Source organism: Artibeus jamaicensis, unplaced genomic scaffold (genome assembly GCF_021234435.1).
Source record: "Artibeus jamaicensis isolate MK-2021 breed Jamaican fruit bat unplaced genomic scaffold, CSHL_Jam_final scaffold_847, whole genome shotgun sequence".
Taxonomy (NCBI): Eukaryota; Metazoa; Chordata; class Mammalia; order Chiroptera; family Phyllostomidae; genus Artibeus; species Artibeus jamaicensis.
The window spans coordinates 19,492,713-19,630,565 of NW_026522057.1; the positions used below are offsets into that span (position 1 = coordinate 19,492,713).

Below are 137,853 nucleotides of genomic sequence, written 5' to 3' on the forward strand. Positions count from 1 at the left end.
TTCACTACATTGTTACTAAGGCATTTTAGGATTTCGGGAAAAATGATTTTCTTTAAATAAATGAGCCAGAACACCCAGTTTCGCAACAGTTCAGTTTTGTTTAAACCATTTATTAGAGTCTTCTGTTGCTAGGCTCTTTAATTACACTATCTCAAACTCACAAGGATATTCACAAAGATACACAACATGCCAAATTTTCAGAAGCAAATAAATTCAGCTGATTTCCCCAGATTAAACATGTGACACATAATGGAGTTAGACCTGAATCGCCTTTCCTCCACACCTTCCTGAGGTTTTGCGCACAGACAGCTCAGGTAGCGAGGTGTCCAGCAACAAGTTGCAAGAGGCACAGGGAGGTAGTCACAGTGGGCCGTGGCTAGCAGATTGTTTAACAGATTTTAAAGTCAGGTTCTCAAACTGTTAGGAGCTTGTTAAAAGATGATCAAGAAAAGAAATGTATGTAGCTTTAAGTGTCAAATGCCAGGGAGCAGCAGAGAAGAGAAGCCAGGTGGGTAAGAGGTGGGAGTGCCTTCTAAGCTGAGGCCACCAGAGGCCCAGGAATCCATCTGGCCCCTGGCCAGACTTGGGGCCTTAGCTGGCTATGGATGAAGAGGGGCTACAGGGAAAACTGGTTACATGGTGTGCAATCATTTCCTTTTTATCTCCATTAAATGTTGTTACCTTGCCCCAGCCGGGTGGCTCAGGGTGGCTCAGTTGGAGGGTTGTCCTACACAGCAGAAAGGTTGCAGGCTCGATCCTGGTCAGAGTGTGTACCAGAGACAGCCAATCGATGCTCCTCATATTCATGCTGCTTTTTCTCTCTCTCCGCCCCCTCCCTCCTCCTCTCCCTTAAATCAATGCACATATCCTCAAGGATATACACACAGTTTTATGTAATACGGTTACCAGTTTATGATTTACAACGCAGGCATTATTTTAGATAGTCCTGAGGGAGGGGTTGTCTTTATATCTGTACTTTTCAATTTAGAAAGTACTAGGAACCACTGCTTATTCCAGTGGGGTACAGGTAGCAACAAAAGAACATAGTGCCAACTTCTGGGGCACCTGTTACAAAAAGGTATTCAGGGAAGGAGTGCCATTATGTCGATGGTAAGACTGAGCAAATGAAAGGGAATGCAAAGTCCACAGTAGTTACTAAAATAAAGCAAGATTTCCTAGAAATCGGCAGCAGCAGCCGAGGCTTCAGCGGACATGTCCCAGAGAGTGCACGCTCACTCAGAAAACATGAGAGTCGCTGCCCCATGTGAGCCTTTGAGAGGCAGGGCTCCCGCAGTCTGTGTTCCCTTTGGAACTGACTGCAACTGCAGGCAGATCACTTACGCACTGCTGCTCAGCTGGGCAGGCGAGACTTGAAGTAGGCTACACTTCTTGGGTCCTTGGACCCCCACCTACCAACCAGACCATACACCAGGAAGGGGACTGTACAGTGCTGTGGTCTGCTGTTTAAATGCAGGGAAAGGAAACACTGTGATCATTGTCTGCTCAGGCTGCCATAACAACGTACCACGGATGCAGTGGGTTAAAGAACCGCAGTTACTTCTCACAGTTCTGGAGTCTTGGGGTCCAAGATCAAAGGTTCAGCAGGGTTAGTTCCTTCCAAGGGCTGTGAAGGAAGGATGTGTTCCAGGCCTCTCTCTGGGGCTTGTGGATGGCTGCCCTTTCCCTGGGACTTCACATCATCTTCCCTCTGTAGGTGTCTGTGTCCAAATTGCCTCTTCTTAAAAGGACACTGGTCATAGTGGACTAAGGCCCAATCTAATCACCTCATTTTAATTTACCTCTTTTTTTATTTCTTAGATTTTATTTCTAGAAAGGGGAAGGGAGGGAGAAAGGAAGAGAAACATCAATGTGTGGTTGTGTGGTTGCCTCTTGCACTCCCCCTACCGAGGACCTGGTCCACAACCCAGGCATGTGCCCTGACTGGGAATCAAACAACTGAGAACCCTTTGGTTCACAGACTAGTGCTCAATCTACCGAGCCACACCAGCCAGGGCTTAATTCACCTCTTTACAGACCCGATCTCCCAATACAGTCACACTCTGGGATATTTAGTGGTTGGGCCTTCAGTGTATTGCTGGGGGCGGGGGGGGGGGGCAGCAGGGCACAGTTCAGCCCAAAACATCTCAGAATCTTTTTTGATCTCCTTCCTAGGTCATTGGGGGTGTGATATAGAGGGCAAGTGGCAGACGCAGCCATTAGGACAAGCCTGAGAACAGAACAATGGTGCTCAAGGCTGAATGTGACCATCAGCCTGGGAAGGTGTCACTGAGGACCCAGGTAAAAGCCTGGGCTGTGAAAACCAGGTGTGGGTGAGATGCGGTGCCGAGGCCTGTTCCCAGCCCCCCGTCTTGGCTCTAGTTTTCAGTCCTATTGTAGGTTGTCGGCTTTGAAACGATGTGGTGTTACATCCCACTCACATTTGTCAGCTGGCAACCCCAGTACCAGCTTCCAGGATTTCAGAGAAAAGGGAAAATTGTGATAACAGCTCACACCTGTATGATTTAATCATTGTCACTGATTCATCCGGAAATACCATGACATACATGACCATGTGCCCTAACGTGTTCAAGGATCATAACCCCATCCCCCGCTTGCCTTTTTCAGTCATTCCCTCCCCTGCCTAGTAGAGGTGACTTCTTCAGGCTTCCTGCAAAAGTGAGTCATTAATCTAATGGTTGGCATTCCATAGCTGGTGGTTGCCGAGGGCTGCGCTGTCGTGAATGTAGGATAAGACAAATGGGCCAGGTGACAGATAATGCAGTGATGGCTGTTTGAGGCTGCAGTCCAGAGTGGAACTAGATTGGCTTGCCCAGGAGGTGGCCGACGATACCCACCGAAGTTTATTTCCTTTGAGGCAAACCTCTGAACTTGTGCATCTAATGTATCATTGGCAAGTCTCCATGCATGGTAGGAAGCTTGGAGTTTCTATGCTTTTGGTGGAATTAGATAAGTTGAATTTGGTAACCTCTCAGAATAGCTCACATGGGCAGTTACATGACTGATGCAGAAATAAAAATGAAGGCATGAACTTCAAATGTATAAATGCATTTGGTTTTGAAACACTGTATTCCTATGTGGGACTGAAGACCAGTAACAAAAGGGACCTTTGGGGGTTGTAAGCCAGGAGTCAATGTCACATACCTTTCACACCTTTATCTTTCCAGATCTGGTTTTTGTGGTCATGTGTGTGTGTGTGTGTGTGTGTGTGTGTGTTGTTGTAAATCTCTGTATCCCAGGGATGTAGCACAGTACTTGCCACTCAGATCCTGACCACCCTGTCCCCTTCTCCTGAGAACAATTTAGAAGGCAGAATTATCCTTTTGGTTTAAACTATTTCTCTATCCGAATTTAATTCCTCAATCTTTTTTCATTTTGGCCTAAAACAAATTCCTGTCACTGTTTTTTAAATTGCATGCATCAGATTGAATTGTATGCATCAGAAACTTGTTAGAGCCAGCAGTTAACAGAGTTGTGGCTTGTGTTATTTTCTCTGAATTGTCTCAAAATGGAACTGCTATCTGGTCATTGGCAAGTCCTCTATTTAATGTGCACATTTTTTTTTAGGAAGCTAGTGAGAATTAACCCTTTATCCTTTGTCTACCCTGAGATTCATAAATTGGGATTTGGGGAGAGCAGGACCAACTTGTACACCATCCCCATCCTTCTTCTCATTTCTGGACTCAGGGACACAGCAGGGTTTCCCAGAGCTCCTGGCATGTGGCATTCAATAAACACTTGCTATTCAGTCACATACAAAAGACACTCAAGAATAAACGCAAAGTCTAACACCAGCTAATATTTACCGAGTGCGTCACTAACCATGGGCCAGGTACTGTGCCAAGCACTTGGCCCACATTCTCTCATTGGAATCCTCCCATCCCTGTGAGTCAGGTGTTAGTAACACAGATGAGGTACTCAGGGATCAAAGGGGATCAGAGTGATTACGGTGTTTGCCTAAGGTCCCACATTTAGCCAAGTGAAGTGCCCAACCCACACTTGGGACCAAGCCTCTAATCATTAAACCTCTCTGCTGCCTCTGGAAGGTACTCAGATGCTCTGGGGAGACAAAGAGAATGGCCAGCACCCTGGCGTGGCTCAAACCTGCGTCCTTCCAGAACCAGCCCAGGACCACGTGTCTCTCTGCAGTGCCCCCCTCTGTACCTGCTGGGTGCAACCTTCGCTCCCCACTGGACCTGAGCTCCCATGTTCTGGCTTTTCTGAGTTGTGACACAGGGGCAGCTGCTGGTGGCTCCTCTCTCTGGATTTCAGGTTAAATACATGCCAAATGTTAGGCTGAATCGCATTTGCTAATTTGGGTCAGGGAGGGGGGGGAGGTTTGCACCTACAAAGTGCCTGTCCTAATTGGAACAAATGTGCTCTCCCGCTCAAGGCTGCCACCGACACTTCTGGCTAACTTTGCTCAGCCTTTTCCCCATCTAAGTGGATTTCCGTGGGATGCCGAAGGAGACGGTCACGGCTCGAGTGCAATGACCAATGTTCGTGATGAGACTATTCTGTGCGGGCCCTGAGCTTGGCAAGCTCAGAAAATCCTCCTCCGAGAAGGGCCCAGAGGCAGAGGGTGTGGAAGAGGATGAGCGACACCCCACCCCGGGTGGGGGAAGGAAGGGTGAGGCTGGCCGGGTTCCCGAGACGAGATCCTGACCTCATTCATTCGCTCGTCAAGACAAGCCTACCATGAGCCAGGCTCTATCTATCCTTCCCCTGGGGACAGAGTCCCCTCCCGACCAGGGGCTCTGGCATTAGGAAGAGGAGTGGGATGGTCAGCAAGAAGTCTCCAGGGCTCTGCAGGGGGTGCGGTCAGTCACTGGTGGTCAGGGAAGGCTTCCCGGAGGAAGACTGCCGGAACTGCGCAGATGACGAGTAGGAGCTAGCCGGGGGCCGGGAGGGGAAGAACTTTCGGCCGGAGGGAACCGTTACCGAGGCTCTGGCCACCGAGGGACCCCAGCCCTGGAAGGAACGCTCTCCGCGGGCTGGGCCGCCACTCCCTGACCCACCCCTCACTCTCTTACCCTTAAGGCGGAGCACTAGGGGGTGCGAGCCGAAGGGGCGGTGCTAGGACCCCTCGCGTCCGCTGATTGGGCGGCTTTGCGGAGAGGAGCCGCTCCTCAGACTCCGATTGGCAGGCGGGGGCCGGGCTCCACCGCCAGGTGCCGCCTGGTGCTGCTTCCCGCAGCCACGTGGGGGACGGCAGGGTGGGGGCGCGCTGAGCGAGACGCACCCGGCTCCAGCGACGGGACTCCACACGCGGAGGCTGCGGTGAGTGAGTGCCCGAGAGCCAGGGGGCTGGGCAGGGACTGGGGTCAGCGGATCGGCTGGCGCGGCGCTAGGTCCTCGCACGCAGAGATGGGGGGAGGGTCTCCGATGGCGAGAGCACCTCTGTCCTGCCTGCATCTCCATCCATCGTCACATCTCCATCCATCACATCCATCGTCACCTCTCCCGTCCCTCCTCCGTCATCCTGCCTCGCTTGCCCCTTGGCGTGTCCTGGGAGTTTCTCTGCCCCGGGCCAGGCAACTGCCAGCTGAAAGCCTGGCAGAGGTCCCCAGGAATCATAACAATCGTAGGAATAACAACCCACGCCACGGAGCGCTCCACACCGCCCAGGCGCTGGTATGTGGCTTCGCCCCCATACTCCTGAAAACACCTTCCGCTCAGGGTCGTCTGTTTGGAGAGACGGTCCTCGACCACCCTGTATTAGACAGTACCCCCTCACCTGCGCGCACACACACACACACACACACACACACACACCTCATAGCCTTCTCCCTCTACACTGTTTCTCTCTCAGTCATTTACCTCCCTCCTCCAAAATGCTGTTGGGGCTTGGCACGGTCCCCCAACCGGGCTTGAGCGCCGCGAGGGCTGGGACTTTGTTTTGTTCAGCTGGCACATGGTCCTGCCAGCAAATAGTCTCGAGAAACAAATGCACCCCGGGAGGTAGCCGCTATTGTTAGCCCGATTTACAGTTGAGGGAATGGAGGCTGCTAAATTCAGTGACTTCCCCAAGGTCTCCTCAAGCCAACCTTGTGCAACCCCATCATCCTAGGTCTTGGCCACCTGGATTTCTTTTCTGTCCTCCTGGCCTAAGGTAGGCGGGGGTGGCACCAGAGGGTGTGGTAGGGCAGGGGGCTCACTGTGCAGCTGAGCCAAAAGCAGTGAGGGTACAGCAAGTCACTGAGGTGGCTCTGGCAGCCCCAGACCATCTGGCCCGGGGGGCTGTCGGAGAGACAAAGCTGCTGTTTTGCGGATCAGAGCAGCCCCCCAGCACCTGAGGTTCCAGCAGCTGGATAGCTGGACCCGCCAAACTCTGAAGTTGAACACCCTGCTTGGGGAGGGGCATCTGAGAGAAGGGCACCTCCATGGGCTTGAGGAAGAGCCCCAGAGACCAGGGTTTGCTTCCAGGCTTGCTCCCCGTTATGCTGTGTGACTTTGGGCAAGTAGCTTCACTCCCCTGAACTCCCCCTTTGCTAAACCCAGAGTCTGTAGGCTGAGCAGTCTCCCAGAACGCTAGGAAGGTAGGTGGGCCCTTCCTGTGACTACAGTCAGCTATGGCACAGTGTAGCGGGGGCCTGTGTTCCTGAACCCTTCAGGCAAGTCATCCCATCCAGTCCCCTGTCTCTAAGCAGGGCCACCTGGAAAGTCTCCGAGGAGCAAAAGAGCCCCTCCTCATTCCAAATGTGTCCCTTTAGGGAAGTGCTGGCCAAGCCAGGTTCCCCTGCAAAAACCTTGGAAGAGCAGGTCTGGTCCAGGAACTAAATGGGTGGTTGAGCTGGAATGGGTATAGGAGTCTGTTACACAATTCAGGGGTAGCCTGGCCCCTCCCTGGTCCCCTGGGCAGCCCCCAACTCCAGGCCTGTGGCCAAAGTGCCCCCCAGGCTCGAGAGTGAGGGAGAAGAAGGGAGAAACGTCCAGTTTCCTGAGGATGAGGATTAGGTGATGATGGGTGGGGTGGGGCTCACAAGAGGGCCCGGAGCCTGGCCTTCCCCCCCCCACCCCCCGCCCGCTGCCTAGACTCAGGGTGTCCCTAGGAAAGTGCAGCTCTCTGTCTGGAGGGCAGAGGCTGTTCGCAGTCCTAGACACAGCTGTCTCATGTCATGTGGGAGCAAGTGTGTGTGTGTGTGTGTGTGTGAACCGTGTGGCTCCTTTCTGTCTTACACTCTCAAGTGCCTGAGCAGCTGTGTCAGCACCGGCAGAATGAGAAGTGTGCTCCTCACCCCTCCCGCCTCCCATCTCTCCTCTCCATTATCCCTTCTTCTTTTATCTTTCTTATCCCTCACTGTTTCCAGTTCTGTAACTGCTGTTTCAGCCTCTGTTCTTTCTCTCTCTCTCCCTTTCACCCCATTTGGTTTTTGGTCTTTGCCTCCTCGGATCCCCATCACTTCAGGGAACAGGGCATCCCAGCCCATGATGTGATTATGAAGTTTCAAAAGGGAAGTTTACTGGCAGCCCCCTTCCTGTACCTGGAACAGGGGTCAGGTAGCTTTTGTGCCAGTTACACGGCTAAGTTTGCTTTACCTAAACATAGAAGGAACAAGGGGTAGTGGGCATGATGTGGAAAATGATCAGGGTCAAAAAGCGCAAGGACGTGAGGGCCCAGAAAAGCAGGGAAGGAGAGGACGCCGGAGGGAAGGCATCAGGGATGGTGCAGCCTCTGTTCCCCGGCTCTTCCCTCGGTGGCTGCTCCCAGAAGTAACAGATTGCTGCTGGTGCCCCCACCCTGGCCTGAGCCTGGGGCTGAAGGTCACGGACAGGGGCCTGTGAAGCAGCTCTGGCCGCCATCCGGCCCATGGGCCACCCCCGCAGGCCACAGAGCTGCTGTCCTGGAACCTGCTGTGGCTCCCCACTGCCCACAGGGCAGAGCCTAAATCCCCTAACTCGACACGTAAGGCTGGTCTCAGTCTGGCTCTGGCCTGCTGCTCTGGAAAGGTCTCCCGAAGGGCCGCAGCTGCTGTCACTCCTCCCTGCCTCTGCGGACGGACCCCTGCCGTCGCATCCCTCCTCTCTCCTCTCAGGTGTGGCTGTGCCACCCTCTGCCCCCCGCCACTCCCTGGCTCCTGGTTCTGTGGCCCAGCCGGTCGTCTGGTGGCCCCGCCGGGGGCACAGCAGTGCCGGTGTTGGACCCAGGGCGGGATTCCTGTGGCTGTTTCCCGAGATCTCTGTCCTCCGGGAGGCCTTCCTGGCTGCAGTCAGCCCCCAACCTGAGCGTCACATCCTCCTCTCTGCTTTATCACCATCTAGCATATTCCATGTCTTACTTGTTTTTTTAAAGATTTTATTTATTTTTAGAGACAAAAGAAAGGCAGGAGAAAGAGAGGGAGGGAAACATCAGTGTGTGGTTGCCTCTCGCACACCCCCTACTGGGGACCTGGCCTGCAACCCAGGCCTGTGCCCTGACAGGGAATAGAACCGGCGACCCTTGGGATCACAGGCCGGCACTCAATTCACTGAACCACACCAGCCAGGACCCATGTCTTACTTAATTTAAATGTCTTTCTTCCCCATGAGAATGTTGGCTCCATGAGGGCAGGAGGGAGTTTGTCATTTTGTTCAGGGACCCGTGTCCCTGGTGTCCCCAGTGTCTAGGACACTGGCACACTGCAAGGGCTCAGGACAGGTTTGTCTAGTGAAGGAGCTCACTGGGGTCTGATGGGAGCACCGTGGCTCAACCGCCGGGAACCAACCCTCTCTCTCGCCCTCTGCAGCCTTCTTTCCCGTGGGGCTTCAGGCTGGGCACACTGGGGGCCATGCAGAAGGCTGGGGCAAGGGGCCGGAGGGCCTCGGACTGCGGCCCTGCCCCTCACCGGCCCAGGTGCATCACCAAGTTTGCCCAGGTGGGTGGGGCCGCCCCCCCCCAGTGCACTCTGGTGGGTGTGGACTGGGTAGCAGGTCCTGGGGGTGGGGAGGAGCTGTGGGGAGGACCTATTTCTGTGTCTTCTCTCCCTGACCCAGGCTCTGGAATGTGTGTGCACACAGATGAGGAAATGGGGGCACAGGGTTGAGTGGTGAGACCGAGGCCACCCACTGGGAAAGGAGCAGAGCCTGGACTCGGAGTACAGTGCTCCCTGTCACTGTCCGCAGCTCCCCCCACAGAGCGGAGTGTGTGTTTGCAGGGAATCTGGAGGGCGGGGGTCAGGAGCCGTGAGTCTGACTTCCCTGCCTCACCCCACCCCCAAGCAGTACGTGGGCTCCTTCCCCGTGGACGACCTGGACACCCAGGAGAGCGTGTGGCTGGTGCAGCAGCAGCTGTGGGCACTGAAGGTGGGTGAGCTGGGGAGAGCATTTCCCCGGCAGGGATCCTCCCTTGATCCCTGAGACCATCTGATCCGCCCACCCTCCAGTCACAGAGATGGAGCAGGTGAGGCCCAGGGGCGGGGCCGGAGCAAAGCCCGTCTGAGCAGTGGGCCCCGCCAGGACCCCACCCAGGCTCCTGGAGCTGCATCCCTTGTGCCCAGGGACTCTCTTCTCTTAGAGAGGTGAGACCTGTGCCGTACAGGCGAAGGCACAGGTGGGACATGGGGGGATGACCTTGGCTAGGGGGTGGTCTGCCAGGAGTCATTCATACATCCCTGGCTCCTGGGGGTCCATTGTCCAGGGCTCAGGTCCCTGGCAGGTGAGGGGGCACTTGGCTGACCAGCCCCTAGTGACTGGTACTGAGGCTGGGCGGGTAATGGCTGCCTCCCTCCAACTCTCTCCCACCCAGGACTGTCCCCGACGTCGGGCCGTCATCCTGAAATTCAGCCTCCAGGGCCTCAAGATCTACGGCGGGGAGGGTGAGGTAGGAGCCTGTGTGGGTGCAGGTGAGGGCCCCCCAGGACAGGCGTCCCACTCCCTCAGGACACCCTTGCCTACGCCCAGGCCCTGCGCTGCCCCTGGAGCCCCCCCGGCTTGCCAGCCTGCTCAGGGCCTCGGGAGTCCTCTCCCCACGGAGCCTCCCCCAGGGCAGACGCAGCAGGCAAGTTCCGCACCGATCTCGGCCCTCCAAAATCTTCTTCAGGCACTAGCATCAGGACCCTCCAGCCCCGTGATGCTTTTGTGGTTCCTGGGCCTTTACATGGGCCTGCCCAGCATGGGCCAGTGGGCTGTGGCCCGCCCCCCATGTCTGTGGAAGGGGGGCGCTGCTTCACTGCCCAACATCCTGGCACAAGCCATCGTTTGCTGAACACCAACTGCATGCCAAGCGGCACATGCCACACAGCTCTGGGCGCCACTTACCTAGAACTGGTGCCGGTGGTGTCCCCGAGCTGTGCATTGAGGGGCCCCGGGGTCAGGTCCCGTGCCAGTTGCCCGAGGTCTCACTGACCCCACCAACAGCTGCATCATGGGTACTGTCACACCTAACACTTGTCATAAGGGCTCAGAGAGCTACGATCCCCTGCCCAAGACACAAAGAACAGAGAGAGACCGAGTGGCAGAGGCAGGATTCAAACCCCGGCCATCCGACTCCGGAGACCAGGAGTGCCACCTCTGGGCTTGCTGCTACCTCCTGTCACCCCCACGGGCCACAGGTGCTCTGCCCTCAGTTCCGTAACGTGGGCGTGGTGATCTCAACCTGAAGGTTGGCGGCCGGGATCAGGAGACTGAAGCCCGGTGACCGTGGGAAGGATGAGGGTTTCAGTTTGAAGCAGGGCTTGGGCCGGACTGGAAGGAGGGAAGTGTTCTTCACCCCAGAAGCTGGGTGGGCCCTCAACTGGGCACGCAGGCCGGAGAGCAGTCAAGGGAGGCCTGCCTGCAGGTGTTTGGGGCCCACAGGCCTGGCGCACGCTGGGCTGGCAGCTGCGGGGTCTCACAGGGGCTGGTGTGCCTCCCCAGCTGCTCCTGATGGCGCACGCCCTGCGGCGAATACTCTACTCCACCTGGTGCCCAGCTGACTGCCAGTTTGCCTTCGTGGCCCGGAACCCTCAGAGCCCGGCCAGCAAGCTCTTCTGTCACCTTTTCGTGGGCAGCCAGCCTGGAGAGGTAACTGGGGCCTGGGCAGGGGACCGGGGCTGGGGTGCAGGGCTGCTGTGCATCAGCGTGGGTCCCAGGGACTGAGAGGCCTCAGGGGGCTTAGCCATGCTGGCCGGGGCCCCTGGAGATGTGCACCCTTCTCCACACAGGCTCGCTCTGCCCCCTGAGGACTCACAAAAGCAAGTCGTGGCTTCAGTGTGCCGTGAGGACTAGGCCTCGGCGCACCCTTGCTCCTGCTCTCCCTACGTGCAATGCCCTTCACCTTCTCATCCCGGCACATTCCAGCGTGCCCTTTAGGCCTCAGCCCACGTGTCTGCGTGGCCCACTTTGACTCCTCCAGACTGCCCCTCCCTTCAGGGGTCCTGTGACATGAACCACACTCTGTCATCATTAGGTCTGTCCCTAGTTACAGACACTGGAGTTCTGTGACAGTAGAGACTGGGTCCAGGTTCTAGTTCTTGGCCCGTAGAGCGAGGGGTTGGGCAGGCAGATCCCAGATGTCAAGCCAGCGTGACCACCATGAACAACGGAGCCCTGGCAGCTGGTTGTTCAGCAAGCAGAGGCCGGTCCGGGTTCGTCCCATAGCAGGCATTAGCCACCACCCGTGGACGGCAAGCCCTGTGCTGGCCACGGGGGTGACAGGTGGTGAGACATTGATCTTCTGGAGTCCACGGCTCCAATGTGTTTGAATGGTGTAGGTGGTGGTAACGTGCTGGGCCTGTGCCGGGGAATCAGGGCTCCTTCATTGAAGGGGCAAAGGGAGGTGGGGTGAGGAAACAGGGCAGAGGCGCCATGTCCTGCCCCGGGTGACACGCAGCTCCTAAGTGACAGAGCCAGGATTGGAGCCCAGGTTCTGGGGGCCCCAAGAGGGCCTGGGTTCTTAACCACTTCTCTACGAGGGCCGTGACCTAATGCAGAGGATGGGGTGGTGCACCCAGGGAGGGCAGGCTCCGAGCATGACGCCTGGCACAGAGTAGCGGCTCAGGCAGGGAAGGCTGCATGGTGGTGAGGTTCTGAGGGGTAAGAGGAGTTCTCCCTCTGACGGGGAAGAGCATCCCAGGCCATGCCCCCACGGGGAGTGGGTTGATGCCTAAGGATTCCCCGGGAGACCCCCCTCAACTGAGCCCCTCCCTTCTCCTCCAGGTCCAGGTCCTGCACCTGCTGCTCTGCCGCTCCTTCCAGCTCGCTTACCTCTTGCAGCACCCTGAGGAGCGGGCACAGCCTGAGCCCTGTCTGGGGCCCACAGGGGACATGCCCCTGAAGTCCCTGTCCAGCCCCGGGGCCCGCCCTGGCCTAGTACAGGAGCCCTTTGGCCGCGATCAGCTCTCAGAGAATGTTTATGCACTGGTGTCCTTCCGGCGGCTGCCAGCAGAGGGGCCCATGGGCAGTGGGGTACGCAGCACCCCAACCCCAGCCAGGGCAGTGGACAGGGAACTGGGTGAGGGTTTGGGGAGGAAGTGGGCTTCACCTGACCTCGCATGGCTGGGCCTCATCTGCCTGCCCCTCTGGGCCCCTCTTGGTGCCCTAGAAGGAGCTGCCATTGTTGGAAGGTCATGGGGGTGCCCGCCACATCCGCCTTGGGAATCCCTACTGCTCACCCACTCTGGTGCGCAAGAAGGCCATCCGCAGCAAGGTGATCCGCTCCGGGGCCTACCGAGGCTGCACCTACGAGACCCAGCTGCAGCTGTCAGCCCGCGAGGCCTGTGAGTAGCGAATGCACAGCCACCCCTTGTGTCCCTGGGACACTGGCCTGTTTGCCCCTGCGGGAGTTGAGGTGCCAAATGCCTGTTCCTACAAGGCTGCAACTGCACCTCTGAGCAGATGCCTGTGCTGTAGGGGGACGTGTTTCATGTCTATGTGAGTGTGCATCCAGCTCTGCGGGCCCGGGGCTTGCATGGGCGGCAGTATAGCCTTGGATGCGCTTTAACTGATGAGCAGCTGTGAGTTGGGGGTGCTCGTGTGGGTGTGTCCTTCGGAGGGCTGGGTGTGTACCAGTCAGTGGGGAGGGGCAGGCTTGGTGAGGAGGCAGGTGTGAGGTCAGGGGGCCTGTGGGGATGGGATGGAGCAGGCTGGTTAGGGTGAGACAGCTTCACTCCCTCTGACCCCTGGGTGGTCTCCGTAGTTCCTGCTGCCTGGGAGAAGTGGCCCCGGGGTCCCAGTGGCTCCTCATGCTTGATGGAGAGTGAGGGCAGCCTGACAGAGAACATCTGGGCCTTCGCTGGCGTCTCCAGGTAGGAGGAGCCGGCCCTGGCTGAGCACCCATTCCCTTGGGGCGAGCAGAGAAGTGGGCTCTGCAGCTGCCCCTGCCCTTAGGGCGCAGATTCCAGTGCCAGGGCAGCGTGCCCCTGACCCTGACCGAGGGCCAGAGACTTGGGTGGCAGCTTTCCCAACTGTAAGGTGGGGATAATCAAATGACTGTCATTGCGGGGCTGTGGAGAAGATCCAGTGAGCTAACTCAGATGAGTCAAGACCTCTACCCCGGGCAAACAGTGCCCTGAATGTCAGGTCTTTAAAACTCTCCTCATTGGGTCTTGAAGTTGACCGCTAAGGACGCCCTAGAAACTGTTCAGAAAGGACGTCTGACAGCTTCCTGCCCCCAGGGTCCTCCGCTTGGACAGGCACTGTGGTCATGATGCTGTGGGCTGGAGTCCCATGGCCCTGGGAGCAACCTGAAGCTGGGTGCGGATCTTCTTCAGCCTCTCCCTCTGCCCTCCCAGGCCCAGTGCCCTAGCCTTGCTGCGGAGAGACGTGCTTGGGGCCTTCCTGCTGTGGCCTGAGCCGGGTGCCAGTGGCCAGTGGTGCCTGTCGGTCCGGACGCTGTGCGGCATCGTGCCCTACCAAGTCTACCGGAACCACCTGGGCCGCTACTGCGTGGAGGTGAAGAGCGTGGACAATTGGCCCCGCCCCTTGCTCTCAGGCCCCTCCCCTTGTAACTGCCAGAGCCCGCCTCACCCTCAGTCCAGCCCCCTATTGGCTCTTTCCACCCTTTCACTTCATTTAGCCCTTTCGTCATTGACCCCCACCCTCCAACCAACCCCACTTCTACCTATGGGCTCTGCCCTAGGGCCCCTCTCTCTCCAGGGGCTTTCAGACGGTACCACTAGCAGAGTCTGGGGCTAGCGTCGTGCCTCACATTTCTATAGGAACCCCGGCTTTTAAAGGCCTGCTTTCCCACACCTTCATGCATGTCTTAGCAGAGGAGGAAGCTGACTCTGAGGGTAGGGGCTGGCTTAAGCTCTTCCAGCCTCTGTGTCTCCCGGTCTGGAGTCTAGGCTGATCACAGGTCCCCAGGGACTGGGATGGGCGCGGGGGCTTTAAATGTGCATCCTCACCTCCATGCCAAGTGCCTCAGGCCTGTCCAGGCTGAGAGGAAAGAGAGCAAAGGGTGTCTGGCTCTCCTCTGAGGAGGACAGCGACCTCCTGAAGCTCGGATTTCCTCCTCTTCTTTAAGTGGGGCAGGGCCCCACGTGAGGGGGTGGTTGGCGCCCAGCACCACGCACGGGGGAGGGAACACTGGACTGAAGCCCCTTCCTCCCCCAGCACCTGCCCGCCGAGTTCCCCAGCCTGGAGGCCCTGGTGGAGCATCACGCTGGGACTGAGCGCAGCCTCTTCTGCTCCCTCGACATGGGCCGCCTGAACCCTGGCTACGAGGAGCACGACTGCAGGCCCGAGGGCAGGCCTTCCCGGACACTCCGGCCCCTCAGCCACGCCAAGTCGGAGGCAGAACTGCAGGGCCTGGGCTAGGAGGCCAGCCCCCACACCAGCAGGCCCTGCGTCACCCTGGCCCCTGGGCCTCAGCCAGCCACTCTGCCCTTCTTCCACCCCGCTGGTCACCAGTTCTAGCCAGTCACTCTGCCCCTTGGGCCAGTCTTCTGTCCCTTCACTGGTTGTGTGGGGGAGCCTTGAGATTGGGGATTGCCAATGGCTTCTTATACAACACGTGGCCCCTTGAGATTATAGGAAGGGCAGGCATCTGTGAACTTGCTGGGTGACTTTGGCTGCTTGTCCTCTCTGGGCTTCGCTGGAGCTTTCTCGGGTGGGTGGGAAGGCCTACTCACAGTGGAGGTGTAGCCCCCTACAGGAGGCTGGGCCCTGCCTGACTGGGTGTCTCCGAAGAGCTCATGAATGAGGGAGGGGTGTCTGGGGGGGAAGTCCTCACTTTGGGCAAAGGCCTGGGCACGAGCCACCCCAGTGAGAGACACAGATGACTGGAGCCTGTGGGCCACGTCTGGGCTGCCTGTGTCACAGGCCATCTGAGGTTAAGGGTGTCTTCCCTTGAGTTGTGAGGAGTGGGGGTTGGAAGGGGCAGGTCGAACGAAGAGCAGTGCCACCCAAAGCCCATGGGTGGGGTGGACACCCGTGTGCAGAAAGGGGTGTGAACCTCGGCACCTTGCTTGGGAAGGCTGGTTCGTCTTTCCCCAGAACCACAGGGTTGTGGGCCCTGCTTACTGGGAAAGGTTGCCCAGCCTCCCCCGCTCCCCCACGTGCCTGAAAGCCTTCAAGACACACTCATGTTGCGTTTCCTTTTGCCATTTGACTGGGAGGGGCTTGCAGTGAGCCACAGGCCTAGAGGGGTGACCACTGGCATTGTCCTTAGTGTGGTGCTGGCCAGGTCTGTCCGGAGCCACCTCACCTCCTTAGGCAGCTGCACTGGGGACAGAGTTGGAGCAGAGCCATTCAGAGTTAGAACTGATGAGGGCCCTGCTGGACGGGGCTAGGCCTCTGGACAGAGGGATCTCCAGCAATGACCAGTCTAAGGCACTGGGCATGCGCTGCCCAGCAGGTCCAGGTACCCCCCTTTACAAGTCACCCTGACAAGAGACACATCTACCAAGTAAGGGAGCAAGTTCACTTGGGGTGAGCTTTCTCAGGCAGAGGCCTGGTCATGAGTTTGAGGGCTACCCTCTCCCCCTTCTGGGAGCCGGATCAGACTTCCGACCTCTGGGAGGAAGATGGCAGCCCCAAGAGAAGAGAAAGGAAGGATTCTTGGAATCCCCAGCTTACAGTCCACACCCAGAAAATGGTCTTGGCTGGGGGCCTCGTCACTCTTGTCAAAAGGGATGGGAGGAAGCTGCCCTTGGGGGGCTCATTTCACTAGAACTATACCATTGATTCTGTACTGAATGCGAATGGGAACCCAGGATTCCCTTTCAGCCATTTCTATCAGAAGCCATCTCCTCAGGCCAAGGCCCGGTCCCTCCATTTCCCTGGCAAGGAGAGGGGTTCGGGGCCTCAACAGCACTGGAGCCGCGCATTTAAGGGGACCTGGTAACTGGCCCAGGCTTAGGCCAAAGCTCACCTCCCTGCTGGATGCATTTCGTTGTGCAGGTTATCTAGGTGTCAGGGATGTTCCCAAAGCACTTGACCGTTCTCCACACAGCATTTTTTGTCATGTGGTACAGATAGGGCAAGGCTTTTCGACCCATGTGTGCAGACGCACCAGTGTCTTAGTTACAGATCATTCTCTGTTCCAGCCATCGCCACCTTGGCAGTCCAGTTCTCCTTACTGTATGTACTTGAAATAAAGTGCATTTCTTTGGATTGTCTAGTGCAGACTTTTTCTTTGAAAGGTGAGGTCTTTGCCCAGTTTTCCTGTTTTGTTTTTGTGTACCAGCGTACCTCTAAGTGGACAGGTCCTGTCCTCAGAGGCTTGGGTGTCCCAAAGGAATGGGTATATTCAAATCATCTCTCCTGCCGAAAACGTCCAGCCATTATTTCCCATGAGAAAAAGACTCCAGTCCTCCTCTCTGGCAACTTGGGCTTTCCTTCTCCTGCAAACATGCCACGGGACCTTTGCATAGTCTGGACAGGTCTCCTTGTTCTCCCCACCTTTTGCCTGGTTTAACTACCCAACTTTAGCGTCTCAGCTTCTGTCACTCTCGGGAAACCTGCTCCCCTCCCCCCCGGGGGGGGGCAGTAAGGTTCCCTTTTTGGATGTCCCATAGAACTGGTCCTTTTGTTTGTAATGATTAGTTCATTTAAGGGGTTTTTGCACGTGGGAGATTTGTCTTTGACGTCAGCCTCCCCTGCTGGATTGGACCATGGGCTCAGGGAGGGGAGGGACTGGGCTGTCTCCCAGCGCCAACCCCAATGCCTGGCAGGTAGCTGACGGCGTTTCTGTACAAAGCAGAGCCTACAGGAAGCTGTTCTGGCTGGAGGGACTTGTGCAGAGCCAGCAGAGATAGGCCAGGCCGTCTCTGAAGCTAAAGACTTTGGCTCTCAAAGTTGTGTTTGTTTCTTAATTTTGTGTCTCAGAAAAAAAACGAGGGGCAGCGTCAGAAGTAACATCAGCTTCAGAGGTGAAATCGGGCCTGGCCTTCCGATCTCTGAACTGGGGCTATGAGTATCCGCCACGACAACGGGTGTGAAGCGCCCGGCACCGAACAGGTCGACGCTCCAGCAAAGCCAATGGGGTCCCGCATGAAGACAGCCCACGCGCGCGGGCTGCTGTCGGGCGCGGAGAACGGGCGCCGCCACCTGTGACGAAACGCCGTTGCTCGGCAACCGCGAACGCCACGGTGCGAGAGGGCCGCTGGGGGCTCGGGTCCTGCGAGGTCGCCTGCAGCGCGGATCCCCCACTTCCCCCGCCCGGGCCAGGCCTCAGAGAAAGGCGAGCCCGGGCGTGGGAGGAGGCGGCGACCCGGCTCCGGTCCTTCGACTCCCTGGCCGCCCCCTTCCGCCTCTCGGAGCGCCCCCTGGAGACCCGTTTCCCCTCCCCCCACACAGCCCCGCGCCGCGGCCCCGCCCAGGCCGCGAGGCCCCGCCCCCCGCGCCTGGCTCCCGCTGCGTCCCTTGGTCACCGCGGCCAGGGGTCCGCTACCTGGAGGCCCTGTGTCCCGGCCGCGGCGTCCGCGTCGGGCCGCGCCCCCGGGGGCCCGTTCGGCGCGCTATGGCCTCGGAGTCGGTGAAGGTGGTGGTGCGCTGCCGCCCCATGAACCAGCGGGAGCGGGAGCTGAACTGCCAGTCTGTGGTGACGGTGGACTCCGCGCGCGGCCAGTGCTTCATCCAGAACCCCGGCGCCGCCGGCGAGCCCCCCAAGCAGTTCACCTTCGACGGCGCTTACTACATGGACCACTTCACCGAGCAGATCTACAACGAGATCGCCTACCCGCTGGTGGAGGTGAGGGCGCCCCGGAGGCCGCCGCCTCCGCGGACCGGCGGGGCAGGACTTGGGGCCTCCCCGAGGGGTCCTGAGGGACGGCACTGCCCCCAAGCCGGCCAGAAGGCCCTTCTGGAGACGCACAGGTGGACGCTAGCAGGTTGGTCTGAAGACTTCCGTGCAGGCGGGAGGCAGCAGGAGCTCGCCGACTAGGTCTGCGTCCAGGTCTCCACTGCCCCCGGTGCCTCGGCTGTCCTTACCCCCAGCTCTCACGACCCCTCGCCACAGGAACTCCAGCCCCAAGACCTCCTGCCCTCCCCCCTCGTCCGAGAGCTGCAGGACTTCTCTAAACGCCCCAGCCACTTTCCTCGGCCTCCTTCTCCCCTGCCAGGAGTCCTGGGTTTCCCCCACCCTTCCTCCCCCTTACCCTCCTCCCCCGCTCGCGCCCTCCATCTTCCCCTCCCCCACCCCTTTATGGTCTCCCCCTCCTCCCCATCCCCCTCCTCCCCATCCCCCTCCCAGGCTGTGGCCTCTGCTTTCTCCCCCGCAGCATTCAGAGCCCTCTCCCTCATCCTCCTCCCGCTTCCTGAGAGGCAGTGGCCCGTCCAAGCCTGGGGTGGCTAGATGGGGGTGGGGGGAAGGGAATCTCACCAGTTCCCTGCTTTTGCTTGTTTGAGCTGTATCACAGATAGGGAGACTGAGTCCGGCGGGGAGGAGACTGATAAGCTCCCACCGGGAGTCTGGCGGAGGCGGGGCTGGAGCCGCTCCCGCAGTCTGCGGGGCAAGGGCCCTTTCCCTCCTCCAACATCTCCCAGCCTCCCGCGAATCTCTAGTTAAACGCATGTCACAGGTGGTCCCGGGAAGCGAGAAACAGTTTGGGAAGGGCCGCATGCACTCTCTTTCGCCTAAAGAAACCAGCGTAACTTATTTAACACTGGTAACTTATTTAACCCAGCGTTTCCTAAGTAGATTTGAGCACGGAAATTTTGTTCTGGCTGGCGGGCCATTTAACATCCCAGAGAAACAACTTTGGCTGCTCCATCTCTTCCTCCAAGAGAGTCAAAACCCTGGGGCGGGCTGAAGTGTAACTTCACAAGGCTCCGTGGGTGTATGGAGCTGGGGTCATCATTCATGATGGGGAAACTGAGACCCGGAGCGTTACCGAACAAACAAGGGGCGGTTTCTGTACCAGTGCGTGGGGTCCGTGCTCCAACCAGCTGTCTGCCAGCAAGTGAGCAGCACTTGTATACAAAGCCCAAGCCAGGCGGCCGAGAGCCCGGGCAGCCGCGCGGTTAGGGCTGGTCGGCTCCCGCTGCTCTCCCAGGACTCTGACCACCTCCAGGCGCCTCCTGCCCAGAGACCTTCCTTCCAGGTCCTATTGCAATAAGATTTCCGGGACTTCTAACTGCCCCTTTCCTTTTCCTTTTCCTTTTCCGTTTCCTTTTCCTTTCCTTCTCTGCCCCTTAAATCTAGGCTCTGTTTATGACCTTCCCTGTCACTGGGTGACTTCTTGGACTCTCCGCCCCAGACCCACCAGCTCAGCGTGTCCTAGCGGGACCTCCTCCCCTCCACACCTGGCCTTCTGGGCTCTTTCCCAGCTGGTGGCCTTGCATCTCCCCGTACTCCCTCCGTCATACCCATGGCCTTAGAGTCTCCTCTGATGACCCACTTAGGGGCCAGGTACCACTACTTCTGTCATGTCCAGACTGAGAAGGGTGGGCCTGGATTCCAGAGACATTAATGCTGTAGACGCCATAGAATTTGGCCTCTGGAGGAGACATGGAACTGTTCATTTTGGAGGGGGAAGAAAGGGGGCATGAGGCAATTTAGGATCGATGCTTTGTATTTCAATTTCAGTACTTAGGTGTTTCATGTGAAGGAGGAAAATATTTAGCACATCCAATCTGTAATGCAGTTTCCTGGGAATTATTGCTGAGGGTGTCATCAGGTTAAAAAGAGACTGAAATCACAGTTGATTTCATGAAAGGTCATTTAGTAAATAATGGCACTGGGGAGGTGGCAGGACCCCAGAGGGAGTTCAGAGTGGCTGACACTGAGGACTTTCTCCATGTGAGAGCTTGTCCCTGGCCGGTCTGGAGGTATCCGCCGACCAATGAAACTGTTTTGAAGTTTTATGTGTTGCCTTAAAAACGTGTGTACGTTGTTTTCTGCCTCGCGCTGGAGCAGAGCTGTTCTGCACAATGGGCTCCGTGGTGGCAAAGACATTCCGTAGTTGTGCTGCCCGGTTACTGCCCATCAGCTACAAATATGTAGCCAAATGGGCCTAGTGCTATTGCAGAATGGAATTTTAATTTCATTTAATTTTAGATAAGTTACATTTTAATAACCACATGTGGCCAGTGGCTCAAGAGCTTTCCAGTACAAATATGATGTGAGCCGCGTGCATAATTTAGGTTTTTCTAGTAGCCACATTTTAAAAAGTGAAAGGAGACAAGCATAATTAATTTTAATAATGCATTTTATTCAACCCATCCTACTAACATATTATTATTTCAATAAGCGTAATAGATGTTGTCATCATAATACCTGCTAGTGAGCTATTTTACATTCTTCACACGAAGCCTTTGAAATTTGGTCTGGTTTACATTTATAGTGCATCTCACTTCGGATGCTGAAGTGTCACGGGCTAAAATGAAATGAAGCACAACTCAAGGTGTGTTTGTTTAATGGAAAAATATTTTACATTGCTTGCTTCAGTTTTTAAGTACACATGAAATAAACTAAACCAAAATAAATTCAATTTCTCAGTTGCACGGGGCGCGTTTCCGGTGGCTAGTAAGCGGCTGCCCTATGGACAGTGCAGTGATGCCTGTGTTCTGTCGACTCCTCTCAGGGTCTGGGTGACAACTGATACTCTGGGTGCTAAACCAGCACGTTTTTCCTGGGACTTCCTGGGCCCCTGGCACTGAGGGGCCCAGCTGGGACCCTGGTTGGGGGATGGGTGTGCAGCCCCCTGGCCCTCTGATGAGCTGCAGGAACCCACCCACTCGTGGTTAGGGTCCCTTGGACAGGGGAGAGTTGCGTGTCCATTTCTGCCCATTACAGTGAAGCTTTCCCTCAGAGGAACTGCGGGCTGTGACTTCGGTCTCCCTACGCCAGCAGTCAGTCCCTGGGGTCCTGGAGCCCCTTGTTGGTCTGTCTTAGGGTCTGGGAGCAGCTCCCTGGGCCCCAGTTCTGACACTGGCATCCTTCTCCCTCATGCTGAGTTCTAGAACTTGTGTCTTCATGTGTGAGGGCAGGGACTGGGCGTTGGCCTGATTCATCCCTCTGTCCCCTGTCCTGTCGGGCACAGTGACCACACAGGGAAGAGTGTCAGTGCCTACAGGGTGAAAAATGCATCTGTGAATGAGGAGTGACCAGGGCTCCCCCCCCCACCGTTTGCCCTCTACCTTCCTTCCTGCTTCATCTTCCACCCCCCTCGCCCCAGCCCCTCACCTCTGTCTTTGCTCAAGCTGTCCCCTCTGTTTGGAATGCCTCCTCTGTCACTTGTCAAAATCCAAACCACCCTTTCAGTTCCCCCAGTTCTGCCTACCCAGGAGGCTGTGCCAGGTCCCCCTTCCCTCTCCTTGCCCGAGGCCTGCAGTTCCGGCTTCACACACCCCTCCACTTGCCTTGTATGGGAACCACTCCCCCACGAATCCTGGCAGACAGTCAGTGAGCTCGGCTGGCTGCCCGCCAGCTCCCCTCGTGCCCAGCGCGTGCAGGAGTTCTTGGTAAACCTCACAACAGCCTCGGTGGAGGTGCTGCTCCGCCCCTTTATTTCAGAGGAAACTGATGCTCGCTGTGCCTGGGTAAGAACCACCCATGGGCACACAGTCAGTGAAGGGTGGAGACTGGCTTGAATGCAGGGGGCTAGGCTCCAGGACACACGCTCTTCACCACACACGGGGACAGTCTCCTGCCCCACCAGGCGGTGAGTTCCTTGAGGACAGAGCTGGTATTCATCTCCACCTGCCCACCCCCAGCCCAGGGACAGCAGGATGGGAGACCCAGCAGGGGCCCTGAGTTTTCGAGGTAGGACAGCTCCGCAGCCCTGGGCCTGGGCCTGCGCCTGGCTGTGTTGAGTCAGCTGAGCACTGGCCTTTTGGTCCTTCCACGCAGGGCGTCACTGAGGGCTACAACGGCACCATCTTTGCCTACGGCCAGACAGGCAGCGGGAAGTCCTTCACCATGCAGGGCCTGCCGGACCCGCCCTCCCAGAGAGGCATCATCCCCAGGGCCTTTGAGCATGTTTTTGAGAGCGTCCAGGTACTCGAGGTCTGGAGGGAGGGGAAGGGCCTCCTGGAGGGAAGACGCAGGGCCGGGGCTTGGGGCCTGCAGGCTTCCCAGCCACTACCATGAGTGGTCCCGGAACACATCTGTCCGACTGCGCCATGCAATCAGAGTCTGAAAGGTGATGGGAGAAGGACTTAAAATTGAAAAAAGGATCCCCCACTGTTCCATGTTTTTCTCCTGCCATTTTTGTGTTTTAACATTTTGTTTGGAAACCATGACCTTGAGAAGTGGTTGTGATGATCAGCTTCCCTTTTTATTGAGCGGTTGCTACAGACCTAGCCTTGTGCAAAGCCCTTTATTATCCCACCCCGGCCCGAGAGGTAACTATCATCCCGGTGTTCGAGATGGGGAAGATGGGACTCGGAGCCCCTGTGGGCTGGGTCAAAACCAGTCACCCATTGTCCAGGCTGCTGGTAAGAAGTGCCCTGGAGACATTTGTGGCGATTCGCAGAGATTCCTGCAGCTGGGGAATGGCTAAGTGGGCGCTGGGATGCTGGTCAGCTGCAGAGGCCACTGCCTTTGCACCTGGGACTCACCTGGTGACCCACAGGAGAGAGTGCTGCCAGGGATCAGCCCAGGGCCAGTGCTTGGTCCAGGTCTCACCTGCGGCTTCACTTTACCTGAACAACGGGGAAGCCTCTCCCATTTCTTTTCCTCTGAGGCCTGTAGGGACAGCACTAGACAACAGCAACATGAGAATATGCCATTCTGGGAAGCCTGACCTCCCCCAAGCCCGAGTCGCCGTGATCTGGGTGCAGCGGGCTCAGATGGCAGGGGCAGGGCTGGCAGCAGGTGCTCAGGTGTCGACCTTTGCTCCCTCTGCCCATGCCCTGCAGTGCGCGGAGAATACCAAGTTCTTGGTCCGGGCCGCCTACCTGGAGATCTACAACGAAGATGTTCGTGACCTGCTGGGGGCGGACACCAAGCAGAAGCTGGAGGTGGGCGCAGACCTGGCGTAGGCAGGTGGGGGCTGGAGAAGAGGGAAGGTTGGCATCAGGTGGTGGTTTCTGAGAGATACGGGAAAGGTATCCTGAGGGCACAGGTGCTGGTTCAGACTACAGAGGGAATTGTGAACTCGAATTTGAGAGTATCCTCCGAGTCCATGACACAGGAGAGGGGTTAATGGGCCTACCTCTACTGCATGTGGGGGGCTGGACCTTTCCTGGGGTAATGCCACCTACATCTACTGAAATAGATGGGCTTTTGCAGTAGATATCATTTGAAGAAAGGGCTCCATTTCTAAGACATTATTTTGCAAATCTCTAAGAGCCTTCAAGCTGAAAAGAAGGTAATAACGGTTGTCATTGACTGAGAACGCACTGTTCACTGACTGCTTTACACACATTATCCCATTCAGTACAGTGACCTCGTCAGGCAGATACTACTTTCCCCGGTTTACTGGTGTGGGGAGGGCGGTTTAGAGAGGTTAATCAACTGGCCCAGGTCTCCCACAGAAGTAGGTGGCCGAACTTGGATTTCAACTCAGGTCTATCTGGCTTCCAAGGTCCTGAATGTCAAATATCCCATTTTACAGTTCCTGCTGGGCTTAAATTTGGGGACCTCATTTCCTTTGAAAAAGGGGTCTGCTGTGGGTGGGCCTGAGGACCAGTAATGTGACCTCACAGAGTCACCATGAGATTCAAGAGGGTAACGAAGGGGGCTTCGTGGCAGGTGCGCGGTGCCCGGCGAGCAGGCTATTTCAGGCCATGGGGGTTCTGAGAACGGCAGCGATATGACCGGCGGTTGCACAGTGGGAACCCAGCGGGGAGGAGTCGGGACTGATGGGCACGTGGTTGTCAATTGCCCTGAGCCTCCCAGGAGGCTAGAACCAGGACGAAAGAGCACCACAAGCACCTGGCTCGCGAGCAGGACGAGGTGCTTTGAGGGGCCTGTCCAGATGGGCAGGACTTGGCTGATCCCTTGGGGAGCCTGGCAGGCTCAAGTGACCTAGCAGGACTGGATAGTTGGTGGCGAGGCCACCAGGACCCTTGGACCTTCATTGTAATGTGAGGCTTTGATTACATGTCCTCCCTGGGACCCTTTAAATGCTGAGTGGGCCTGGTCAGGTCCCAGGAGGAGAGGCCAGTGGGGGCAGACGCTGGTGGCTGGTGCTTCTCGTCTGGCCAAACAACAAACCGGAGGTCCAAAAGGCCCATGACCAGTGTCAGAGGTTGGCCCACCTCCGTCGGAGTCAGAATGCCCGAGTTGGGGGAATGTCAGTCACTAATGAGCATCAGCCTGGGGTGTTGCTATGGAGATTCCCAGGTTACAGGTTGAAAACTAGTCTGGGAAAGAAGGTCACTGGGCCAGGAGGTCACAGAGTCAGGGTTGGACATTTTCTATGACCTGAACTGCTTAACTCTCCCCAGGCCACACACCTTGACAGACATGGGGTGGGGTGGGGTGGGAGCAGAACCCCTCCCAACCCTCGGGACGCTCCCTGTCCTCCAGACTGGGCGGGACACTGGAGTCCCTCGTGTGGGGGCGGGATGCCTCTCTGCTCAGCTGCAGCGCTTTCTACTTGCCTCCTAACCCCCCACTTGCCCTGTTTCACTTGAGGGCCTGTGAGTCCCACTCTGACTGGTGACCACTCCATGCCCCAGTGGGACAACTCAAGCTTCCAGGAGCCACTATTTTGAAAAACACATTTGTACCTGTCATGTCGTAAAAAATCCTTAAGAACATGAGCTGGAAAGATCCTTAGAGAGTTTCTAACCCAACCTTTTCCTGGTACAAGTGAAGAAACTGAGTCCTCTGGAGAGGAAGGGACTTAGCCAAGGTCACTGAGCAAACCACTAGTTGTTGTACCTGAACTTGTGCGATCTCAGTGGTCAGGTGCTTTCCTCCCAGTATCTGGGGGTCAGCTATATAGGAAACGCCTGGACAATAAGAAGGCAGAAATGAGGTTCCAGTTGAAGGAGGGACATGCTGATTCACTCATTCAACAAAAACTCACTGGGTGGCAGGCCACAGGCTGCAGCAGGTCCAGGCTGGTGTGAATTTCCTCCCCGTCCCTCTCCCTCCTCCCACCCAGACCAGCACCTGCCCCCACCCCTTCCTCTGCTTTCTCCTGAACACAGCAGTGCCTTGCGGTTCAGTGCAGGAGCCGCCACCGCCCACCTGCAGTCTTTCTCCCGTCTCCAGGAGCTGCAGCAGCTGACTCGCACCTCAGCCCCCAGACAGGATGGGGAAGGCACAGAGTGGCACCCACGTGTCAGTCCCTAAAGGCCAGCTTTCGGGATCAGGGTCCCCGGACCAACTCACACTGGGACAGCAGGGGACCCCCTCCCCTTCCTCAATACTCTGGCCCCTGGAACAGCTCAGTCAACCTGGCCCTGAGGGGCCGAGGGCTGGCACTCGCCCCAGCTGGGCCAGGGACCTCAGGTTTGGTGGGCCAGGCTGTCTGGGGGCTGCCAGTGCCAGATGCACTCCCAGGGTGTGCCGAGCTTCAGATGGGGTCAGACGGCCTCTCGTGTAAACCTCACAGCAGCCTTAGCAGGGGGCACTGTTCGTACCCTTTATTACAGACGGGGAAACTGAGGCTCACTGCACCTGGGTAAGACTAGCCTAAAGACAGTCAAGTAAAGGGTGGGGACCTGATGTGGATGCAAGCAGTCAGGCCACACGGCACAGCGTAGGGCCTGCCCCTTGGGAATCAGTTATTGGATCAGCTAAGGCCAGTGAGAGCTTTTGGGAAACACAGTTATTCCTCCCCCCCTCAAAACCATCAACCGTCATGGAACCCCGCTCAGCACTGGGCAGTGGAGGGGGGCCCTCAAGGGCCTCTCCTTTGGGCCTGGTACCTGGGGTCCCAGCAGAGTGTCAGCACCTGCTCCTCCAGGGGGCATTTCCTGGCTCTAGATCAGGATGGACATTTCCTTCCTGTGTGCCAGCCCCTGCCATGCCACATCCCTGATGGTTGTCATGGCAACTGTGTGGCCTCGTAGCCAGAGGAGCAGTTACCAAGGAACAGGGCACAACGGGTGGCTGGCACTCTGTGCCTCCCCAGCTCTGTGGTGGGTGGGGGTGGCAAGGTCAGGGAAGGGGTGGAGGGAGCCAGGGATCACGAGGTGGGGCGCAAGCTTTCCTGGGTCTAAACTTGGCGTGGGGGGCAACCTCTACATTCTGCTCATGAGAGATGGATTGTCCTCACCCTCTTCATGACCTGTGCTCACTGAGCCCCCTGCAAGGACTCCCCGAACTTTTAGCTCCCTTCTTGATCCTCATAGTAGTTGTGAGAAATAGGATTTATTATCCTCGTTTTGCAGATGAGGAAACCGAGGCCGAGAGAGGCAAATTGACTTCCCCAAGTAGCGAGTGACAGAAGCAGGTTTCCGTCCCTGGCCTGTCTGACTAAGTCGGAACGGTCTTCTTTCTGAAGCCCTGGGGCAGCCAGCTGCTCACTCACCCAGACCTACTATGTGCCAGGGAGCCTTTTAGGTTCTTCCAGGGAGTGTAGCAGTGATCAAAAACAGCCCCTCTTGGCCCAGCCAGTGTGGCTTGGTTGGTTGGGGCATCGTCCCCTGCATCAAAAGGTCGTGAGTTTGATTCCTGGTCGGGGCACATACCTAGGTTGTGGGTTCAGTTCCCAGTTGGGGTGCGTGTCACATGTGGGAGGCAACCAGTCGATGTTTCTCTCTTTCTGGAATCATTTTTTTTTTAAAGCTCTCAGGCACACAAGTGGGTGTGAATGAAGCCACCAAGTGCTGCTGAGGCATCCAGCTGGCTTCACCCCAGGCTCCGTGTGCAGGGCCTCCTGCTGCTGTTCTTTGTTCCTTCTTCATAGCTGCTTGAAGCTGCTTCATAGCTCCTTGACCTCCTAGGTCAAGGTCAGCCCCTTGTCATTTCAAGCTTTAGCTACTGCAGGATTCTCCATCCTTTCTCCAGTCCTTCCCTTTGGACCCTTCTACTGTCTGTGACCTCATTGATGCCCTGCCACTAATAACTGTGTGACCTTCAGCAAGCCACTTAACCCTTTAGGGCCATGGTTACTTACCCACACCATGAAGCCGAGTCCTCCAGGCTGGCTCTGGCTGTTTCCCTGCACTTCCGCAGAGAGGCCAAGCCTGTGCTCCCCTCCCCCCCCCCCCCACCGCAGTGCCGCAGGGGCCCAGCCCCGCCTGGTGCCCTGAAGCTGCCCAGAACAGAGCTTTGCATCCTCGGGTGGCTCTGACCAGCAGACAAGAGACTTTTGTCCTGTTCACTCTGCTCTTGCCAGAGTAGTTGTATTTCTTCTCACACTTGAAAAATATTGCATTTCACAGCTCTGTGTCAGCAACACAACTACTTGGCTGCCTGGAAAGTGAGGGGGGAGCAATCAGATAAATAATTCACTCACTGCCACTGCGCCGAGAGCCCGCTGGAGCGGTGGGCCATCAGGAGTTCTGGGCAGCACATGGCACCTCACCCACCACGACCCAAGGTTCCAGGGACATTCCCATGGCCCTGGAGCCTAGCAGAGAGGTACAGAGCTGCGTTGACAGGCAGAGAAGGAGCACTTGGAGCCCGTGGGTGACTGCAGTGGCAGCCCTGGGGAGCCAACACCTCCAAACCGAAAGGCACCTTCATAGTAGTGGGCACAACGGTGAGGACAGCAGCTGGCATCATGCAGCCCTTGCCACGTGCCAGGCACTGTGCTGAGCACTGTATGGGCGGGTCTGTTTACTGAGTCCTCGCCATCTCTTCAGGAGAGAGGTATCTCATACCCATTTTACAGATGGGGAAACTGAGGCTTACAGAGATTAAGTCCCACAGGGCCCCCAGGTCCCACAAAGCAACAGGCAGGGGTGGGCTTGAGGCTGGCTCCACCTGCAGCAAACTCTACCTCCTGGGGTATTTGGGGTGCTAATCAGGCCTGCAGGAGCACAAAGGTGGTCTGAGTGGGGCCCTTCCCTCTGGGACCCCTGGCCCACTGGTCCCTCCTGCACCTCCTGCCTGCAGCTGAAGGAGCACCCGGAGAGGGGCGTGTACGTGAAGGGGTTGTCCATGCACACAGTGCACAGCGTGGCCCAGTGTGAGCGCATCATGGAGACAGGCTGGAAGAACCGCTCGGTCGGCTACACACTGATGAACAAGGACTCCTCGCGCTCCCACTCCATCTTCACCATCAGCATCGAGATCTACGCTGTGGGTATGTGGAGCCGGACCAGATGGGGTGGAGGGGGCTGGGCCATCGGAGCCGGTTCCCGCTCCCAGTAGCCAAGGCAGTTCGCCTCCTGGAACCTCAGGGGCCCGTCTGTGCCTGGGAGAGACGCTGCAGCTGCCTGGAGGAAGCGCGAGAGCCCCCCCGCCCCCTTCTAGGACCCGTTTCTGGGGCAAACAGCCCGACAGCAGCAGTAGCAATGTTGGCGGCCCCCACCGGGCACTCACTGTGTGCTGTGCATGTTCTGTGCATGTAGTGCACCTGAACACGGGTGGGGGCTGCAGGACGGCGCGTCACCCAGGGCCCTCTCCAGACCCGTCCTCTGCCACGTGCCACAGTCAACTCCAGTTTTCCAGGGTCAAGAACCCCATGGTGAACGTCTTGGAGTTCAAAACCTTTTCTGCATTTAGAGTTGTTTCCTCAGGTTTGGCTCCCTGCAGCAGGGGGCAGAGACCTACCAAGGTGCCTTCACATTCTGCAAAGAGCTCCCCAGAAGGGCAGTTCCCGGTCTCTCCTTCCTCCTTCTCCTCCTCCTTTTACTCTTTCCTCTTCCTCCTCTTTTTCCTCCTCTTCTTCTCCTTTCTTCTTCTTTCTTCATTTCTGTTTGGTAATAGCCCAAAGAATCAAGCCCCTCCCGTGTCCAAGCCTGTCCTGGGCACCAGTCAAGTCTTTCATCGCTTCACTTCAGGTTCCCATGTTCTTGGGCAGAACTGGGCCATTTCTGGTTTCAGCCACCAGGGAGCGAAGGAGGAAGCCCCTGGCCCCACCCCCATCTCCTCTCATTTGGAACCGCCATTGTCCAGAGACCAAAAAACAGAAAAGAATGATTAACAGTGTTAAGAGCAACAAGCTCCCATTTAGCGAGCACTCACTAGGGCCAGGCACAGCCCCGAGCTCTTCCGACGCAGTCCGTTTCCGCAGACAACCCCCAGGGCGGGGCTTGGTCCCCACTTCACAGAGCGAGGCAGGGGCTCAGGGTCACGTGGAGTCAGGGTATTTCCCCGAGTTTCCCAGCTGCTGAGGGGTGGAAGCCACCTTGAACCCCCGCGGGTCTGTGTCTCCAAAATTTGTCCACTGAGTCCCTGCTACCAACTGGAAGGTGCCTGGCTCCTGTAACCCTTAGCGCTGGGGCCCTGTCCCAGGGCACAGCCCCCAGTCTCTGCAGGACAGGGCTCGTGCTCAGAGGAGAGGGTGGCCCTGTGAGAACGTGCCGCCAGTTCACTCTGCTCCTGCCGGCCGCCAGCTCCCCTGGGGAGCTCTTGTTAGTCCCATTTGGGTGATGGGAGAATTGAGGATCAGAGAGGTGCCTGGCTCTGCCAAGGTCACACCGCAAGGAGGAGGCAGGACTGGCTGGGGTGTTGAAAGCCAATGTTTTTGCATTAAAGGGCACGACTCCATGGTGACCCAGTCACATCCCCACACCCCCACCTTTGGCCTCATGAGAAATCTGTAGGCAGCCGCAGAGGTTTTCTGCTCTCATTGAATACTGCAGACCTCCTAGGCCCTGCTTCCTGGGGTCAGACAGCCTGGGGGCTGAGGCAAGTTAATAGCTGTGGGGCCTGTGGGCCCCGCTGAGCCTCAGTTTCCTGATCTGTAAGATGGGCACAGTAAGAGCATCTCCCTCAGGGGTGAAATGAGACCCCCAGTGGGGAGGGCGCACCTAGTGCCTGGTTGCTGACTGGCCCCCTTACCGCAGGGGGCTGTCTAAAGGCCCTCAGCCCACCGCCTGGTCTGTCTGCAGATGAGCGGGGCAAGGACCACCTCCGGGCAGGCAAGCTGAGCCTGGTGGACCTGGCGGGCAGTGAGCGGCAGTCCAAGACCGGTGCCACGGGGGAGCGGCTCAAGGAGGCCACCAAGATCAACCTGTCGCTGTCAGCGCTGGGCAACGTCATCTCGGCCCTGGTGGACGGGCGCTGTAAGCACATCCCCTACCGCGACTCGAAGCTGACGCGGCTGCTGCAGGACTCCCTGGGCGGCAACACCAAGACACTGATGGTGGCCTGCCTGTCACCCGCGGACAACAACTACGACGAGTCCCTCAGCACGCTGCGCTACGCCAACCGAGCCAAGAACATCAAGAACAAGCCACACATCAATGAGGACCCCAAGGACGCTCTGTTGCGCGAGTACCAGGAGGAGATCAAGAGGCTCAAGGCAATTCTGGCAGAGCAGATGGGCCCCAGCACCCTGTCAGGTGGGACCTCTCGGGAGGAGGTGGCAGGAAGGGCCCCTTAGCTGGCCGGCCTCCAGCTCGGCCTGGGAGATGTGGAGGTGCCGCCCCTGCCCTTTCTCTTCACAGGAGTATAGCTTTGGAACAGCAAGGGGTCCTGGTGGGTGACAGCCCAGACGGCGGCTGCCCGTCCTATCCCATCAGCTGGGGGGTGGGGCTCTGTCGCCTGCTCCCTTGTCACCCCCTTGTCTGCCTGCCGTCTCTGTGGCAGCATCGAATGCTGTGCTGCTCAGCAGCTGGGTGGCTCACCCCCCACGTCCCACCCCACTTGCAGACAGGCACCTTACGACAGCAGCACTTGTGCCCAGGCGATTGGCCTTCAGCTCGTCAGTGGAAACCTGTACCTAGAGTGCAGGTCTGCAAGCTTCTTGCAACTGAAGGACTTTTTTCTCATCTAAGAAAGCTTTGGGGAAGGGAGCACACAAAAGCCTGAGTCTTTCTGTCCATTCATCCAGCTTTCCACCCACCTTCCTCACGGCCCGTCCATTCTACACACACACCCATCCACCCCTACCCTTCCATCACCCCCCATCCATCCATCTATGCATCCACCCCCCCACCCATCCATCTACCTATCCACCCACTCCCCATCCATCCACCCCCCCACCCATCCATCTACCCATCTATCTATCCACCCACCCATCCATCCACCACCCATCCATCTACCCATCTATCTATCTGCCCACCCATCCATCCACCCCACCACCCATCCATCCATCTATTCACCCACCCCCCATTCATCCATCCACCCCCCACCCCACCTATCCATCCACCCCCCCACCCATCCGTCCACCCCCCCACCCATCCATCTACCCATCTATCTATCCACCCACCCATCCATCTGTCCACCACCCATCCATCTACCCATCTATCTGTCCACCCACCCATCCATCTGTCCACCACCCATCCATCCGCCCACCCATCCATCCACCCCACCACCCATCCATCCATCTATTCACCCACCCCCCATTCATCCATCCACCCCCCACCCCACCTATCCATCCACCCCACCCATCCATCCATCTATTCATCCACCCACCCACAACCGTCCATCCACGTCACCGAGTACCCTCTGTGTGGACCTGTGCCGGGCACTGGGGACACAGAGATGATTCAGATCCAGGCTTTCCCTCACGGGCACCTCGTCTCCTGACAGAGTGGGGGGGGGGGGGACATTCCGGCAGACCATTCTGTGGGACCTGGTAATTGAACAGAGTCTTGGGGATGACAGGTCTCCCTGTCAGGATGAGAGTGGCCACTGTGGGCAGAGATGCACAAGATAATAAGGTACGTTTGGGGAACCACAAATACTGGCACTTCTGCTGAGTAGGGTGGTGGGAGATGGCCAGGGGTGGGAGTGGCAATGGCCTTGGACACTGCGATGGGATTCCACTCTGGCAATCTGCTTTCCTCCTCTTTCTGTGCTTCCTCTCCCCTGACCCTCATCATCACACCCAAAGGTGGTAAGGAGAACCTAGAGGGGGAGATGGCGAGAGGTACCAGGAAGGAGTGGGGGCGGCCCTGCCAGTGGCTACCCAGACATGGCAGCCTCTGGGGCAGGGGCTGAAATGACCGGGGCAGGGCAGGGCAGAGGGCTGGGAGCTGAGCAGTCACAGCCGGTTTGTACCCCGGCTCCTCGGGCAGTCAGCTTAGCCCCTCTGCACCCCACGTTCCTCACCCATAACGTGAAGGCAGTGATAGCAGCACCTGCCTTGTGAGGCAGTTGGGAGGGTTGACACATGACCCACGCATGCGTGGGCTCAGCACAGAAGGCTCGTTAGCCGGCACGTGGTGCTTGCACTGTGTAGTCGGGCCTTAAACCAAGGGTCTGGCTCGAAGCCCCGTGCGTTCCCCCCACATGGTACTTACCGTGAGCAGGACGCCCTCTGCACCGCCCACACCCCCGAGCCCCTCTGGTTACTGGCGTGTTTCTCTCTTCCCCATAGAGCAGAACGTGGAAGGTGGTCTGTTTCCACTGGCCCCCATTGCTCTGTTTTCACTCTGTCCCCAGTCCAGGCAGGCGCTGCACCCCGTCCCACTGAGCCCGCCCTTGTCACGGGTGACCCCCTCCTGGCAGTTACATCCAGTGGGTTGTCGTCAGGCAGGCGTCGCCTTGTCCTCAGCATCTGTACTCAGCTGAGCCCCTCCCTTCTCCCTGAAACCCTTGCTTCCTGGACACTCTGTCCTGGTTCTCCCCCCACCTCTCTCTCCCCTCCCAGGAGGCCTCCCGCTCCCTGACCTAAGGCAGGGTTACCCCAGGGGAGCCCTCTGCCCCTCCTCCCTCACCCTAAATGTGGATTCTCGGGTCTCCTGGCTTTAAACACCATCTCCACTTGCATGGCTCTGACCCGTGGACGTCCAGCAGGGCTGTATAATTTGTGTCCGGGTCTTCGTTTTTAAAGGTGGATGGATGGTTATACGGAGAGATCGGTGCCATTGAAAGAGAAGTTTAATGTCACAGTCGCCCTAGAAATGAGAGGCACGCACGCCCTGCAGGGATGCAGGGGCGGCGCCTGTGCGGGTGGGAGGGAGAGGAAGGGATAGCCTGGGCCAGGGCAGGACAGATGGCTCAGGATGGGCTAGTCTGGATCATTCTGGAAGGTTTGGGGCACAGGGGCTGTCCCTGCTTGCCTGGCACCTGGCTCTGGGGGCATGTCACTCTGCTCCAGCCATGTTGGCCTCCTGGCTGCTCCTGGGACCGTCCAGGCCCCTGCCTACTCAGGACCTCTGCCCTCCCTGCTCCCTTCTCGGTCCCCAGGACCTCTGCCCTTCCCGTCTCTGCCCCTCACTTCCTCAGATCCCTGCTATCCTCTGACCTGGTCTAGGAGGTCACCCCCTTCCCCACTGTTTAAATTGCAGCCCCCCCCCCCCCCCCCCCCAGTTCTTACTCCTGGGCATCCTCCCTGCTTTCTGTCTCTCCTTAGAACTTACCACCTTGTAAACACGTCATGCGTTTGCATGTTTATTTTGTTTGCCTTTCCACCCCAACTGACAACTCAGCTCGTGGGGGTGGGGCTTTGTCTGTTTTGTTCAATGCAGCATTTCCAGTGCCTAGTACTCAAGAAATATTTCTTCTATTTTTAAAAGTATGTTTTATTGATTATGCTATTACAGGTGTCCCAATTTTCCCTTTTACCCCCCTCCGCTGGGTACCCCCTTCCCTCCAGCAGTCCCCCCCTTAGTTCATGTCCATGGGTCGTGCATACAAGTTCTTTGGCTTCTCCTTTTCCTATACCCCCTTCCCTCCAGCAGTCCCCCCCTTAGTTCATGTCCATGGGTCGTGCATACAAGTTCTTTGGCTTCTCCTTTTCCTATACTATTCTTCACCTCCCCCTCTCTATTCTGTACCTACCAATTATGCTTCTTCACCCCTGCACCCTTTCCCCCATTCTCTCTCTTCTCCCTCCCAGCTGACAACCCTCCAAATGATCCCTATATCTTTGATTCCATTCCTGTTCTGATTGTTTGCGTAGTTTGTGTTTTAGATTCAGTTGTTGATAGTTGTGAATTTGTTGCCATTTTAATGTTCATAGTTTTGATCTTTTTTTTTTAAGATTTTTACTTTCAGAGAGAGGGGAAGGGAAGGAGAAAGAGAGGGATAGAAACATCAGTGTGGTGCCTCTCACATGCCCCCCCCCCCCCCCGCCCCACTGGGGACTGGCCTACAACAGGCATGTGCCCTGACTGGGAATTGAACCAGTGACCCTTTGATTTGCAGGCCCGTGCTCAATCCACTGAGCTACGCCAGCCAGGGCTGATCTTCTTTCTTAAATAAGTCCCTTTAACATTTCATATAATAAGGGCTTGGTGATGATGAACTCCTTGTCTGGGAAGCTTTACCTTGTCTGGGAAGCACTTTATCTGCCCTTCCATTCTAAACAATAGGTTTGTTGGGTAGGGTAATCTTAGATGTAGGTCCTCGCTTTTCATCACTTTGAATACTTCTTGCCAGTCCCTTCTTGCCTGCAAAGTTTCTGTTGAGAAATCAGCTGACAGTCTGACGGGAACTCCTTTGTAGGCAACTGTCTGCTTTTCTTTTGCTGCCTTTAAGAGTCTCTCTTTATCTTGAAGCTTTGGCATTTTAATTATGATGTGTCTCAGTGTGGTCCTCTTTGGGCCTAACTTTTTGGGACTCTCTGTGCTTCCTGGACTTCTATGTCTATTTCCTTTGCAAATTGGGGAAGTTTTCTTTCATTATTTTTTTAAATAAGTTTTACAGTTTTTTTGCTCTTCCTCTTTTCCTTCTGGCATCCCTATGATTTGGATGATGTTACATTTGAAGTTCTCCCAGAGGCTTCTTACACTATCCTCATTTTTTTTTTGGACGATTTTTTCTTCTTGCTGCTCTGGTTGAATGCTTATTTCTTTCTTGTGTTCCAAATCACTGACTTGAACCCTGGCTTCGTCCCCTCCACTGTCAGTTCCCTGTAGATTTTTCTTTATTTCACTTAATGCAAACTTCATTTCTTCCTGGGTCCTTTTTATGCCATTGCTGTGTTCAAGGGGTTCTTTGAGCATCCTGATAAAAGTGTTTTGAGCTCTTCATCTGATACATTGGTTACCTCTGTTTTGTTTAGTTCTTTTTGGGGGGTTTCATTCTGTCCTTTCATTTGGGCCATATTTCTTTGTCTCCTCAATTTGGCAGCCTCCCGGTGTTTGTTTCTGTGTATTAGGTAGAGCTACCTTGACTCCCTGTCTTAGTAGCGTGGCCTATTGTAGAAAAGGCACCTGTAAATTGTGTGGGGCAGGCCTTAGGTAACAGCATAAGGCGGGGCAACCTGCTTCACCACTTTGTGGCTCTGTGTGAGGGGAGGACTCGGAGAGGGGACAGTGCTGCTGCCTGGTTTCTGAAGGTTTGCCCGGCACTTGCCCTGTTTCCAGTCACCTCACCTACTCCCTGTATGTGACTGGTGCCCTCCCAGCTATTGTCCTGGTGCTGAATCCCAGAGTGGGTGGGTGTGCACACGTTCCTAAAAGTGTGTGGGCCCTTTAAGCAGAGTCTCCTGCATATCCTCCCATCTCTTCCTCAGTCCCAACCCCCACTGGTTTTTACAGCCAGAAGTTATGGGAATTTAGCTTCCTGGCACTGAAACTCTGGGCTGTGTGGTCTGGCCTGGGATCACTGGCTCCCAAGGTGTCCGTCCTCATTTTTACCCACCAGGTGTGAATGTTGGACTGCCCTCTCTGCCCCTGCTGCCATCTCTCTGTGCCACACTGTGTCTCCTCGCCCCTCGCCTGTCTCTGGCCCCTGCAGCCCGTCTGGATGAATGCGGCTTCTTTAAATCCTTCATTGTCAGGCTTCCGTACAGTTCAATTTTCTGACCATTCTGGGTGTTATTTGTTTCAAGGTTTAGTTGTAATTCTCTCTGTGGTTGTGCAAAGAATGTCCACCTATGCCTCCCTCTTGACCAGAAGCCCCCCAAAATATTTCTTCTCTTTTCTTTTTTTTTTAAACCTCATTGTGTGGTTGCTTCTCACATGCCCCCTACTGGGGACTTGGCCCACAGTGCAGGCATGTGCCCTGACTAGGAATCAAACCAGCGACCCTTTGGTTCACAGGCCAGCACTCAAACCACTAAGCCATACCATCCAGGGCCAAAATATTTCTTAAATGACTGGGTAAATTAACTCTTTACCTAGAGATGTGCTTTAAATAAGTTCAACACTTTATAGTCTTTTTGAATGAGCATGTGGCTGTCTTTATGGATTGCTGCCTAATTCCTGAAACAGTGTCCCCCTCGGCCACAGCCCCTCATTTCTGTTTTCCTCCCAGCCCTGCTAACCAGTCAGGTGCTTCTGCACCCTGTCAAGCTTGAGGAGAAGCCGCTGCCCCCGCCTGTGACCCAGCACGACACGGAGGCTGAGAAGCAGCTGATCCGGGAGGTGAGACCTGGAGCAGGTGGGAGAATGGGTGGGCCAGTGGGGCCTGGTGGGCGACAATCTCCAGAGCGGCGGCATTCCCCCAACCATCGCCTTGGGGCTGGAACTGCAATCCCCCTTGTGGAGCTCCGGAAGCTGGGGCTCGGTGAGGTGTCATGACTGGCCCAAGGTCATACAGCTGAGGGGAGTCGGAGCTGGGACTGGAACTCGGGTCCCTGACTCTGGAGTCCAGTGCATCCGGGTCAGAAGGGGTTGCGGAGGCGTCCACAGGCACACGGTCGCTCGCTTCTCAGCACTGCCAGAAGGGGTGGCAGTCGATTGGTGGAAGCGGAGAAGGCATTCCTCTTGGTAGAATTGGCCTGTGTGAAGGCGAGAGGATCAGAGCGCAAGGAGTTGGTCCCCTCAGCAGGTGCCCAGGAGCTTGGGCTGAGAGCAGGGCAGCTGGGGTGGGCAGTGTGGGGCCCCTCGGTGCCTGTTTGACAGCGGATAAGTGGCCTGTTGGCTTCCCAGAAGAAGCTGTCACCGTGCCCTCCTCCCACACGTGGGCCCCAGGGTCCCTGGGAACCAGCAGGGCAGGCGGCTCCCTGACCCACAGATGCAGAGCTGATCCCCAGAAGGGCCCTCGACTCAGCTGCATGAGGCAGAGCCTCCTAACGACTGGTCCGCACCCCGGGCTCTGTTGGCTTTCCCTGCCCTTTAAAGGCCGCATTCCGAGACCTGAGCACGTGGTAGGGATTGAGTTCTGATAGGCCCTTCAGGGCTCTGGCTCTTTCTTGGTGGAGAACCTAATGGCAGCAGGGACAGCTCTGCAGGGACTGGGGCCTGGACGTGTCTGCTGCCAGGCCTCTGCCACTCAACTATGACCTCAGGTGGGACCAGCCTGAGGCCCCTGGGGGCCCTGGTCTGGCTCTGGGGGCCTGGGGCCCAGCCTCTGGGGGCAGACCAGGTAAGGCCTGGAGGCCTCAGTCCTGTGGGCTAGAGGGCTGGGAGGACCGTACCTGCAAGTGCCCACGCACTGCCCGTGACAGGCAGAGGCTGTCCAGGCAGTGGCTCAGCAGGGGCCCTGTGAAGGTTCTGGGAGCTCAGCTGCTCCGTCTGCCTTTTCCCTGGCGGGAGCTCCTGGGCAGGGTGAGGCGGGGGCCCTTGAGGATGGCTGAGCCCACGCCCACAGAATGAGAGGAATCAAACCTTAGGGGTTCAGAGTGGGTTTGGGAATTACAGAGCAACAGGAGTCATCTGTCACACAGCAGTAGGGGTGGGAAGGGTTGGCCCGCAGCGGGGCTGGAAGCTTCCTCCCCAGGGACGACCCATTGGGTGGACAGGCACCGCCCCCTAGTGGTCACCACGGAGAAGAGCTGCTGAGCGGGCTGGAGGGTCTTTCTGCTCTGGGAATGGGCGGGTCGCCCGCCTCCTCCCCGTGGGCAGCCCAGCAGACCTGCATGGGAGCACTGCTGCCTTAGGCCACCACCACCGAGTGTCTTTTCTCACGCTCGAGTTTATTCTGTGAGCCGCACTTGGAGGAAGGGTCGAGGGTGTCTGTCCTCTCTCCCTCCCATTCCAGAACCAGTCAGGACACTCAGGAGAAGGGAGGTGGCCCTGTGTGGAGTGGAAAGAGTGCTGGGCCAGGAATGGACTCAGCCCTGAGCTGGGGTTGGGGGTGACTGTAGGCTTCAGTCTCCCAGCCGGATGGGGCGGGATTTGAACTGGAAGATGCCTAGGATCCGCCCAGCTTTTACGTTCTGCAAGGCCAGATCTTACTGGCGCTGTGCCCTCCGGCAGGTTGTGTGCGCTCTCTGAGCCTCCTTCTCGTCTCCAGGGTGGGTACAGTGGCAGCTCCCCTGCTGCTGTAAGAGGGGCCCCATCGTTGGGGTTTGCAACCTCCTAGCCCCATCCAGCCACCCACCAGCGTATTCTGAGCACTGACTGGGCACTGCAGCCGGAGGCGCAGGAGGGGCTGAGGAAGAGTTTCGTTGCTTCCAGTATCGGAAGTAACAGAGCAGGTCTTGTAACTTGCTGGGAATGATGGTCCAGAGCCGAGGGAGGAGTCCCTAGTGTAGGAGGGGGGTGGGGACAGAAAGAGCAAAGGCCACAGGTGGGTGGCCCAGCCTCAGATGCTTCACTGCTCGCTGTCACAAGAGAGGATGCCAAGCTCTGGGCGGGTGAGCCTGCAGGTGGAGGAGACGGTGTGGCCCTGGGAGGGTGGGGAGGTTGCTGTGCTGGCTTCAGTGTCTCTGTGAAGGGTGAGGCAGGAAGCGAGGGTGGGGTGAATGGAAGGATGGGGGTGAGGACCGTTTGGTTAAAACACGTTTTTGAGGAAAGGTGATCATGATATTCTGCTGGGTGAGAAAATAGACGACACAAATACACGTGTTACAGTATCAACGCTTAAAAACACATAGAGTTCAGAAGGGCCTTCACCAGCCATAAATGTCCTAGGTTTGGGTAGGTAATTTTAATTCTGTTGTTTTGGTTTATTTGTATTTTCCGGATTGCTTGAATGGCATTACGCCTGCCCCCGCCCCCAGGAGTACGAGGAGCGCCTGGCCCGGCTGCGGGCCGACTACGAGGCAGAGCAGGAGTCCCGGGCCCGGCTGGAGGAGGACATCACTGCCATGCGCAACTCCTACGACGTGAAACTGTCCACGCTGGAGGAGAGCCTGCGTAAGGAGACAGGTGGGCGCCCAGCTGGGGCTGTCGGGCTGCCGGGGGAGGCAGCCGGCTTCCCTCCTCATTTTACTGACCAACATGTGTGGAGCACTGTGTACGCACCAGGGTCAGTTCTGTTTACTCCTCACAGCAGCCCAGTGAGGTAGGTACCACAATCCCTCTCATTTCATAAATGATGCACGTGAGGCACAGAGAGGGTAAGTGGCTTGGCCCAGGTCACACAGCAGGTAAAGTGGAGCCAGAACTAGAACCCAGACAGCCTGACCCAGAGCCAGCGTTCTCACCGACAGCACCGCATCGTGCTGCCTTGGCCAACTCAGGGTTGTAACGTATTCCCCGGGTTCCACAGGCAAGTCCTTTTGCAGAGTTTCTGCGTTTTCTACAGTTGCCTCTCACTTTTGAGTCCGTCTGTTACCACATCCCATCGTAAGTATTCAATCTTTAGTAAGAACTGTACTCTTCCTGGAAGTATTTATCTTCTTTTTGACATTCTAGAATGTTCTGCCCATCACTATTGTTCAAACACACGCTACCAGGCAGCACAGACTTCCTGGTACTCACCCAAACACTAAAATCTGTCTGGTAATGAGGATACTGTTGGGCATCATCGGTAGCATTCGTTGGGCATTCATTGCCATGTGCCCGGCACTGGGTAGGTGCTTCCACCGGGCTCCTGAGGGAGCCGGGACCTGTGGAAGCCCCGTGTTGCAAGCGTGTACACCGAGGCTTAGAGGGGCGGGGCAGGGCACTGAGCTGGGGGGCGTGCGGAACGTCTCAGGGGAGCCCAGGACACATGTGACAGATGGGGATCGGATGGGATTTGGGGGAGATGGTCCGACACCCACGATCTGGGAGCACCAGGGGCGTCTGCGTGGTCACAGTCCCGTCAGACTGGCAGGAAGGTGCCGCTCGGTGCAGACCCAGAGGAGGCGGGGAGGGGCAGGTTCCAGCGTTTTCTGTCCTTCAGCGTGCTCACCCTGTCCAGTCAGCATGTTAGTTCTCGGAGTGATTTTATTTGTCCCCTCTGACATTCATCTGCTGTGTTCATTGAACTCCTGTGGGCCTTGCATTTCCACCCCATGCGTGGACAAGAGCTGCGAGCCGGACACTGTAATGGGCACCCCCTGGGGTCTTGGGGGTAAAAATCTGCTTCTCAGCCTTGGAGGCAGTGAGACCCACCGGCTTTCTTGTTACAAGCAGCCCCAAGGCAGGGCAAAGAGCCACACTCGGAACAGCTGGGGGGTCAGAGAGCAGGTTGGGAGGCCTCCTGGGGGAGCTGGAAGGAGATGGATTGAGTTCCAATGGGGGAGGGGGGAGGGGCAGAGACAGGAACCCGCGTCTGGGGGGTTGGGAGGCTCTGACTCTTCAGGTGGTTTCTTGGAAACGGTGGGTTCGGGACCAGCTTCCAGGAAAGGTTCCCCACATTCTAACCTTCGAAGAGCTGAAGGAAGCTCTCCATCCGCAGAGGCTGTCCTGAAGGCAGAAGTCCTCTACAAGGCCGACGTCACGTCCAGGGCCGAGTTTGCCAGCCTGTCGGAGTCCTCGCCCGTTTTCCAGTACGAGGCAGCTGTGAAACCTGAGGTCTGCTCCGCCGCCGGCTCGCCCCTCGGCCAGGGTGGCTCCAAGCCTGGGCTTCCTTCCCGGACGGACTGTCTGCCCAGGGCAGAGGCCTCCCGGTCTGAGATTTCTCTGGGGTCTGATGAGTCGTCCACACTCGAAGAGACCTCCATATCCGAGGCCTTCCCTGGGTTCAAGGAGCCCTCCAACCTGGAGCTGTCCTCTGTGCCTGAGGTGGAGGCCAAGGGCACATACTTCCTGGGGGAGGAGCCCTTCCTGCAGGAAGAGGAGCCCCAGCTGATGCCCCTGAAGCTGCTGCCAGGCCTGCACGACCCATTTGCCGAGGTGGAAGCCAAGCTGGCCCTGCTTTCCTCCACCGTGGCCCGGGTGGACGTGGCCCGGGCAGACGCACCCCGGGAGGACGCAGCCAAGGTCCCCGTGCAGGTAGCTGGTGTCATGAGGATTCCAGGCAGAAATGGAGCAGACAGAGCTCGGCTGGGGGCACGGGGGTCACTGGGCATGCACAGATGTCTCGCCTCTGTGGCACCAGGTCCGACTCCGCCATCTCTTGGCCGTGGTCAGTGGCCAGCTCAGGGCACCGCTGTTCGGGGGCCTGGGAAAGAGAAGCTTTGTGTCTTGCTCTGTGAATCAGTAGGACGGTTGGGATGGAGATCCACCTGTCCTGCTGACGGAGGGTCACCTGCAGGAGACTTTGCTGAGTTGCCATGGTTACACTGACCTTCCTGGACTTAGGGAGCGGGAAGAGGCCGTGGTCAGCCCTGTTGCTCCCACAGGCTCAGAGCAGGGAGCCGGCCTGGGGGGCTGCGGGGACCCAGCCACCTTTCAGGGGCCACCCGAGCATCCCGCCCCACTGCTCCTCCTCCACCTGCCCCATGTCAGTCTTCTCACCTTTCAACCCCCTTTTTTATGTTGAACATCTTTTTCCCTTTTTCTTTCCTTTGTTCCTCTCCTCCCTTTGCTTTTTTCGCCCTTTCTTTCCATGGTGTGTTTGTGTGGCGTGGTGTGGTGTGTAGTGTGTGTGATGAGGTGTGGTGTGTGTGTGGAGGGGATTGTAGAGCACAGGCCTTTGAGTCAGACAGAACCGGGTTCAGGTCCCAGCCGCGCCCCTCCCTTAGTCATGTGACCATGAGTAGTCACTTCCTGGGCCTCGGTTTCCTCATCTGTAAAATGGGGCTGATGGGTGCTTCACCTGAGGCAACGCGGTGCTCAGAACACGCCCTGTCTCCCCCTCACCTGTTCCCTCTTCTCTCCCTTCATCTCATCACCGTCCTTCCTGCCCCTCTCTGCACAGTGACAGGCAGGAGGAGGGGGTGGGGTTGGGAAGCCGAAGAGGAGGTTGGGGCCGGGGAGCAGAGGCTGATTCTGGCCCAACAGTCTCTCTTTCTCCCCCCTCCCCCCACCCTGTTCTCCTGCAAGTGCCCCTCTAGGACAGATGTCCTGGAGCCCGGCGACCTCAGGTGCGAAGCTGAGGCAGAGGGCGACCTCCCGCCTGGGACTGTGAGTATCCCCGGGCTGGCCCTCTGTGTGATGGGGGGCTGCCAGGGCCCCGTCCTTCCTGTGACAACTCACTCACTCCTCCCTCTCCGGGCCTCAGTTTCCCCATCCGTAACAGGGACAGCCCTCCCCCAGCTCCTCAGAGACAGCCTATGGCAAAGCAGGAAACAAACCTGAGGAGCTATTGTGCTTCCCACTGTCAATGTCAATAAGAGGCCACTGTTCCGCAGTGGTTTTCAAACTTCCCTCTGCCTTGGCAGCCTTCTCTAAAGAGAGATGCCGGTGTGTGCGGGGGCTGCAGGCAGTGTCTGGGGGCCCTGGGTCACTTCAGGGACCCCACCGAGGGCAAGGGGGGCGTTGGGAACAAGGCTGCTCTCAGACCCCACCCTTTTCTGCTTAAGAGAGCGCAACAGGCCGCGGGGACCGAGAGGAAGGCTTTAAGTCTACTTACGTTTCTGGAGAGAGAGACCTACCTGCCCACCTCTGGACCCGATCACTGGGTAGGAGCAGGCTCACTGTAGAGTTCCCAGTAAATGGCCGATGGGGTGGCCAGGGGAGCCCTGGCCACAAGGTGACATTGAGATGGGACCCAGGGAGGGGGAAGGGGCCAGGGGAGGAGCGAGTGCTGAAGTCCTGTAGCTTGGAAAGGTCTTGACTTTCTCGGCAACAGAAAATGGGGCCCCAGAAGCAGCAGGGTGGACAGGTGCAGGCAGGGGGCGTGCAGGGAGCAGGTGCGGAGGTGCGGCTGGTGGTGGGAGAAACTGGGTTTTATTGTAAATGCAGTGGGAACCGTGAAGGGCTCTAATCAGGAAAGGGCGTGGTCATTTTGTACTTAAAGAAAACGGCACAGGCTGCCTGCTGAGGCCTGGACGGTGCCGTGTGGGCGGGAGAGGAAACCGGGACACCGCCGGAGGGTGGTGGTGGACATGGTGGCAGCTGGAACTGGATTGGTGCATTTTTGTATAACCAGTGTCCCTGAGCCACAGGTGAGCCATCCAGATGTGAGGGCTGTACTGTCCCCATGTGGGATTGAGGCCACTGTGAGCTTATGTCAGGGGCTGGCCTCCCCACCTCCATCTAGGTTTCTCTTTGTGCTCAGGAGGTTGACCTGGGCCCAGAAGTTGCCAAAGAGGTGGTGTTGGCCACAGGTCCTGGTGTGGAGCCCGAGCCTGAGGCGCAGCCCCTTCCGGCCATGACAAACTTGAAAAGGGACAGTGTGGGAGTGGAGGTGGCAGTGCTGACCAATGACCTGACGCCCATCGTGGACCAGCAGCAGGTGCTTGCCCGGTAGGTGCCGCAGCTTGGGGCTGGTGGGACCCCTCGGTGGCATGGTGGGAAGGAGCTATGCTCCAGAAGTGGGGGCGCCCATTGATTCTTCCCAACCCCCCACGGAGGCCTCACCTAACTCTCCCTCCTGGCGGGCCCCAATCCTCTGTCTGGGCGCAGCGGGGCGGGAGGGGGCTGGAGTCAGCCAGGCAGGCAGGGCTCTGCTCTGGAAGCTGCCTGGGGCCACCGTGTCCCATCAGGCATCTGCTCTGGGGAAAGGTCAAGGGCTGTTGCCACCCGCCTTTCGCAGGGCCTGGCCTCTAGGCTTCAGAAACCCCAGGTCAGCGTGACAACAGGCCCTCCTCAGGCGCCGCCGAGCCTCCAGTGCCACCCCTGGTGGAAAACTTGCTCCCACCGGGGACAGTACCTCTGGGACCCCCTGGGGAACCGGGCTTTCCTCACTGGCTGTGCGGCCTTGCGCATGAATGATTCCGCATTTGCAAAACGATCACCACCGCAAGTCTAGTTAACAGCCATTGTCATATAGTGTTACAAAATTTTTTTCTTGTGATGAGGACTTTTAAAATTTACTTCCTTAATAACTTTTAAATATATAATATAGTGGGTTTTTTTTAGAGAGAGAGAAGGGAAGAGAGTGAGAAACATTGATTTGTTGTTCCAGTTACTGATGTGTTCATTTGTTGTTTCTTGTATGTGCCCTGAGCAGGGATCGAACCCACAACCCTGGTGTATCAGGACAGTGCTCTAACCAACTGAGCTGCCAGCCAGGACGCAGGACAGTATATTTAACTATAGGCTGTATGCTGCACAGCACAGCCCCAGGGCCTACAACTAGCAGCTGGTGCCTTTTGACCACTTTCAGCCATTCCACCAACCCATGCACCAGGCCTCTGGCAACCCTTGAACTGTTCTGAGTGTCCATGAGCTTGGCTGGTTGGTTGGTTTGCTTTTCAGATTCCACAGATAAGTGAGAGCAGAGAGCAGGGTCTTTGTTTTTCTCCGTGTGGTTGACTTTGCTTAGCGTCATGCCCTCGAGTGCACTGAATGTGTGGAACATTCTCACGGCCGGGGTTCGTTCTGATCGCGCAGGGTGCCTGGGCGGACAGCCGGGGGCCTGGGCTGCTGTCGACCATCAGACTGGCAGGCGGGGGGTGGCGGGTTAGCTCACGGTCCACGGGGAGATTCCCACCCTTCCCGTTGGGCGCTGCCCCGGAAGTGGCCGAGTTAGGTAATCCGGTAGGAACCTTGGTCGTGACCCTGCACCAGCGGCGTGGCCTCTCCGAGCCTCAGTTCACGCTGTTGTGAAGTCAGGCATTGGAAGGATCCCGTGTGGCCATGCTGACGGCAGGTGCCGAGTGACTGGCAGACGTCGTCACCTTGGCTCCCCCTCCCTGCCGCAGTCTGCAGCTGTTGGAGCAGCAGGTGGTCGGTGGGGAGCAGGCCAAGAACAAGGACCTGAAGGAGAAGCACAAGCACCGGAAACGCTACGCAGACGAGCGCAGAAAGCAGCTGGTGGCGGCCCTGCAGAACTCGGACGAGGACAGTGGGGACTGGGTGCTGCTCAACGTGTACGACTCCATCCAGGAGGAGGTCAGGGCCAAGAGCAAGCTGCTGGAGAAGGTGCAGAGGAAGGTGAGGCGTCGGGCTCACACCCACACCTGCCTGCCCCTCCCCATGGCCCCAGGTGGGCGTTCCTGTGTTCTTTACACAAGCACCTGTTACGTGCCCACTGTGTGCCATGCCCTTGTGTGGAAGCGGTCACCGTGATGGGTGTGTCTCTGCTGTCCCAGAGCTTGCTTTCTAGTGGGAGTGTGTGTGTGTAAGAAATGACACAACAGAGAGACAGGTGCGGGAGTGTCTGGGGGACAGCACTGTGAACAGACGCCAGGGAGGGAGGCCGCTTTCTTTGTCCACTTTTAGTGGTGTGCAGATGCCTGGATCACAAATGCACAACTTCACTTATTTCTACAAAGTGCAGGCACCATGAAACCAGCACCTGGATGGTGGGACTGAGCATTAACAGAACCTCAGAAGTTCTGGGGGGCCCCCTTAGATGGGGGACAGGGGAGTTGTCAGGGAGGCAGTGACTTCTCAGGTGGGACCTGAACGATGAGAGCGAGCGAGCAGGTCATGTGATGACCCGAAGGACCAGCCTTTGGGCCCAGACAGGGGCCAGGGCTGGGAATGAGGTCAGTGATTCCGGGGACAAAGGCTGAGGCAGGAGCAGAGAGAGTGCGATTCGCCTCTGAGGCACTAACACCTCCCTGGAGCATCCCGCCTGCTCTGGGCCTCATGCTGCCCCCCTTGGCCACCCGCTGGCTTTCCTGTCCCCACGCAACCCTGGCAGCCAGAGGGTCCTGCCGAAGCCTGAATGTGAGGCCCTTTCCCTCTTTACACCTCTTTAGTTTTATATTTTCTTGGCTATTTTCATGCCTTTTCTTAGTATCCCTTGTTGTGTTTTTCAGTCAAATTCTTTCTTTCTTGGATATCTCATAATTTGGTTTGTATGTCTAAGTTTTCTTTTTAATTCTCTTCTGAGTTCAGTTAATGTCCCATTTCCCACCATCTTCAAGTTCGCCTACAGATTCAAGGCCGTCAGTAGCAAAGTCCTGGCTGGCTTCTTTGCAGAAATTGATACGGTGACCCTAAAGTTCACAGGGAAATTCCAGGGGCCCAGAATAGACGAAACAATCCTGAAAAGAGCAAAGCTGGAGCACTCACACTTGCCGATTTCAAAACTTAGCACAAAGAGCAATCACGGCAGGGGTACTGGTGTAAACACAGACTCGTAGACCAATGGGACGGAATGGAGAATCCAGTGTAAAAAGATAAATAGTCCAATTTAAAATTGGGCAAAGTACCAGAGCAGGTTTCTCCGAGGAAGATCACATGAAACGATGCTCAGCATCACCTTTTAGAATGGAAAACCCGATGAGACAGCGTCTCACGCCCCCTCGGTGGCCGTAACAAATACAGTCAGAGGATGACAAACGCCAGGGGGACCTGGAGAAACAGCCCCCAGGCTCTGCTGGTGGGACCGTGACCTGGCACAGTTGGGAAACCGTCCGGCAGGTCCTCCATTGGCTGCGTGTGGTGTGTGCACAGGACCCAGCAGTTACGCCCCAGAGAAAGGAAAATGTGTCCGCACGAAAACGTGTTCCGTGCTGTTCACAGCAGCGTATTCATCGTGGCCCAAAGTGGGAACAGCCACGAATGTACCAAATGGGGCATTTTCACCCAGGGGTGTTATTTGGCTGTAGCAAGAACGAAGTGCTGATACACAGTGTAACACGAATAGGCCTTGAAAACACTTGTCAAGTGGGAGAAGCCAGACACGAAGGCCACATGGTGTCCAGTCCCACATATGTGGAGTGTCCGGAATCCACAGACGGAGAGTGGGTTGGTGGTTGCCTAGGGCTGGGGCTGGGGAGAAACAGGGGTGGCGAACGAGGGTGGGGTCTCTGGGGTGCTGAAATGTCCTAGAATTGGGATGATAGCTGCAAAAATGTCTACATGTCTGAATATTCTAAAATCCACCGAACTGCACACTCTAGGTGAATGTAAGACGGGTGAATTACATCTCAGCGAAGGTGTTGTAAGGCCCTTGAAAATGATGCAGATGTACAAAGATGTATAAAGGTTGTTACCATGAACGCCGTGTATCTACCACCCAGCTTGAGAAATGGAGCCTCGCTCACTGAGTTGAGGCCTTGTGACCTGTGACCTGCCCGATGGCTCCCTGGGTCCGACCCGGTGGCCTCTGTTCTCAGTTGCTTACATGCAATTGTTTTTATCCTCCTCTGAGGAGGTGCTTATTGATTTTTAGATGGAGGGGGAGGGAGGGAGGGAGGGAGGGAGGAAGGGAAACATCGATTGGCTGCTTCTCGTATGTACCCTCATGGGATGGAACCTGCAACCCAGGCATGTGCCCTGACTGGGAATTGAACCCATGACTCTTTGGTTTACAAGACGATGCCCCAACCCACCGAGCCACACTGGCTAGGAGAAGTTATATGTGATTTTCATCCCCATACCTTTAAAACCTCCTTCTTTACCTGGCGTGTGAGGAAGTAGGCTGTGCACCAGTGAGTCTCATGGTTACAGTTGGAGTTGCGAGTCACTTGTGCTTGGGAGGGAGTGGAGGGCCGGCATGGCAGACTGGGCAGGAGGTCAAAACAACGCAGAGACTATGGACTCTGGTCCAGTGGCAGTCACATTGTGACAGCATCGTGGCCCCGGGAAGGCAGGGATGGCTGAGCCTGACAGTTTTTGCTTGCTGTTCCCTTTAGCAAGAGAATGTGTATACTTCTCTGAGGTCTTTGAGCACCGTGGTGACCGTCGCGATGCGTGGAGCCTGCGACAGGCTCCTGAATAAAATGTCTCAGTGTGGGGTGGTGACAGAGGGCTGGCAGTGCGGGCTGACGATGAACTTCTTTACCTGCTGTCTGCAGGGCGGGGGGGCGAGGGGGGTGAGTGAGGGGATGGAGGGAAGGATGGTGGGGAGATGTGGAGTGAAGAATGGATGAATGAGCGGGTCAGTGAGCAGATGGGGAACAGCTGGTGGACGGGCAGTTGGGGGATGGGAGGGTGGGTGGACGGATGGGGAGATGTCTCAGTGCGTTTTCCACACACGGCTCGTCACACCGTGTTTTTAGCTTCGGGCAGCAGAGGTGGAGATCAAAGACCTGCAGTCGGAGTTTGAGCTGGAGAAGATCGATTACTTGGCCACCATCCGCCGGCAGGAACGCGACTTCATGCTGTTCCAGCAGCTCCTGGAGCAGGTGCAGCCCCTGATCCGCCGCGACTGCAACTACAGCAACCTGGAGAAGATCAGGCGGGAGGCCTGCTGGGACGAGGACAGCGGCTTCTGGAAGATCCCCGAGCCTGTCATCGTGAAAACCAGCCTCCCAGTAGGTCAGGAGCCCGGCCGTGCCCTCGGCCCTCCCTCGCCGCCTCCGCACTTGGCCACTTTGCAGACTGACAGGGAGCCGTGGGCCTCGTCCCGATGGCTGTGGGTGAAGGGGGCACGTGACCCGGAGATTCCAAAACATGGGGACATGAGAGAGCGGTGTGTTCTGAGTCAGACAGATGGGGGTTGGAATTGTGGCTGTACCACTCCCTGTGTGACCTCCTGGGGACTCAGTACCTGTTCTGTGAAACGGGCATTAGTAACAGCACCTTCCTTAAAGATTGCTGGGTGGCTTAAAATGGTTAATACCATTAAGGGTGTTAATATACGTAAAACCCTTAGAGCCGTGCCTGGCACGTCTCACGTTTCTGGGACATTTAATCACTATCGTGACCATCACTGTCATCTCACCCTGTAACTGTCCTGTGAAGGACGGGACTGTCACACCTGTTTTACCTGCGAGTAAGTGGGATCGCAGGGAGTGTAAGCGCCTCAACCCCAGTCACCATCCCCAGAGAGGGGCTGGGCCGGGGATGGAAATGAGCCAGTCAGTTTCAGGCCTGGTTCAACTTCTGCTTTTGCCACTGATTTCCTGTGTGACCTTGTGATGGTCACTGTGCCTCTCTGGGCCTTGGTCCTCTGATCTTCACAAGGAAAGGGCTGAATAAAGGGATCTTGAAGGCCCTTCCATCTCTACTGAGTCTCAGAGTAAGGTCAGACTTACAACAGCTCTTTCTGCAGCCACCTCGCGGGCTCTGCCCATTCAGAGGGTAGTAGGCGGCTACTTTCCCCAGGCCCCCACCCGTTCTCCCCCTGGTCAGAGTATTCGTCCAGGCCCCACGTTTCTGACGTTTTTGGCCCCTGCCACCACCTCCGCTGAAACTCGGGCAGCGCAGCCTTCCTGCTGCCCCCACCAACCTGCTACTTTGCTTGGAAGCAGGGGAATGGCTTCTTTGGCGTCTGAGCCCTCCTGTGTGTCCCCCTAAGCCATCCCTTTGCTCAGGCTGGGAAGTGTCCCCGCTTTGGCTCCAAGCCTGAGCCAGGCCTGACCCTCACCCCGTATGGGGAGAGCACTGCGGCCCACCTTGTCCCTCTGGCCCTGAACAGAGCAGCAGTGACTTCACTTTTGTTGTCTCCTGACAGTTTCAACAGGCCCACAGAACAAACCGGTCCACAAAACCTCTGCAGCAGACAACGGCGGCGAGCCTGGCACGGTGAGGCCTCCGTTTTTTGGGGGGGGGGGTGGGCCCCAGGCGCAGTGGGTCAGCAATACAGTGGGGAACTGGATTAAAGCAGGCGGCTGAGCCCGGGTCCTTTCTGTATAAACCGGTCGGCACCTAGGCCCTCATCCACCCTCGGCCTTCATTCAAAGCCCCTTGTGGTCACAAAGACCAGAGCAGAAGTGGATGGGTCAGGTCAGCCGGTGAAGGACAGAAGCTTCAGCTTTAATCCCAGAGGCCCAGCGGTACACTTGGTTCCCTGGGCCTGGCCGGCATCCCCAGACTGAAAGGGCCCCGAAAGGGTCCACACACAGTCATTGGGATTCTGACGTCACTTTACTTTCATACCCCCACATTTTGTGTTACGATAGGAATGCATGTCCTTAAAGCAGAGGTCAGCAGTCTTTCCTGTGAAGGACCAGGCAGTGACATTTCAGGCCTGGTGGGCCACACGTCCCTGTCACAAGTACTCCACTCTGCCACTGGAGCACCAAAGAGCCACACGTAATACGTAAATGAGTGGCTATGGCAGGGTTCCAGTGAAACTTCACAGAAGCAGTCTGGGGCAGATCTGGCCCATGGACCGCAGTTTGCTGACCCCTGCCCGAAACCATTACAGATATTTCCGACACCCACTCAGAACATGCCTTTGCCGGCAAGACCACGCACAGGTTAATGGATTCCAGCCCAGCGTCTCTGGCGGGGCCCAGGGTGGCTGCAGGGAATGTCTCAGCCTGGTCTAAAGCTTGGATTGGCTGCTCGTGATAGCTTAACTTGGTTAAAAAAAAAAAAAGGGAAAGTTGTTCCTGAAAAAAACATTTGTAACCTGGGACCACATTTCCTGGTGATAGTTACTCGAAGCAAACAATCATAAGCAAAGTGGGGAATTTATATCAGTTTCAGGCATGGCTGGATCTAGGGGCTCACACAGTCAGGGTTCTGCTTCCCCTAATATTCTAGCTCCAGACTCAGGCAGGCTTTCTCCATGTGAGGAAGGCAGGAAAGATGGCTGCCAGCAATTTGTGACCCAACAGGAAGGGTGTCTTAGAGCATCCCAAACTGCTTGTGGGGAGCGGTTCTGATCTCTTCTGTCCTGGTCGTGGGCCTACTCTTGGACCAATGACTATGTCCAGAAGATGTAGTTCTGGGACTGGTCCAGGCTGGGTCACATGTCTGGCTATGTGGCCAGGGAGTGGGTAGGCAGGTGGGTAGGGGGTGGTATCAGGACACCATAAATGATCACCCTGCCGGGACAGTGTGGAATGGCAAGAGGATAGTTCTCTGAAGGAAGAGATTCGAGGTGAGGAAAGCCAGTCCGTGACAGTGCTGAAAAAGAACAGTTCTTTTTTTTTTTTGGTTATTTGTTGGTTTTATTTGTTGTTTGTTTTGTTAGTGGTAAGTACAAATTGACTCAGCTATTTTGATCACCTTGCAGTTGACTTCCCTACAGACTGGATTATTGTTTTTTTATATTATTTTTAAAAATATATTTTATTGATTATGTCATTACAGTTCTATTTCCTCCCTTAATTCCCCTCCATCCCGCACACCCCTCCCCACCATTCCCCCCTTTAGTTTATGACCACGCGTCTCAAGTTCTTTAGTTTCTATATTTCCCCATACTATTCTTGCCCTTCCCCCTGTCTATTTTCTACCCACCGTCTATGCTACTTATTTTCTGTATCTTCTCCCCCCTTCTCCTTCTCCCATTCCCCTGTTGCTAACCCTCCATGTGATCTTCATTTCTATGGTTCTGCTCCTGATCTAACTGTCCTCTTAGTTTGTTTTTGTTTTAGGTGTGGTTCTTAGTAACTGTGAGTTTGCTGTCCTTTCACTGTTCATCTTTTTTAATCTTTTTCTTTGGTAAGTCCCTTTAACATTTCATATAATAAGGGCTTGGTGATGATGAACTTCTTGAGTTTGATCTTATCTGAGAAGCACTTTATCTGCCCTTCCATTCTTAATGAAAGCTTTGCTGGATAGAGCAATCTTGGATGTAGGTCTTTGGATTTCATGACTTGGAATACTTCTTTCCAGTTCCTTCTTGCCTGTAAGGTCTCTTTTGAGAAATCAGCTGACAGTCTGATGGGAACTCCTTTGTAGGTGACTGTCCCCTTATCTGTTGCTGCTTCTAGGATTCTCTCCTTCATTTTAATCTTGGCTAATGTAATGATGATGTGCCTCGGTGTGTTCCTCCTTGGGTCCAACTTCTTTGGGACTCTGAGCTTCCTGGATTTCCTGGCAGTCTATTTCCTTTGCCAGATTGGGGAAATTCTCCTTTATTATTTGTTCAAATGAGTTTTCCACTCATGGCTGTTCCTCTTCCCCTTCTGGTACCCCTATAATTCGGATGTCGGAACGTTTAAAGATGTCCTGGATGTTCCTAAGCCTCTCCTCATTTTTTTGAATTCTTGTTTCTTCATATTTTTCTGTTTGGTCATTTTTTTTCCTTCTGGTCTGCTCCCTTGATTTGAGTCCCAGTTTCCTTTCCATTACTATTGGTTTCCTGTACATTTCCATTCATTTGAATTAGTTTAGCCTTCATATGTTCCTCTAATTTGTGACTATAATCAACCAGTTCTGTGAGCATCCTGATCACCTGTGCATCTGAAAGTTTGGCTATTTCTTCATTGCTTAGATTTATTGGCTCTGGGGCTCTGAGTTGTTCTTGAACCATGTTTTGATCTGTTCATGCCTGTTATGTATGAGGAGGTGTTCACCAGGGCGGGGCCCCCCAGGTCGCTGGTTTGTGATGCTGTATGTGGGGGCGGGGTCAGAGAGGGACAATGGCGGTCCCCTCGGCCACTTTCCGCCACTGGGGCCTGCACGGTCTGTCTCACCGCTCCCTCCTTCACCAGTTTATCTGCTCTCGACTGTGTGACTGCAATCAGCCCTCAGTGGGTCCGCCTGCTATTCCACACCTGGGATCCGCCTACCCGGTCGGTCTGGTGGATCTTTCCTGCCCGACCCCACTCTGCTGCTGGCTCTGCCCCTCTTACTGGTTTGGCTGAAGGGTTCGTTGTTTGGTCAGACTTCCATATAGTTCCATTTTCTGTGGTTTGACTGCGTTTTTGTTGCTAAAACTTTGTTATTTTAAAATGTGGTTGTGTGAGAAGGTGCAGTGCTTCCACCTACGCCTCCATCTTGGTGGAAGTCCAAAAGAACAGTTCTTGGCAGTAAAAACTGAGATGCTAATTCTATTGATCATCAGCCTCACGCAGAGGCTGCTGGGCCCTGGGTAGGGGCCCACATACGAATTGCACAAATAAGGGTTCTTACCCATGAGGACTTGGAATTTCAGCAGGAAGAAGACCGTTACAAGGTGATGCTCAGTCGGAGCGACAGTGAAAATATTGCCAGTAACTACTTCCGGCCCAAGCGGGCCAGCCAGATCCTCAGCACGGATCCCATGAAGAGCCTCAGTGAGTGCCCAGCCCTCCTCTCACCCTCTTCTCCCTCCCCGAGAACCGTCCAGGCCCACTGCCTGCTGGGAGGGGAATGATGGGGTGGGTTTGGAGTCAGACAGCCTGGGTTAGAAACCCCTTTCTCTCTCCCGTGAAGAGCCTCAGTGTCCTCAGCTATTAAATGAGGGGGATGCAGCTACCTCTCAGGATCAGGTGAAATGAAATGGGAAAACGGCACAGCCCAGAGCCTGGCACACAGTAGCTGCTCAACACACAGTCTCCCCTTTGCTCTATCCCTTGGTCTCCTGGGGCAGACGTACTGTGCCATTCATCTGCCTCCAAGACACACGCTGGGCCCCAGCACACTGCTCAGGGCCCTGCCGTGTGGTGCACTGCTTTGGGTCGGTATTGTGGCTTTCCCCTACGGAGCCATGAGCGGGCAGACAGGACCACGGAGCAAAACTTTCAAAAGCAAGATTGAAAAGCATTTCATTCTTCTGTGTTTAAAACTGAAAGACCACAGAGCTTCCAAAGAAACATCAGTGAAAAGTACATCTCAGTGTTATTTAAGAGACGGAGTGGGTGGAGTTGAGGAATAAGAAGGGAAAAGTCGGACAGGAAATAAACTAATACCAGTTGAGAATCTGGCATTGTGCCCATGCTGCAGATGAAGGGACTGAGCCTTGGAGAGCTCAGCCAGGCATCTTTGGTGGGGCTCAGGGTGGCTCTAAGGAATGTCTCAGGCTGGTCCAAAGCTCTGATCGGCTGCTTTTGATAGCTTAACTTTGTAAAAAAAAGGGAAACTTGTTCTTGAAAAGACATTCTTAACTTGGGAGCACTGAGGGGTTACATTAGTCAGAATGCTTAGATCCAAATAAGTCCGTACTTCCAGGAAGTGGTGGAACTGGGCTTTGCACCTAGGCTTGTTTGATTTGAGATCACAGTCTACATCCCAGCCCAGACCCTTTGGACGCAGACATAGTGCTAGGTCTGGAGCCTCACCCTGCTCACCCAGAGCAGAGGCTTAGAACTTGAGATCCTAGCTGTGCGACCAGGGCCTCTGGCTGGGTGGGGGCTGGGCCCGGTTCTGTACCTACACACAGCGCCTGCTCTCCATACCCTGCACTTCCGGCTTATCAGGGCCCTCTGGCCTCTTCTCCACAGCAGGTCACAGCTCACCACCAGGCCTCAGCTCCCCACTCAACAACAGCTCTGCCATCCCCCCTGCCCAGGCCCCCGAAATGCCCCAGCCCCGGCCCTTCCGTCTTGAATCCCTTGACATCCCCTTCACCAAGGCCAAGCGTAAGAAAAGCAAGAGCAGCTTTGGCAGTGAGCCCCTGTGAACACGGCTGCTTGCTGCCCTGTGTCTGGATTTCTGTGAGACTGCCAGGCCCTGCAGGGCAGCCCCTGCCCCGTAGTGACCTCCTACCTGCCCGTAGTGACCAGGACACTGGAGGGGGCTCTTGTCCTGGGAAGACAAATTCCCTTCCCTGTTCCCTGAGAGCCCACTTCTGCCTGGGTGGGAGCCCCTCGGAGGCTGGACCATCCTCAGAAAGGCCCACTCCAGCTCTCAACGCCATGTCAGTATTTCCATCTGCTCACCTGCCACAGCCGGCCGTTCATGCCCACCAGTGCTGCTTGGCGCCTCGGTGGGCTCAGGAGTCTCAGCTCTGCCTCCAGGCCTGCACCAGCAGCCCCGACAGAGTGGGCAGCAACTTCCACGTGGATCAAGCTTGACATGCTAGTGACTGAAACTGGTGCCTCCATCCACGTGGCCCACTTCCTGGGGGCAGTCCTGCAGGACGGGTGCCCAAGGCCTGAAGCAGCTGCTCCCCTGCTGCCCACTCCTGGCTCGTCTGTGGCTCAAGAAGGCCACTCCACCTCAAGCTGCCCCAATAAACTGTCTTTTACCTACAAGCGCCGCTTCCTTGATTCTCTGACAGTGTCACTGGGGCCCCTCCCTGCCTGGCCTCTGAGGGGAAGCTCTTTCTGGAATAAGGTTCTTAAGTATCTGAAGCCTTTAAAACAAACAGGCTCCAAACTTTCTGCTGCTCCCTGCAGCTGTAAGTACAAGTGTTTTTTCCTGGGAAAGCATCTGAGCTGTCATTAGATCCTCAAGGGCTCTGTGACCCCGGAAAGCAGAGCCTTTGCTGTGGAAAACAGGTCATGTCTTGCTGAGGCCCAGAGAAGGTCCAGGTTCTGTCAGCCCTCTGGAACTGGGTGTCCTTGCATGGCCAAAATGAACCCGGCCACCCCAACAACCTAGGCTGCACCCCTCCCCTTGCCCATAGTAGCCCAGACCAGCCCCGTGGGAGGGGCTCACACTCTGAGGGAAGAGGTTCGGCCTCGGGTGCTAAGTCTCATGTCGTTCTGAGCCTCATCTGTGAAACAGGGCAACGCCCACCCCACAGAGTTAATGTGAAGTTAAAATGAGTTCGTGTCTAAAGTTCAGGTGCATAGCAGGTGCTGTGTGTCAGCCCTGCGTTCCTCCTCTGTATTTTAATTACTGTGGTATATGCAACAAGCTATGTGCCTGGGCCAAGGAGCTCACATCCTGGAGAAGCTGGGGCAGTGTGGTGGGTACTTAGGTAATTTTGGAGATGAGTCTAACCTGAGGCAGGCTGCAGTCTGTGCTTTTGAGTACAAGGAAGTGGGATCAGGCTTCATGGGAAACAAAAAACCCTTGTTGAAGGGAGCACCGTGGTGCGGGGTGGGGCTCCCATAAAAGATGGAGAGAATGTTCCTTCCAGGAGGCTTAAGACAGGAGTATGGTGAGGGGGCTCCAGGTAGAGGGAACTACATGAGCAATGACAGGAGGTGGGGAAGTTGAGGATGTGCTAAAGCTGGAGGAGACCTACTCCAGGTAAGCCCTGAGCAGGGACTAAGAGGAGAATGAGGCTGCAGGGATGAGTGTGGGGGAGGACCTGAGTGAAAGCCTTGGGTGTCCCTGAACTGAGGTAGACTCCTAACAGTTTGGCAGCATCCGGTCTGTGTTGGAGGGGAAGTCTTGCAGTTTCTTGTGGTAGCTTTAACTTAAGACTGTGATGGGACTGAGGCAGGTCTGAAGTGAGCCCCAACCCTGGATCCATTTAGAAGGGGTGAGAGCCTGCATTACTAAGTGGCTGCTCAGCCTAGCCCTGCACTAGCGCTTTAAAACCTGCTCCGGTCCGCCCCAGAACCCAGGGCTGTTCCAAAGGCGCACAGATGAGTAAGGAGAGCTGCTTCTGGCTATTTTTATTTTCAGCCTAGGACAGTAGCCTGGAGAGAAGTGAAATCCACGGGTAAAAGTGCTAGTGGCAGGCGGAGCTGGGGAATGAACCAAGTTAGAGCTTTCTAATCACTAAGCGAGTCCACTGCCTTTTCACGCTGTCTCCAGCTGGGGACAGCTGGCAGGGCAGCACCTACACGTGCCAAGGCCCCTAGGCCCGGAAGCCGCAGGAGATAAAATGTCCCTGATCTTATTTTTCCAATCCCTTCCTCTCTGGAGATGGTGGAGATGGGGCCTGCTTCCTAGCCTCGAGTCTGTCCTTGACCAGCGAGGACTTGAAGAGCTGATTCCGGGGAGCAACGGCCACAACAGCTCCCGATTGGGACGCAATAATACCACCACGCTGAGCGCGACCGCACTGATGAAGGTCCCTGCTGATTGGCCGCGCCTGTAGAGCTGTCTCTCTAGGATTGAGCCCTTTCTCTCGGGGGGGCGGAGCCGGGTCCCCCATCCGCCAATACAATTTAGAGGCTCCACCTACGACGGAGGTACTTCCGGTAGTGCCTCTGAATTCCACGGTCAGAGCGGGGGCACCGGGACACCCGCACCGTAGTACCCAGGTCACTTCCGGGTGGAACACCACAACCAGGAGCAGCGATTGGGCAACCTTAGACGGGGTACTTCCGGCGCCTAGGTGCTTGGATTCTTTTGCAGGAGTAGAAAGATGGAGTGTGGTGTTACGGCCCGCGCTCGGTCCATTTTGTGGCTGCAGCTGCTGCTGCCGCCACTGCTGCTGCTGTACTCGCTCCTCCCGGTCTGCGCCAGCGGTCCCCGCACTTTAGTGCTGCTGGACAACCTCAACCTGCGGGAGACGCATTCGCTTTTTTTTCGGAGTCTGAAGGGTGAGTCAGGAGTCCGAGGGGGCGGCGGCTGAGAATCCGGGGTTTGAAAGGTCCACGAGCGGGCTGCCCAGGTCGGGCCTGTCGCTTGTGGGTAACCGGAGGTGGTCGTGATCTCTGCAACGGCGGTTTCCCTTTGCGTCCCGTCTGCCTCAGTTCCCTGTTTTCTCCTTGTCCAGATCGGGGCTTTGAACTCACATTCAAGACCGCAGATGACCCCAGCCTGTCTCTTATTAAGTACGGGGAGTTTCTCTATGACAATCTCATCATCTTCTCCCCCTCGGTAGAAGGTAAGGGCTGCGCGTCTTCCCCAGAACGGGGATTGGAGGCTTGGGACAGATCTGTCGCTTTCTTCTGGATCCTGGGCATGTTCTGGGTCATGGGATGGTCGCAGCTGCTGCCAATGACAGGAACATGTTAACTTTCTAACCTGAGCTCAGCAGAGCACATCTCCTTTCTGAAAAACACAGCTGAGGATTGTAGGGTCAAGTGTTGCCGCAGACCAAAGAGCCTGGGGCCCTGCTAATCTGAGAAGTGAATTTTTCTGTGAAGGGACTGATAGGAAAGATGGAGAACCCCTAGGTGGGCTGCCTGTGTGGAAAGAGGAAGTGGTATATTATTAATATGGGGTGCTGTAAAGAGGTGTGTAGCCGTTGAACTTAAGAATGCAGGTGGTGACCTGGCTGGTGTGGCTCAGCGAATTGAGCACGCCAGCCTGAGGACGGAAAGGTTGGCAGATCGATTCCCAAGTCAGGACACTTGCCTGTGTTCTGGGCCATGTTGGGGGCGTGCTAGAGGCAGCCAATCACTGTTTCTCCCCTTGTCTTGCTCCCTCCTTTTCCTTCTCTCTAAAAATAAATAAATGGAATCTTTTAAAAAATAGTTCAGGTGGATTCATAGTTCACAGACAGAAAACAACCGCGGTGACCATGTAGCCTGCCCCCTATTTGAGGGTGGGTGAGTACGTCTAGAGTCCACCAGCGGGCTGGGGATTATTGAACAGAATGAGTAGCTTTACTTCATTATCCAGTTCCTACTTCAGTTTTCCTGTGACCGAGAGCTAAGTATCTCATAGGCAGTCCACCCCACCACTGGAGAGCTCTGTTAAGAAGTTCTTGTGTTAAAGTGGAGTTTGTCTCCTGTTTCCTGCTTTGTCTGGGGGGAGGGGGAGGAGATGGGGGTCCCTGTTACTCCGCAGGGCCTTGGAGAATGAGTCTCGTGGTCATTGTGCTTACAGGCAGAACCGGCACGTAATCGTAGCCTGTTCAGCTGTCTCTCCTCCAGACTAAGCACCCCCAGTCCCTTTGGCTGTCTCTGCCGTGCTCCTTGCCAGCATTCTAGTCCTTCTCTTCTTTAACAGCCTCAGCCTCATCTTTTTCTCAGAGGACTCAGGTCGTCCCTGTCGAGGTAGGACAGGGCTGCCATCCCTGCCGTCAGCGGACGGAGCTTAGGCAGTCTTGCACTTCACGGGCAGCTGCTGTATTTTCTGTAGTTCGGGTGCGGTCGGGCTCAGCCAGGTCTCTGAAGTATTTTTCTCTAGGCTCCCATCACTTACCACGTTACCCCCAGGGCCCCCCAAAAACGCGCCTTTGAAATTGACTTTTGGAAGCAAGTGTAGTTGGGTGGAAGTGACCCCAGGTTGTGTAAATTAAAATCGTCAAGTTACTGGGCAGGTGAAAGGAGTCTTCCACAGGTTAACTGGCGTTTGCCAAACTCCTGCTGCTGGGACTCTGAAATGGGTTCTGGACGGTGACAGAGAGGCTGCGCTGGGGTTCTGTTAGTCTGCCTGGGACGAAACAAGGACAGGGTCTGGGAACGAGTTGCAAACCCTGAGCAAGCAAACCCTCTGAGTTGTGCTGGGAGGCGGGGTGGGGAGCGTTGCTGAGAAGGAGGGGAGGAGGGTGAGAAGGCAGGTGGAAGGCACCTGTCAGAGAGCTTCAGACGGCGGTGCTTTCCACAAATCTCCGCCGACTTTCTGTGCTGCCTTCCTGATTTGTACTCTGTTCCGCATCGCCTGTGCTAGTAATTAGTATTTTCCTTCAAATGCACTTGCTTTTTAAAAACTAAAGCAACATTTAAAGGGAAGCCAGTAACAACCCCAGTCTCACCGAGGAAAAGGGAAGGCAGCGTCGCCCCTTACTCGCAGTGGAAGGTGGTTGTAAGTAAAACGAACACAGCGCCCAGTTCCAGCCAGACTCCGTTCCCTGCGGGAGGCTGGGAGCCTGGGCTTCCTCCTGTGAGAGGAGATTAGCCAGAGCGGGGAAGTGTTCCAGACAAGCATCGCACTGAGACATTCTGATGATGGAGGAGCGCTCTCTCTCTGAGATTCAGTGTCACTTAAAGCCCTGCCCTCGTCGCATCGTCACCTCATCTGTCCCTGGCGGAGTGAGTCCCACACTTGGGAGACACTGCCGAGGTTCCTTTGTGTGCTCCTGGGGAGAAGGCCCATCTCTGCTGGAGGGGACCGTGGCTGGGATCAGGGACTGGCCCCCGCTCCAAGGCCCTTCTGCGGTGCTGGGACCACTGGGAGCCCCCGCGGGAGTAAGAACACCTGCCTGGCTTCCTTCACTGGGGCCAGTGGGTCCCGTGGCCTCTGTGGGATCAGGAAGCTCCCAAGTCGTATTCAGTAAAGTAACGGCTCCTGAAGAAGGATCCATACACGTCCTTTGTACCTTTTTATAAGCGGGAAATGGCCTGGGGAGGTGATGGGGTTGCGTAGGTTTAAGCCCAGGTGTCTTCATTTCAACAGTGGCACTCTTGATTTTTTTTAAAGAGATTTTATTTACTTTTAGAGGGGAAGGAGGGAGGGGGAGAGAGAAACAACAGTGTGTGGCTGCCTCTTGTGCGCCCCCCACTGGGGACCTGGCCCACAGCCCAGGCCTGTGCTCTGACTGGGAATCGAACCGGTGACCCTTTGGTTTGAAGGCCGTCACTCAATCCACTAAGCCATACCAGCCAGGGCATACCCTTGACATTTGGGGCTGGATAGTTCTTGGTTGTGCTGTCCTGTGAACTGTGGGATGCTTAGCAGCATTCCGGGCCTTTCCCCACGAGGTGGCAGGAGTTGCCTCTCTTGTGACAGCCAGAAGTGTCCAGACATGGCCCCTAAGGGGACCACCGCTCAATGCCAAGGAGCTGTTTGCAGGCAAGTAGACAGACGGCCTTGTAGATGTGGGGCGAGGGGTTGGTCCCCAGGCACAAGATGCTTCCGTTGGTCTGTTTTGTGAAAATTACCTCGGAAAAGAGGACCATTCTCATATTCAGATTTTTACAGCTAGTTTTGGATGCTTATGGTAGTCACCTGACCAAGTTGACCAAAAAGGGGCATGATCTCACAATTCCCAATGTTGGAAATTTTGGTGACCACTGAAGAAAACCACTAGAGCCCTGACCTGCGTGGCTCAGTGGGTTGGGCGTCTTTCCGTGGAGTGAAGGGTCGCTGGTTCAATTCCCAGTCAGGGCCTCTGTCTGGGTTGTGGGCCAGGTCCCCTGTTTTGGGAGTGCAGCAGGCAACCAATCAGTATTTTTCTCACACATCAGTTTCCCTCCCTCTCTTTCTCTCTCCCTTCCCCTCTCTGAAAATAAACAAACAAACATCTTTAAAAACGAATTGCACCTAAAGTGGTTCTGTTATGGTGACCATGGATGTAAATCTGTGGGATCACTAGGAAGACACCCTACACGGGTCTGGCAGATGAGCACCGCCCCGGTCTGGGTGACAGACAGCCTCGGCCTCCATTCAGAAGGGCTCTTCTCAGGCGCCTTGGACGGGAGGCTGATGGGCTCCCAGCAACTGCTGGGTGAGCCTCAGAGTGGCTGGGAAGGTGCAGGCGATGAGCTTGAGTGAAATTGTTTCATGATGTGAGTGGGAAAATGCAGCATTTCTAAACAGATCTGTTATATGTGACTTGACGTGTGTGAGTAACTTGGCTGCTAAAATCGGGTGTTTGACTATTTGGTGTATACTTCTCAAAGTTTATGAATTCGAGCCGTTACTTTTGGATCGTTGCGGTGGGAAACGGGAGGATCGCCCTCTATCAGGGCGTGCACATCGACAGCGTCCCTCTCCTTTGAGCCGCCAGAGGGCGCTGTCCCATCACCGACTGTGGCTGGCGGGCTGCCCACCTGCCTGCCGCCCAGCCCAGGTGTTGGAGGAGCGTGAGAGCGCAGCCTCCTGGGTCACTGAGTCTGGCGCCCCTTTCAGATTTTGGAGGCAACATCAATGTGGAGACCATCAGCACCTTTATAGATGGTGGAGGCAGTGTCCTGGTAGCTGCCAGCTCAGACATCGGTAAGTCTGAACCCAGAAGTTCCGGGGCTTTCTGCCACTCCTCCGGGAAGCGGCCACATTGGCACTCACTGGGTGTGCGGGGGGTGACTACAGAGCAGCCCTGTCCCTCCCATCCTGTCCCCAGCGCCAATGAGATGCGGGTCTTTTTATGGGCTGGGAACCCTGTTTTTTGTTTTTTTTACTCCTTTGTTTTGTTTTTATGTGTTTTGGTGGCTCTTTCCTTAAAAAGAGGAGACAAGCAGGGGGCGGCTAGTTGGTGGAGCCCAAAGCATTGGGCAGATTTTCATTTCATTTCCTGTTGGAAAATGTTCAGGATACTTAGAAGCGGGAAGAGAATGAGCCCTGTGTACTTGTCACCTAGCTTCAACCCCAAACTGTGCCTGGCTGATCTCACTTCATGTTTCTCTTCAGTACTGATAGCTTTATAAACCGCATTGGGTGGGGTCCTCGGTGAGGTGCTGAGGAAGAGAGGGACCACCCAGGTCGAGCCTGCCGAGATGGCGCTCTGCTTCGAAGGGCGTTGGTGCAGAACCCAGGTCCCTGGGCGTCTGCAGTGGGAGAAGGCCAGCGCCTCTTGTTCAGAAGTTCGGGTTGAGAGCTGACGTCCTTTACCGTGTGTTGTCCAGCAGCCCAGCTGGGGCTGAGCCCGGCCTGGCGACACTGCGGGCCCTGGGAGCGACCGGGGCAGGGAGCTGTGGAGGTGCCAGGACAGCTGATGTGGCTCAGCCAGGCATCTCTTGGGTCCATGTAGGTGACCCTCTCCGAGAGCTGGGCAGCGAGTGTGGCATCGAGTTTGATGAGGAGAAAACGGCTGTCATTGACCATCACAGCTACGACATCTCAGACCTCGGCCAGGTAACCAATCCTGTCGCTGTCCAGGTTTCAGTCCCTCCTAGCGAGCTCAGCCTGGAAGCCCCCAGGCCGTCGGGAGGGACCTTGGGACCGGGGGCACCTTTCCCTGACAGCCGCCACCCTTCCCTCTGCCCTTGCAGCACACGCTCATCGTGGCCGACACCGAGAACCTGCTCAAGGCCCCGACCATAGTCGGGAAGTCGTCTCTGAACCCCGTCCTCTTCCGGGGCGTTGGGTGAGTGAGCAGGGACAGGACGGCAGAGGCCTGGGGAGGAGGCGGCCGCCGTTTCTCAGGGACCCAGCCAGATGCGTGACTACTGGGGACATTCCTTCCTCCAGAGGATGTGGATGAGGTTAATCATGACAGGACGAGTTGGGCCTCGTCGTCACAGCGAGAGGAGAGCTGAGTGTTCAGCTGTGAAGAGAGTGGGGTTCCTTCCGGCAAAGAGATGGCCCTCGGGGGCCCAGGTCCTGTGGGCTCAGAGCTGCGTGGTTCTCGTTCCCTCCTACAGGATGGTGGCTGACCCCGACAACCCTTTGGTCCTGGACATCCTGACAGGCTCCTCCACCTCCTACTCCTTCTTCCCAGATAAGCCCATCACCCAGGTGAGGGGCCTTTGCAGCCTTGAGGCTCCAGCTCCTGGGCCCCGAGGCAAAGTGCCTTTGTATTTGGAGAGGGGAACTAAGCAGGATGCACACTTCGCTGAGGCTGATGAGATGGGAAGTGGAGTGGGTGTGGGCGGCAGGGGCTGTCTCAGGTTCCGGCCTCAGGTGGGGCCTAGGTTGTTCAGGTCTAGCCGGCTGCCCCCTTGTCCTAGAAGCCCGGGGCTTGTCCTTTGCCCCAGTTCTCTGGGATGACAGCCCCATGCTGTTCCCAGTACCCCCACGCAGTGGGGAAGAACACGCTCCTGATCGCTGGGCTCCAGGCCAGGAACAACGCCAGGGTCATCTTCAGCGGTTCCCTCGACTTCTTCAGCGATGCCTTCTTCAACTCAGCGGTGCAGAAGGCCACGCCCGGCTCCCAGAGGTGGGGGGGCCGGCGCACTTGGGGCCATGTGGCCGGGTGGTGGGGTCCATGCAGAGGGCAGGACTCAATGGGGAGGAAGGAGGCTTTTGGCTAAAAGTGTCAGAAGCTAAGATCTTCAGGTGCTTTAAAATTATTTGAGGACTTGATTTCGTGGCCACCAGGCTGGGGTTGGCACTCCAGACTTTTCTAGTGGCGGCTTCTCCGGAGACGTTTCAGAGCTTGTGCACTTACTGACTAGGTGGCACCCAAAGCGACACCACCTCACGTCCTTTCATGTTTTGTGTTCCCTCCGGGAAGAAGGCGGCTCGGGCGCTCCAGCCTCTCCTGTTCCTCGTCTGCAGGTATTCCCAGACGGGCAACTACGAGCTCGCTGTGGCCCTCTCCCGATGGGTGTTCAAAGAGGAAGGCGTCCTCCGTGTGGGGCCCGTGTCGCACCATCGGGTGGGCGAGACAGCCCCGCCCAACGCCTACACCGTCACTGACCTCGTGGTGAGAGCTTGTAGGGAGGGCCCTGGCCCGAGAGCATTCATGGAACACTTCTGTGTCGGGCCTGGGGCCTGAGTAAGGAGGAACACGTTCACCTCCGCCCTGGACGTCAGGCTGGGCGCGGAGAAACCCATGTCCTGGTGGAGACCTCGTGGGGAGGTGTGGTTCTGCTGGGGGGGTGTGGAAGTGGAGGGGCTTCGCTGACTCACTCTGTTGAGAGTGGGGGTCACAAAAGAAATAGCCTTGGAGTCAGGTTTGAGAATGAATCTGTCAGGCAAGAGACGTGGGCAAAGGCAGAGCGCAGTGAAGTGGAAGCTGCGATGCCTGAGCGGGCCCAGCCCGGCCCGGGGGCAGAGCGCCGGGTGGGTGCAGACTCCACCGCCTGTGAAGAGGTGTGGCTGTGAGTCAGAGGGGTGAGCTTGCCGCGTGGGCTTTCAGTCACTGCCCAGGCTCTCACAGGTCCTGGGAGTGCCTGCCGGGTTCGTGATTGAGGACGCAGGGCCCCCTCCAGGCCCTGCCTGCCCCTGGCTAACTGGCCTTCTGTCTCAGGAGTACAGCATCGTGATCGAGCAGCTCTCCAACGGCAAGTGGGTCCCCTTTGATGGGGACGACATTCAGCTGGAGTTTGTCCGCATCGACCCTTTCGTGAGGACCTTCCTGAAGAGGAAAGGTAAAAGCACCTCCCACAGGAAGCTGCAGGAGACGGTCCCGCCCCCGGCTCGCTCCGGGAAGCCTCGGGGACCCCACCCCGTCACCCGTGTCTGTCTTCCCAGGTGGCAAGTACAGTGTCCAGTTCAAGTTGCCGGACGTGTACGGTGTGTTCCAGTTTAAAGTGGATTACAACCGGCTGGGCTACACACACCTGTATTCTTCCACTCAGGTAAGTAGGGTCACAGCCCTTTCTCAGCCAGCACGTGCCTCGCCTGGGCTTCTGAGGGGCCGGCCTGTCCCTTCTGTCCTGTGGCAGGTGTCAGTGAGGCCGCTGCAGCACACGCAGTACGAGCGCTTCATCCCCTCGGCCTACCCCTACTACGCCAGCGCCTTCTCCATGATGGCCGGCCTCTTCATCTTCAGCATCGTCTTCTTACACATGAAGGAGAAGGAGAAGTCCGACTGAGCGCCGGAGCCGGGCTCCCAGCCAAGTGGGCCGGAGGGGTTTTGTGGGGTGGTTTTGTACCCCTTTGTGGTTTTTCTATTTTTTAAGCCGTGGGGCAGGGGCATAGCCCTGCCTCAGTGGGAGATGTGGCATTGAGTTCCAGGGGGTGGTTTTTAATGTGACTTTTTTCCACCTAATGCTAAGTGGTGTTTTCATATGTGTGGTCATGATTGTTTCTAAAATAAAAAGAAATGTTGCCCTCGAACCCGGCCTGGCCCTGGTGTGCTTTGCTGATGGAGTGGGTGGTGTTTGGTAATGACTGAGTATGAAATCATAAGTGGCCTCTTTTAATTTTGCCGAAGACTGGACTGTACTTTGACTGTGAAATGACAGCATTTCCAAACTTCTCAGGGGAGAAAGGTTTTAATGACACGCTGCGGCCCTGGGGCATCACTGAGACGGGGAACCTAAGGTTAACAGCGCCTGCCTTTGTAACAGACCTGCACAACTGCCTGGTTGAAAAGAACCTTAAATGAGTGTTCATTTGCTTTAGGGAACAGCCATGTCACTAAACAGCATGTGTAAAATTATATGTGAAGTCCCTTCTCCATTACTGACCACTTACCCACAAAATTTCCTTTATGGTAAAAGAATCAGTCTTAAAGCCAGGTAGTTCAAGGCACAAGTGTACTCTGCAATTGTAAACATGCGTTTAATTCTTCACAGTTCCTGTAAGAAATGCCATCAGAAGGAAGCTGGCAAGTACGAAACACTATGCTGTTAATTCCCATTTCATCTGCGTTTCAGCTCTGCTAGACTCAATTCAGTAGCCGGAGGAGCCCCCGGAAATGCCTGCTCAGTAACACCCCGAGCTGCTGGGGAATGTGCTGCGGAGGTGCAGAGGCGCTGTGCTGTTCGGGCCTGCCCGGTTATCCACTCTGACACCTGACTGCTGACCTGTGCAGATGTTTGCTTTAGCTCAGGTAACACGCCGGGATCCTCTGTAAAGCGGGGTGTGGCCCAGCCCTCCGTGGCCCAGCCTCATCTAACAGCCCAGTTCAGCACGAGACCCTCAGAGGTCTGTGAAGACGGAAGGTGAGCTAAGGTAGGGCTTTGTGGCCAGCCGTTAGCACCTGAGCGTATCCTCTCACCTGGTGCAGGGAACGCCTCCCTTTGGATTTGCGGCATGTGGGCACAGAGAGGCCTAGTGATTAGTCGGCGCTCTGGGAGTGAGACCCTTTGAACTCAGCTAGGCCCGGGGCTGGCAACCTACAGCTTGAGGGCCAACCAGCCTGCTGCCTATTTTTTGTATGGCCTGCAAGCAAAACATGGTTTTTACATTTTTAAATGGTTTTAAAAATTAGGGCTATTTGACACATGAAATGCCCATTTCAGTGTCCAAACACCAGCTTTATGATTGGCACCCAGCCGCGCTCGCTCGCTTGCATATCTGAGACTGACTGTGCTACAAGGAGAGCTGGGCAGCCCCGTCAGCTGGGGTGTGGACCACCGGGCCCTCTCGAGGGGAAGTCTGCCAACCACTGTCTACGCCAGCCCCTTCATTTACAGGTTAAGAGGACCTCAGACCACACGGTTATATACAACGCCTCCAAAGTCGCACGGCTAGAGTTAACAGCTACAGACCGCAAACTCCACTCAACTCGTTCCTCCGTCTGCCAAACCAGAGGCCACCTCTCCCACCCAGCAGCCCCCCCCGCACCATCTTCCCCCCGACTCCTCCCCTCCCCACGGACCCCTCTCTCAGCATTCACAGACCGTCACGACATAGGTGCTGCCAAGCTCTTTAGTGATTCGCCAGCCACATCAGCCGTCACGGGGCTGCCCTCCAGGAGTCAAGGAGGAGGGCGGCCTGGCACAGCGCCTCGTACTCCAGGTTGGCCAGAAACAACATCTTCATTTTTGTCTCCACGCAGCTCTTCTCCGTAAGCCTGTCGGCCAACAGAGTGGCCGCGGACTGTCGGAGGAGCCAGCCGATCATCTTGTCTAGTTTCAGATTCTTCAGGGCCAGGTTATGTTCGCCCCAGAGGCTTAAGTGAAGCACATTAGCAGCTACTCGGGCAGACAGTCTCTGCAACAGGAAGGGAAGCTGAGGCTTAGAACATCGGTGACAGTGTTTGGCCTGCAGCCGTCTTCGGTAAGGCGGCCTCTTTCCGGGCTCTTCCCTGCCCTGGCCCCAACCACGTTCTTCTCCGCCCTTCCCTCTCCTGACACGTGCTGGCTGCTCCCTGCCCGTGCTCCAGGCTTTTCCACGTAGACAGATTTGCTGGGGGACAGTGTGCTCCCAGCTGCAAGGGCCTGCCCATTATGGAAGGCCCACGGCCGCCTCCTGCTGCGAGCACTGTCTGGAGCGAGGAGCCAGACCTGGCAGCAGCTGGCAGCAGCGCGCACTACCGCGGTCACGACAGCACGCTGGGCACTGGGGCAGCTAAGTGGGAGAACCGGAACTGGAACCCAGGTCTGCCTCTGCTCCCTCCACTACGCATGCCACCTGAACCGGGCCCACCCTTCCAGCTGCACTCCATGTGGGCAAGCCTGCAGATTCCTTTACAGGGACCCCTGAGTGTCCAGCTCTGCTCCCATAGATGTCTTCATGCCTGCTGTCTCAGTAGAGCTCAGCCGTTGCCATAAACCACATCTCCGTCAGACATTTCTTAAAAATGCATCTTTTCCTGAGTAACTTAGGCAACTAAAGCCAAGAAGAGTTGAGTTGCTGGAACTCTAATCTGGTGGCCAGCTCCCCTGCTCCAATTCATACTAAAATTGAGTTTGTTCTCCTGTACGTGGCCTGTCTGTCTTCGTGAGACAGAGGAGCTGTCAGTCACTTGAGTGCTTGCCCAAACCTGATCTGTACTGAGGTTTCTACTCACAAAACCCCTGCAAAGCCAGGGCACGGCCTCACCTTGCGGGCATCCCGCTGGAGCAGTGACCTCACCAGCTGTCTCACATCCAGAGGCACCGACTCGGGCAGTGCAGGCAGCTGAGCCTCTCGGTAACTGCGGCTTTCGAGGTGGGCTCCGCCCTGGCCGTAGAAAGGATTGGCGAGCCCGAAGATTTCGTAGGCGAGTGCGCCCACTGCCCAGGCATCAGCCTTGCTGTAGTCGACCACCACCCTGGGGCCAGGGCGGGCTGTGGATACCTGCTTGGAAAGCAGTGGGTGAGTGTTCATGCTGCTGCTATCTCTAAGCTAATCGCGCTCCTGCATGGCACCTGATTCGTGGGCTAGTCGGAACTTTGTCCCAAGGAACCGAGGATTTGAGCGAGCTGTAGCTCAGACCCAGAAGAACCTGCTTAGGCTGTCTGCTCTGTGCTGACAGAACCTGCATCTCCCAGGGATACTGGGGGGATCCAGGTTAAAGCAAAGTGGCAGGGGAGGGACTGCCTCAGTGCATTACTTGGCACTGAGGGATTGTGCCAAATAATGGGCCCTGAGAGATGGAGGAGGGGAGAAAATAACGAGGGCTCAAGCTTCGTTCCGTCAGTGGAAACCCCGATGAGTCGCTGCTGATGACAGGGGACATGCTCACCAGGACTCACCTCAGGGGCCATCAGGCTGCTGTTCCCGCCCAGGTCCACATACCAGCTGGGGAAGGGCAGCCGCAGGCCGACATGCTCATCGGCCAGGCAGCAGCCAAAGTCCGAGATCACTAGCCAGGGGCAGCCATCTGGGGAAGCGATGGGAGACATAAGCCACTGCTGCTCCGTCTTCCCTCTGAGAGGACCCCCGCCCCCGGTGTCCCGACTTGAGCCACCATCAAGACACAGGTGAGAGGGGCTCACAGGGGCTCAGGACTGGTCCAGGGGAGGTGGGAGGGCTCCCCGGCCAGCTGAGTGGCAGGGCCAGCTACACAAATACAGAGTCGCGTCTAGGAACCCAGGCTCCCAGACAAAGCCCCAGGTGAAGAACTGGGTGTGCCCAGCTCAGTCTAAACAGGACAGTGACTGGACCTGCCCCAGGATGGAGGCCTGCTGTCACTTACTCAGCATCATGCTTGGCTCAAATGACCTCTGATGGCCTTTATACCCTGACAGTTTTTTATTTGAATTTAAAACCCCAAAAGTCCAAACCTAAGAAACAGATGCATTAGGAATTAGTTATTTGTGAAAGGATTCACAGAGACTTCCTTTTAAAAGCCAGTTCCTCTAGTACTTTAACTGCATGTTTACTTATTTTACATCTATATTAAAAGTGAACAGATGTGAACCTCCTTTACAGTCTTCCCAAACCACTAACCATCCGGCTTCTACCGGAACGCTTCCACTGACAGGAAGCCATTATTTGCAGAGGCAACCGGGCTTGCACTGGGGCCTCTTCCACAGTTTGGAAATTCTTCCTTCCACTGAGCTAAAGTCCACCTCTCTCGTACTTCTGCCAAGAACACATCCACTGATGAGGTGGTTCTGTAAGTGGGCAACAGAAAGGAACTTGGAAATGTTAACTACCACTCCACAAATCCCACAGAGAGAACGAACGCCTCCACTCTGAAGGAGGGACTGCACGTGTCCTGTGTATACAGCCAAATGTAGACAGCTTATAATAGGACATAAAAACGAAAAAGGACCTATGTTCCCAGACCTCAAGTCTAGTGCCCCCTGGAGGCGTGGCAGTGCATCCAGGCGCCTACCTGCGTCCAGCTCCACAAGGATGTTGTCAGACTTTAGGTCTCTGTGTGCCACGCCCTGCTGAACCAGATGGTCCACTCCTTCCAGGAGCTGCAAGAGCATCACGGTGGCGAGGCGGGGGCTCGGGCTGTTCTCGCGGAGGTACTGGCGCAGGGTGCAGGGGTAGCTGGGGGAGAGGGTCATGCACGGACTTATTTACTGTTAGGATGACGGTCTTTCCTCCTCTTCCTAGAGCTTTCAGACTTCTTTTTGCCCCAAGTCTCCTTTCTGTCCCCACCCACCACCCTGAAATGAGGAAGAGGACACATGTAAAGGAAAGAGGCCAAAACGTAAAGGAAAGTGCCCTTGGCACAGCCTTATCTCCTTAAGTGTAAGGATCCTCTTCCCTACTAGAGAGGCAGGGACCAGTCCCACTTACCCCAGGCCCTGCCACGCACGTGCTACTTACTTCTTCATGACGAGGAAAAGTGTCCGCCCGTGGCCCAGGCCTTCGGGGTTAAGACGTGGGGGAAGCACATCCGGGTAGTCCACCAGGGCCCCTGGCAGCAGTGGGACGGACGAGGTGAAGGCGCGGAGGACCCGGATGATGTTGGGGTGAGGGGCCAGTTGCTTGGGGCCTCTTCTGGATTTTCTGTTTCAGCCAAAAGGGACAAACATATGAGGCCAGTAACACAGCAGTTGGAAAGATGGTGATCTAAGGCCACAAGAAATACTGCCATTCATTTATTTGCCCGTTTATTTTTCAAATATTTACTGCAGGTCTGCTGTGTTCTAGGCAAAGTGCCTGGTGTTAGAGTAAAACACCATTAAGGAGACTCAGCACATGTGATGACTTCACCAGCCCGTCTGTCTGTCTGTCCAGCCACCCATCTGTCCCCCGATCCATCCCACATGGCTGACACAGTGGCTGGGAGCCCCTGGAACCAGACAGCCTGGGTTGGGATTCCAGGTCGGCCCTGGTGAAGCTGCTAACTTCTCGGGGCTTAGTCTCCAGTGCCAAAGGGGAAAGGCAGTGACGGACCTCGTGAGGTCGGTAGTACTAGTTAAGAAAGGACCTAGAATCTCTGTGAGCCCCAGTCCTTGCACTAATACTTGGTGTGGAGGATGAGCTCAGCAAACCTTTGCTGAACGAACGGACACAGCTGGTAGCAGAGCTGTCGCCTGCCTGCCCTCCCCACCCCTCCTCCAGCGGCCGCACCCCACAGCCCTGCTGAGGCATGGGGACATGTTTCTGATTGCATGACTGCCTGCTGTGTACCAGCTCAGCCCCTCAACCAGAGACGACTGGACGAAGGGGTGGGACCATGAGCCTGCAGTCACATCTGAGATCCAGTGGTTGGTGGGAAAAGGGAAGGGGCGAGCTAGAGTCTCTCTGAGGGGCACGAACGAGGACACATGGTGGAGGCCTGGCGGTTGACAGTGGAGCTGGCAAGAGGGTGACGTGAGGTTTGCTTGGGGCCGTTGGAAGACCAGGGTGTGCGAGCCGAAGACACCAGGACAGAAGAGCCGCGTGGCAGAGAGAGGAGGACAGAGAAGCCGCCCGGAGACAGCAAGACAGCTCTCGGGGAGCAGACACCTGCCGTGTCCTCAGAGCCCCAGTGTGGCAGACCCGGCCCACGTGGGGCCTTCTGCTCTTCTGCTCCAGTCCACCCCAGGGGCCCTGTCCCGTGCAGCCCCAGGGGTCAGAGCGTCGTTCCCTCGGGAAAACACTGTCCAGCTGTCACGGGAGCCCAGAGGAGGAGTGTGGCTGTGTAGCCCAGCAGAGCTACCTGCACGCAGAGAGGCAGGAGGCACGGAGGAACCAGGTGCCTTGGGGGGCAGTGGGAATCCAGTATGTGGGGTGTGGCATGTACCTGGGACAAGATGAGAAATCAGATGGGAGGAGAAGTGAGCGGAGCAGACACAGGACTGACCCGAGGTCCCCAGGTGAGCACACCCCGGCTCTCAGGGAAGGGTGTTTCCCTGACACAGCGTTAGGTGTCGCCAGAACTGCAGGTAACAGACCTTCGGCCACTTGCATCCCTCACTTAACAGACACCCCCTGAGCTGTGGGGAACGCAGTGAACAAAACCTGACAGCCCTGGCCTCAGGGCGCATTGCACAGCTGGAGAGACCGTGAATAGACAGACAAAGCATCGCCCTGGCTGGTGTGCTTCAGTGGTTGGGCGCTGGCCTGTGAATCAAAGGGGCGCTGGTTTGATTCCCACTCAGGACACATGCCTGGGTTGCAGGCCAGATCCCTGGTAGGGGATGTGTAAGAGGCTACTCTTTCTCTCTTGTACAACTCATCCCCTCTCTGTAAAAATAAATAATCTTAAAAACATAAAGTAAAAACTACATAAAAAAAACAAAGACACCTGTGCTCTACGGTCAGATGGTGATTCGTGCTACGGCAAGGAAAAGGACTCGAGAGTGGCAGGGACTGCCTCTCTCTACCTCAAGAGAGCCCTGGGCAGGGCTCTCTGTGCCAGAGACGCTGTGCTCCAGCTACGCGACAGCGCCCCAAGGGCAGCTGACATCGGGTGGTCCGCTGGTCCCTCCCGAGGAACCGAACGGGACGGCAGCGCTGAGCCCACGGGCCCGCACGGACCCGCAGGCGCACTGCAGCCCTCCGAGCAACGGACGGCGTTTTCCCCGTGAGTTACCCTGGGTCCCTTTTCTATCTTCCTGCCTCTGCCGGAACTAGGTCTGCAAACCAGTCCCCTAGTAAGTCACCAAAGATGCGCAGGCCCCCCTCTTCCTGGTGGTCTACACATGTCGCAGTGAGCACAAGTGCCTCCGCTGTCACAGCTCACACACGTGGACTTGCGGAGCCACTGTTGGCCAGGCTGCCGCCCACCCGCTCCCCCCGAGGACAACGCCTTTTCCTACTGCTTTGCCGAGCTAATGTCCGTTCACCCTTCAAAAGGCAGTGAGAATTGGCCCTTGAAGAGGGGACAAGAGGCTTTTCTGAACGGCCCCGCCCCCACCACATACACGCCACCTCTGGACTCCCTCAGCACCTGCGTACACACCATTCTAGAACGCACCACACCTGACTCTGCTCCTGAGCTGCCCGGCTCCCAGGCCTCATGGAGAACTCCTGGGGAACAGGCTTTTTAAAAATCTCAGCACCGTGAGATGCACTGCAGCTATCAGAGGAATGAATGTTACCTCTGCTGGGAGCAGAGTTCAGTACTTCACCTGGGCATGACTTAGGCAGAATCAGAAACCAGGTCGCTATTCCACTTTCTGAAACAGCATTTTGGGATGGCCTCTCCCCCTGCTCCAGCGTGAACCAGCCACCGGCATCTCCAGTGGGGGTCAGGGTGATCTACAGTCATTCCCAAGTGACTTATGCACCAGCTGAAAACCCATCATTAACTACATCATGCAATAAGCACTCACTGTCTCCTGTGAGTCATGTCAGACATGGTGCTGAGTGCTGAGGACTTGGCGGTTTGTTCTCAAAGAACTCACAGCCAATCTGGTGGGCAGGTGGGTGCTTACCTGTAAGTGACTTCTCCGTACTCCCCGGCCAGGGCCATTCGACTGGCTGGGACTAGCTCTCGGCCCATCTTGCTAAAGATGGCTTCGCTGGAGGAGCCGGCCTAAAATGCATCCACAATGAATCCACGGTTACTACAGACCCCCAAGCAGAATGGCAAGTCTAAGCCCTCCTTGTACTGGGACCAGAACGGCTACACTGTGCAAAATTGGCTTTGACCTTCAAGATAACCTCTCTAAAGTATCAAGCCAAGATCAGTTTCTCCTGGGAGAAAGGGCAGAGGTGTCACCCAATGTCACAAGAGGCCCTGAGACGCCAGGGCAGGGAGATGGCAAGATGAGCAGGGCGTGGGCCCCGTCTTCTGCCACAGGTGCATGTGGTCACCACCAGACTCGTCCTTGTAGGCTCCCTTCAGCAGCCAGGCCGGAGCCAGACACGCCCACCCTGGATAAAGTTGTGCTGAATCACAGAACAGCCTTCCTATCCCCCAGTAAGAAACAAACAAAAAACCCAGAGGAGGAAGGTCACCTTATTTTCCTCATTTCACTATGAACAGCTCTCAGGACCCATGAAACTTAAGTATGGAGATTCTGTAAGAATCGAGTGTTTCAGCTCTTGTGAAAGCACCGGCTGCAACACGCAGCCAGCGGCAGCTATGATGCCTGACTGGCCGATTCATAGGCAAAGGGTTTTGCTACTTGTTAGCTATTAACCCGGCTTGGAAGTGCCGCCGTCTAACAGCCTCGCTCCCCCAATCGGAAGGAGACACCGCAGGTGTGCGCTCTTCTGCATCCAGCACCAGCTGCAGGGCTGTCTCTGCCTCAGCCCTGCCCGTGCTCCGGGCAGGACAAAGGACGGGGGTCCGGATGAACTTTCTAAACCCTCCTAATGCAAGGGCAAGGAAAAGAACTACTCCAAATAGAGAGAAAGCTTCATTTTTGTTGGGGGAATGCACTTAATTTCCGAAAGCCTTAAGTCCTCCAAGAACTGACAGCAAGGAGGTGATGACCAAGCCTCTAACCCGGAGGTGAGGTGGAGGTGAGTTTAGAGTTGAGTGGGGCCCCTCCTGCCCAGGGAGGCAGGTTGAGGGGAAGAGAGAGGATGCTGGCAAGTGCGGCCGGAAAATGCACTAACTGACTGGCCAGGACTGCCAGGTGAGAGGCCGCTGGTTTAGGCCCTTGCTACTCAAGCTGTAGCGCACAGACCGGCAGCATGGACACCACCTGGGGGCTGGCTTAATGAAAGGCAGGGCTGTGGGCCCCACCCCGGACCTGCTGACCAGGACCTGCCCATCCCCAGGTGATTCGTGGACCTGCTGTTTCGAGACACGCTGCTTCACCCTCCTGCGTGAGGGGGAGGAAGCCTAACAGTACAGGCACCAGACTGTGGAGAATCTGTCTTTCCCTGTCTACTTCCAGGAAAAAGCACCGCCCAGCCCCCCAGATCGGCACCTCGCCCTTACCGAGATGTTCCACATCATCTTGATGGCTAAGGGAAAGGTGGGGGCCTGTGGGGCGCGCCCCTTCTCTGCTCCCAGCAGGGTGATGTCTTGGCCTCTCCCTGGAAGAAGCCCCACGCTCTTTGCCACCTCCAGGTTCCGGGGCTGCACAGGCACGGCGGCTTCGTACACAGCAGCACTGCAGCCCTTGCCAAGGGACTGCCCTATCAGGTACTCATCCAGCTGGAAGCCCTGCCAGCGTCTGGAGTCCAGCAGGTCAGGGAGCAGCTTGCTTTTCTCTGTAAAGACTGCCTGTGAGGGGAAAAGGTGAGCACTGTGAGCCAGGGGACCAGGAAGGCTCACCTAAAGGGCACGGGGAGGAGGTAGAGTGGGGCGGGGCTCCAGTGACAAGACTGGGAGCTGTCAGAACACACCCAGCTGGATGGGACTGCTCAGCCTGGGCTGGGCCCCTCCTGCCTCTCTCAGCGCTCAAGAGTGATTTCCCCAAACTCTGTCGTTCACTGCATCGGATGCAGCCCAACACTGAACGTCGTCAGTTAAGAGGTCAGACCCTCCAAATTCTGCAGCTGACACGCTCCACTCCTTGCTGCCTGTCAAGTCCCCAGCGCGATGCTGGAGTTCTGACTACTGAGACAGCTCCCTCTGCAGAGAACTTGGCAACTTCCGTGCGGGAAGCAGGGCTGTGGGCGGGCAGGGTATGCGGTGTACGGCTGCCCCTCCACTGGTGAGTGAGCCCGGTCACCCGTACACAAGGGGGTGAAATCAGGAGGACCCCTGGGGCTGAGTCATTAAATCCTGTCTTTACCTCTTAGGAATCTGGGGGCCCACCCTGGTTCCAGAAAGGAAACAAGAACGTAAGAATTCTGATGGAAATATGAGATAGAAATGCAGGTGCTGGTGGGGATGCACTAGGAAAGAGCCCACTTCTCCCAAATCTGAGTCCTTCCCTACTTCAGGCAGTGACATCATTTGTCCCACGGCCCAGGCTCCACATCACATTCTGTCTGTCTGATCTCCTGATCCCTTCCTTTCTGCGGTTACCCACCTCTAGACCTTCCCACTCCCCCATCAGCCCTTCACCCGCTTCTGAGCCAAATCAAACCACTGCCTTCATGTGCTACTCACTCTTCTATTCAGAAGACCTAGCCAGTGGGGAAGAAGGTACAGGGATTAAGATGCATAATTGGTACGTACAAAATAGACGAGGTGGTGGGGGTGGTGGTGGTGGTGGTGGTATGTGTGTGTGTTAAGAATCATATAGAAAATGGAGAAGCCAAAACTTATATGCACGACCCATGGACATGAACTAAGGGAGGAACTGCTGGAGGAAAGGGGGTTACCAGGTGAAAGGGAGGAAAGGGGGAAAATTGGGACAATTGTAATGGCATAATCAATAAAATATACTTAAAAAAACACAGGAAAGTGACACCGGTACACTACTGCTAACCAGACTATAAACCTGAGTTTTAACATCTTTTTAAATAAAAAAGATTTTATTTATTTATTTTTAGAGAGAGGAGGAGGAAGGGAGAAAGAGATGGAGAGAAACATAGATTGGTCGCTTCTTGCGCCCACAACAGAGGACCTGGCCCACAACCCAGGCACATGCGCCTTGGCTAGGAATCAAACCACTGACCTTTCAGTTTGCAGGCTGGCACTCAGTCCACTGAGCCACATCAGCCAGGGCTCCCCACCTTTTCTAACCTGCACTCACTGGTGTGTGCACAGCTACGCAGCTTTATCCCACGTATGGGTTTGTGCGGTCACCACCACAGCTGTTCCATCACCACAAAGGAACTCCTTTGTGTTACCTGTTTGTATCTGCACCCCCCCACTGCACCCCCCACACCCCCGTCCCGATCCCCTGGCATCCACTGATCTGTTCTCTCTAGTTTTGTTATTTAAAGAATATTATATAAATAGAATCACAGAGTCTAACCTTTGGGACTGACCTTTTTCACTAAGCATAATGCCCTTGAGTTTCACTTAGGCCTCTGACCTGCATCAGTAGTCAGCTCCTCACTACTGCTCAGTCTCTGGGAGGAAGGGCCAGTTTGTTCAGCACTTGTTGAAAGGCACTTGGGTTGTTGCCACTACTTTGCTACTGTGAGTGATACTGCCAAGATTCATGTGCAGGGCTTAAAAATTCTTTTAAAGAACTGCGGTAGAAAATACATAACATAGAACTGACCCTTTCACCCATTTTTAAGCGGACAGTTCAGTGGCATTAACTACAGTCACACTGCTGTGTGACCACCGTCTGACTCTAGGACTTTTTCATCTTAAATTCCACACCCACTAAACAGTACGTCCCATCCCGTTTCCTTCCAGCCCCTGGCAGCCCCCATTCTCCTTTCTGCCTCCATGAACTTCCTATGAGTGGAATCCTGCAGTAACTGTCATTTTGTGACTGGCTCATTTAGCATAATGTCCCCAAGATTCATCCATGTTGGATCCTGTGTCAGAATCCCCTTTCTTTTTAAGGCTGAACAATCCTCCACTCATCCACTGATGGGCCCTTGGGTTGGTTCCACATTTACCTATTGTGAATAACAACACTATGCACACAGCTATACAAATTCCTGTTCTAAGTCCCTGCTTTCAGCTCTTCTGTGTACACACTAAGAAGTGGACTTGCTGGATCACGTGGTGATTCCGCTTTTACTGTGGGGAGAGCTGCCATACTGTTTTCCACAGCAGCAGTGGAAAGGGGTTTTTGTGTGTTTTTTTTTTAAACAAAAGGTTTTTGTTTAAAATAAACCTTTCCATGGACAGGTTTCGGTTTAAACAAGTTTTCATTTCTCTGGGAAACGCCCAGGACTTTGATGGCTAGGTCACATGGCCACGCAGGTCTCTGTTTAAGAAACTGCTGCTTTCCAGAGCGGTGTACCACTCTTTACTCTCCCCCACGGCCCAGTCTCTCTGCACCCGCACCAGCATTTGGTATCACCGCTGTGTTTGATTCTAGTTCCGGTCAGTACGTCATGATGTCACACTGTGTTTTCCACCTGCGTTTCCCTGGTGGCTGGTGAACTCTTTTCATGCACACATCTGACACGTGTGTCTCCTCTTGCTGATACATGTCTGTTTCCCATTTTATAACTGAATCCCCTCTCCATATGCTTCCATCTGAAAGGAGCAGCCACTATTCTACTCTGATACCATATGGAATTTTAGGGTTAGAGATGTCATATCTGCTGATTTTTCTTAGAAAAAGAAGTCAAACCCCTGAATTTTAAAAACTGAATTTTAAAAACTGTCAACTAATTAAGACTTGTAAGACGCAGGAGGGTGAAGGGTGAGAAATGGACGTGAAGATGGTAAGCTCAGGAGGACAAGCCTCTCTGTTAAAAAAAGCCTCCATAAACCTAAGCAGGATTATCAGGTTTCCCTTGGCTTCTGCCAGTTAAGCTGTAGCCAAAGGCAAGGACATCAGCTGGGGACTGGGCCAGACGTCACCTGTCATCCCAAACCAGCCAGAGTTCAAACCTGAGACACTCTGGTGCTTAACAACAAGAACAGGGCCCAGAACCCGGACACAGGGGAGACACTGCTGGGTCCTTAGCCAGCGCGTCCTTGGACAAGCCGCCCCACCTTCCAGCCCCTTGCCCCCGACTGTAAGTTGCAGGAGCTGCACTAAGTCAGCACGTGGCTCCCTGGAAGTGAAGGGAGCTCCGGCAGCAGATGGCCATCACACTTGCACAGCGGTGGCAGTGGCTCTTCCCTGGGTCTCCAGCCTGCCTGCCTTTCTGCCCTGCAGATGCCGGACTTTCAGCCTCCGGAACTGCAGAGGCACGACCTTAAAATAAATTTTTTTCTATAAGCCCATCCCATTGGTTTTATTTCTCTGGCGAACGCCCACTAAGAGTTTAGTAGAGTAGAAACAGAGGTCTCGGAGCTATTTTAAGCATCTTTTAAAAGCCTGAGACACCCCACATATCCAATCACTCCTGATTAACCCCACTCAGGTTACAAATGGTCAGGTGTGATGTTTTCTCCTGCTGTTTACAGTTCTGACTTTGGCCTCAGCTGTGTTACTGTCTTGCTAAACTGTGTAGGCAGTCTGGCTCAGTGCCCAAGGACAGGGGCTCTGGGGGGCCAGACTTCACCAGCTGTGTGACTTCGAGCAAGTTATTTTACCTCTGAGCACATGTCCTTATTCATAAATTGGCCATGACAACTACCTCAGGGATAGAGTATTATGATTTGTCACTAAATTTTAAAAATTATTTATTTTTAGAGAGATGGGAAGGGAAGGAGGAAGGAGAGAAACATCAATGTGTGGCTGCCTCTGACGCACCCTCTACTAGGGACCTGGCCCACAACCCAGGCATGTGTCCTGACTGGGAACTGAAGTGGTGACCCATCGGTTAGCAGGCCTGCACTCAATGCACCGAGCCACACCAGCCAGGGCTCATTAGTTGTTGTTTTTTTTTATAATTACAAAAAGCCATTACAATGGTGCAACAGGAGGTATCATTAGCATTCTTCCAAAACATGATGATTGAGAAGGGAAAACAGTAAAACAAATGATCCCCATACCAGAAGATCAGTAACACTGAACATGAGCCTCAACTGGTGATTTCCAAAGAATTTCTGGGCCCGAGGAGCATAAATCCTGGACTTAACAGAATTCAGGGCTCCAGAGGCCTAATGCCTCCTAGCCCCTCCCTACCACGCCCACACCCTAGCCCCGCCCCCGAAGATCCCATGGCTCCGCCCACGCCCTTGGCCCCCGCCCCCACCAGCTGAAGGTCCCCTTCTAGCCTAACTCTGGTCCTCGCCCCGCCCCAAGCCGGCGCTCACCTGGATATCCTGGCAGGCCGAGGCCGCCCTCCGGCCCTCCGCCTGCTTCTCCTCAATCAGGCCCAGACCCAGCCCGAAGGCCAGAAAAACTGCCCGGCCGCAAGGGCCCCCGCCGCCCCGGGCTCGCACCACCAACTGCCGCTGGAGCCGCGCCGCCAGCCCCGCCACCGACTGGCGGAAGAAGCGGTAGCGGTCGGGGAGCCCGAGCCCGAGCCTGCGCGGCTCCGCAACGGGTCCTGCGGCCTGGCCCGGGCGCTCTCCGCGGCCCCGGACGCCCGCGGGGCCCGGTCGCTCGGGCCGCCCCCAGCCGTAGGCCGGGCCAGGCTTGGCGGTGAAGCGCAGCAGCAGCGCTCGACCCAGCTGCAGGCCCCGGCCCAGCGCCTGTCGCACCGCCATGGTAGCGCCCCGCAGGCGTCCCAGACGCCAGCCACAACAAACTTGGGGCGGTGCCTCTACGCAGGCGCGGGCGCCGATGGGCGGGGTTGCCGGTCTGACCGTTCCAGCGCTGGACGCGCGAGGGCGCTGTGCGCGCACCCGGTGGTCCGTAGTTTCTTGCCCTTTTGCGCTTTGGATGGGCTTTTACATCAGGCAAGTCTTGAAGTGAACTTTGCTGGTCCGGGGAAATGAATATTTATTGAGTATCACCCACCGAGCCAGACTCTACAACTGCTAGTTTATTTAATCTTCCTACCAAGAAGATATGAACCTCATATCTATAGTTAAGGAAACAGGCCTATAAAGGGCTGCCACAGTCAGAGGTCACAGTGTCAGAGCTGAGGTTAAAGTTCATGATGTTTTGACTATTGAGTTCTTCCCCTCCCCACTGCCCTTAGGCTCCTCTCTGCAAGCGTGCAATCCCTGCTGGCTTCTTAAGACCCTAAGAGAAATCTCACCCAAAGGCCACATTTTTCAGATGAATTGAGTCCGGAGTCGTGAAGGGACTTGCCCAAAGTCATACAGCTTGTTAGTGGCAGAACCCTGGTACCCAAACAGTTGTAATGAAAGGCTAATAAAGGGATTCATACTGAGCAATTTCTTTTTTCTTTCTTGTCTTTTTAAAATGGGAGCTTTTAAGTATATTTTATTGATTCTGCTATTAGAATTGTCCCATATTTTTTTCTTCCCTTTTTCCTCCTCTGTTACTCCCATTCTTCCAGCATGCCCCTCCTCAGTTCATGTCCGTGGGCCGTACATAGAAGTTCTTTGGTTTCTCCACTTCCTGTACTATTCTTAACTTCCCGGTGCCTAGTTTGTGCTACCAGTTATGCTTATTCCCTGTGCCTTCTCCCCAAGTCTTCCTCCTCCCCCGCTGACCTGTGCACTGGCTGGCAGTGTCTGCGGCGTCATGGATGCGACATGAGACAAATTCACATGGACTACTGAGTCCTGTGGAGGAAAAGGGACGGCATGGTTACTCCGTCAAAGTGGGAGTGCCTTAGAACGGCCTGGCTACCCTCTCAAAGGGAGCGAGAGCACTCTGACCCTTGCCTAGTCAGGCTTTTATTGTGTGGTTTGTTTTTTTTTTTGCACAGGAGTTCAGGTACAACTTATTAATCATTGTCAGGCAGTAAGCAGTAGATAGTATACAAAGAACCATTGGGGCTTCTTCTAAGTCAGGGTCTGTCAGCTAAAAGGCTACAGAACTTTGAGAACATAAACTCTTTTTCTGCTCAGGCCTTTATCATTTAACTAAAAGCATCCTTAGCAAAGTAGGTTTCACAGGGTTCCACATATTCTTTCTCAGGCCTAATTACCCAGGGAGCCCACCATTCCCAGCACAAGGCTACACCACCCTCTGTCATCGTTTTCAGGCTTTAGTCAGGCAGGGGAGGCAGATAACCAAGAAATTCTCGAGACTTCTCGCAGACAGACTGAAGACTCAGGCTTCCTCAAAGCCGAGGGGGGAGGGTCCATCACCCCCTTTCTCCTTAGCCCCCCAAGTCCTTCCCTGGGCCCTCCACGGGATCATGCCTGTCTTAGGTGATTCCCCGCTTGGGGAATCTTTCCCGTCATTGGCTAACTGCTCAGCATTGGAGGCCAGTTATGGAAAAAGGAGCAGAAGTGGTGTTCCTGCCAGGGAGATAAGCTTTGTCTCCTTAATGGCTTATGGTCCGAAGGTTGCTCACTCAGCCTTAGCCACCAGGCAGGGCATTTCCCAACACCGCTCCCCACTGATAACCCTCCAGGTGATCTCCATTTCTGTGATTCTGTTTTTGTTCTAGTTGTTTGCTTAGTTTGTTTATGAGGGTTTTCTTTAGGTTTAGTTGTTGATAATTGTGAGATTGTTGTCATCTTACTGTTCATATTTTTTATCTTTTTCTTAGTTAAGTCCCTTAAACATTTCATATAATAAGGGCTTGGTGGTGATGAACTTTAACTTGACCTCATCTGGCAAGCACTTTATCTGCCCTTCCATTCTACATGATAGTTTTGCTGTATAGAATAATCTTGGGTGTAGGTCCTTGCCTTTCATGACTTGGAATACTTCTTGCCAGTCCCTTCTTGCCTGTAAGGTCTCTTTGAGAAATCAACTGACAGTCTGACGGGAACTCCTTTGTAGGTAACTGTCTCCTTTTCTCTTGCTGCTTTTAAGGTTCTCTCTATTTTTTTTTTAAGATTTTGTTTATTAATTTTTAGAGAGAGAGGAAGGAAGAAAAAAGAGAGGGGGAGAAAAACGAATGTATGTTTGCCCCTTGCATGTCCCCCACTGGGGAACTGGCCTGCAACCCAGGCATGTGCCCCTACTGGTTATCAAACCTGTGATCCCCCAGCTCATAGGTCAGCGTTCAATCCACTGAGCCACACCAGCCAGGCTAAGATTCTCTCTTTATCTTTAATCTTTGGCATTTTAATTATGATGTATCTTGGTGTGTTCCTCTTTGGGTCCAACTTGTTTGGGATTCTCTGAGCTTCTTGAACTTCTATGTCTATTTCCTTTGCCAGATTAGGGAAGTTCTCTTTCATTATTTTTTTCAAATAAGTTTTTAATTTCTTGTCCTTCCTCTTTTCCTTCTGGCACCCCTATGATTTGGATATTGGTACATTTAAAGTTGTCCCAGAGGTTCCTAAGCCTCCCCTCCTTTTTTTTGAATTCTTATTTCTTCATTTTGTTCTGAGTTGACTATTTATTTCTTCCTTCTGCTCCAAATTGTTGATTTGAGTTCGTTTCCTTCCCTTCGCTGTTGGTTCCCTATATATAAAATGGGAATTTTTAAACATACTAAAAAATACAATGGTATAGTGAACCCCATGTACCCATTAATCAGCTTCAACAAAATCATTATTCACTCATACCATTCAAGAAAAAAAAAATCTATAGGTTCCAAATGGCATCACTTCTGCTAAAAGCCCATGATAACAAATGCAGATTTAATATCCAATCTAATTGCAATTTCAGCCTCTCCCAGAACTATAATCAACCAGCATGAAGTTTTCTGGTCAAGCCCCAGTAATCTGTCACTGAAGCCCTCTCCATCTCTCATGGACGAAAGAGGTGTCATGAGGACGGGGGCATCCCTGAAAGTCACACACATTTGTGTCTTTCCACAATGTCAGATTCAGCAGGGGAGACCTCCCCAGTAAGCCAACAGAGTCAAGCAGGTTACACACCGAGAGGGGGAGCTGGTACAACAGAAGTGAGCAGTGAGCAGAGCGAGCGTCTGCAGGGAAGCCCCATGTGTAGTAGGTGGAGGGGTGGCCTTGGTCTCCAGCCAGGCGGCTGCAGTGGCGGCAGGAGTCTGGTGCAGTGGAAGTCTTCTAGCAGGGCTCTGAGTGTGGCCTGCGGGGCAGCCAGGCTTGAGCCTTGGGGGTCTGAGCTGTGAGTTCTTACAGCCCACAAGCCTCGGGGGTCCCACTCACATCAGTGTCCAGATGGAGTACTCATCCAAGTGTCCAGACTCGCGGTTTTGGACATCCCAGGCCCCTCCTAAGGGTGTTCCTGTTACATCCCATTACCTCAGTCTTGACATAGCACTTGACCTACTGTCACAGCCGACAGTGACCCTGTATTGGATTGTCGAAGGTGTCAAAAAGTCCACTCTGCTCTTGCTCTATACATTAGGTAATCTACATAATAAAAATCCTTTCCCTTGCCTTTCCCCACAGAAAAGATGACCCTGTCCCGATATAATCCTTTCCTTTCTGTCACTAATAGCTCCCTTGCCCCACCTTGCTTCCTGTAAAACCCATTTTGTGCAGCTCCTGGGACCCCCCTCTGTTTGCTAGACAGGATGCTGCATGACTCATGAATCAGTCGGGTCAATTAGGTCTTCAAATTCGCTAGGTCAAATTTTGTTTTGTTTTTGTTTTAATTTTAGAACAATCATATTTGCCATTTTATTTTTTTAATATATATTTTTAAAAATTTAGTCATTTTTAGAGAGGGGGGAAGGGAAGGAGAAAGGGAGGGAGAGAAACATCAATGTGTGGTGGCCTCTCGCACGCCCCCTACTGGGGACCTGGCCCTCAACCCAGCCATGTGTGCTGACTGGGAGTTGAACTGACAGCCCTTTGGTTTGTAGACCCACGCTCAATCTACTGAGCTACACCAGCCAGGGCTGAATTTGTATTCTACTAGTACTAAGAACAGTGCCTTTCTCCTACTCCCACCCCCTGATTACTTTAAAGCAAATCCCAGACATCGTTATTTCATTTTTAGATACTTCAGTATCTATCTCTAAGTGATAAGAAATATTTAAAAAAACATAACCATGGCACTGCCTGGTGTGGCTCAGTGGATTGAGCACTGGCCTGCGAACCAAAGGGTCTCTGGTTCAATTCCCAGTCAGGGCACATGCCTGGGTTGCAGGCCAGGCCCCCAGTAGGGGGCGCAGGAGAAGCCGGCACACACTGATGTTTCTCTCTCCCTCCTTCTCTCTCCTTTCCCCTCTTAAAAGAAAATCTTAAAAAAAAAAACAAAGTTGAAATCTATGCATCTGCTAAGCGTCATTACCATTCCAACTCTTCCCTTTAAGCCTTACTGAGAGGGTACGAGAGTTGTTCTGAGGTCTTTAGTTCTAAGCCCGAGGACTTCCTTCACGCTGCTGGCAATGTGACAGTTTACCGTGACGAGTATACAGCTAACGGGATGTACACACTCTGGGAAGGTTGTGTGGGTTGTTTTGAGTTAAGAAGTGGGTTTGTTATCAGCCTTCGCCTTTAGTCCTGTGGTGTGCAGATAAACCAGCAGCCTGTGATGCCTCGCCACCCAAATCTCTAGCTGGTGTTCATTAACCCTCCTTTGTAGGCCTGCAGTTCCTTGTTCCACAGAGCCCTGGACTTTCAGTCAAGATGGCGCCGGACTGGTTCACTTCCCCTTGTGCAGAAAAATCTAAGTTTCTTTGACAGGTCTGAACCAAGCACAGTGTGAAGCTGGATGGAAAGGGCAGCCAAGTTCATTCTTCAGAGAGAAGCTTCTAGTAGGAATGTCAGGGGTGCTGTGTTCTCCATTCTCAGGACAGAGATACAGCCTTATCACAGAGGGACACCCAGCTACCTTTCTTAGGGATCATGGCCCTGATTCCATTTGTTCCCCTCTGTTTCCTGGAGAAGGAAAACCCCGTGGTGGCAACAAATCTCAGGTCTCGGGGGTGGTCCTGAGGCTCTGTGACAACATTTTCCGTCTCTTTAATGGTATCTCAAGAAGAGGAAGTCAGGACATGGTATATGGTTTTCTGCTGAGATATTCATTTATACTGAAGACTGTCTATTCTATAGGAGAGTCTCATTCATGCCTAGACCATTATTAAGCATTGCCGGGCACCAGGGAGGCTCTGATAGGCTCGGCCACAAGGGTTAGAGAACGGAGGGGCAGGGAGGTGTTGGAGAGACCCTGGGGTTCTCCTGTGCTGTGTGCTCTGGTCTGTGGGCGCCTTTCTGTCTTGTTTATATTCTTTTCTTTCCAGGCAGCGAGACTGTGTAGTTTTGGTAAGGTACATAATATTCCTAAGAAGCATCATTTAACCTTCCCCCAGAGGACATGGAGGGGAAAAAAGCTGATGCTAATGGAAAAATGGAAAAAGACAAGGAAAAAAAAAAACCATCAAGGGCTTTTCGACCTTCTGTCCTGGCACCATTTCAATCCTCTTTGTCTCCTCCTGGCAGGGGACAGACACTTTCTCCAGGGGCAGCAACGTCTTCTACCCGCAGCCCATTTCAGAAATGCTATCGCTAAATTGCCAGCAGAGATGGAAGGAGTTTTTGCTAAAACTGTTGACCGAGCAAAGCTGCGGCCAGATGAAAACCCGCCTGGTCGACACTCCTGGGCTGTAGGTTTTGGAAGCCTGAGCCAGACAGCAGCGAGCGGAGAGTGACATCTCACCGGGGAGAAGTCTCTGTTTTCCCCAGACGTGAGGATGGATGGAAGCACTCTGCCGGTGGAGGAGGGAGACGTCATATCGTTGAGAAGTTCTATCTGTGATTCATGCAGTCCAGTAAACGACTGGCCTGTAGTGATGATTCCTAGGAAAATGTGGCCATGTCACCTGCAGGTGGCAAAGTCCTGCAGAGGCCCTTTACCCTGCCCATTGCCCCCAGGGTCAAGCCTAAGGCACAGAAAGTTAGCTTGGCACAGAAAGTCCTTTACTATTTGGCCCCAGCATCTTTTGTGCTGTCCACCTCCTGTCTTTATGGTCCAGCAATACTGAGTTACTTACAGCCTTCCCAAGCACCAGGCTGATCCCCTGTCTTAAAAGAATCCCCACTCATACTTGAGGTCACCTCCTCCGGGAAGTCTTCTTTGACCTTTCCTAGACTGGGCTAGATGTTCCTTCTCTGCCTCCCTCTTCGAACTGTGAGTTCTGTAAGCACAAGGGTTGTGATTTTTAAATCTTTGATCCCCTACCTCCCAGCACAGGGCCTTCTGGAACTCAGCCCTTGTTTGGGAGCCATCTGGGAACACACGCCCTTAGCAGGCAGGCTCACTCCCCAGGAGGAGGAGGGGGAAAGGGGCTGGGCTACACTTTCCGACTCCCAGTCACATGGCTCCCTCCTTCCCAGCAGGGAGCCGGGAGGAGCCAGAAGCCGAGGAAAAAGATAGGAATGTCGAAGAGTTCACCCGCAACCGGCAACAGAATCACCTACTGCAATTTACACTGTGTTATTGACAAATGAATTTCCTTTCTATGACCTCCTTTCTTTTTCATTTTAATCTTTATTGTATTTTTTCTTATTACCACTTAGTCCCCTGATACCCATCCCCCCAGCTTTAAATAAAACTAATATGTATACGTGGTTTAAAAAAACACTAACAATAGATATAGGCACATCACGAAAAGCAACAATCTCCTGTTCTAACTCCTTCTAAGCCTAGAGGCAGCAATATTTTACTCTTTTAGCTGTTTTTCCCCATGGTTCCTTCAGATCTCTCAAACCGCAGCTGGAGCTATTTCAGGCAGGAAGCTGCTGGTTCCCCGCCCCCCGCTTCCTGGAATCCAGGGCTGCGGTTGGAGTAAGGTCAGCTCCTCCACAGGGCTAGCCAGGCCTGCTTCTCCTGGCCCTTCTGCCATCCTTACCTACTTTTCTGTTTTCTGTTTACGTTTCCTTGTCCACGTACATTTTTAGTTTTTACATCTTGAGAGTGCCTACCCCCTGGTATCCATGCCTTTGTGTGAGTTAGACCTTAGGGCTTGCTTCTAAGGAATAGAGTTTGGCAAAGGGATTGGTAACCTTAATTAGGTTTCCAAAACACTCTGGCTTCTGTCTCACTCACAGTCTCTCACTCTGCTGCTTGCTTCTTCAGAGCAAAGCCCCCTGCCTTGTGGGCTCCGTGGAGGGGCCCACCAGCAAGGAACCGAACCCCGCCAACAGCCAAGAACCATGTGAGTGAGCTTTGAGGTGGACCCTTCCCCTGTCGCCCTGTCGTGCCCTCGGATGAGACACAGCACCAGCTGCCCCCTTACCTGTGGTCTTGCATGAGGCCTTGAGCCAGATGGCCCGGCTCTGCCCAGACCCCCGACCTGTGGAAACTGTGAGATAATACACTTCTGTTTTCCCAAGCTGCTAAATGTTGGCATCATCTGTTATACAGTGATAGGTGATTAATGCATCATCGTGCCATTTTTTTTCTGTTCAGTCATAGAGTTTTTCATCCCCCATCCTAACTGCCCCTTCCCACACCTGTCGGAAAGGAGCAGGCTGGATGTTCCTTCCCTGCCTGGTTTGGCGCTCGTATAATCTCACAAACTGTTATGTGTGTGTGGGCCATTCCATTACTTAGTCTAAATTTTTTTAATCCTCACCAGAGGATATGCTCAGAGAGAGGGAGAGGGAGGGACTTTGATTGGAGAGAAACGTTGATTAGTTGCCTCTTATACGCATCCCCACCAGGAATCGAACTCACACACACCCTTTTGGTGAATGGGATGATGCTCCAACAAACTGAGCCACCTGGCCAGGAGCCACCACTTGTTCTTGAGCAGCATTTTTCTGTTTTCATTTCTGACACAGGCACCGAAAGTGCCCCTAGTGTCTGTCAGAGGCGTGTCCTCCTCCCAGCTAAAAGGAAATCCTAAAGAATCTTGTAGTTTACACAAGCAATTAGCAGGGCTGGCCAGAGCGCAGAAGTGCGCATGCTTCTATTTATTTCCATGGGAACCTGGGACTCAGCTTTAGGGTCCTAAACACCACGGAGGGCTCTGAACAGGAGCACATGCTGCTCCCAAATCCAGGTCCCCAGAACACTGGGCCTGCAAAATGAAAGCGCGTGTGTTTTGAACAAACATCCTGCCTCTCTCGGGCCAAAGGAGCGCTGTTCTTCCAAGTGGATGTTATTCAAGTACTTTCTGGAATTCTTCTTTGCAGATTGCCTGCTGCATTGTCACCCCCAAATATAAGGAACTCCAGGCTTAGCCCTTCAGGCCGTCCTCACTCACTGCCCGCCCTGCTCCCTAGCTCAGGGCCCAACCTGTCGGCATCTCTGGGCCACACAAGAAAAAAAGTTGTCTTGGGCCACACATTAAATACGTGTAACACACAATCACAAAAAAAAAAATCTCATCGTGTTTTAAGTAAGTTTACGATTGTGTGTTGGGCCGCATTCACAGCCGTCCTGGGCTACAGGGGCCCACGGGCTGCAGGTTGGACACCCCGGTGGCCCTTCTCACAGCTTGGCTGGAGCATCCCCTCCTCAGGGCACCTTGCCCCTTCTTAGACCAGCTCCATCCCTGCTGCTGTGTCCCCCCAGGGCGCTCTTCCCCCTTGGATGGCACTTGTCATGAAAAGCTGGAATCATTTCAATCTCATCTCCCACATGCAGACCCAGAGCCCCGTAAGGGCAGGGGTTTTATCTCTCTCACTGTTGCTACCTCTCTGGGGTCTGGGCCCAGCCCAAGCACATGATAGACACTCAGTAAATACTTGTTAAATGGATGAGCAAACAGGCTCTGAAAGCCTGTTGCCTGTTTGCAAAGTTCAAACCCACATTCAAAGGACCAGAGTTTGTCGTCCTTAACAGCTGACACGTACAGGAGCTTCACAAGGGTGCGACAGGGGGCTCCTGCTGGTGCAGCGTCTACTCGGTCCACAGTGTTGCTCCGGGTGGTCCCAGCGCCCTGCTCTGTGGATGGTAGTGTCAGGTCTCGGAGCGGCGAAGTCTGGCCGAAGCCACACCGTTCAGAGGCTGTCCAACTCCAAAGTTTAAATCTTCAACCATTATGCAGTAGCATTTTTTATTAAATGTAAAAGTTTTGGAAGTTTACAAAATACGGATATGTGCAAAGAAAAAAAAAGAATCTAGATCTCCACTGAGCAGAATTTTAACTGAATTTAACATCCTGGCCTCTTTAATCCCAGCATTCTCTTTTTTCCCCCCACCCCCATATTAAGAACATCTAGCAGGAGACTGTGCTGAAGACCCTGAACCCCGATAACCATGTCTAAGGAAAGGCAGAGTGCAGTTTTGCATCAGGCTGGACAGCAGGTAGGCCTGGGGGTGCTGTGGAGATGCCGGTCACGCGGACAGGAGCACCTGGAAAGCAGGGTGTCGAACGCACTGTCACTGGGGGCCGCATCGGCCTCGTGGTTGCCTTCAAAGGGCCGAACGTAACTTTAGGACTGTATACATGTAACTGCTCCCTAACTGTTAAGCAAGAGCTCAGCACTGCTGCCGGGTAGAAACAAGGTGCTGGGCCGGATAAAGCGAGGTGGAGGGTCGGATTCGGCCCTCTGTGCTGTAGATGCTCCGGACCGAGGGCCAGGGGCCCCAGGGAAGGGCAGCACTCCCTGTGCTCCCAGCAACTTGCTTGCATAGGAAAGAGGAAACCTGTCCTCTGTTCTCAGCCTCAGAGCCAGGCTGGCCCCAGGGCCAAGTCCTCCAGGGCGGACACCCAGAGCTGTCGCCCCCTTTAATGGGCCAGCCTGGCTCCTTCAATCATTCAGTTGGGCCTCACCTTCCTAATTGTGTGTGTGATGCAGCCAGTGCACTGAGGGAACAGGCGGTCCCTCGACCTTTGTCACACCCCAGAAGGTGGCACCCCCTCACCCCCTGTACCCACCTCATACTTGGGACCTGCCAAGATCACCATTTCTGTGCAGCAGGTCTGTTTACACTGCTCTCTCCCTGTCAGATCGCAAGTTCCTCAAGGGCAGAGACATCTTTCTGCAGAATTTGCCATATAAATGATACTCAGGTTGATAAATGCAGCCAGACATTAACCATCAGAGAATGAAATGGACAGACATGGTTCAAATTCCAGTCTGCCACATTTTAGCTGTGCAACTTTGGGCAAGTGACTTAACCTCTCTGAGCTTTGATTTATTCATTGGTAAAGCGAGAGCAATATACTCAGAGCTTGATAAGTGAGGACTAAATGGGTTCATATATGTTGAATAGCTTAGCACAGTGGCCAGCAGAGAGCACGCACTGTTTCTAGACCATAGTGGGAGTCACACGAGACCTGGCTTCTGGTCTGAACTTTGCTAGAGTCCTAGAGCATGTTACTTAACCTCCCTGAGGCCCAGCCCCCTCATCTGTGAGAAGGAGGAGACCAAAATAGACACTGGATATGGACACAAACAGGTCCAGCCCTGGGGGCCACCCATCTGGAGAACACAGGGGCAAGAAGCCTAAAACCTTTCTCTTTCCACACAGACGGGTCCACAGTGCAGGTCTCTCTATAAAGACAAAGTGCCCTCCCCTCCTGGGAGCTGAGAGCAATGAGAGAGACAGAGCAAAACGTGCTTCCCTGAGTCCGGATGTTCTGTGATGTTTGTAATTAGAGAGTCACTGGGAACAGGATAGAACCTTGGGAAGGCTAATGGGGAAGCAGTTCAGACTTGGCTGGAATTTTAAAGCAGGCCCACAGGAAGGAATGGGGTGCTCTTGTCTAGGGAGGACAAGGTGGGCTACAAGGAGGGGCTACGGCCCGAGCCAGACTGAGACGGCAGTGCCTGAGTGTCATTTGGAAAAGCCATCTTTGCCCAGCCCCTGCGGGGTCGGGCCCGTTTGTTTGGAGGTAAGCCAGGTCTGTGAGAGCGTCTTCGTGAAGTTGTCTGGGCAGCGGGCATTCTTCATCTTTCACTTCATCTTGTTCAGGTCCTCGGGCCCAAAGGAGTCAGGCAGCAGCTCCTGGACTGAATGGACGACATAGGTGCCATCTGGCTTGGTCATGTAGACGTCCCAGTTGGCGCCAAACTGAAAAGGAGACAAAGCCAGCGTGAGGGAGGCAGAGTGGCAGAGGGGTTAGGACAGGCCTGGGTTTGAGCCTGGCTCCGCCTCTCCTGCCACGACAAAGAACAGCTCACACCTGCTTCCCTTCCTTCCCCACAGCATCTCTCTGATCCTCACAGCCAGAAGTTGCATGCCTGCCTCCTTCCACACGGGACACTGCACCTGCCTGATTTCATCGTCTGTCCTTTGATGTGGGTGCTATTATCACCCCCATTTTACGGAGGAAAAAACCAAGGTTTCGCAGGGTGATGTCAGCAAAGAAGGATTTTAGCCCAAATCTGTCTCCCCATCTTTCCCCCACACTATGAGGAGCTACCACTTGCTTGCTGTGTGACCTTGGGCAAATGACTAATGTCTTTGGGTCTCAGCGTCTTAACCTGTGAAATGGTTTCAGGCAGAGTGAACTAGGCCAGAAGGAAGACAGGTGGAGAGTTAAATCAGCTGTGGCATAGCAGACAGTGTCCTGGAGTGAGAGTCGACAGACCAAGGCTCTACCTGGCCAGGTGTGGTGAGGATTACCGGTGATGGGTGTACAGCGCCTAAACACAGTGCCTGGCATACAGTAAATAAAGGCTCAGTTATTAGAAGCTATTTCTACTGGTTGCTAGCAGTTGCTCATGAAGGCTCAGGTTTGCAGCCTGCTGTTTGCACACGTCTGTCTGAATCTCCAAGTTATGACCAGGCACAATCAGTCTTCTTGCTTTTTAAAATGAATGGGCTTGGCAGGCTCTGCCTGAGGACATGGATGAAAGTTGAGTGACTTAAAGTGCCAGGCCCCTGGCCCCAAGCTTCATCTGTTGTTAGTACTTTGCTTTCAGTGTTGCCTCTCCCCACTTCAGCCTTTTCCTTTCCCTTCTCCCATTTGCCAATATCTAATCTGCTGGGAGAAAACAGCAACGTGCAATTGGACTGGGTCAGGCTGCAGGAGCCAAGGACCTAATGTCCCCGATGTGGTTTCCTTATATGGCCTCCAACCTGCCGTACAGCTGGGCAGCCATTTCTGTCCCAGTGAGATGAGGTCCAGATTGCGAAATCAGCGCCTTCCTGGTGGCGTAAGGTCAGAATGAGGTCACCGGTCACCAAGAGGTCACTGGTTCGATTCCCAGTCAGGGCACATGCCTGGGTTGCAGGCCAAGATCCCCGTTGGGGGCATGCGAGAAGCAACTGATCGATGTATCTCTTACATGATGTTTCTTTCCCTTTCTTTCTCCTTCCCTTCCCCTCTCTCTAAAAATAAATAAATAAAAATCTTAAAAGAACCCACCATGGAATCCACTCTTCCATCTCTAGAGCTGAAGAATTTCAGGCCTTCCCTCAAGACTGTCTTTGTAAAAAGTACATCAGATCCCTTCAGTCCCTTCTTAAAAGCATCCAATGAATTCCCCGATCCTTTTTTTCCCCAACTTTTGTTTTAATGTCCTAAAATATACTAACATAAGATTTATCACTTTAACCATTTTAAAGCGTACAGTTCAGTCCCCTTTATTCTTGGAATGAAATATACCCTCCATCCCATGGCCTACAAGACCACGTGTGATCTGGCCCTGCCCGTCTCCGAGACTTCACGTCTTGTCACTCGCTTCCCCCTCAGTCACTGTGTTCCAGGCTCCTTGACCTTCCTGTGACTTGTCAAACTCACCGAGGGTCTGGGCATTAAACTTGCTGGATCCTCCACCTGGAAATCTCCTTCTCTAGACCCCTGTCTGCTTCACCCTTTCTCACTATCTGTATCCCCACTCAAATGCCGTCTTCAAAGAGAGGCCCTTCCTGGCCACCTAAAGCAGGGGATGGCAAACTTTTATCCACAAAGGGCCAGACAGTACATATTGCAGGCCTTGCGGGCCATAGGGCTCTGTTGTAATGGCTCACCTCTGCTGTGGTCGGGCGAACGCAGCCAGGGATCGTCTGTGAATGAATGGGCGTGGCTGCCTGCCGGTGGAACTTCAACAGCTGCTTAATAGAATAACTAGCCGTGGGCTGGATCTGCCCCTGGGCTACCGTTTGCTGGCCTCTGACCCCGATCTAGAGTGTTACCTGCTGTTCCTTCTGTCACTGTTGACTCCTTTTTCTGGGTTCTTCTCCCAGTAGCCCTTCTCACTCTCAGGGACCCTATTGCTTATTGTTTTCCTCCTTACTTATTGCTCACCCCCTGCACTAGACTATAAAGTCTGTGGGGGCAGAGCCTGGCCTCTCTTTCCACGGCTGTCTCCCCAGAGTGAGGAGACACGCAGTAAGTATTGTTGAATGAAAGAACAATTCCCAGTCACACACGCATGCAAGCAAGCTCAGAAGGCCTTTGCAGTCAGCCGGGCAAGCAAACGGGACCGTGGCTGCGGCTTCCGCACTGTGGCTTTGCTCACAGAGCCTGGGGAGAGCAGGGGGGCATTCAGGCCACATCCCCAAAAGAAAGAGAGCTGCTTACCTCTCTCATGACTTGCCTGCAGGACCCACAGGGTGAAATGAAATCATCTTGCAAGTCGCTAGGGAGGCAGAGAAGCAAAAAGGGTCAGCCTTTCCTCAGACTCAGGCCAGCTGCTGATGGGCAGACATGCTGTGTCTTGGAAGCTGCAAAGCAGTGCTTGGCAGTGCTTGCCACACTTGCAACAGGCAAGGCCAAAAGTGGGACCATTCATTAAAAATTTTTTAATGTTTAGTATTGTTTCCCTTACCATTTACCCCACCCCCCTGTACCCTCCTCCACCTCTACCCCCACCCCCACCGAGGACCACTGTATTCATTAGTGCATTTAACAAACATTTAGTGGGCACTGAATAGTCACCCATACCCTAGGGACACAAAGGGTAAGGAAAGTTTGTCTCTGGCCTTCAAGGGATTGTTCAACTCAATGTGTGACATAGAAAACTGTCATTTTAAGCAAAATGCAGTAAGAGTGCCTGGTAAGAGGGAGACAGTCTCTCTCTGCCTACAGAGGGAGAAAATATTTTACAGAGGAGATGGCATTTGGCCCGGTCCTCGGCAGAAGTGTAGAGTTCGTAAGTCACCATTAATGAGCACCTATTATGCTGTGTATCAGGCACTCAACATACATTATTTATTATTTCATTTAATTCTCGAAACAAGCTGGGTGTCACAATTTTACCCGAGAGGAGAGACGTTCAGGGAGATCAAGTAACTGGGGTGCTGTTCTGAAGCCCTGGTTTCCCTGTGTTGCAGGCCAAGAAAATAGCATGTGCAAAGGCCCCGAGGCATGAAAGAATAAAATGCACATGAGTTGAAGGGAAAGCTGGGCTCTCTCTGCATTTGAGAAAGTCTGGAGGAGAGAAGCCTACAACCAAAGCTGTTTCAGAGTTAAGGCACCTGCAGGCAGTGCTCCAGCTCCAAACTGTCCAGAGGGTGGCACTTAAGGAAGCTGGGCTCGACTGGAGGGAGCTCCAGGCCTGCTGGAGCCCCAGAGAGTCAGCCAGCAGCCCCTGCCATCTCTGCTCCTCTAAACCGATAGCTCTGTGATGTCCCGGAAGATTATGGGGATTCCCAAGTTGGCTCTTGGTTAGCTCCTCCTTTCGCTAATTACATGTGACTTTGACCAGATCTTTTTAACCCATGCAAGGCTTGCTTCTTTGTCTATAAAATTGGGCGATTAATGTCATCCACTTTGTAGGAATGCTAAAAGATAAAATGAGACAAGGTGTGCAAAGGACTTTGTAAACTTTAGAATTTACAAAGAATGCTAAATTAGAATGCTATACACATGCTCTCATTGCCTACACTAGTTACCAGGCACATATTTCTTTAAGCTCTGTCATTATTTCAGTCTCTTATCATATCAAGGGTTTGCTGTGGTTTGCACTGACCTTTGTCACACACTGACGCCATGTTTGCCAGACCTGACAGGCTGGAAACTTACTTTGATGACTACAGCTAGGACCCCAGGGGCACGGGCTTATCTCCCCATTAGCAAAATCCCTTTCTGGGCTCCCAGCTCCCTACCTCACAGATCTCCAAGGGGCTCTTCTGCACTGTTCACAGCTTTAACAAGGGGGCTGGCGCTTCTCATTCATTCTCTAAACCCCTCCCTTTAACACACTGTTAATGTAATAATGACTGCATTTCTGGCTCAGGGATGCAGGTGTGGGCTGCATCCTGGGAATAGAGCAGTTGGGTGCTGGAAAACTGCAGGTTTTATGTGAATAAGGACATTTGTGCCTTGGCCACTAGCAATAAGCAATCATGTTTAAAAGTAAGTAATGACCATGAGAAAACGCCTTTCACTGGGAACCTTCTAGGCAGGGGAAGGCCACCATGCCATTAACCTTTTGTTGACTTTGGCCTCTTTTCCCCAGAATATCATTATTTTCTCGGATCAGCTTTGAAATTGAGCTATTTTCTTCTTTCTTTAAGAAAAATAATAAAGTGTGATTCACATCCTGTTTATCTGCACAAAATGTTCCCGGCACAGCCTCATTTATTCCGCCCAGAGCCGAAGGGAGCCAGGAGACACCTCGGTCACAGGGAGGCTCTGGGAAGCGGGGGCCCCTCTCCATTCACGGCTCCAGTCACTCAGGAGGAAAACCTTCAGTAACCGGGTCCACCTCGGGGCCAGACAGAGGCCACATTCAGAACTTTATAAAAGGAATGGGGGCTTGTTTCTGTGAACATCCCCCACTGTCCTTGCTCTAGGTCCTTACGTTTCTGCCAGAAAGGTCCTGCAGCGTCCCCACGATGAAGAGAGAATTCGTTCCCGCTGCACAACCCATGCAGCCAAGCATCCTGAAAGACCAGCACTCAGTCAGCCGTGCAGTCTCTTTCCCACGCCATTGTCCCTGCACCCGTATTTTGCTAAGAAAATGCTCTCACAGACAATGCAGAAGGACACACGTGTGTGATTCACCATTAAATCAGAAGTATAGTAGGGTCCAAATTAGTCAAAGAGCCCATCCATGTACTCAAATCCCAAAGCCCCGAGTCTGGGCCCAGGGCTGAGAACTCAGCAAGCTCCAGAAACTTGGACAGTTACATTCAGGGTGTGTAGCATGTGTTGATTAGTGCTCTTGTCCAGCCAGAATCTGGACAGGAATCTCCTTACTTGGAACCATAACCCAGGTACACCTGGCTGTCACCCCGCCAGCTTGTTGTGTCTCCTGGTTCTTGGCACTTAGAGGTGAGTGTATTCAAGTGGAGGAGTCACCTTGCAGAGTGATGGGTCCCAGTGTCAGCTCAAGGTGAGCCGGGAAGAACATCTGACTCCCCAGCACAGCCTGACGCAATGGAAAGAGCCCTGAGGTGAGACTCTAGAGATCTGGTTTTGTGCTGGTTCTGCCACTAACTTCCAGGAAAGTTGTCTAACCTCTCTGAGCCTCAGTTTCTTTGGCGTAAAACAGGGGTAGTGACCACACAGTCTAGGCGGCCAGGTAATTTTTAGGCCCCTCCTGTTTTAGGTTGTGATGCTGATTTTCTGTTGCATCTTGGAGGGATTCTGAGCACTTCGTGCTGTCAGAACACAAAGACAACTTGCCCTTGTAGAGTTGCCTTGGCTGTGGATTGCTCCGTAGGCTCACTGAGGGCAGAGTCCATTTCTTATTTACCTCCTTATCCTCAGCACTCAGGCCAGAGTCCTCCACAGGACCCGTCACTTAGGAAGTGCAGAATAAACATGTTAGATGAATGAATGGATGAATAACAGGTGCATGGCAGACGATGGCTGAGCAGATGCATGAATATGGCTGTGACGCGGCTTTCCCACTCACCTGGCGATAGCAATTGCCTTAAAATCTTTGTGCCCTTCTGAGACAGCCTTCTGGATAGCTATCCGTTCAGCACAGACGCCCAGTGGGTAGACACAGTTTTCTACGTTGCACCCTGAGAAGAGAAGAGAACTCAGTGGTATTTCCAGCAGAACCACTTCCTACCATGTGTGCTAAGTAAGAGGTTTGCCCCATTCCAGTGAAGAGAGGGATCTGTTACCGAGAACGAAGTGGAAGGAAGGAGAGGGCGGTTTGACCCAAACCACTGGGAAACCATGGCCCACTGGCACAGTGGCCCTCCCCAAGAACCTCCCACTCTCACCACTTACCCAATGCCCCCATCTTGAAGCCCAGCCTAGGAGCGGGGCAGGAAAACAGGGCACATTAACCCAGCCTCATCTCCCTGGCAGAGGTCAAGGCCAAGGGAGAAGCTGAGGCTTAAGAACGGGAACATGGTCCCCAGCCCTGGATGTAGGAGACAGAAGCCATGGGGGCGGGGAGGTGGGAGTGGTCGGCCTGCACAACATTTTTGGTGCTGGTTACCAGCCATCAGGGTTCAGCTAAGGTTCTCTGTGAGCTGTGTTGCAAAACCAACTGTCAAAACCAACAAACAAAACACTGATACGCTGTGCAAAGGGTGTGTCTGTGAGTGCGCAAGCCCTAAGGCAGCCATGCAGGAGTGCTCTCCAGGGGAGGGGGGGTGGGGGTGGGGAGCGCTCAGGCGGCACAGCTTACAGGAAGGGAGTCCTCCCCAGTGCCCCTCTCAAGGGTGACAATGGACAAAACAATGGTGTAGCCAGGTTGGCTGACTAAGCAACTTCCATTTCAAGAAGGTTTGAGACCACAAATCGCACAGGGTCTGGGCTTTGTCTGTGAGACAGGGTTCTCATTCCTCAGTTCTCCTTTCTTCCTTCCCCGTGCCAGTAATACAAATGACGCCCATTCTGATATGGTGGAGGATAGAGTCCCTAGATGCCCTTGGAGCATAGTGTTGCCACGTGACCAAGTTCTGGCCAATGGGATGTGACTCAGCGGGATCACACTTGTTTTTGTAGAGACTACTGGCGTGGGGCAGGACACATCTGCCCACATGGTTTATTGTCATAGGGATGAACTGCAATGAGACAGAGGGAATTTGGAGCAGAGTTGCCTATTTGCCCCGGACCAGCTGCCTACTCTAAATTTTCATGTGAGAGAAAAAGATTTGTCATGTTTGAGTCATTGTATTTGGGGACTTTTGTTGTAGTAGCTTAACCTATACTTAACAGAAATTTATGTTGAAAGCGAGATGCAGCTGAAACAAAGAAATCGAAAACCTGTGGCCTTGGCCTAGCGGTTGGGCATGTGAACGAACTACAGACACAACAAAGTGGAAGCCTGGTGCCCTGCATCCTCTGCGACATGTCATTTGTAAAAAAGCCCCACGATGCAATACCCTGGAAGGCAGGCCATGTCACCTACCTACCACCAGGATTTCTCTACTTGGCACCAGAAATCCACTCTGTGGCAAAGAGCTGATTAAGGGGTTCATCTGCTCATCTGTTTTGGGCGCCTCAAGGTAGCCACCACTAAACGAGGCAGCAGGGATAGGCCAGGCGGGGAAACCAGTTAGTAAAAAAAAAAAAAAAAAAAAAGGGTTGGCAACTTAGGGACTGAGCCCAGAAAGGACGGTTGTGTGTGACACTACCGTACGAAGGTGGCGTCAAGCAAACAGACCAGAAGGTTTCTAAATTTTTGATGGATTTAGATAGCCAAAGAAACCAAAAGTCTGGTCTCCAAAAAAGCCTGTGATTGTTCCATCCCTCGGGAACCCCCGGTCCCCCAAAGAGCCCCCTCAGAAGTGAGCTGAGTGCCGTGTTCCCCTAAGGAGGACGTTCTCTCCCACACCCATTTCAGAAGTGTGGCCAAGAGTGTAATGATCAAGGAAGACGCTCCCTGAGAGCCATGGGGGTCCAGCGGCAAAGACCATCCCTCGTGTTCACTCTCCCAGTAGGATGCACTGGAGTTTAGGTCGGCACATGGGCACCCAGTGGAGACTCTATTTCCCAGCCTCCCTGGAAGCTTCCTGTAGTCCTATAGTTTTAGCCAATGGGATATGAGTGGAAGTAATGGGTGTGGCTTCTAGACGACATCTTCCTGGGAACATTGCTTGCCCCTACTTCATCTTTCCCTTTCCCAGGGGCTGGGACATGGATGTGATGGTGTGTGCCAGTTTCAAGCACATGGAATAAGACAGCACTCTGCAGATGGCAGAACAGTGAGACAGGAAGGAACCTAGTGGAGCAGAGCAGAGCGGTCCACGTGCCCTGGACTCCAGCCCATCCCTGGTCTGTTACGTGGGACAGAGACAAGCAGCCATCTTGCCCTAGTCACCGTATTTGTTTGCTTCATCAGCTTGTTCTGTTTCTTACCTATCACCCTCTCTTTTCCTAGGTCTGAGTCTGAGTCATGGTTAGGTAGCATTTTGTTCCTCCTGCAGTCCACAAATTTGCAAATTAGCTGGTCATTATCTCCTATTCTCCTCACATAGTTTCCTGGCTCTTCATTATTTATACCGACAAGCTAGGAGTTAAATAAATCACTGAGATCATGAACCATTATTGCGACTCTCAGGAGCAAAGGCACTTCTGTCCCACTGATGGATCGGAATGGCTGTCACTAGACAGCCTGCCCCTCAGTGTGGGGGCTTTGGGGCCATCTCCTGGGGGGCTGAGTATAAGTGTGTTCACTCACAGTTGTGCAGGGGATGGCCGTGTGGTGTTAGGTGCAGACCAGTTTGGAATTCTACTTTTGGAAAAAGGCAGATGTGCATACTGGTCACCCAAGGGTAGGCTATAGTGAGCCTGTATTAGTCTGACAAGTTAGCGCCTCTTCTTCCTCCTTTTTTTCCTGGGGAATGAGCCTCACCCCATTCCTTCGCATGTAGTTCAAACGCGGGCTGCCATCTTTTCTCACATTACCTTTTTATTGGTCTGAAGATGAGCACCTGACCCACACTGGGCCAATCAGAGTTCTTCCCTGAAACTAGGAATGTGAGAGCCTGGCCCAGGGGGACGGCCTGGTTTCCTTTCATTATGGAGGAGACAAAAAAGTGGATGCTCCGAGGAATGGATAAGAGATGAGATGAGAGATGACTACAAAAGAGTCTGGCTTGGTGTATGTTGCTCCTGAGGCCCAGCTACCTTTCGACTCTTCCCACAGGTCATGGGAGAAGGCCCGCCCTCCCAATAGGCCCTCCCTCCTTTGGTCTAACATAATTTATGTACATTTCTATCATTTGCAACCATATAGACACCCATTAATACAGTGGGGATACAAGACAGGAAGTGATCAAGGCGCCGCAACCCTGGAAACCGTGGTTAACATTTATTGAATGCCTACTTTGGCCAAGCATACGTGCGTGTTCACTTTGTGAGTCACTGTAGCCGGGATAATAGGCACCATATTGCTCAGCCTCTCAGCTGGGTCCATGAAAGTTAGCTTTGGCTGGTGTGGCTCAGTGGATTGAGTGCCGGCCTGGGAACCAGAGTCACTGGTTCCATTCCCTGTCAAGACACATGCCTGGGTTCCAGGTCAGGCTCCCAGTTCAGTTGCGGGCACTCAAGAAGCAACCAATTGATGAATCTCTTGCACATTGATGTTTCTCTCCCTCTTTCTCCCTCCCTTCCCCCTCTCTAAAAATAAATAAATAATTAGGAAAAAAAGCTAGTAAGCAAACATGTCTCTCTTGCACACCCCGGCCTGCCCATCCATTCCCACCCTTCCCAACTTTACTGCATTTTGACATCACTACATTTGACTTCTCCCTCCCCAGATTAAGATCTCTGCCAGCCTGTGTAGCCTCCTGGCCCTGCCTCATTGAGACTCTCGCTATTGGGTTTGGAAGATGCGCAGTTAAAGCAAATGGCTTTAAAGCAGATTGCAGAAGGTCTGGTGTCTCAGGACAATTGCTTGTGCCTGAGTTTCATGCTCAGAATGCCCTCACGTGGAGAAATCTTCCTTCACTGTATGTAAAAACTGTAAGGGGCCAGTTAAGGGGAGCGAGAGACTGTTTTAGAAGGGCGGGCTCACATACCCCACTGCTCAAGCTGAGCTGTGTGGAAAGAGCCCCTAGGCTACGTTTTACCCTGGGACCCTGTGTCCTACTGGCTCCGAGAATTTGGGAAATGGACTGAACCTCCTTGAGACTCAGTGCCCTCATTTATAAAATGATAACGACAGAGCCTTCCTTCCTCATAGGCCTCTCAGAGGAATGAGTTGAGATCAGGCATGTAAAGCAATTAGCATAAAGTGCGCCCACAGTAAGGGCTGGCCGCTGGCAGCTGCGGTGATGTACTGCATGGAAGTCAAGGGTTTGGTGGTGGTAGGCCTGTGATGTTGAGCTTTTGCTCCTTCTAGACCTTATGTGACAATGACTCTGTTTCTGTCCTTCAGGCACTTTGCAATATAATCACAAGGCTCTGTGTGACCTGCTGCCAACCTGTCTGTCTCTGGGACCTCATCTCCTTTTGCTCTCCAGGCCGACTGGCTTCACAGCTGCTCCCCGAGGGTGCCCAGTACTCTCCTGCAGCGGGGCCTTTGCACCGGCTGCTCCCTCTGTGCACAGGGCTCTCCTTCCTCAGGTCTCGGCTCAAATGTCACCTCCTCGGAGAAGTCTTCCTTGATCAGCCCATCTACAATAGCTTCCTCCACCAACCGCCTCTAATCCTCTCAAACCTGTTACACTGCTTTGATTTTCTTCCTCATAGCATGCAGCACTTCCCTGCAATGGACGTCATCATTACCTACTTTCCCCCATGACAGTGGGAACCTCTGTGGTCAGGGACTTGTCTGTGCACTGCGGTGAGCCCAGGACCTGGAACAGTGAGGCGGTGAGGCTCTCAGTGACTAACAGATGAGTAGAATTTCCCACTTCAGTGCTAGAGCTCTGAAATACAAAGGAAGAACTGTATCTGGAGCCTCCAGCAAGTTTGTTTTGCTGTTAAGGAAAAAAAAAAGAGGAAGATAGCCCTCAGCCACTCACTACCATCCTGAAAGACCAGGCAGTTTTGTTTTCCTCTTAAGCCCATAAAACAGGCTGTGACAAACCAGGACACAGATAAAGAAAATCACTGGTCGGCAGATAAAAGGATGTTGGGAAATTGTTGGACTGCAGCTTTTATCTGATTAACCCTTTTCCTGAGTCCTAAATCCCTTCCCTACCCTTTTTGGCCCCTTGATAAGAAAGGCTGGCTTGAAAGGAGAGGGAGGCCGGTCCATTAGGGTACCAACCCTGTCATCTTCCCAGGCCTCTGGCCATCTGAATAGAGTGCCCATAAAGATTCAACCCCCGTCTCTGCTTACTGGGTCTGGTAGGTGGCAGGCAGCCCAAACGCCAGCCTTTCCAGTCTCAGTTCTTGCATTTGAGCACGTGGGCATAAGCTAAAACAGATTTCTGAGCCCCACTGCTGGAGTTTCTGCTTCAGTGGGTCTTGGTTGGAACCCAAGAATTAGAATGTCTAACGAGCTCCCAGGAGGTGCTGAGGCTGGGGGTCCTGAGACCCCATTTGAGAATCATAGGACTAGAGAAATGTCATGTCCATGTGCTTGATGAAATATAACTCTATGTTCCTGCCTCCCTCTATACCAAAAATGTAACGTACTGTAGTTTTATGTGGGAATAATATTCTAACTCAACTATAGAGTTAGGGGTGGAGGGTTAGCGAAGCTCTTCTTGGTAATAAGCCACTTTTGAGTGGCAGTGGAGAGGGCCAATGGGCGAGCCTGAGGTTCACACAGAGGTGGGGGTAAGTGGGTAGTGGGGTGTGGTAGGCAGGCAGGGCTGTAAGGAGAAGAAGCCAGTAAGAAAGCCTGCTTTGACTCACCTGTAAGTGCTGTGGGTGGGTTTGGGGGTTGGGGGGAGGGACTGCAGTTGGTCAGCCACTGTGGGGAGCGGGTGACATAAAGCACCAAAGAGAGGTCCAGGAGGAGATATGAGCCCAGGGAGGGAACCAGGAAGCCAGGGGCAGAGCGGGGAAGACAAACGAAGCATCAGCTTTCGGCGTTAAGCCTGGGCAAGCCGGATTCGGAGGTTCACCAGGACACCCTTAACTGTCTCTCTTTATATGATTTGCTCCTCCCAGAGCTCATTATAGATGACCCATAAAGTGGCACCCTGCATGACGATGGATGGGTATATCGAGTGCTGAAGTTCCTCTAGAGAGAGGAGGAAAGGGAGAGCTAGACCACTGCCCCAAGGGCGTGAGCTGGAGAGGACCCCCTTCCCGTTGGGTGGTGCCAGCAAAGAGTAGACCTCCACGACTCTCCGCTGCCCACCCCCACCGGCGTCCCACCTCAGTGCCGCTGCGTGCTGACTCCATTTCTCTCGCCCAAAGCCCGTTCTGTCCCATCTTAACACTTCTGGCGTCCTCAGCTCCCTCCCAGCCATCACAGAAGGCGACTGGCGTAGTTGTTAATCACCATCCTGGTGGCCCATCTTCGAGGGGCACAAGGCCCCGGCCAGGGCTGGCGGTGATAGAGAAAATGATCATTACGAGATCATGACAGCAAGGCCGGCTCTGCAGCCAGCATCGCTTTTGAACTGGGCGGGACACTTTTGTCCATGTGGCGGCTATGACATTTTAAGGGAATTTCCATCCCAAGTGTTTCGTGAGTGCTCAGTGCATCGTGTCTACTAACATGGCAGTCGGTCCTGCCCACCATCTCCCCGCACCACCCGGCTCTGCCTCCAGCCTCCTGCCTTAGCCAGTCTGCCTCATCATCCCCCCATTCATGGGGCTGGACACCCGAGGCCCACATTTCTTTCCTCCATTGCCAATATGGCCCATCCCAGGCTTTGTTTGTCCCACATGGCAGCTCCTAGATCTTCCCTTCCTTTTCATTCCCCCTGGTGCTTCTCTGGTCTGAGCCATTCATTTGTGAGTTCACCGAACCTTCACCGAGGACCTATCTCAGGTCAGGCAATAAGGTGGCCTGTGGACCAGTCAGCAAACAAGACAGACGTGGTCCCTCGTGCCTCCTTCTTCTGCCCCACCCCCCCTTGAGTGCCCGTCAGACCAATTGTCCTCAAACACCAGTTTCACGTCACTCTTCTTAATAACATTTCTTAATTCCTTACGTCCTACCTCATCAAATCCAGTGTCTCTACTCGGCCTTCAGAAGTCCCCCACAATCTACCTCCAAACTATCACACCATCATCATTCATCAGACCAGTACTAGCTGCAGTCGAAGCAGCCTCCATCTGTGAATGCTTACTCTGGGCCAGAAACTGCCAATCACTTTATGGGCATTTGCTCATTTAAAGCCTCACAGCCAGGGGTGAGTTTCCATGTGGTCAGTGACCTGTAAAGCACCGGTGCCAGCAATCAGAGAGGACCTTGGCTGCCCCACTGGGCCAGGCAAACCAGCACTGTTCACAGCCACCCGGAGAGGTGGGCATTGGGATCCCCCATGTACAAATATAAGCTGAGGTTCTGAAGGGTCAAGGGTCTTGCTCAGGGACGTGTGGCTGGTAAACAGAGCACCAGGATTCCAGTCCAGGAGCCTCTTAACTCCAGAGCCTGTAAGCCCACCCCAGAGGGCCTCCCTCAATCCCCACTTGCTCTAGTGGCACCAGGTCCTTCCCTGCCATTGAAATAGTCGACACTCCTGCTCCCCTCACTTACTCACTCCCACACTCACTGGTTGTGGCCCTCGCTTTGAGCCTGTGCAAGCAGAGGGGACCGCCATGGGGGCAGGGACTATGCCGTTTCGGCTCACTGCGCTGCCCCCAGCACCTGGTACATTACTTAGCACATAATTGGCAAATATTTGTTGAGTAGATGAATCAATGCAAGGGTGAAGAGGGGCTGTGGAGGCACTGGAAAGAAACTAGTGGCTGATTCATGGCAGCGTGGGACGGCAATGGTGTTTGTGGCGGTGGCTACTGTTTAATACTCATCTGAGCCACTAGGCCAGCCTGAATGTCCACACAACACTCCATGTTTTTTTATTCTCTACAGAGTAGCAGACTTCGAGAGTCAGGGGAACTCTGGGTTTGAATCCCAGCTCTGTGAGCCTGGGCATTTAGCCTCGGGAGCCTCTGTCTCTTCCTTTGTTTGCAAAGTGGTGCTACGGTAACTGCCCTGTGGTTGTGAGGGTGAGGCAGACAACACTCCTCACTGTCCCTTCACACACCCCAGGTCACTCACCCCAGGTCACTTTTCCTGCTCCGAGGTGTTTAAGACCCAAGGAACTCATGACCCCTGCACAGAAACTCAAAAGACAAGAAATAACATATGAGAGCTCAGAGGGGACAGAAGGGGACGTCAGCCTCAAGCTGGACCCACAGCTGAGTGGTGGAGCAGGTGAGTGGCTCACGCTGGGACTGGTAGGGGGGGTACGGATCAGGTAGACAGATGCACCTTTGCAGGCCTCTAGCCCTTTAATAGCTGCTCCAAGCCACAGAGGAATTCTAGGCAGCAGGACGGCGCCTGCCCTTCTGACCCTTGGTGCCCATTCTGCCCTCGGGCGTCTTTCCCTGCCAACGCCACACCCTCTTCCTCCCCTGCGGTCCTGACAGAGAATGCCCCTGGCTGAGAAAAATCAAGTCTGTATTTTTGTTTAAGGGAGCTTTTCTATCAAACCAACAAACCCAAGAAAAAGAGCTAGGGACAGATTAGTGCCACCTCGGGGACTCCTGTCCCCACCTCCCCAGGCTGGCACTCACTGCTGCAGGCAGACTGTGCCTGGCTTCTTACCCCCAAGACCCTCCGCACCCCATTACCAAGTCATCCTGTCTGGATTCCTTGCTTCCCCTCCCTCTGCCACCCCCAAACACGGAGGGTGGCAAGAAGAAATCAGGGTTTGGGGGACCCCAGCCCTGGGTTCTGCCTCCAGTGCTCCATGTGACCTTGCACAAGCCAGGTCACCTCTCTCGGCCTTGGGTTTTCCACTGAAAAGTGGGCGTGACACCTGGGCTTTGAGCCCAAAGTGAGGACTTGCTGATATAACTTGTGGAAACCTTAGCAAGGGCGGGACCCAGAGGGGGCCTTGGAGAGGACTTCCGCCCTCCCCCCCCCAGCACACAGCACACAGCACTGCCGAGGCTCTCTCTCCTTTCTCGGCTTCCGCCTCCAGCTTCCTTCCCCGTCCCACCTCCCACTTCCCAGTCTTTCAAGAATCAAAAACCCCTAGATTTGAGCGCCACCTTCACCCCACAGTCTGGGGCGTTAGCAGGGTAGAGGCAAACAGCATTATAGGGGAGGCTCAGCCAAGAGGGGCCGGACCTGGGCTCCTCTCCTCTGGAGACCCCCGCCCCTCCCTGAGTATCCTGCTCTCGCCCCCAAGGCTGTCGTGGTTGGGAAGCCTTAACACCCTCCCTCGCCCTTACCGGAGAAGATCCTCTCGTCCTTGGTGAGGACAGCAGCCCCCACGGGGAAGCGACTGTAGGGACAGTAGGCAAACTTCTTGGCCTCGTGGGAGCAGAGCACCAGTTGCTGGATGCTCTTGGGATCCAAGGCAGAGGCAGGAGGCACCTGGGCCATGTTGGTGCCCAGGGATCAGCAGAAGAGCAGAGAAGGGAGCTCTCAGCTACGCTGGGCTGGGACCTGCTATGAAGTCAGCTCCTCCTCTAGTGTGTGACCCTGCCCAGAGGCTCAGCTGGGACCTGCTATGAAGTCAGCTCCTCCCTTGGGGTGTGTCCCTGCTTAGAGGCTTGGCTGGGACCTGCTGTGAAGTCAGCTCCTCCCCCAGGGTGTGACCCTGCCAAGAGGCCAGGCTGGGACTGATATGAAGGCAGCTCCTCCCTGGGGTACGTCCCTGCCTAGAAGCTCCCAGGCGTGCAAGTCTAGAAAGGCCAAGTTCCAAGGGCTGAAAACCTTGTTTGTTGAATGACTTTTTCTCTTCTTCACTGAGGGGAGGAATGAAGCGAAAGGGCAGAACTGGGGCAGCTACACTGGTTCCTTGAGTCAGGAAGTGAGACCAAGCTACTTCTCTATTTTCACCCATTATTCTTCCAATTCATCTCTGTCACAACCCCGAATGAAAAGGCATTTTAGCTGGAGGGAACCTCTGAGGTCATCTCTCAGGCAAAACAAACAGTGGGTTGGTGATAAATGAGTTTGTGTCCTGGCTTTACCACGTTCCACGTGTACAACTGCCCAGGTTACTTGACCTCCCTGTCTCAGTTTCCTCCTGTCTACGGTGGGGATGTGTTGGGAACCTCTCTGCCTGGTTTCAGGAGTTGTAACCGCCCCCCATGGCTAAGGCTGAGTGAGCGACCTCCGGAATGCGAGCCACTAAGGAGACAAAGCTTATCTCCCTGCTGGCAGTGCTGCCCCTGCTTCATCCATCTCTGCCCCCAACGCTTGGTTGGTTAGTCAGTGACAGGTAAGACCCCTCAGGGGGGGGGGGGCAACCTAAGCCAGACACGATCACTTGGGAGGCCCTCAAGGAAGTCCTGAGTGGGGGTGCTGCGACAAAGAGGGAGTGATGGACCCTCGCCCCCCAGCTATTCTGACATAACCTGAGTCCCCATTTCCGTCTGGGAGAAGCGCTTCCTGGCTCTAATCCACTTAAGCCTAAAAACCTATGATGGGGAGGGCAGTGCAGCTCTCTGCAGGCCAGAGTGGTTCCAGATGATCAGGCCTAAGAAAGAATATGTAAAATCCTGTGGAACCTGCTTTGTTTAGAATGTTCTCATTTAAATGATTAAGAGTCCCAGCAAGAAGTTTGTTCCTCAAAGTTTTATGGCTCTTTAGCTATCTGACCCTGACTGAGAATAAGCCCTCCTAGTTCTTTGAATGCTATCTATTGTTTGATCCTTACCTGTATTTTTGTGCAAAATGAACCCAGTAAAAGCCCATTGAGGAAAAGGCCCTTGGTCTTTCTTCTGTGCGAGACTGACCACCTTTCCTCCCCAAGCACATCATGTCTTGGCAGTATTATTTTCATCCGTGGCAGATGGGGGGATTTGCAGGCAAAGTTGCCCCCACACCTTGGCATACAACAGACCCTACTTTGCATTCCAGTTCCACCATAAGTTGGCCACATGACCTTGGGAAGTCGATGCCACCTCTCGAAGTCACAGTTTTCCCCTTCTTTCCAGTGGACACACTAGGGGCATCTTGCAGAGTTGTCATGAGGACCAAATGAGATGATGTGTGTTCAGTGATGGTGACCCTGGGACATCAGGACATGAGCACTGGATTCTGTGAATCCAGAATCGGATTATGGTCCTTCAGTGACTCGGCTAGGATTACCCAGGAAGAGCAGGACACCAGTTAGGGTGTCCAGAAGCATCCAAACGTGCCCAGACTCCCAGCAAGCAGGAGTGAATTGGTGGTTTCTCTGAGGGCTCGGGTAGGGGTGGAGAAGGGGAAGGGAGGAGGGCAGTGGGCTGGGGAACAAGAGGCAACATCTCGGTGTCCTGTATGCTGACACCTCTGTATTCTGCAGCCTGGCCCTCTTGGCCTCGGCCTGGAGCTCTCAGCCACATGGAGACTAGGCTGGGCCTCCGTAGAGCTGGGCCAGTTGGCTTTACTTCCTCCCCCACTCCCAACCCTACCCCCTTCTTTACATACATCAAGGGGAAGGAAGCAGCTGGCTCCTCCCAGTACTGTTGCATTTTCTTCTTGTGCCTGTACCTTCGGCATCTAGACTGGCTTCCTGGATCTGAGGCAGGGCTGGCAGGGGATTTCCCCCCCCCGCCCCCCATCCCTGCACTACCCAGGCTTCCCAAAGGCCCTTCCCCCAAAGCTGCAGGAGAAGAGGTGAAGGATGTCCTGGGACTGTGTGTGCCCAATCGATGTGGGAATAATTCTAAAGCTTTTGGGGACCAAGTATAATGACAACTGAGAAGAGGATTGTAGGGCCCTGCTGGCCTGCCAGGCGTGTGAGACAACTCCACAAGCAGCCTGCTCCTGCTCCCTGGCCTGGTCTTGACCCACACCAGTTCAGCCCCGCCCCGCCCAGGCCTTGAGCTAGACTCCTTGGCTCCACAGTGTTTGGAGAACTTGGGTCACTTCCAGGCTAAGAGCTCCTTGGCCCTCAGCCCCTTCAGAGCTCTTTCCCTGAACATGATCATAAACAGGGACAATGCCATTGCAAACCCAGCATATGGAGCTTGACAGACAGCAGCACTTCTAGAATTCTTGCAGAAGGGGCCTGGGCCATGAATAGGAGGGAGAGCAAGCCTGGAAACTTGCTTAAAGCTAAGTTATTGATGAATAATAGTAACAACATTTTCTGAACATGCTTTAATCTCCACTCTGTAGAAAGTTAAGAAATTCATTGCACAACTCCAAGAACGGGAATTTCCAAGGAGGGGGTCTGAGTGGTGGTGGAGATTGTCAAGGCCACAAAGCCCTCCCTGCCCCCGCACCCCCCACCCCAGGCCTTCCCTCTGTGAGGAGAACCACCCAGAGTCCCCGTGTCAGGGCTCAGACACCACTCATTTGCTTACTCATTCAATGAACAGTTACTCAGAATAACAGCTCCCTCGTATTTAGGTCATTCCGTAAGCAGGGACTGTGCTAAATGCATGATTTGAATGATTTCATGTAGTCTTCACCCTAAGGTAGATACTGACAATACCACTGCCCATATTTTACTGAGAACCCTTCATGATGAGAACCCTTGGGCTCCTGGCAGTCAGAAGTGGGTCTCAAGCCCGAGGTGTTTGCCTCTGTCTGAGTCCTGGGCTCTTGCCTGTCCCAGAACGTGTGAGAAGCTGGCATAATGGACATTCGAGGGATGTGGGCCTTGGCACAGACTAAGCCCTGCAGACCCTCTTGTTACCAGCTGGGCACCTAGGCAAGTCAGCACGTCACTCTGTACCCCTGTTCCTCATTTATATAATGGGACAGCACTAACCCGACCGTGGTGGCTCATGGTGACAAGAGTTTTATTCTGCTCAGGAGGGTTTCCATTTCTTTTGTTTTGGCTTCTCGAAGGGAGAACTTCTGGTGGGCTGCCAATCACTGTGCTTCACTCCCTGTTGGGTACTGGCTTCTGACACAAAATGGCCAGTCAGAGAGTTCACTTCTCTGCTGAGTTAGTGAGAGTGTTGGTTTTCCCCATTGTGGTTGCTACGTTAAGAGGATGTGCCTGTTGCTGAAAGCTAGCTGGTGCTCTGGGCGAGGAGAGGGGCCTGCTTGCAAAATGAAGCTAGGTAGAGAGAGGCAGAGACGAGAGGCAAAGAACCCTGATTTCTCTGAGTATCTGGATCCAGCCATTCCTGAAGGCACACTTCTAGACTTTCCTTTAATTGGTCCAATGCATTCACTTCCCGCTTAAACTTGTTTGAGTTTTGTTTCTGTGGCATCTAGAGGAACACACTACTTCCTAGGATAGTTGTAAAAATCAAGTGAAATAATATATGTAAAGCTCAGTGACTGGCAGGTGGTAAGTGTTCAGCACTTGTTAGCTCATGTCATAATGAGTACTCTGAGCCAGGCCCTGTGTGGGTATCTGGTGAATCAGAGGTGAATGAGACTTTCAGGAACTCCAACTAGACAGACTTTCAGGAACTCCAACTAGACAGATAAGTCCATAGACAAGTAGAAAACAACAATGACCTTCAATGTGGTACCAGGTCTGGAGAGGACCAGCCTGCCATCTGGTGGCAGCTTGGTTGCATTGGCTTCCTTTCCTGGTGGAGGCAGCATACATTTGTCCTCCCTGGAGCAAACATTTTTTTTTTTTTTTCCTGACTATGGATTTGCATTCTCTGCCCCGTAGTGCAACCTCATTGGTGGATTTATAAGACACTGAGTGTCTTATTCCCCATCATAGTAGTCCAAATAGCATAATGGCTGACCAGAGACTTCATTTCTCAGCCAAAGAAGTAAATAAATTGGCAGGTGAGCATGCGATTTACTGGTCTTGCCACATACTCTTATCACCAGACTCATTTGTCTTTTGGGGTCGGTGACATGGTCTATCATGAATTGGAAGTGTTGGCCAAAACTTGCCTTATGCTCTGAATCAGAAACCAGTGCAAGGTGATGTTTCTCTTTTCCAGAACCCATGAATCAGGGGATCTTGGGCTGCAGAGCTTACAAAATGCGTGCTCCCCTCCCTGAGACTTTTGGTTCTGCTAATTCAGAGTCAGTGTGTAAAGGAAGAATGTTCCCACCAGGGCACACCCCAGAGGTCCCGCTGGTATGGAAACTGAGAGAGACATCTGGCCATTGCAGGCTCATCGTGCCCTGGACCCACAGAGGAAAAGGGGTGGGGTGGTCCGCTATTGGCTGGAGTGTGCGACTCTGGTTTGCAAGGGGGAAGTAAAATGCACAATGGGAATGGGGAGAAGCGTGTCTCTGGATCCCATGAAACCTTCTGGGCTACTTTCTAATTCCACGGCAATCCAGTGTGAGCAGGACAACCAAGGGTTCAGCTTCCTCCTGAGTGGAGCTCAGGTGATCCCACTGGGTTGAGGCCCTGGCCACATGAGGTTCTTTCTAAAGACAAAGGGAAAACGAAAAGGCTAGTTGAGGAAAGCTCCTATAGATGCCTCATGACCTGTGGCAGAAATGAGAATGCTAGCCCTTATCTTGCTACATCATGCGTGTATACATTGACGGTGCTAACTGTGCCTCTCTCTTCCTCTCCCACTCGTATAGGGTGGTCCGTTGCTGGCAAACGTTATGATTTGAGTGCATGGATCACAGAATATCAGGATGGGGTTGAGATTAGAGAAGAAGTGACCATCAGCCAGACTCCCAGGGGTAAGAGCTGAATGGAGTAACTGTGGGGCTTTGGGTTTTTTTGTTTTTGAGAAAAGGATAAGAATGTTCTTGTTTCATTGAGATACATTTGCAGCAGGTTGCACAATAACATGTTGTGGCTGCTTTGGGAGGTTTAAGAGCGAAAGCAGGATGGGTGAGGATGTTGAAGGACTAAGGAGTGAACTGTGGCAAGTATTGGAGACCACGCCTACTCAGCACCCCTCCAAACCTCCCTCCATCATAACTGCTTCTGCTTTAGAGGCTAGACGGCTAGACTCTCTTGCAGCTAGGATTTCCACGTTACCTGGCTTCTGCCAGGAATGTGCAGCAGAACCAGCAAGGGCAGGTAGAACCGAGTGTCGGGAGGAGATGGCCATGTGGCTCTTCTGGAGGCATGGTGCTGGAGACGTTTCGGTTCTCGCAGGCAGCTGTGGCGGAAGCCCTAGTGCCGAAAGCCCTGGTGCCAGATCCAACCCGAGTTTGTTGGTGCTGAGCAGGCGTGTCAACTGCTCCCCACTCTGGCAGCTTTCCTGACTACAAGTTGGACAGGGAGCTTCCCGAGTCAGCAGTGGTGGCAGCTGTGGAAGAAGTTCCCCTGCAGGCAAGTGTCACAGTGGCATTGGGGGTTATTCCTGGAATAGAGCCTGCCTCTCACCCCTCCTAAGGAATATGAAACCTACCGAGTTACCTTTTAAACCTGCCAGGTGGGATATTTTCTCTGCAGTGGAACCCTGACTAATTCATGGTATTTTATTTCTTTGTCTTGCCCCACTCTGTTTAAAATTCAGACATACTCGACGTACGGTGTGCTGTTAGTTTCGGGTATATAACGTAATGATTGGATTTTGTATATACTTCGAAATGATCACGGCAGTAAGTCTAGTTAACATCTACTGCCACACAGAGGTAACAATATTTTTTTGTGGTGAGAGCTTTTAAGATCTATTCTCTTAGCCACTTTCAAAAATGCAATACAGTTTTATTAACTACAGTCACCATGCAGTACATCACACCCCCAGGACTTGTTGGGTTTTTCTCTCTCTTTTTTTTTTAAGATTGTATTTATTCACTTTTAGAGAGAGGAAGGGAGGGAGAAAGAGGGAGAGAAGCATTGGTGTGTGGTTGCCTCTTGAGCACCCTCTGCCTGGGGACCTGCCTACAACCCAAGCACATGCCCCAACCAGGATCGAACCGGTGACCCCTCGGTTCGCAGGCTGGCGCTCAATCCACTGAGCCGCACCAGCCAGGGCCCAGGAGTGTGTACCTTTTTATTCCCTGTGCCCACTCTGCCCACCTCCCCCTGCATCTGGCCGTCACCGGTCTGTTCTCTGTATCTGCGAGTTCACGGTGCCTGGCTGTCCCTCACTCCATCACCATGCTCTGGTGAGACGGTTGAAATGTTTAGCAGTGTTCAAGTTCAGCCACTTCTCCCCACCTTCCCCACCACAGCCTTGGTCAAGGTCCCCGGCTGGACCTCTGACTTGTTCTCCTGCTTCCTCTCTCATTCCCTCCTCCCATTCTGTCCTTTCAAAGGCAGTCTGAGTGAGCTCCTGAGAACACCAACATTCCAGAAGCTTCCACCACTTAGAATGGAAACCAAAGTCTCCACCAGGACTCAGGTGGCCCTGCCCACCTCTGTGGCCTGCTGCCCCACCAGCGTGCCCTCAGCCGCCGCCGGCTGCAGCAAACCTGCCGAGTTTGTTCTCACCAGCGGGCCTTCCCCAAGGCTGCCCTCTCTCCTGGGCCTCGCTCCCTCGGGTCCCCAGCCGGCACCTCCTCTGAGAGCCTGTCCTGACGGCCCCTCCCCAGCACGCTCTCCCCTTACCCTGCCCGCTTTCCTGCAGAGACCCGTTAGCACCAGCCGATAACATTAGTTACGGGCTTCATTGTCTGTCTGTCTGTCTGTCTGGTATCCTGGGCACCTAGACCCGCGCCCGGCACACAGCAGAGGGTAAGTGAAGCACAGGTGGAAGGGAGGGAGGAGGCCCCCAAAGTGCAGTTCAGGGCAAACTCGGGGACTCCAGAAAAGACCTGAACGAGATCCCTAACAGAATTGCCCTCTGGGGCACTTGACCTTAAATAACGCCCTGTCGGAGTCACCTGATCCGCCTGACATTCCTTTCTTCCCCCACTTTAGGGTAGTCGGGCGAAAGTCCACCCCTTGCGTCCCCGGGGCTGCAGCCACGGCAGGCAGATTGGAGGTGACCTCCCAGAATTCCCTCGTATCAGTTCACTTCACACTTGAGTAACTGAAGAAGCCAACAGGAAGGGCTCCCAAAACAAAGAAACTTGGCTCCAAATTATATGATCATAATGATAACTAGATTCTGTTGAGCTGTTACGTTGAGCCGAATGAGATTTCAAGTGCTCACTGTGCATTTTCTCATTCAACCCTCAGAAACAAACACCCCTTGAGGTCACTGTATCTGTTACCTGTGGCTGCGTACAAACCGCCTTAAACTGAGTGGTTTTGCTCACAATTCCTGACTCAGCTGGACCAGGCCCCGAATCCACTGCAGACGAGAGGGTTATTTCTCTGGACAAGAGGCCACTCTGACCTTGTCACCTGTGCCCCGTGCCAGCCTCATGCCCAGGGCAGGCCGGCCCAGTCCACTTTTCCATGCAGAGCTTGACTGGTCTTCACGTAAAAACACAGGAGGGAGCCTGGTTCCTTCTCCCCGGTTTTGAGGGACACATATAGCAATGACTTCAGTGTCCACACCATAGAGCCGTCCAGCTTCTGTAGCCTTCCTGTCCTCATTGTCACGGGGAGGGGACAAAGCCTGAAGGTGTAAAGAGACTTCGCCGAGGTCGCCCAGTGTTCCAGGGACCAAGAAGTCCCGGCCAGTGCCCCACTCACAGGCAGCAGGAATGCCCGTGGGTAGCAGAGTGGGCAGCCAGGGCCCCAGGTGATGAGAAGAGGTGACTTGGGGCAGGGAGGAGAGATGAGGGGGGACACCCTGAGCTCCAGGTGGAAACACGCAGTGGGGGCGAAGTGGAGAGCAAGCGGGGAGGCAGCAGGGAGAGGTGGCGACCTGAGCGGTCTAGGGGAGGGTTCAGAGAGGGGCTCTGCTCCTGGCTTTGAGGGTGAGAGAAGAACATCATCCTAACTTGTCACACGAGTGCTTTTAAATCTTACAGGACCCCTACCCTGTCCACAGCCTCTGGGAAGCTGGCAGCCAGCCTGCCTTCAGGATCCAGGGCCACCAGCCTCTGCAGCCCTGAGGCAGCAAATGTTCTGCCAGGTGTGGACGATGCGTGCATTGCTGGACCAGCGGTCAGGAGACTTGGGCTCCATCAAGGAAAATCTTATTTATTACTTATTTTGAGAGAGTGGGGAAGGGAGGGAGATAGGGAGAGAAACATCAATTGGTTGCCTCTCATACGCTCTCAGCTGGGGACCTGGCCTGCAACCCAGGCATATACCCTGACCAGGAACCGAACTGGTGACCTTTCTGCCCACAGGCCACACCAGCCAGGGCTCCATCAGGTAAAATCTTCACTGAGCACCTGTTGCGTGCCCAGCACTGCCCTCAGCAGGCAAAGGGCCTGTCCCATGGAGCTTCTATTCCAATGGGGGAGAAGGCTGTCAAACAGTAAACAGTCACATCATCAGGATGGCTTCAGATGATGACGAGCAGGGTGCAGTGAACAGGCAGAGTGATGGGGCAGCTGAGACTAGTTTGCACTGTGGGCAGCGGGCGAGGAAACAAGGAGGGCCTCTCTGAAGAGGGGACATCTGAGCTGAGATCCGGGTGTGAGAAGGAGGCAGCCGTGCATAAATCTGAAGGAGGCATGGTCCCTGCCCAGGAAATGGCGAGTGCAAAGGCCCTGAGGTGGAAACGAGATGGGAGTGTTTGGGGAGCCTGCCTGGTGAGAGGGTAGAACGCAGAGGATAAAAAGAGCCTCCCTCCTTTTGCCTTTAATTCTCTGCGGGATTTGAATACCGCTCATCTCGTTTCATCCCTAAATTTTGGGCATCTCTGAGCTTAAATAAACCTCTCTTGGACCTGTTATTTTAACAGCTTTTGTACGGAGGAGAGGACGTCGGTCTGGGAGTCTGAAGATCTAAATTATAGCCCCAGATTTTCCAGTAGCGAGCAGCGTGACCTTGGACAAATCTCCCTTTTTATCAGTAAACCAGGGACTGGACCGGAAGTCTCAGGGCACTTCCAGCTGGGACGCCTGGCACTGGGAGTTCACGGGGCTCTTCTTGAGCCTGTTTGCTTTCAGCCCACATCTGGATGAGCTCAGCGTGCACCTGCTCTTCCTTCCAGGTGGCGTGGCCTGGAGCTCTCACGCAGTGGGCATTTATCGGGTGCTTTTAAAAACACAAGACAGGACTTCCGGCCAAGATGGAGGTGTAGGTAGACACACTGTGCCTCCTCACACAGCCAAAAGAAGGACAACAATTTAAAAACAAGAAACAAACAGAACTGACAACCAAGGAGTTAAAGAAGACACATTCATCCAGACCGGTAGGAGGGGTGGAGTTGGGCAGCCGAGCAGAGAGGGCTCTCAGCAAAGTGGCAGCTGGACCGGGGCGGGCAGGGCGGTGGCTGGGGGAGCAGGTGAGGTGGCGGATTGCAGAGCGGGGTGCACAAGGCTGCAGCTCGCCTGGAAGACTGGCAAGGCAGAGGATTGTGGACTGGGTGGTCCCACATTCCCGTGCAGATAAACCAGGAGAAACAACTGGGGAGCAGGATAGACGGCACAACCTAGGGTCCCAGCTTGGGGAAATAAAGCCTCAAACCACCAATTAAAAACACCTGTGGGGGTTGAAGTGCCGAGAGAAACTCCCAGACTCACAGGAGAGTTTGTTGGAGAGACCCACAGGGTCCTAGAACGTACACAAGCTCACCCACCCAGGAATCGGCACCAGAAGGGCCCGGTTTGGTTGTGGGAAGTGGGGATAGTGACTGAAATCCGGCAGAGAGCAGAGCAAGAGCTATTGTTCCCTCTGGGACCCCTTTCCACATACAGTGGCACAACCCAGTGACGTGGGTTGCCCCGCCCTGGTGAACAGCTAAGGCTTTGCCCCTCACTACGTAACAGGTGCATCAAGACAAAAAAAAAAGGCCCAAATGAAAGAAAAGATCAACGCTCCAGAAAAAAATACAACTAAGTGACGAAGAGATAGCCAACCTATCAGATGCACAATTCAAAACACAGGTAATCGGGATGCTCACGGAATGAAGGCTGCACCAAGTGAAATGAAGAAAAATGTACGGGGAACCAATAGTGATGGGAAGGAAACTGGGACTTAAATCAATGGAGTGGACCAGAAGGAAGAAAGAAACAACCAAACAGAAAAGAATGAAGCAATAAGAATTCAAAAAAATGAGGAGAGGCTTAGGAACCTCCAGGGCATCTTTAAATGTTCCAACATCTGAATTATAGGGGTACCAGAAGGAGAAGAGGAAGAGCAAGAAATTAAAAATTTACTTGAACTAAAAATAAAGGAGAACTTCCCCAATCTGGCAAAGGAAATAGACTTCCAGGAAGTCTAGGAAGCTCAGAGAGTCCCAAAGAAGTTGGACCCAAGGAGGAACACGCCAAGGCACATCATTACATTGCCCAAGATTAAAATTAAGGAGAGAATCCTAGAAGCAGCAAGAGAAAAGGGAACAGTTACCTACAAAGGAATTCCCATAAGACTGTCGGCTGATTTCTCAAGAGACCTTACAGACAAGAAGGGGCTGGAAAGAAGTATTCCAAGTCATGAAAGGCAAGGACCTACATCCAAGATTGCTCTATCCAGCAAAGCTTTCATTTAGAATGGAAGGGCAATAAAGTGCTTCTCGGATAAGGCCAAATTCAAGGAGTTCATCATCACCAAGCCCCTATTACATGAAGCGTTAAAGGGACTTATTTAAGAAAAAAAGATAAAAAATATAAACAGTAAAATGACAGCAAACTCACAATCATTAACAACCACACCTTAAATAGAAACAAGAGCAAACTAAGCGAACAACTAGAACAGGAACAGAACCACAGAAATGGAGATCCCATGGAGGGTTATCAACAGAAGGGGGGAAGGTACAGAGAATAAGTAGCATAGATGGTAGGGAGAAAATAAAAAGGGGGAGGGTAAGAACAGTATGGGAATGGACACGCTGAAGAAGTTATAAGTATGACCCATGGCCACGAACTAAAGGGAGGGGAATGTGGGTGGGAGGGGGTGTGCAGGGTGGAGGGGAGTGAAGGGGGGGAAAGTGGGACAACTGTAATAGTACAATCAATAAAATATATTCAAACAACCCCCCCCCCCACACACACACAAGAGAGGCCTGGCTGGAGTGGCTCAGTGGATTGAGTGCTGGCCTGCGAACCGAAAGGTCACTGGTTCAATTCTCAGTCAGGACACATACCTGGGTTGTGGCCAGGTCCCCAGCCATAAGAGGGCATGCAAGAGGCAACTAATCGATGTTTCTCTGGCATATATATATTTTTAATTTTATTTAGTTATTTTTCAAGTACAGTTTTTCGTCTATTTCTCCCATCCCAGCCCCCCCCCACCCCGTCTCCCCCCTCCCTCCCATTCCCCCCCCCCCAGTCCTCATCCCTGTGTCTTTCATACTTGTTCCTCAAAATCCCTCCCCATTTTCCCCTTAACTTCCCTTCCTTCTCCCCTCTGGTCGCTGCCTACTTGTTCTCTATTTCAGTGTCTTTGTTTTTATTCTGTTTGCTTGTTTGTTTTGTTGTTTAGCTTCCTGTTAAAGGTGAGATCATATGGTATTTGTCTTTCAATGCCTGGCCTATTTCACTCAGCATGATGCTTTCCAGTTCCATCCACGTTGTTGCAAAGGGTAGTAGTTCCTTCTTTCTCTCTGCTGCATAGAATTCCATTGTGTATATGTATCACAATTTTTTGATCCATTCATTTATTGACAGGCACCTAGGTTGCTTCCAACTCTTGGCTATTGTAAATTGTGCTGCTATGAACATTGTGGTGCATAGGTTCTTTGATATTGATGTTCTCTGGCATATTGATATTTCTCTTCCTCTCTTTCTCCCTCCCTTCCCCTCTCTCTAAAAAAATAAATAAATAAAGTCTTTATAGAAAACACAGGCCAGCCGGAGCATACGTGACCAGGCGATGGTCAGACACACTGTGCAGCTACTGAGAGAAGAAAGAGTGAGGTTTACGTCTACTGAGCTGGGCGGCCGGCAGCACGGGATGTAAGTGAGAGTAAAGCCAGGTGCAGAATGTGTTTGAGGACTCCAGCTGTGTCAAACCAAACGACAAATCTGTGTGTGTGTGTGGGGGGGGGTTAGTTTATTTCACAAGTGAGGAGACAGGAGGGAGAGAATAAACCCTGGTCCCTAACTCTAGTTACCCAGAGTGTGTGGCTGCCGAGGAGCTGGGGGGCAAGGGAACAGAGGGCAATTAGGGAAGAGTATTCATTTTTCCTTGTATCTTTGTTGTTTCACCGGTTGCAGATAAAAATGTGTTGCTTTCATAATCTTGGAAGAAAAAATTCAGTACATCTCTTAGGAGTCAAACTGCCAGGGGTCCCTCCTTGCAGACAGATACCTTCTGCTCCTGACAACAGTCCTGCTCTTGGGCAACACTCCACCCCGAGGTTAGTCGGCCCGTGTGTGCTTCCCTGAAGGTCAGCAGGAGACGTCCCAGGGCCCACGTGGCCTCTCTGGCCTGTCAATCTGTGGAATTTGGCAAAGGGGTTGATGTGATGGAGGCCCCTGAGTTTTTGGCCCTTCGAAGACTGAGTGAGCGAGTGCCCACTTTGATCTTATTGAAAGGCTGCTGAATGGTCACCTTGGAGGCCAGCTTCCATTGGCTGGAGACGCACTGGAGCTGTCCAGGGCCTGTGCTTACGCACGGCATCAGCAGTCTGATTCCCTTGCAGGAGCAGCTGCTCTCTCTGGCCTGCTCTTCCCCAGGCCTGCTGTAGCTTCAGAGGCAGCTGCGGCTGCAGGGGTCCTCTGGGCCTCTCTGGCCGGGTCTCTGACTGCAGACAAGATGCACCACTCAATCCCTCCAGCCCACCCTGGGGGTGGTGTGTGTGGGGGTGTGGGGGGCTCATTGTTTGAGCTCCACAAGCTGTTTCCTGGTCATGTCATTCTCTCCTCCAGGAAATCCCTGCAGATGTCTATTTAAAGCTTCCTCTGCTGTCTGCGCTCATTTCCTGGGCAGTGGGCTCCTTCCTCTAAACAGGAGCCCTGAGACCTGGGTAGTATTGAGCTGCCTACCCCCCAGGTCTCTTGTCTTCTTGCTAATAAGGAAGCGGTCTGACCCTTGCTTTTGTACAGTTTGTGATGCTTTTCAAAGCCCTCCTGAATGTCATTCCATGTGAATGGTGCCTTAGAGTAGCCCTGTGTTGCAGGAATGCTGGGCATGTTACATCCACCTAGTAGGGGAAGTGGAGATTTGGAGCCATTAAGTGACTCACCCACATCATCCCAGGATAAAGAAAAGGCAGTTCCAGACTTGGCCTCCAAGATAAGCTGACTCAGCCCGTGCTCCATCATCAGCAGCGTCCCCTCCTCACTGAAGGTCCCCCGAGAAATGGGCTTAGCAGACCACCTTTCATCTGGTGAGCCCAGTCTCAACTGCAGCTGAGTGACCAGGATGGGTTTGTGGTCTGGGGTGATCACCCAGAGGCTGGGCCACCCCGATCAGCGTCACGCTCCTGCACCTGAACGAAGGTTTGGTTAGACTGAAGAGGCGCATGGACTGGGGCACAGAGCCACCTGCTGATCTAAGGCACGGGGGGACAGGTGCTGTGAACAGGGCAGGGAGCCACTCCCTGGACAGGAGACTGGGAAGGTGTGCGAGAGGCAGCCAGGGTGGAAGACCACGTGGCCCAGAGATGGAAAGGGCCTGGGGACTTTTGGATCTCATGAGCAGGCTGGATGTCCCACAGTTGGGTTCTGTAAAAGACCCTGAAGCTTTTCAATGATTCCTCAACCTTTTCCAGAGCTGGGGGCCTGATGAGCACTGTGATGGCCGGGCCAGGGCTTTCTCAGAGTCAATGGGACAGAAGGTGCAGCTCACACTGACTTGAGCAGAAGGTACAACTTATTGGCTCAATGAACTGAAAACCCCAGGGGCTGACCTGGGTAGGCCTCATCCTGCCCCAGGATGAGATGTCATGGGACTTGGCCTTGCTCTCTCCATGTCCTGCTCTGCTTTTCACTCCGCTGGCCTCTGGGTCCCAGCCCCTTTCCTCATGGTAGCAAGATGGCTGCCAGCAACAGCAGACATACTCACCACCCCTCTGCAACTTCAGCAGAAAGTGAGTGTCTCTCTTCCCAGGAGTTTCAATGACGTCCCAGAATTGAGTTCCACTGGCTCTCACCATGTCCCATGCTCATCCTGGAACCAAGCTCTGGGGCCGAGGAGATGGGATGGGTCAGGCCTGGATCACGTGTCCTCCCCTTGTCCCCTGGAGCCCCGTGTGTGCAGTCAGCTCCGCTAGAACCCTGGGAACCAGGAGTGGGGAACTGTGGGTCACAAGGAGTGTGCAGGTCACTGCAAGCTAGGTGCTGCCACACACAACCCTGCTGTCGGTGGCTAACCCCGTAAAACTTTATTTCTTGCTCCCACTGGTGGCAGGGGTGGGACTCTACCTCCTGTGGCCACCCCGGGACCCAGGCTGGTGCAGGCATTGTCCTCCTCAACTCGAAGCTTCCAAGGACAATCAGCAGGTGGGTGGGAGGATAAAACAAAGTTTACATTCTGCGCAGTCTGGGCCTGGGAATGCCAGTCACATGACCACACCTCAGTGCGGGGGCAAAGGGAGGATTTAGTTGTGTGCCTTGGAGGAAGAGGAAGCAATCTCTACCAAGAAGTTTGGGGGGAGGAAGGGGTGCAGGGTCCCCATAAACGAGGTCCACCTGAGCATCCCAGACCAGCCCGCCTCCTTTAGCCTCGTCGAAGGTTCCAGCGTGAGCAGTGCCGGCCCAGTCTTTCCGGCTGAGGTCTCCTTCATGATGGCTTGAGCTCCAGCTTCTCCTTTAATCCCTCTGCTCACTGTCCCTCCCACTCAAGCTGAGTGGTGATGAAACTCAGTTGTTCTGGGACAGTCAACAAACCCATAGGTGCTTTATGGACAGGCAGGCAGTGGCGCAAAGGGAGAGAGAGGACAGTTCTGGCTCAGAGACTCACCAGATTTGCTCGTCAGTCCCCTCAATCCTCATCAGCCATCCTTCCCTGGGGACAAGCTGGTCCCTAAGCCAGCAGCATCTTCCTTTTCTCCATAGCCTACAGCTAACGGCACACAGGACTGGGGGCCAGGGGGAAGCTGATCCATCAGTCACGAAGGAATGACATCCCGACTTCCTGGAGACCTGGGCTGGGGAGGCCACACGCCAACATTGCAGCTGGCAGCAGCTAATCATTCATTCATTCATTCATTCACTTACCTCTGGGTGCTTTACTGTGTGCCCGGCACTGTGCTGGGTGCTACAATGGAAAGGATATACAAAAAGCATAAGATACTGGCTCTAATCTAGTGTTAGGAGATCAGGCTTAGGTCTGCTGACCAACTGGAGACAAAAATAAGACAACCTGCCGCTGACCCTCTTCCTGTGATTTAGAGATGAACGGACTTCAGGCACATGGCTTCCTGGGGCAGGACCAAGCAACACGCGTGGTGTCTCGGACACAGGCACCCGATGTCCTCACCCCAGAGCTGTCAGTCAGCGGTTCCGGGTGAAATGGTAGAAACGAACGTAACAGTAGCAGCTGCCACGTCCTGGGCGTCTCAAGCGCTGTGCTAAATCAACTGTGCAAACACATCGCCTTACATCATTCTCCCAGTAACTGTGTATGGCCTGGGCTCACTCACCTCTGCCCGTTTTTACAGTTGGAAAACCAAGGCCTTTGGAAGCCTATTCAAAGTTGAATAGCCATCAGGCGGCAGGGCTGGGACCGGCATTCAGGTCTGTCTGAGGCCCAGGCCCAGCCAGGTCGGACCACCTGTGTGTCGGAGCCCGCAGCCATCTGGACCGCCCTGCTGCGGCCCCGCTGCGCAGCTGGAGGCTGGCTGGTCACTGCCAGGAGCTGCTCTGAATTTTGAGTATCAGTCCTATACCGGGGGCTGGACTAGTTCAGGGCATGGGAAGGCCCTGCACTGAGGCTTCGGAATGCCAAACAGGCTCTGCGGACAGAGGCCTTAGCTTCCTCTCCAGCCCACATCTCTTTGGTTATAGATTTTCTCCCGAAGAACAGCCATCTGTCTGAACAGGGTGTCTGAGGATAGCTCTTCAGCATCTCCAGGCAGAAGCTTGGCAGAGGGAGCGCTTCTCCACCCACTTACTTTCCTGTTTCATCATGGCCCTTCCATCTGGCTCATTCATTCACGTATTCATTCAACAATTTATCGTTGAGCACCGACGCTCTGCCCTGCTGCGGTCAAGGTGCTGGAGGGAGCAGGTGAAGGAAGATGGATCACTATGAGGGACAAGACAGTTACATAAAAAGAGTCATCCCAGGTGAAACATGAGGACCACGAGGGAACATCCCATGTGTGTCTGAGAGGAGGGGTCATCCCCAGATTTGGCAGGAGTGGAGAAGGGGCATGTGTTTAGGAAACATTCAAAGAGGTGGAATTTGAGCTGGGCCTTGAAGAGAGGGTAGGGTTTGACAGTGTGTAGCCAAAGGGAAGGACATTCCAGGCCGTGAGAATGGCAGGGGCATAGCCTAGCGGTGGGGGCACAGGGCACTATGTGGCCCACGTGTGGAAGGGAAGCTGGGGAGTCAGGACGGCGCTGCTGGGTGGGCCAGCAGATTTGTCTGTGAGCTGTGCACTGTGGCTGTGAGCTGTGCACTGTGGCTCCGTCACACCAGCCACAGCCTGGCCTTTCTGGAGTCGGATCAAGGGGGCTGGAACTCAGGCCCCACAGGCCCCTGGAAGAGCCTTGACCCCAGGTGGCTGGCCCTGTCGGGGACACACTTCCCACATTGTCCTGTGCTGCCTGTTGTCCTTAGAAAGCCCTCCATCACCACATTCACACCCTCCAGCAGCGCATCTCAGGCCTGGTCAGGCCAAGGGACCGAAACACAACTGGCATCGGGGCTAGAAGGGAGGTTTAGCGAGCACACCACCCATCGATTTAAACTGACAGAGGAATATCTGGCCCGGCCAGCGTGGCTCAGTTGATTGAGTGTCTTCCTGCAAACCCAGAGGTTTGATTTCTGGCCAGGGCACATGCCTGGGTTGCAGGTTCAGCCCCTGGTTGGGGCCCCTACAGAGGTCAACTGGGCGATGTTGCTGTCTTGCGTCAACCCCAGATTCCCCTGTTTCTCTCCCTCTTTCTCCCTCCTGTCCTCTCTAAAGAAATAAAATTAAAAATTAAAAAGAAAAGACATAGCTGTAGGATCCCATCATTCAAAGAGAATCACAGGAACCTCAAAGAGAACACGGAGAAGCTGCTCCAGCGAAAGCAGGTTGGGGGCCCCCCATTCCACCTCCCATCGTTCCCACAGCAGCTCCAAGGGCACCCCCAGGCACTCCGGGATGCAGAGGAACGCAGCCCGAAAACCACTGGTCCGGTGTCCCCCAATTTTCATTTTGCAGGTGGGGGATCTGAAGTCGGGAGAAGAGACGAAGGAGCACCAGACTTCCTGACTGGTGGTTCAGGGCTCTTTTCGATTTTGGTCTAAGATCAGGGAAGAAAACCAAACAAGGGCAGAGGTGGAGGTGGGCGTGGTTTCCTGGCTGTGACGCCCAGGGCCTCGGTGGCTGGAGCAGCCCCAAACACCCGACTCTGTGGCCTGGTGGCAGTTGGCATTGTGCTGTGGCTTGTCTCCTTCTCAATCCACTGGGGGAGGGAAGCTGGACCAGGTCCCCTTCCTACCAGGGAGCGGGGAGTGTGGCGAAGACACAGCAAAATCCTAATCCACAGAGAAGGGCTCTCTGGGTAAAATGGTTGTTCTCCACATGTGCTGGGCATTTTATTATTTACCAAAGCATTTTCAAAGACTGATTCTGTTTAATTCTTACAATCAGCCTGCATGGTAGATGTTCTCCCCATTTTACCAGTGACGAAGGTGAGGCTCAGAGAGGCTGAGTGCGTTGCTCAAGGTCGCACAGGTGGTGAGGAGGCACACAGTCAGTCCCCTCACCCGGGCCTTCTAACTCTGGGTCTACAGAGCATAAGGTGAGCGAGAGAGGGAAGGGGGTGTCTCTGTGTGTGTATTCACGGGTGTGTTTTGGGGGGCTGCCAGAGAAAGTAGGAAACAGGAGCTGAGCCTGGGAGGGTGTCTGTGAACAATTTTATGGAGCTGTTTCTTTAATCACACATGTCTCACTTGAGACCGTAGGAGCCACAAGGAAGGGTCCCCAGGGCCTTGGTGCCTAGTTCAGTGAATATCTGAACTAGCAAATATCTGTGGCATGAACCCAATTAAAGAGGGTATGCTTGTGACCTTGTTTCTGGGTGAGGTTGTCTCAAACACCAGAGGCTGCCTTGCCCACAGCCCATCCTCCCCCTCTCAGCTCTGACCTCTCACCACTTCCTTTCTCCTGCAAATGCGGAGTAGCACCAACACGACCCCTGTCAGTCCGTGAGAGGGAGCCATGACCATGCAGGGCATCCTTGTGCGGTGGGCCCTCCCCACCCGGGAAGTGTGGAGTCAACCCCAGCTTCCCCTTCATAGTCCCCTGACCCTGCCTGGGTTGCACCAGGGAGAAGTGGCAGTGGTACCCTCTGTCCCAGCAGCTCCGGAGACAGAGCGGTCATCACCACTGGCGACTGCAGAGGCTACTCGTCTGGGCCCCGGGATCCATGCCCAGCTCAGCACTGGAATAAAGAAGTTACCCAAGCTCCAGATGCACCGTGTCCCAAAGGTCTGGACAGATGTCCCCAGCTCCTCTGAAGACAATACGTGTTATACGCTGTGTTTCCTCTCAGGCCGGAGGAGACATGCCGTATAACACAGGTGTTGACACACACAGAAGTCTTCTCGAAGACACGGAGGTGACGAGAAGCCCCCTGCCTAGTGCTGTCTTCCTGCCGAGTGTCCCAGAGACACGTGCATCTGAGTGCCCAGGAGGGAGAGACGCTCTGGGAGGCCGAGGCCGACAGTCGGCACTCCTCCGGGCCTGACACTCGTGACTTGCGGACCAGGCACCTGCTACTGTCTGGTTCCCTGAAGTTAAGGGAACAGCTTCCTGGCAGCAGCCCTCCTACCACCCCCCACCCCCACCCCCATCCTGAGAGTTGACGCCAGCTGCTAACAGGCCTCTTCCCGGGGTCTTCTCCTTTCTTTCAGGGCTCTGACGATAATCTTCCACCCCCAGCAGGCCTGGCATCAAGCACAGGAAGGATGACGCGGCTGAAAAAGCAGGTCCACTTTATTTACAATGACCAATTGGTGACACAGAGATCTTTGGGCTTTTTGTGGCCTTGCTGACAGACACCCGGGCGGGGCCCACCCCTCTGCTGGGGTGATGCACCCTCCTTCCTCGTCCTGCTTGGAGACCCAGCTGCTGTGGGGACCTTCCCACTCTGACAAACCTCAACTTGGGGCCACCCCTCCTGTGTCCTCTTTCTGGGTAGTCAGTGTCCCCAAGCACCTGACAAAGGTCCTCCTTACCTCCGCTGGAGGCCCTGTCTGGGTCCTGGCTGTGGGGCACCACACAGCTCTGTCTGCACACAGGGGTTGGATGAACAGTCCTGTGTGGGTGCCAGGGCTTGGTGCAGAGTGGTCACCCACCACCCCCGCCTTCTCCGGAGGCAGAACAGTGAAGTCCCAGGAGTCCTCCAAGGGCTAGAGAGGACAGGCACTGGGCCTTTCCTTGTGTGTACGGCAGCAGACAGCTCCCACCGCGGGCCTGGCCTCAGCTCTCCAGGGCCGCTATTCTTCCCCTACAGGAAGGTCTCGCCAGGATGGGTCTCATCCCAGAGAGAAAGACTAGACTGGCCAAGGTCCAAGGCCACCCCCCTGAATGTCTAGAAACTTCTCCTCCCTTCTCTTGAGAGGATGTTTTGGGTTTACCAGAGAGACTTGGTGTAAAGCGTAGGAGGCAATTCCACAAGGGAGGGCGCCCAGAAACTCCGGATGGGGGGGGGAGGCGAAAACTGAACACTTCTCCCCCCAGTTTGTCCCCCGATAATCAAGGGCGAGTGAGGCATCACCCTGAGCCTGGATGAGGCGCAGAGCAGACAACAATGGAGACCACAAGGGAGGCAACGGCGGGGGACCAGGGAGGAGCCAAGCGGGCAGGGCCGGGGTGGAGGCTGGAAGTCAGGCCGGTGGGGTCTGGGGCCGCGAGTCCTGCTGCCTCCGCTCTCAGCGCGCCTGGCCCGCCCGCTCCCTCGGGCCCGCCTTCCAGCGGCGGGGCTGTGCGGGCAGCGGAGGCGCTGGGGCACCCCGCAGGCTGCAGGTCCTCAGCTCCCGGGTCAGGCTGAGCACCTCGGGCCTCTCGGACTGGGGAGCTTCTTCCTGGCGCTCCTCCGTGTCCTGGTCCTCCTCCTCGTCTTCCTCCTGGATGCTGCTGAGGCGCGGGACCCCACGGCCGCGCTCAGAGGGCGGTGGTCGGTAGGCGCACTTGGCGTTGAGCAGCCGGCGTAGCGGGGCGCGGGGCACCGAGGCAGCGGCGCCCCCGGCGCGGAGGAGCTGCTGGCGCACGTGGCGCGCGTCGCTCTGGCGCTGCAGGCGCTTGAAGTCGCTGAAGGCCGCCAGCGCGGTCTGGCGGAGCAGGCGGGCGAGGGCGCGCGCCTTGTGCGCCCGCGCCAGCAGCACGGCGTGGCAGCGCAGCACCACGGCCTTGTGGCGCGCTTGGTGGCGATAGACCCAGGCGAAGACGCGTGGGTGGCGCCCGTCCGCTGTGCAGTAGGTGATACGCGGCAGCAGGTAGGCGTGCGTCGGCCTGCGGCCCCCAGAGCCCCCCGCCGCGCCCCGCTCGCACGGCTGCATGCGGATGCCGTGCGGCCCCAGCGTCAGCTTCATCTTGGTGCCCCCGCCCGGCCCGCAGCGCGCCCAGATCTTGCCCACGGCGTCGTCGGTGCAGCCGTCGCCCTTGGCGTGCAGGGTGACGGCGTTGCCCAGGTACCACACCGTGTAGGTAGGGTCTTCCTTGTTGAGTTCCACTTTCTGGCGCCGGCTGCGGAACACTCGGCCCAGGCGCTCCAGCGGCCAGTCGGGCAGCAGGTCTGGACAGGAGCGCAGGAAGCTGGAGAGCAGCGACGTGTAGGCGAGTCCGGGACTCAGGCTCTTCGCCTTGCACTTGGCCTCATCTTCCACCAGCACGAATTTGTCGCGTCTCCAGGGCAGCATCGCAGCGGCGGCCAGGGGGGCTGGGGGCGCCGGGAGCTCGCGGGCGTCTTGGCCAGCAGCCGGGGGAAGGGGAGGGCAAGAAGCCCACGGCCCCGGGGTCGCGAGAAGCTGGCGGCGCCGGAGACAGTCCGTGCCCGGAGATGGCCAGTGACGGTTGGCTTCGCTGATGCCCTGTGCCCAGCCGGGTTGGCAGCCGAGATGTTCGGGCGGCGGCCGGGAGGCCGGGAATAGCTTCCCCCTGGGAGTCGTTCAGCCGTCCGGGAAGCCCGGAGGGGCAGGGGCTGGGCGGGGTGGAGGCGCCCCCAGCCCGAACAGGGGGGATCCCGCGGTCCCCGCCGCCCAGATCGCGGCGTCAGGGAGGTCTCCGGAGCCGGGGCTGGCGGGCGGCTGCTCCGTGGGGTAGACAGAGAGCGCGACTGCGGTGGGGACTCCTTCGGGCGTCGCGGCTCCACCTCCCAGGGCTGGCTGCATCACCGGGTGGGACCGCTAGCTCTCTCGTCCCCTCCCCTCCTCGTCCTCTCTCTCCTCCCCCTCACGGGCTAGCGCTGCTCCTTGCCCGAAACCCAGCACAGGCGCGGTAGACCGGGTTTAATCATTACTGCTGGATCGGTGGGGGTGGCAGGGGCGGTGAAGGTAGGAATCTCCTGAAATGTACGGGAGGGCTTTGCCAATGCAAATTTCTCTGGCCTCGCTGGTGTTCTCCAGTCTCCCCTACCCTCATTAGGGACCCCTCTCCCCTCTTTCTACGACCCCCCCTTTCCGCGCAGCACGACGTGTCCTTACCCCATTTCTAGGAGTGATTTGGGGTGGGTTCCGGATGGGGCTGGCCCGGCTCGTTTTGCCTCTTGTCTGCACCGCAGAAAGCCAGCGGAGGTGGCCTGAGCAGTGCAGTGGAAAAGTACTGTCGCCTGGTGAAGCTTTCTCCCAGGTTCCTCCAAGGTCGTGGGCCAGGAGGCTTCGCCTGAGCCGGGAGGCCGAGTCACTGCTCCTGGGCTGGGGATACCCTCTCCTGGCACCAGGCAGGGAGGGCGTCCTTGGAGGGCGGGGAAACTTCCGCAGCAGTTTGGGGGTCTGTGGGCATAGCAGATGAAAAGCTCCTTCTTTCCCCTTGGCTAGTGTGGCTCACTGGATTGAGCTTTGGCCTGCGCACTGAAAGGTTGCTGGTTCCATTCCCAGTCAGGGCACATGCCTGGGTGCCTCGCAGCTGGGGGCAGCAGAGAGGCAGCGGATTGAAGTTTCTCTCCCTCCCTAAAAATAAGTAAACAAAGAAAAGCTCAAAACTCCTTCTTTCTGTCCATCCTCCAGAGGACATTATCTCTAATCCTCAGGACGTCCTGGCTTCAGTTAAGTGACCTGCCCGAGGTCACAAAGCTGGTAGGAGGTCGAACTAGGGCTCCAGCCAGGTTTGGTGACCCAGGAGTGGACCCTCTGTCTTCTGGGATTCTACCTTATGCTGCAGATGGATGGGGCATTTTCCATCCTCCATGGGGACCTTCCAGTGGGGGATCTTACCAGGGAGAGGTTCTAGTGTGCTGGGAAAGAGACAGTTGTCCCCGAGTGGGACACACCCCCCTTCTCAGGATTTGTTAAGGTCTGTGAGCTCTCACCCCCTTTCCTTGGCCTCAGAACAGGTCATCTGGGGAGTCTCCCAGGCCAGGAATGAGCCTAGAGTCTTGGACCTGGCCACACCAGAACAGGGGACCTCCAAGAGTGGGGACGGTGATGTGCTCCACAGTGGGAGCAGCATTCGGGGCAGGGGGCTTGAGTAGTGAGTGAGTGGGAGGCTTAGGGTCCTCAGGCAATAAAAACAAACAAACAAAAAAACCCTCCAAGAAGGCTGCATCGCTTAATGCTCCTGAAATGACGTGCAAATAAAGAACAAGAAATTACTTAGAATTACAGAATCCTGGATTTGGAGGGGGCCGCACAGATTTCTGGTCCACCGCAGCCGTACTTTATTTTGTTTGCAATATGGAAATGCCGTTAGTGCCTTTTGCTGATTCTAAAAGTAATACGTGCTTGTGGCAACAATTGCACAAGAAGGACATGGAAGTCTCTCTCTGTCCTCGCCCTGGAGGTGTAGACCTGACCTCAGGTGCCCGCAGGGAGCAGGTTCTGAGCAGTGCAGTGGTCACCCGAGTGCTTTTCCTGGCACCAGATTTGCCCCTGGAGGCTCATGAAGACCTGAACTCAACCAACTCCCTTTATAGGGAGGATTTAGGGTGAAAATCCTAAAATCCTCCCGGACAGGGTGAACTGTCCCGAACGACAGTTCAGCGAAAAATCCTTCCTTCTCCAGCCTCAGGTCTCCTAGGCCCACCCTCTGAACCTTACAACCTTGGTGCTCCCCTCCCCCACGACTGGCAGGGGGCTGGTGGGTGTGGCCCGCAGCAAAGTCTCAGTTTACAAGGCTGAGATACTCCACGCTTTGTCCAGGGCAGGCTAGCCTCCCGAGGTTGCTAGGGTGAGCATATGGACACCCAGGACACCCAGTTAAATTTGAGTTTCAGATAAACAACAATTTCAGTATATCTCAGATATTGCCCATATTTTATCCGGTAACTAAGTGTCCTGCCTGCCAGAGAATAAGAAGCCACAGGCGGAGGTGTGTGCTGCACCTGGGAGCTGTACTTGGGAGCTGCCCCAAGCTTGCCTGGTTCTGTGCTGTTCCCATTGCTTTTGGAAAATCCTCTTTGGGGGTGAAGGGGGCGGTGACCCAGGACTGTGTGAGATCCCAGTGCACAATAGTCTGTTTTAAGTTAACTGCCCTGGACCTCAAAGCCGCATTTGACATTATTAGCCCTTGTTAGCCACTCACCTTGGCCTCGTTGGCAGGGGTTCCCAAACTCCCTCCCAGCTCCGGACCGGTCCTTACTTCACAGACTCCCCTATGTACCCCAGGCTTGGCCTTCTGCTCTTCATCCCGCACAGCTGACTAGAAAAGCTGCCCTTGTCCTGCTCATCTAGGCAGAAGTCAAGGCCAGCGTTTCCTTTACTCCAGTCCGGGGGAAGAGCTCCCAGCTCAGCTTCATTCCTCACGACTTTACAGACTGGCGTGCAGTTGGATCTTTTCTGTTTTCAATTTCATTTTAATTTCTATTACACTTACGCTTGTATTGAATGAAAAGTCAAACAGCTGGCTGTAGGAGACGTCGCTCACACCGTGGCACCTGGGTCCCCAGCCCCACCCTTCCCCAGTCTCAATTCCCCCTTCCAGACACAGCCACTCTCTCACACATTTTAGGTGGCTCGTTTGTCACCTGCCTCCTTATTTTTACATGGCACTTCTGATCCGGATTTCCTACTTTTAAGACATTATCTATCACCTCCCTGCAACGGAAGATGGTTTGCCACCCTTCTCTCTGACCCCTTCTGTCACACGCTTTGCTCCTCCTCTCCTGGTTCAGTTAGAAAGTTTGGTTGTGGTGGCGTCAGAGTTCAGCGTTCAGTTATTGTGACTGCAAATATTCGAAGGTCGGCCTTGCTTGTGTGCTGTGCGCTAAGGTTCCATTTCCCTCATTGGACCACCTTTTTGCTTTTCTGGAAGTTATGCATCGCCTCGCTGAGAAAAGAAACCAAGAGACTTCCTTCCTTACCCATCACTAATTCATCCCCCAAGGGTTCCCCCAACAGTTCAACCTGGTGGAACGTGCCAGGTAGGTAACCTTACAGGTCTACCTGTTTCTTAGGGAAACGCAGCCCTGCCCTCTTGGAGACCTCCTCCATGGGCTCCATCCCGACTGCTCACACCCTCCAGGCTGAGACCTATTGTCCTGAGACGTTGCTCTACCACAATCCGAGGAATTTCCTTTGCCTCCTTCCTGGGTTGGAGCCAGTTTTCTGGATCCCTTGCCCCATCCGTCACCCCCTGCTCTTGATTTGTTTTCTTATTTTGGCAGAGCATGTAGTCCAGTAACTTTGACTGATGGTTCTGCTAGGTGTAGAATCTGGATTGGAAATAAATTGTCCTCAGAATTTTCAGGACATGATTTACTGTCGCTGTTGAAAAGTCAAATGACGTTCTGATAGCTAATCCTGTATGTGTGAGCTGATTTTTCTCTTTAGCAGTTTCTAGACTTTTCCAGAGGTCTAAACTTTCTATATGATGCCCATTTATTCTGGGCAGTTGGTGGATCTTTTAATTTGGAAATCAATTTTTGGGACACTTCCTCCATTCTATTTTCTGGTGGTTGTTTTTGTCCCCTATTTTAGTTGAATATTGGGCCTCTTGGATTGATCCTCCAATTTTTAAAAAATATTTTATTTCTTTATTTTTATTTTTATTATTTTTATTTTTTCCATGTTCTTTTAAAAAATATGTTATTGATTATTCCATTACAGTTGTTCTATTTCCCCCCTTCATTCCTCTCCCCCTCCACACCCCCTCCCCCATCACTTCCCCCTTTAGTTTATGACCACGCGTCTCAAGTTCTTTAGTTTCTACATTTCCCATACTATTCTTGCCCCCCCATCAATTTTCTATCTACTGTCTATGCTACTTATTTTCTGTACCTTCTCCCCCCTTATCCTCCTCCCACTCCCCTGTTCCTAACCCTCCATGTGATCTTCATTTCTATGGTTCTGCTCCTGATCTAGCTGTCCTCTTAGTTTGCTTTTGTTTTAGGTGTGGTTGTTAATAACTGTGAGTTTGCTGTCCTTTCACTGTTCATCTTTTTATCTTCTTTTTCTTAGGTCAGTCCCTTTAACATTTCATATAATAAGGGCTTGGTGATGATGAACTCCTTGAATTTGATCTTATCTGAGAAGCACTTTATCTGCCTTTCCATTCTAAATGAGAGCTTTGCTGGATAGATCAATCTTGGATGTAGGTCTTTGGATTTCATGACTTGGAATACTTCTTTCCAGCTCCTTCTTGCCTGTAAGGTGACTTTTGAGAAATCCGCTGACAGTCTGATGGGAACTGCTTTGTAGGTGACTGTCCCCTTATCTCTTGCTGCTTCTAGGATTCTCTCCTTCATTTTAATCTTGGCTAATGTAATGATGATGTGCCTTGGTGTGTTCCTTCTTGGGCCCAACTTCTTTGGGACTCTCTGAACTTCCTGGATTTCCTGTAAGTCTATTTCCTTTGCCAGATTGGGGAAGTTCTCCTTTATTATTTGTTCAAATGACTTTTCCACTCGTGGGTCTTCCTCTTCCCCTTCTGGTACCCCTATAATTCGGATGTCGGAACGTTTAAAGATGTCCTGGAGGTTCCTAAGCCTCTCCTCATTTTTTTGAATTCTTGTTTTTTCATATTTTTCTGTTTGGTCATTTTTTCCCTCTTTTTGGTCCACTCCTTTGATTTGAGTCCCAGTTTCCTTTCCATTACTATTGGTTTCCTGTACATTTCCATTCATTTGAATTAGTTTAGCCTTCATATGTTCCTCTAATTTGTGACTAAAATCAGCCAGTTCTGTGAGCATCCTGATCACCAGTGTTTTGAACTGTGCATCTGAAAGTTTGGCTATTTCTTCATCGCTTAGATTTATTGGCTCTGGGGCTCTGAGTTGTTCTTGAGCCATGTTTTGATCTGTTTGTGCCTGTTAGGTATGAGGAGCGGAGCCTTAGTTGTTCACCAGGGTGGGGCCACCCAGGTCGCTGGTTTGTGATGCTGTATGTGGGGGCGGGGTCAGAGAGGGACAATAGCGGTCCTCTCTGCTGCTTCTTGCCACTGAGGCCTGCATGGTCTGTCTCACCGCTTGCTCCTTCACCGGTTTATCTGCACGCAAATGTGTGACCGTGGTCAGCCCTCAGTGAGTCCATCGCCTTGCGCCCTCAGTGGGGCCGGCCGCTACTCCACACCTGGGATCCGCCCACAGCTGCCTGCGTGTCTGGGTTGTACACCCAGGTTGGTCCGGTGGATCTTTCCTGCCCGACTCTGCTCTGCTGCTGGCTCTGCCCCTCTTACTGGTTTGGCTGAAGGGTTCGTTGTTGTCAGACTTCCATATAGTTCCATTTTCTGTGGTTTGACTGTGTTTTTGTTGCTAAAACTTTGTTGTTTTTAAACTTGGTTGTGCAAGGAGGCACAGTGCTTCCACCTATGCCTCCATCTTGGCGGAAGTCTCTATTTCTTTATTTTTAGACAGAGGGGAAGGGAGAAAGAGAGGGACAGAAACATCAATGTGTGGTTGCCTCTTTGCGACTCCCCTACCAGGAACCTGGCCCACAACCCAGGCATGTGTCCTGACTGGGAACTGAACTGGCTGCCCTTTGGTTCGCAGGCTGGCACTCAATCCACTGAGCCACACCAGCCAGGGCTGATCCTCTAATTTTTTGAAATGTTCTTTCCAATTTTCAATTTTTAAAAATGTTCTATTTTCTGGGACATTACCTCAACTTAATCTCCCAACTTTTCTATTAGATATTTTTTAATGCCTTGACTCATACATTTTCACTTCTAAGAGCAATTTCTTGTTCTTTTTTGTAGCATCCTGTTCTTGTTCATGGCCATAGTATTATTTCTGATGTCTCCAAGAATGTTAATTATAGTCACTTTAATTTTTTAAAAGACTTTATTTATGTATTTTTAGAGAGAGGGAAAGGGAGGGAGAAAGAGGGAGAGAAACGTTGAGGTGAGAGAGAAATACCGGTCAGTTACCTCTTGCACGCACCCTGACCGGGGACCAAACCTGTGACTCAGGTCTGTGCTGTGACTGGGAATTGAACCAGCAACACTTCACTTTGCAGAATGACACCCACCCAACTGAGCCACACCGGTCAGGGCTATAGTTGCTTTAATTTTCAACTGTAGTAAAATACACAAATAAAAGTTTCCCTCTTAACTATTCTTAAGAGTAAAGTTCACATTATTAAGTACATTCACATTGTTGCGTAACCCATCTTTGGAACTTCTTCATCTTGCAAAATCGAAACTCTGCACCCATCAAACCCCAGCTCCCCAGTTCTCCCTCTCCCCGGTTTCGGGCAGCTGCCATTCAGTCCTCTGTGTCCACGACTTTAGCCACTGCAGAAACCTCACGTCAGGGCAATCACACAGTATTTGTCCTTTGGCGACTGGCTTATTTCACTGAGCATAATGTCCTCGGTTGTACCGCATGTCAGAATTTCTTTCCTTTTTAAGGCTGAATAGTAATTAATTATACACACAATTAGACATATATTTATAACAGCTGCTGCATTATTTTATGTCGCACAGGGGTTCCAATTTCTGCACACTCTTGTTAGCACTTGTTATTTTCTGTTTGTTTGTGTGTTTATTTTTACTTATTTATTTATTATAAGATTATATTTATTTATTTATTTTTAGAGAAAGGGGAAGGGAGAGAGATAGAGAGGGTGGGAAACATCAATGTGTGGTTGCCTCTCACGCGCCCCCGACTGGAGACCTGACCCACAACCCAGGCATGTGCTCCGACTGGGAATCAAACCAGTTACCCTTTGGTTCACAGGCCGGTACTCAATCCACTGAGCCACACCAGTCAGGGCAGTTTGTTTGTTTGTTTGTTTATAGCAGCCGTCCTGAGGGTTGTGAGGGGGTATCTGATTGTGGTTTTAATTTGCATTTTCTTAATTAGTGGTGTTGAGCGTTAGCTTGTTGGCTATTAGTCCATCCTCTTTGGAAAAAGGGACATTCAAGTCCTTTGCCCATTTCTAAATTGGGTTATTTATTTTTGTTGTTGTTGAATTGTGAGAATTCTTTATATATGCTGGGTATTAACCCCTTGTTAGGTTTATGATTTGCAGATATTTTGTCCTGTGCCATATGGTGCCTTTTCATCTGCGGATTGTGTCCTTTGATGCACAGAAGTTTTAAATTGTGATGTGGTCCAGTTTATCTGTTTCTACTTCCGCTGCCTGCGCTTCGGTGTCAAATTCAAGAAATCACCAAATCCAATGTCATGACGGTTGGCCCCACGTTGTCTTTTGAGAGTTTATAGTTTCGGGACTTACTTTTAGGTCTTTGATGCATCTTGGGTTAATTATAGTGTATGGTGTAAGGTAAGGGTCTGTCGTCATTATTCTTCTGTATGTGAATAGCTGCTGCTCCCAGCGCCACTTGTTGAAAAGACCGTCTTTCCCCAGTGAGTGACTTTGGCACTCTGAGAATATGCAGGCACGTGTTTCAGTCTCAATTCCATCCATTGCACTGGTTTGCATGTCTGCGTGTCTTCTTTTTTCCCCCTTACTATATATTTTTTTATTTATTTTTTAGGGAGAGAAGATGGGAGGGGGAAAGAGTGGTAGAGAAACATGGATCATTTGCACACCCCAACTAGGGACCTGGTCCAGAACCCAGGCATATGCCCTGACTGGGAACCAAACCGGTGACCCTTTAGTTCCCGGGCCAGCACTCAGTCAGTCCACTGAGGCACACCAGCCAGGGCTGTTTTTGTGCCTTCTGCCGATCGGGACAGGGCCATGCAGATCAGGCTGCAGCGTTCCGGGGGTGGATGCAGAGGAGGCCTGTCTCGCTGATCAGTGTGCCGGCTGCCAGTCAGTCTGTGCTCAGCCCGGTGCCTCCCTCACTCCAGGCTGTGGCTGGGGTCCTCAGTCCAGAGGTGCTTCGGGTCAGCACGGGGTGCATTGGGTGTCTTCCTGCTGCTCAGGAGAGGGGGCGCTATCTGGGCATCTCACAGCAAGTTCCATCCGATCCTTGGTTTTTATGCACCAGCGGCAGCCTTACAATCAGAGCTGTCTGGTGCTTGGAATTCCTGGGTTCCCGGGGGCTTCGCAGCACGCTGCGGCTTGATTCTCATCGGGCTTCCATCTTTTTCCGTGTGCGGTTCATCCTCCCAAATGTTGTTAACACGTCTCAGCTGGTGTGAGCGCCCCTGTTCTCTCCTCCCCTGTTGGTTTATGCCGCTTTTATTCCTTTGCTGTCATTATAGTGAGGCCTGGGGAAGGGATGTGGAGTTTATCTTAATTTCCCACGTCTTACGGAAACCCCTCCTCCCTGCTTTTCTGATGGTCGATCATTGTGCTCCAGATTCATAGATCACATTCGCTTGGTCTCATTATCACTTGTTCTTGGGAATGTATAAGTACTTCGGTGCACATCAATTGATGAATGAGTGCATATTTGTTCAGGAATTTTTTTCTGCCAAATGAGGAAGCTGTACTAATTTGCCATTGTCCTCTCTGGTTTGAACCATTTTATGAAGTGGGGGCTGAGTTCCAAACTGGGCCCTGTGGGGACACGGTGATACGGGAGGCACTCCTGTGGCAGCCAGGCTCCCGTGACAGCTCCCGGGGGTCCTTGCGTCCTGGGATTCATGCCTCTGTATGGCCCCCTCCTACACTGAATAGGGCTGACATGAATAAAAGACTGTGAATAAGTCATGAATAAAAGACTGTGAAAACGACATCTGTGAATTGTGAAGCTAGGCTATGAAGGATGTTGTGGCTTCCGCTTTGTTCTCTCTGGGGTCACTGGCTATGGTGGGAACCAGCTACCATGTCCTGAGGACACTCGAGCGGTGTGGAGAACTCCACCTGGCAGGGAGCTGAGGCCCCCCCGCCCGCAGTCAGTGCCCAGTTGCCATCCATGTGAGGGAGGCATCATGGAAGTGGGCGCTGCAGCCCCAGCTTCGCCTAGTCGGGCCTGCAGGTGACTATGACCCCTGCCAACACCTGGACAGCAACCTCATGGGGGACCCAGGCTGCTCCCAAATTTCTGACTCACAGAAACTGTGAGATGACGAATGTTGATTGTTGTCTCAAGTCACTGAGCTCTGGAAGAATTTCTGTGAGGTGACTAATACAATCCCTAATCCATCACACCTGCCCCCAAAGCTCTGCATGACCCACACCCTGTGCTGGTCCCCTCCCAGTCCCTCCAACGACTGGCCTCCTTCCTGCCTCTGCTCCTTTGCACATGCTGCTCCCCCTTGTCCCCACCCTTTTTCTTCTAGCCTGTTCGTCTTTCAAGCCAGTGCTTACCCATCTGTGCTCCAGGGAGCTGGGTCCCTGACGTCTCCCGACTTCCCTGGGTTCTGGCCTCCACAGCATTGATCAGAATGGTCGTCAACTCATTATTTGCGTAAAACCTTGATTTAATGCCTGTGTCCTCTACTCCTGAGAGCCGAGCTCTCTGAGGGCAGGGGGCCCATCTGTCTGTTCC

The 137,853-nt window shown here is 54.1% G+C and overlaps 6 protein-coding genes across 7 annotated transcripts; 3 read left to right on the top strand and 3 right to left on the bottom strand.

Annotated features, from left to right (window-relative positions):
* Positions 1–5,279: 5,279 nt before the first annotated feature.
* On the top strand, positions 5,280–15,064 carry SH2D5 (SH2 domain containing 5). Its single transcript, XM_037140066.2, has 10 exons — positions 5,280–5,298; positions 8,745–8,873; positions 9,217–9,300; positions 9,743–9,817; positions 10,852–10,998; positions 12,133–12,381; positions 12,518–12,692; positions 13,112–13,220; positions 13,707–13,866; positions 14,530–15,064. The coding sequence occupies exons 2-10, from the start codon at positions 8,787–8,789 to the stop codon at positions 14,731–14,733; spliced, it is 1,290 nt and encodes a 429-aa protein (XP_036995961.1). The 5' UTR covers positions 5,280–5,298; positions 8,745–8,786; the 3' UTR covers positions 14,734–15,064.
* Positions 15,065–17,878: 2,814 nt separating this feature from the next.
* On the top strand, positions 17,879–54,538 carry KIF17 (kinesin family member 17). The gene is made up of 15 exons (XM_037140065.2): positions 17,879–18,109; positions 22,211–22,357; positions 23,221–23,322; positions 28,325–28,514; positions 30,268–30,720; positions 36,530–36,639; positions 39,162–39,309; positions 40,769–41,304; positions 42,298–42,378; positions 43,475–43,662; positions 45,063–45,294; positions 48,318–48,576; positions 49,715–49,785; positions 53,096–53,213; positions 54,360–54,538. The coding sequence occupies exons 1-15, from the start codon at positions 17,879–17,881 to the stop codon at positions 54,536–54,538; spliced, it is 3,045 nt and encodes a 1,014-aa protein (XP_036995960.2).
* A 2,440-nt stretch (positions 54,539–56,978) lies between these two features.
* Positions 56,979–65,319, top strand: DDOST (dolichyl-diphosphooligosaccharide--protein glycosyltransferase non-catalytic subunit). Its single transcript, XM_037140111.2, has 11 exons — positions 56,979–57,305; positions 57,482–57,592; positions 61,507–61,593; positions 62,345–62,448; positions 62,586–62,680; positions 62,958–63,051; positions 63,324–63,472; positions 63,814–63,961; positions 64,508–64,628; positions 64,732–64,838; positions 64,926–65,319. Exons 1-11 carry the CDS (start codon positions 57,128–57,130, stop codon positions 65,073–65,075), a joined length of 1,344 nt encoding a protein of 447 aa, XP_036996006.1. The 5' UTR covers positions 56,979–57,127; the 3' UTR covers positions 65,076–65,319.
* Positions 65,320–65,727: 408 nt separating this feature from the next.
* Positions 65,728–79,890, bottom strand: PINK1 (PTEN induced kinase 1). Its single transcript, XM_037140110.2, has 8 exons — positions 79,448–79,890; positions 74,645–74,932; positions 73,185–73,285; positions 70,144–70,326; positions 69,698–69,861; positions 68,610–68,737; positions 67,975–68,211; positions 65,728–67,143 (listed from the first exon to the last, which is right to left on the bottom strand). The coding sequence occupies exons 1-8, from the start codon at positions 79,841–79,843 to the stop codon at positions 66,886–66,888; spliced, it is 1,755 nt and encodes a 584-aa protein (XP_036996005.2). The 5' UTR covers positions 79,844–79,890; the 3' UTR covers positions 65,728–66,885.
* A 9,205-nt stretch (positions 79,891–89,095) lies between these two features.
* Positions 89,096–106,461, bottom strand: CDA (cytidine deaminase). Of its 2 annotated transcripts, none has more exons than XM_037140108.2 (4): positions 106,186–106,452; positions 96,818–96,929; positions 93,535–93,592; positions 89,096–91,076 (listed from the first exon to the last, which is right to left on the bottom strand). In XM_037140108.2, the coding sequence occupies exons 1-4, from the start codon at positions 106,337–106,339 to the stop codon at positions 90,960–90,962; spliced, it is 441 nt and encodes a 146-aa protein (XP_036996003.1). In that variant the 5' UTR covers positions 106,340–106,452; the 3' UTR covers positions 89,096–90,959. The 2 variants fall into 2 exon arrangements, with proteins under 2 accessions (XP_036996003.1, XP_036996004.2); XM_037140109.2 differs by lacking the exon at positions 89,096–91,076 and adding an exon at positions 95,759–95,840 and having other exon boundaries at positions 93,529–93,592; positions 106,186–106,461.
* A 19,385-nt stretch (positions 106,462–125,846) lies between these two features.
* Positions 125,847–128,933, bottom strand: FAM43B (family with sequence similarity 43 member B). Its single transcript, XM_037140064.2, has 2 exons — positions 128,556–128,933; positions 125,847–128,416 (listed from the first exon to the last, which is right to left on the bottom strand). Exon 2 carries the CDS (start codon positions 127,770–127,772, stop codon positions 126,786–126,788), a length of 987 nt encoding a protein of 328 aa, XP_036995959.2. The 5' UTR covers positions 127,773–128,416; positions 128,556–128,933; the 3' UTR covers positions 125,847–126,785.
* Between the last annotated feature and the right edge of the window lie 8,920 nt (positions 128,934–137,853).

What these genes read in the sequence shown, in the direction of transcription:
- SH2D5 (XM_037140066.2), top strand. Translation starts at nt 8,787, where the DNA reads ATGCAGAAGGCTGGGGCAAGGGGCCGGAGGGCCTCGGACTGCGGCCCT. An exon ending in AGGGGCCCATGGGCAGTGGG is followed by an intron (nt 12,382 to 12,517) that starts GTACGCAGCACC and finishes TTGGTGCCCTAG; the next exon opens with AAGGAGCTGCCATTGTTGGA. An exon ending in TGGGCCGCTACTGCGTGGAG is followed by an intron (nt 13,867 to 14,529) that starts GTGAAGAGCGTG and finishes TTCCTCCCCCAG; the next exon opens with CACCTGCCCGCCGAGTTCCC.
- KIF17 (XM_037140065.2), top strand. Translation starts at nt 17,879, where the DNA reads ATGGCCTCGGAGTCGGTGAAGGTGGTGGTGCGCTGCCGCCCCATGAAC. An exon ending in GCGACCTCCCGCCTGGGACT is followed by an intron (nt 42,379 to 43,474) that starts GTGAGTATCCCC and finishes CTTTGTGCTCAG; the next exon opens with GAGGTTGACCTGGGCCCAGA. An exon ending in TGGAGAAGGTGCAGAGGAAG is followed by an intron (nt 45,295 to 48,317) that starts GTGAGGCGTCGG and finishes CCGTGTTTTTAG; the next exon opens with CTTCGGGCAGCAGAGGTGGA.
- DDOST (XM_037140111.2), top strand. Translation starts at nt 57,128, where the DNA reads ATGGAGTGTGGTGTTACGGCCCGCGCTCGGTCCATTTTGTGGCTGCAG. An exon ending in GTCCTCTTCCGGGGCGTTGG is followed by an intron (nt 62,681 to 62,957) that starts GTGAGTGAGCAG and finishes TCCCTCCTACAG; the next exon opens with GATGGTGGCTGACCCCGACA. An exon ending in GACCTTCCTGAAGAGGAAAG is followed by an intron (nt 64,629 to 64,731) that starts GTAAAAGCACCT and finishes CTGTCTTCCCAG; the next exon opens with GTGGCAAGTACAGTGTCCAG.
- PINK1 (XM_037140110.2), bottom strand. Translation starts at nt 79,843, where the DNA reads ATGGCGGTGCGACAGGCGCTGGGCCGGGGCCTGCAGCTGGGTCGAGCG. An exon ending in CGGCCTGCCAGGATATCCAG is followed by an intron (nt 74,933 to 79,447) that starts GTGAGCGCCGGC and finishes TTCCCCTCACAG; the next exon opens with GCAGTCTTTACAGAGAAAAG. An exon ending in CTTTTCCTCGTCATGAAGAA is followed by an intron (nt 69,862 to 70,143) that starts GTAAGTAGCACG and finishes CCTCTCCCCCAG; the next exon opens with CTACCCCTGCACCCTGCGCC.
- CDA (XM_037140108.2), bottom strand. Translation starts at nt 106,339, where the DNA reads ATGGCCCAGGTGCCTCCTGCCTCTGCCTTGGATCCCAAGAGCATCCAG. An exon ending in AAGGCAATTGCTATCGCCAG is followed by an intron (nt 93,593 to 96,817) that starts GTGAGTGGGAAA and finishes CTGCCTCCCTAG; the next exon opens with CGACTTGCAAGATGATTTCA. An exon ending in GCAGGCAAGTCATGAGAGAG is followed by an intron (nt 91,077 to 93,534) that starts GTAAGCAGCTCT and finishes TCTCCTTTTCAG; the next exon opens with TTTGGCGCCAACTGGGACGT.
- FAM43B (XM_037140064.2), bottom strand. Translation starts at nt 127,772, where the DNA reads ATGCTGCCCTGGAGACGCGACAAATTCGTGCTGGTGGAAGATGAGGCC.